A 144,179-nucleotide genomic window follows, 5' to 3' on the forward strand; every position below is an offset into this window, starting at 1 on the left:
TCCACATCCACTCTATCAAGGCCTTTCACCATTCAATAGGTTTCAATGAGGTCACCCCACATTCTTCTGAATCCTGGTGAATACAGGCCCAGAACCATCAAATGTTCTTCATATGACAAGCCATTTAATCCTGGAATCAGTTTCGTGAACCTCCTCTGAATCCTCTCCAGTTTCGGTACATCCTTTCTAAGATAATGGGACACAAACCGGCTCACAGTACTCCAAACGAGGCCTCACCAGTGTTTTATACAGTTCCAACACTATGTCCTTCCTTTTATACTCTAGTCCTCTTGAAATGAATGTGAACATTTGATTTGCCTTCCTCACCACAGACTCACCCTGCATATTAACCTTTAGCAAATTCTGCCCAAGGATTTTTAAGTCCCTTTACACCTCAGTTTTTATATTTTCTCTCCATTTAGAAAATAGTCAACCTTTTCATTTCTTCTACCAAAGTGCATGACCATACACTTCCTAACACTGTATTCCAGCTGTCATTTCTTTGCCCATTCCCCTAATCTATGTCCTCTGTCGTCTACTTGCTCAAAACTACCTGCCCCTCCACCTATCTTCATATCATCTGCAAACTCTGCAACAAAGTCATCAATTCCACCATCCAAATCATTAACATATAATGTAAAAGAATCAATCCCAACACAGGCCCCTGTGAAACACCACAAGGTATTGGCAGCCAACCAGAAAAGGTTCCCTTTATTCCTACTCTTTGTCTCCTGCCAAGCAGCCACTGCTTTATCCAGGATAGAATTTTTCCTTTAATACCATGGGCTCTTAGCTTGTTAAGCAACCTCATGTGTAGAACCTTGTCAAACGTCTTCTGAAAATCCAAGTACACAGCATCGGTCAATTCTCTTTCGTCTATCTTGCTTGTTTGTTTCTTCAAAGAAATCCAATGGATTTGGCAGGCAAGATTTTCCCTTGAGGAAACCATACTGACTCTGGCCTATTTTATCATGGGCCTCCAAGTACACTGAGACCTCATCCTTAATAATTGACTCCAAAATCTTCCCAACCACTGAGATCAGACTAACTGACCTATAGTTTCCTTTCTTCTTCCTGAGGAGTGGAGTGACACTTGCAATTGTCCATTCTTCTGGAACCGTTCCAGAATCTAGTGCTTCTTTAAGGAGCATTACTAATGCCTCCATGTCCTCTTGAGCTACCTCTTTCAGAATCCTGGGATGTTGTCCATCTGGTGCAGGTGACTTATCTACCCTGAGATCTTTCAGTTTCCCTAGAGCCTTCTCTCTAATTATGGTAAATTCACACATTTCATGCCCCTTGACACCTGGAACTTCCACCATACTGCTTGTGTCTTCCACAGAGAAGACCGATGCAAAATACTTATTCAGTTCGTCTGCTAATTCGATATCCCCCATTACCACCTCTCCAGCATCGTTGTCCAGTGGCCTCTCTTTTACACTTGTGTACAAAAAATAATAACACTTAAACATATATCTATTTTAAAGTGACTTAGGAATAATATTTTTGTAAAGGGCTTCTGAGAGTTTACTTTTCAACAGATCTTAGAGTTTAACATGCAATGGGATTTTATAAATAGACAATGCTATAATAGTTTAGCAACTATCAAATTGGTAAAGAGAAGTGACAATAAAATAATGTGTTTTTTAAAATGGGAACAGGGTAAAATTGCTTCTTTATCAAATGTTGCTTATAAAATGATTTCTCCCTAAAAGTGGCGAAAGACAACGTGTATTTACAATTACTGTTCACAGGATTCGTAAGTGACCCCCTCTGTGTAAAACATGTGCTCCAGGTGAGGCTCGAACTCACAACCTCGGCATTGCTCACTTTGTACTGCTATATAAGTACCGCGCGCTAACCGATTGCGCCACTGGAGCTCTGACATCAACGCCTGACAAATCTCTCATATCCCGGCAGCCCGTCGACCTCTTTTTCCGCTTCTTGTTTTCATTTTACTGCTCAGTGTAGTAGGCGTTCGGTTCCAGCGACAGTAATACTGGGCGTCAACCACGTCCGTGCACTGGCCTGGCAACACAGTTCCGCTCCGGCCCGCTCGACAGCTTCAGGCCTCCGTTTGTATCAGCGGAAGCAGGCCCTGCAGACCGGTTCAGCGATAACGAGAGGGAAGCGGGGATCGAGGGGGCGAGAGAGAGTTGATAATGGAGTCACAGAGCGGTAATCTGGACTACAGGCATAAAGTGTCAGTGTGCTGTGCGGGAATTTAAAAGTAAGTGATAGTCTGCACTGGAGACATACAGAAAGTGACAGTCTTTAATGGAGTTGACTTGAATTTCCAGCATCTGCAGAATTCCAGTTGTTTGTCTTTAATGGATAACTAGAGAGAGCAACAGACTGTAATGGAGAAAGCTGTCCCAGAAAGGACAGTGTAGTGGCGAAATATAACTTTGATACCATAGAAATGAGTGCTGTGACACAAGCCCCTGGTATATCATCTGCTCTTCTCATACATATATCATAGAATTAAGGCGCATGGAAATGGGTTCTTCACCTAGCCTGTCCGTACCAAAACAAAAGTTCAAAGTAAACTTATTATCAAAGTGCATATACGTTACTACATACCATCTTGAGGTTCATTTCTTGGTGCCATCTACAAGAAAAAATACAATTGAATTTATGAAAAATGAGACAAAGACTGATAAACAATGTGCAAAAGAAGACAAACTGTGTTAATAAAAAAAAGTACGAGATATAAAGAATCTTTGAAAGTGAGCCTGTACGTTGTAGAATCAGTTCAGAGTAGTGGTTTTTAAGGTTATCCATTCTGTTTCAGCAGCCCGATAGTTGTAGAGTAATAACTGTTCCTGAATCTGGTGGCGTGGAGCCTACTGCTTCTGTACCTCCTATGGTGGGGGTCTTTGATGATGGATGTCACTTTCTTGTGGCAGTGATTCATGGAAATGTACATTGTAGCGGTGAGGGCTTTGCCTGTGATAGACTCAGCTGTATTCACCACTTTCTGCAGCCTTTTCCTTTCCTGGGTATTGGTGTTTCCAGAACAGGCCATAATGCAACCAGTTTAGATACTCTCTACTGTGCATCTATAGAAGTTTTAGATGACATATTGAATCTACGCAAACTTCTAAGAAAATGTCGGCACTGTCATTCCTGTTTTGTGATGATGGTTACATGCTGGTTTCAGGACAGATCTTCTGATGTGTTAAAGCTAAGAAATTTAAAGCTTCATTCCTTTAATCAGGACTGGCTGGCTCATGGACCTCCAGTTTCTTCCTTCTGTAGTCGACATTCAGCTCTTTGGTTTTGCTGACATTGAATGAGAGATTGTTGTTGTGGCACAACTCAGCCAGATTTTCATTCTCTCTGCCAAATGCTAGTTTGTCACCATTTGACGTGGCCAACAACTGTGGTTTCATCAGCACGCTTAAAATCAGCATCGGAGCTGCGAGCTAAGGAGACGGTCCTGTGGTACATGTGTGCTAATGGTGAGTATGGGAGAGTAGCTATCCATGCTAATCACATTTGCCCACTTTTGGCCCAAAACCTTTTCTATCCAAGTACCCTGTCTAAATGTCATTTAAATGTAGTTGTGCCTGCCTCTACTAGTTTCTCTGGCAGCTTGATCTATAATCCACTACTTGTGTGTGAAAAACTAGCCCCGAGATCCTCTTGAAATCTTTTCCCTCTGCCCAGGATTTTGCACTGTGCTGCACCTCCAATGAGTTTGCCATTTGAAAAGAACCTGACTGCAGGACAACTGGAAAAATATTCTTTTTATACCACCTCCACTTCAGATCGTAGGTTAACCTGATTTCAATCATTGAACAGTAGTACCCAGCCCTTGTATATGTGCATGTCCGGAAGCTAAGCTTCCAGTATGTGCAAGGTCCTACACCACCTTCCAACAATTCTCTCTTCTCCTCCATCCATCAGACAGAAGATACAAAGGCCTGAAAGCAAGCTCCAGGACAGCTTTAATCTTGCTGTTATTCCACTATACAATTGATGCCTTGTACAATAAGGTGGACAAGACCTCTCAATCTACCTCATTATGATCATGCACTTTATTGATTACGACTCTCTAGCTTTTACATTTTATTTTGCATCATTATTGTTTTACTTTGTTCTACCTCAATACACTGCCTGGCAATATCTCTGAGAACCTAAACAACAGGAATTCTGCAGATGCTGGAAATTCAAGCAACACACATCAAAGTTGCTGGTGAACGCAGCAGGCCAGGCAGCATCTCTAGGAAGAGGTACAGTCGACGTTTCAGGCCGAGACCCTTCATCAGGACTAACTGAAGGAAGAGTGAGTAAGGGATTTGAGAGGGGGAGGGGGAGATCCAAAATGATAGGAGAAGACAGGAGGGGGAGGGATGGAGCCAAGAGCTGGACAGGTGATTGGCAAAAGGGATACGAGAGGATCATGGGACAGGAGGCCCAGGGAGAAAGACAAGGGGGGGGGGACCCAGAGGATGGGCAAGGGGTATATTCAGAGGGACAGAGGGAGAAAAAAGAGAGTGAGAGAAGGAATGTGTGTATAAAATAAGTAACAGATGGGGTACGAGGGGGAGGTGGGGCCTTAGCGGAAGTTAGAGAAGTCGATGTTCATGCCATCAGGTTGGAGGCTACCCAGACGGAATATAAGGTGTTGTTCCTCCAACCTGAGTGTGGCTTCATCTTTACAGTAGAGGAGGCCGTGGATAGACATGTCAGAATGGGAATGGGATGTGGAATTAAATTGTGTGGCCACTGGGAGATCCTGCTTTCTCTGGCGGACAGAGCGTAGATGTTCAGCAAAGCGGTCTCCCAGTCTGCATCGGAAAGATGTGCTTAGTGGTGGGATCCCGTTGGAGGTGGCGGAAGTTACGGAGAATAATATGTAGGACCCGGAGGCTGCAGGGGTGGTAGGTGAGGACCAGGGGAACCCTATTCCTAGTGTGGTGGCGGGTGGATGGAGTGAGAGCAGATGTACGTGAAATGGGGGAGATGGTCTGCTCTTAAACGCATCTCCCCCAACTTCCGCCACCTCCAACGGGATCCCACCACTAAGCACATCTTTCCCTCCCCCCCCCGCTCTCTGCATTCCGCAGGGATCGCTCCCTACGCAACTCCCTTGTCCATTCGTCCCCCCCATCCCTCCCCACTGATCTCCCTCCTGGCACTTATCCGTGTAAGCGGAACAAGTGCTACACATGCCCTTACACTTCCTCCCTTAACACCATTCAGGGCCCCAAACAGTCCTTCCAGGTGAGGCAACACTTCACCTGTGAGTCGACTGGGGTGATATACTGCATCCGGTGCTCCCGATATGGCCTTTTATATATTGGCGAGACCCGACGCAGACTGGGAGACCGCTTTGCTGAACATCTACGCTCTGTCCGCCAGAGAAAGCAGGATCTCCCAGTGGCCACACATTTTAATTCCACATCCCATTCCCATTCTGATATGTCTATCCACGGCCTCCTCTACTGTAAAGATGAAGCCACACTCAGGTTGGAGGAACAACACCTTATATTCGGTCTGGGTAGCCTCCAACCTGATGGCATGAACATGGACTTCTCTAACTTCCGCTAAGGCCCCACCTCCCCCTCGTACCCCATCTGCTACTTATTTTTATACACACATTCTTTCTCTCACTCTCCTTTTTCTCCCTCTATCCCTCTGAATATACCCCTTGCCCACCCTCTGGGTCCCCCCCCTTGTCTTTCTCCCTGGGCCTCCTGTCCCATGATCCTCTCGTATCCCTTTTGCCAATCACCTGTCCAGCTCTTGGCTCCATCCCTCCCCCTCCTGTCTTCTCCTATCATTTTGGATCTCCCCCTCCCCCTCCAACTTTCAAATCCTTTACTCACTCTTCCTTCAGTTAGTCCTGACGAAGGGTCTCGGCCTGAAACGTGAACTGCACCTCTTCCTAGAGATGCTGCCTGGCCTGCTGCATTCACCAGCAACTTTTATGTGTGTTCTCTGAGAACCTAACCTGGTTGCAACATATTGATGCAGCTATATGGAAGGCAAGATGGTGGCTATATTTCATTAGGAGTTTGGGGAGATTTGGTTTGTCACCTAAGACACTCAAAAACTTCTGCAGATGTACTGTGGAGAGCATTCTGACTGGCTGCATCACCATCTGGCAATAGGGGGCTACTGCACAGGATCAAAGTAAGCTGCATAAAGTTGTAAAATTACTTGGAAAACCAAAGGTATAATATCTTTTCGCGATTTATTTTTGGATAATTGTTTTATGTCTTTTGATCAACTCTCTAATAAATATAACTTACCCAGATCTCACTTTTTTAGATATCTACAGATTAGAAACTTTTTAATTACTGTCTCCCTTAGTTTTCCACACCCATATCCAATGGACACTTTGGAAAAAAGTCTTAGATTTAAATCTCTCTCAGAAAAGTGTAGTAGCAATTATATATAATATAATTATGAATTTATGTCCTGATGCTTCTAATAAAATTAAAGCTGACTGGGAAAGAGAACTTGAGATTAATATACCGACTGAGAAATGGGAAAAAATTCTTCAATTGGTGAATTCATCCTCTGTATGTGCTAAGCACAGGTTGATACAGTTTAAAGTAGTGCACAGGGCTCACATGTCCAAAGATAAACGATCTCGTTATTACTCTTATATTAATCCAATATGTGACAGATGTCATTCCGAGATAGCTTCTCTAACTCACATGTTTTGGTCATGTCCCTTGTTGGAGAAATATTGGAAAGATATTTTTGATATTATTTCAACGGTCCTAAATATAGACTTACAACCTCATCCAATTACTGCTATCTTTGGACTACCAATGATAGACTTAAATAATTTAACCTCTTCATCACGAAGGATGATTGTATTTCTTACTTTAATGGCTAGAAGGTCCATTTTGCTGAATTGGAAAGAGATTAACCCTCCTAATGTATTTCATTGGTTTTCACAAACTATGGTATGTTTGAATTTGGGGAAAATTAGAAGTGCAGTTTATGACCCTTCCATTAAGTTTGAAAAAACTTGGAGGCCATTCATTCAGCATTTTCATTTGATGTAATTTGATCATTTCCAAACTTGTTTTATCTCTCTGTACTGTTGTTGGAGAGGAATGGAGTCGTCAACACTTAAGGTTTTCTTCTTTTCCATTTTTAAGTTGTTAGTTTTGCCCAAGTCTTTTAGTTTAGTTGATTAATTCTGTTTTTCTTTGGGGATGGGGTTAGCTTTTTTTTTTGTTTTGTTTTTTTTTCTTTTTCATGATCTTTTTTTTCCATTTTTGCTTTGTATTATCCGTTGTTAGTTCTAAATCATTGGGAGCTTTGTTAATTTACACTATTTGGTTTTGCAATTACTTTTTTAAGTGTAACAATATATCTCCTACTATTTGTATTATTGCTATGTTTTGTTTCTATATATTGAAATTAATAAAAAGATTGAAAAAGAAAAGAAATTAGTCAGCTCCATCATGGGTACTGGGCTCTGTAGTATCTAAGACATCATCAACGACCGGTGCCTCTGGAAGGCTGCTGGAAGCCCCCACCACCCAGAACATGCTTCTTCTCATTGTCACCGTCAGGAAGGAGGTCCAGAAGCCTGAAGGCACACACTCAGTGATTCAGGAATGGCTTCTTCCCCTCTGCATCTGATTTTTCAATGGACACTGAACCCATGAACACTACGTCACTAATTTTTTAATATACGTGTATATAATTACTGTAATTCAGTTTTTTTTCAAAATTTATCATGTATTACATTGTACTGCTGCCACAAAGTTAACAAATTTTACAACACATACCAGTGATATTAAACGTGATCCTGATCTGTATGAACAGTATGCAAGACAAGCTTTCACTGTTTTCACTGACAATATAAACTAATACCAATAAAGGTCTACTTTGCAACCATAAAAACTGTGAAGAGTCCTGTGACACAGGAGTAACCTTTCAGTGGTGATGGACATCAATGATAAAGTTTACCATTTTTATCCGTGCTGCAGCTCAGATGTTGGACATCTCAGGAATAAAGATGTGCTTGAAGATCAGGATTTTCGTACAGCACAAAGTTTATGGTCTACCAGACAGCAGTAATCCTTTTCCTCTTGTACATTATGAAGTTGGTGACACATTATGCCCATGTTCTGTAGAGATAACACCAATATGGTTTTTGCAAAATGCTCCAAATTTACTGGTAGGATCATCAAATTGACATCAATGTTGCTTCACAGGTCAACATCTGCTCCAATAAGGCCCTAGTTACTCTTGGTCAGATTTGTTGGGCAGTCCAAGTCATTTGAATGTATGCCACCAGACACAATGATCTTCGCAAAGGCTTTTTGAATGAGTATAACAGCCCAACTGGTCAGTGACAATTCATCAAAATGAAAAACGAGCTTTCAAACTGGTAATGAGAACCTTGCAACCCACACAAAATGCTGGAGGAACTCAGCAGGCTAGGCAGCATCTATGGAAAAAAAAGTACGTTTTGGGCCGAAACCCTTTGGCAGGACAAAGTAGAGGTGACTAGTATAAAAGACAGCAGTAGGCCATTCTGATTGTCATGCCTGTTCTACCATTCAGTCAGATCATAACTGATCTGTAGCTCACTTCCATTTAATCTCCTTGGTTTTGTAATCATTAGCACTCGACGAAAAAAAACCAAACTCAGTTTTGAAATCTTTAATAAGATTTCCTCCATCTTTTCAGTAAATAGATGCAGATTTTCACCACCCTGATTCAGGAATGGCTTGTGCATAGAAAACAGAGGGTAGTGGTTGAAGGGACTTATTTGAGCTGCAGGTCTGTAAATTAGTAGAGTTCCACAGGGATCTGTGCTGGTACCTCTGCTGTTGGTATTGTATATAAATTACCTGGATGAAAATGATAGGTCGGTTAGTAAATTTACGCAATGATACTAAGATTGGTGGAGTTGTGAATAGTGTAGGAGACTGGCAAAGAATAGAGCAAGATATAGGTCAAGAGCAATAAATGCTGGCTTGGTTGGTGATGCCCACATCCCGTAAATGAATAAATTTTTTTTAAGCTGCAGCTATGGGCCGAAGAATGACAGATGCAGTTTAACCAGATAAATATGAGGTGCTACACGTCGGTAGGGCAAATGCAAGGAGACAGTGCACTGTTAAGGGCAAGGTCCCTAACAGTGTTGCTGAGCAGAGAGATGTTGGGATCCAAGTTCACAGCTCTTTGAAAGTGGCTGCACAGGTCGATAAGGTGGTTAAGAAGGCTTATGAATGTTTGCCTTTATTAGTCAAGGTATTAAGTTAAAAAATCAGGAGGTTACCAGCATTTGAGGTTCCCCATTTTTACCAGTGCAGGGATGAACTTGCCCTTGAAGGGAGTTGCCTTGTGTGGAGATTGAGAGTTGTACCATCCAAGCAGAGAGCTAAAGTGTTGGAGCAGCTACGTGGCTGACACATCTAGGCTGAGTGAAAATGAAAATGAAAGCTTTGTCTGGATCCTGGGATAGATCAGCAGATCAAGAGGCTAGCCATACACTGTTCCAGTTGCCAACACGTCCAGAAGATACCGAGAGCATCATGAAGAAGAAAGAAGAAAAGTGCCCAGAGCACCCAGAACCACTTCCTGCAGTCCCAGAGTCAACTCCTACATCCACCACTTAGTTGGCCCTAAATCCTGAGATTGCTTCACAGCTACCAGTCTCCCAGTCTCACCTGCCAAGCAGAGTGGCTCCCCCACCCCTATCACCGTCAGAAAAGACGTTATCCCGCAAGAGTAAGAAATCGTTCACAGTGATTTTATATCTATCTACCTATCTGTGTACGTATATCTAGATAACTATAGAGATCGCGCGCTCTCTCTCTCTCTCTCTCTCTCTCTGTCTCTCTCTCTCTCTCTCTCACTCGGAGTTTTGCATATATGTGTATGTGTGCGTGTGTATATATATATATATAGTAGATTTATGAGATATATGTACACATATATGAACTATTAGAGGGTAATACATTACAGATCTGAATTGAGATGTATTCTACTATGATTCGAAGTTTGTAGCATGAGATAGGCCCTTACGACCCTTCAAGCCACATTCCCACATTCCCCAGCAACCCACAATTTATCCCGAGCCTAATCATGGGTCAATATACAATGACCAATTGACCAACTAACCAGTACGTCTTTGGACTGGGGGAGGAAACTGAGCACCTGAAGGAAACCCACAGGTCACGGGGAGAGCGTACAAACTCCTTATAGGCAGCTGCAGGATGTTACGCCACAACATCTCATGTATGCCTCACTAAAGTAAGAATGAAGTGGACACATTATTCCTGGCTCCATGTTTTTCTTTAGAATAGTTTTTGGAGTTACAAAACATAACAGATACCTCAAAATCATCAGTTACACTAAGGTGAATTATGCTAATGTCGGTTGTCTGATGTGTGTGATTCAACAGGAAATGGTCTCAATCGGGTTAAATAGCTTCAAATGACATCTGCAGTTTTTTGTTCATTTATGAGTTTGTTGGTAAAATGGCCTGTGAAGCTGGCCCTGGTTCTGTGCTTGTGCAAAGTTCACACATTCACGTTTGTCACTAGAATCCATGAGAAAGGATAACACTGTATATCATCTCAATAATTCTAGTGATGATGAATGTGGTAATTCTCTCAGACACTTGAGATCAGATCAACATGTACACAAACTAAAGGTTAAAATGCCTACCTTCCTCTACTTTACAAAGGACAATGTACAAAGGGTCAAAGGGTATTCTAGTTGCTGATCAATATAAAATTGTAAAAGCAAATCCAGTCATGGAAACAAATGAGTTCAGCCTATCTTCTATCCAACAAAAATACTCTTGGCAACCATTTATAAAATAATTTAATGATGTTCTCCTATTATATTGGTTGCTATGTGTGTGGGTAAATAGTACATTCTGAGACCAGTCTTAAAAATAACTTTATAGTGATAGATCAATTTATCTCCTCAGATTTTGCCCCCCTACTGAGTGTTTGAGGTCCTGTTTTATTTTGGATCTCCACCATGAGAGGAGATTTGATACAGGTATACAAAATTATAAGGGATATAGATAGGGTCAATGCAAGCAGGCTTTTTCTACTGTTTGGGTGGGACTACAACCAAAGGTCATGGGTTAAGGGTGAAAGTTGAGTAGTTTAAGGGGATCATGAGGGAAAACTTCTTTGCTCAGAGGGTCATGAGAGTGTGGAATGAGCTGCCAGCAGAAGTGGTACATGCAAGCTCAATTTCAACTTTCAAGAGAAGTTTGGATAGGTACATGGATAGTAGGGATATGGAGGGCTATTGTCCCGGTGCAGTTTGATGGGAGTAGGTAGTTTAAATGGATTTGCCATTGACTGGATGGGCCGAAGGGCTGTTTCTGTGCTGTACTTCTCAATGACTGATTATTCTCCTATTTTAACTTTTAAAAATGTTCATTTACATTTTCAGTTCTGAAAGCATGCAATTGAATGATAACAGAACAATGATTAATAATGATCCTAAACCTTCCTCACCAATAACATTAGAAAAGTCATACACGCTAACCTTTAAAAAAAAAACCAATGTATAAAATTTCAAGGAATTCAGATTGAAATAAGCCAATATCAATGATGCCTTACAGATGCAAAATATTTTCGGATATTTTCCAAGTAAAATTATGCCTGATCTATGCTGGACTTTTTCTGTTTTTTTTTATCATTCTCAAGATTATTTAGTGTTATTTCTAGTACAAAAGTGTAAAGGAGAACAAAATAATTATTAAATCAAATAATGGAGAGAAGGAGGATGGGAGGAGACATGATAGAGGTGTACAAGATAATAAGAGGAATAGATAGAGTGGATAGCCAGAGCCTCTTCCCCAGGGCACCACTGCTCAATATTAAGAGGACATGGCTTTAAGGTAAGGGGTGAGAAGTTCAAGGGGGATATTAGAGGAAGGGTTTTTACTCAGAGAGTGGTTGGTGCGTGGAATGCACTCCCTGACTCAGTGGTGGAGGCAGATACACTAGTGAAGTTTAAGAGACCACTAGACAGGTATATGGAGGAATTTAAGGTGGGGGGTTATATGGGAGGCAGGGTTTGAGGGTTGGCACAACATTGTGGGCTGAAGGGCCTATACTGTGCTGTACTATTCTATGTTCTATGTTCAAATCCAAGGCAAAAACCACAATCAATATAAATACATAAAATAGCTTATATTCATCTTACGTGATGTATGTTTATAAAGTGACGCTAGGTGCAGCAATGTCTGTACACAAGGTGACTGATGGGAAATGATAAAGTAGTGTTGGTGGGGTTACAGAACCGTGCAAACATCTTGCGCACATATATACAACTAAGGTACGTAAGACTTTAACACAGTACTGTATTAATTTCATCTTTTGTACTGTTACTGCAAAAAACAAATTTCATAATACTTTCATCATACACTGGGGTGCTCTCTTCAATTACCTGATAAGGTAGCCATAGCCTTTAGCCAGGAGCAGATGTCATCAGGTGGTGCCCAACCTTCCTAGAGTGATTCAACCCTTAACCACTACGCTCTCCAGTTGACGGGTCAGCAGTGGTGGCCAAGTCACTGTCCATCTGCTCCTGACTTCCAGTTCAACTCTTCTCGCCTGTTCCATATTCAGCAAGAGGCCCTTCTTGCTTCCTCCCCCATCCTGTGAGTTGCTTGGTTCTTGCTCTTTTCATCAAGGCCCAGTGCAGACAGCAACCTCCATGCTGATCTTGCCTGAACCCTCTGCAGTCGACCTCCACAGGCAATAGCCACATCTGTCATCTGTTGTCCCTGCACTCTTGGACTAAAGACTGGTGCTTCAGGGCCTTCCTCTCATGAGCCTCCTTGCATCCTTCCTCCCATAGTACTGTGAGCTCCACCCAGATGATTTTCTTGTTTTTCAGTGGACCACAGCACAATCTCTGGTTGAAGTGTGCTTTGCACCACCTCTGGGAACTGTAGCTTATTCCCCACATCAACCCTCATCTCCCATGATTTGGCTGTTTGCAGCAGATTGGATTTAGGCCTCTTTGCCTCTCTTTTAACACATCTCCCGCTCCACTGTGTCAGCAAGGGACAGCAGGACCTTGTCATGGCGCCACCTATACCATCCTGTGTTAAAGCTGTTTTGCATCCTGACAGTATGTGTGCCTTTGAACCCCGCTGACCACAAAGCTTGCAGTTAAGGTCCTCTCTCAGCCCCCATATGTGCAGTTTTGATGGTGTATGGAGTGTGTCATTCATGGACCGCAGCAGGAAAGAAATGAGGAAGGGCTCCAGTCTCCAAAGCTCGGTCCAAGTGATCTTGCACTGAGGAAGATCCCGTTTCATCCAGGCGCCCTGTGACCCCAACTCCATTGCCTTTGATTCCCGCCCTTCATCCTTGCGGTTCCGTTCTTTTGCCTGGACCATGTCACGCCTACCCCTGGCACTTGCACTTCCCCATCGCTGAAAGAGTGCAGAGCCGGGACCTTGCCGTCCCAGGCGTGGGTTGCCGAGGATGTCTCTCAATTGCAGGGAGCTCACTGCCCAATCTGTGGCCGAGTTGGTGGCCCACTTTTGTCCCGATCTTGTTGTGATTCCTGCTTAGGTTATTAGCTTGTCATCGGAGCCCCTCAGAGTTACACATCTCTACACTTTGCCACTTTGAACTCCTCCGCTATCAATGACAATGTCAGCTATAGGTGGCCTGATCTTATGTAGAACCCCACTAAAGAAAAATATGGGGGTGGATCCCCAACCACCACCGTAGGTACTTGTTGACTTTCCTTTCAGTGGTCATGGGGAATTCGTGCACCATGAAAAGCCGGAGGAGCCTTGATAGAAGACCATGTATGTTCAGCCATGTCTTAAATTTACCAGGGAATCTAGTTTTGTCAATCTTATTCAGCCACTCTTCAGTCTGCTTTACAGTGTCGGTGATGTTGGCAATGTCTGTCATTGCTGCATTAAATTACTTACCAAGACAATTTACTGGGATGTCCTGAATGGATGGAATGACTTCTATCTGTACTTGAAGACTGAACTTACTAGTAACCTTCCCCTTTTTGATTACTGTGCATCCTGGCCCTGCAGGTCATCCTGACCTAGGTAGCTACGTTGTGCAGGGTTTCCAATACCCATCTTGCTTGGACAGGGGTTTCTGTGGTTACTGTGATGTCATCCATGAACCTCTGTATTGCAGGTTGTCAGATGTCGGTCTCTAACTGGGCCTCGGGTTACATCTGCTGCTGCTGATATGAGGAGGTCATGACCAATAAGATGGGGGAGATAGTACAGCTGGTTGGAATCCCTTTTTGGAGGTCTTGCCACCTGGTTGTAAAGTGGGCTGAAGTGAAGCATACATTGGATCCTCCCAGGTAGCTGGTGATCATGTCTTGCGTTACTGGCGGGATATGGTAGTGATCCAGGCCAGCCAGAGGGAGGATGTGCAGAATTGTCTGTAGGTGTTGACTAGGTCTAACCAGACAACTGCTGGGTTGCCTTTCTTCTGCCTAGCCTCGCAGATCAATTGGCTGATTATTGAGGTGTGTTCAAGGCACCCAGAAAAACCTAGGATGCCCTCTTTCTGGATGGATGTGTTGATATAGTGGTTCTTCATTAAGTAAGAGGTCAGCCTTCTCGCAAGAACCGAGGAGAATATCTTGCGTTCCACACTAAGGAGAGAGATTGTCCTAAATTGGGTGATGGTGGAAGAATCTTCATCCTTGGGAACAAAGCATACTTAAAGCTATTTTCCAGCTTGGTGGGATAGAGCCTTTGGTCCAAATCTTTTTCATTTTCTTCTACAAGCTACAGAGGAGGTTTGAGCATTTCTTATAAGGTATGCCACCTGGTCCTGGGGCGGCAGATGACTTTGTTCTCTTACTGATATCCTGGACCTCCTGCCACATGGACTCTGCCATGTTCAGCTAGGTTGCTCGGACTCTTGGCTGCATGACTTTTCTTTTGAATTATAGTCCCTGATTCCTACAGAAATTCTTCCACCTCCTGCTTTGAGCTGGTTAGGGTGCCTGATTTTCGCAGGCTGAGAAGAGCCATGGTGAACCTGAATGGCTTTTTAACAAACTGCGCTCTCCTCCTCTCTTTCTCTCTTCCAAACACGTAAACCATTTGTCTGGAATTAAAGATCTTGCCTGCTATCTCAGGGTTGGGGATGACTGTACCCTTGCGACCTCCATCCCTAGCAATCCTTCTCTGCCACCTGCCCTACATCCTTCCCGCGGCACTCCACCCTCGCCATCTCCAACATCCTTTGCTCCCGACAGATTTACGAACTCTCTCTATGCTCCACATTGACAAATACAGTACAGTGCAAAAGTCTTTGCAACCTCACTATATATATAGACCATTGCCTAACTCTTTAGGAAGGCAAGTGGAGGGAGAACTGTGTGTTTAACTATATCATAGGCATCGATTGGTACTTCCCAACATGTTCCAGTATCAAAAGCGGAACAGTCTCCTCCCACCATCAATACCCAATTGCGTCTGGCTCTGAGTTCCCCAACTCAGTGGCGTCATTGAAATTGATTTGAAATGGTCGAAACGCTGTTCACTTATTAATTTACAGCACTTAATATTTTGCACTGGGCTTTGTAATTGCTATGGTGGTCTTTAAGATAGTAAGGCAAAGACATGGCACTGTTGTATAACATGAATAGATGGTTAAGAATAAACCAAATTTTAATTCTTCTGTTTGCAACAAACTCATGTAAGTTTTGCAGATAAGTCTTCATGGAACAAAGGCTAAAGTCCCTCTGTAAAGTGCAATAAAGATGATGCAAATACGGTTTCATAAATTTTTGAACAGTTGTTTGTGAATCATTCACTTCATCTTCAAGTCTTTCGCCTGGAACTGATTCCTATCTACATTGCAGTTCCAGGCCATTGGCGATATTGCTTCTTATTCAAGTGAAATTCATCAGAATTGTTAAGTTGATTTTTTAAAACAAATACACCAAGTTTTAGAACTGATCTAGCAGTCTTAAAGGCAATGACATTTGTTGCAAGTGAGGTATTCTTGTTCTTAGCCTTAGCTTACTTTTGTTGACCGAACAATCCTTTGTATTACAGGTAGGATTTTCTCTTATTGCAGACTAAAGTGTAAAGATTCAAAACTATGTTTTGAGAAGTTATTAACTGTGAATCACCTCTCAAAATTGTTTAACTTTTGGTTAATACTTTATACCAAAATAATATTATACAGGCACTTTGGTCAGCTATTGGTCATGTTTGTTGGAGGACCCAATGAAAGGAAAGATTATCATATTGAAGAAGGAGAAGAGGTAACATGTAACTATTTGGTGGTGTGTATGTATTCGGAAATATATTTAATGTAACCGGATCATCTGGCCCAAAGGGTTTTGCTCATGTTTGTGTTGGAGACAACCGTTGTCCTTTTGCATTTACCCCATCAAAGCTATTCTGTGTATCATTCTATGCCTCCAGCCTTTGAATACTATTTTTGTTTGAAAACAAAGCAACCGATTACATCAATTCCCATGGTAAGCAGTTTAATTCTAGTTAAAAGAGCACTTACTCTGCGAGCAAGTACGGTTTCTTACCCTCTGCCACACGATAAACACTACCTCACTACTTTTTATTTCTGTTTTTGCACTACATATTTAACTATTTACTACACGTGCTGTAATTTACTGACTTAATACTCTTACTGTGTTTTTTCTATATTTGTCATGTATTGCATTGTTTTGCTGCTGCAAAGTTACAAATTTCACAACCTATGCTGGTGTTATTAAACCTGATTCATTTCTGGTTCTGAGAACTTGTGTGTGGAATGTATTATTTAGGGTGTCTAAAGCAGCATTGTGTATTACCTGACGTTTTAATAAATTCTTAAACATTGCAATCAGCGCAGCACTGCTCGATTGATCAACAGCAAAATTCCTGCAGCTACCGGTGCTAAGCACAGCAGCTGCAATTTTGGCAGCAGCCCAAAAGAGAGAATTCATAATACACTGCCCTCTTTCTGTTCGGGAGGATGCTGTGTGTTGGTTGAAGCTTGCTCTATCTTGAGCCTTGTGAAAGGCTTCTTTTGGGCCTGGACGGGTTCATGAAAAAATCTGGTCTTCCCATAAGGGCCATGGAGACCTCCAGGACCTCTGCAAGTTATTCTGTATGAGGTTCTAGGGAGGTCTCTGGAGAAATACAACAGGTTTGTAGGCATTATGTCGCAGCATCATATGTGCTTAAGTAAACACAAAGTAGACACGTTATTCCTGGCTCCATGTCTTTCTTTCAATTAGTTTTTGGAGTTCCAAAATATAACAGTGGTGATAAGTAAATTTTAAAATGAACCTGAGATGATTACCTCCCTGTTGAAAGGCAGCGAGACGTTCGAGTTATAAAAAAAATGTAGCACGCATTGTTCAAGAGAGAGGAGAAATAGCAGAGTGAAAAAAGTGCTATAAGGGAGATGTTTGAGATTTAAAAAAAGGCAGAAAACAGACAAAATTCACAGGTTCATAAACAGTGAGTATCACATGATTATAATAAATAAATTAAAGAGCCGATGTGGCTGATAAACACATTCAATTGAACAAACGATAACTGGGTGATGTATACTGATCGAATTGAGCAGTATTTTGAAACAAATGAAATAATTGGTCATTGGTTTTGCTGACTGTAGTTGGTGGAAGAGCATAAAGTTTGTTTAAAAGTTTAACTGTTCCAACCAAACTACCTGAAATAAGCTTTGCTGATATTTTGAAAGTAATGCAATAACATTTAGAATCGAAACCATTGTTGACTGCAGAACGCTTAGGCTTCATGAGCAGAATCAAAAGGAGGGTGAGTCCATTTGAGCTTGCATGGCTGAATTGAAGAGATTTAGCATTGTCAGTTCAATGATGTACAGAGACATTTAGTTTATGGAATATTACAAGAAAGCATTCAAAAATGGCTCCAAACTGAAGCACAACTCGCGCTTAAAAGAATCGTTAAAATCGCTATATCAATGGAAACAGCAGACAGACACAACTGAGTTGCAGTCAGGAATGAAAATGTGTGTGACAAAAACAGCAATGTCAAAACAGAAACTGGCCTGGCCAAATAAATTGTGTAACCATTATGGCAGAGGCTTACATACACCAGACCAATGCAGGTTTAAAGACGAAACTTGAAGATGCAACAAAATAGGACACATAAAAAGAGCATGTCGGGCAGACAAAAATAAATGGATTGTAGAGGGAAGAGAAAAAGATGAAAAGTCACTTTGCAGTTTCAAAAAAAGTACTAATCTGTACAGGAGTCCCCCGCTTTTCGAACGTTTGTTTTATGAAACTTCGCTGTTACGAAAGACCTACATTAGTCACCTGTTTTCGCTAACAGAAGGTGTTTTCACTGTTACGAAAAAAGGCAGCGCGTGCCCCGAGCAGCTAAGCTCCTCCCCTGGAACTGCATTCTCGCCGGCATTGCTTAAACACATGCCTGTGAGCAGCCGTTAGCAAGCTGAGTTCTAAGGTATCGGAAAAGCCTAAAAGAGCTCGTAAGGGTGTTACACTTAGCATAAAACTAGACATAATTAAGCGTTTCGATCATGGTGAATGAAGTAAGGACAAAGTGAGTTTGGCTTGTGGAAATTGACGAAGATGATGTTGAAGAGGTTTTGGCATCCCATGACCAAGAACTGATAGACGAAAAGCTGATACAATTGGAAGAGGAAAGGATAATAATCGAAACCGAATGCAGTAGCGAACGGACGGAAAGTGAAGTCGTCCAGGAACTGAACGTGAAGCAACTGCGTGAGGTTTTCGCTGCAATGATTGCAGAAAAGTACGATTTTAATTTTGAAAGGGTACGTCGGTTTAGGGCATATTTGCAAGATGGTTTGAGTGCTTACAAAGAACTGTATGATAGAAAAATGCGCGAGGCTAAGCAGTCAAGCATACTGTCATTTTTCAAGCCTTCCACATCAGCCACAGCAGACGACGAACCTCGACCTTCAAAATCGAGGCAGGCAGACATAGAAGAAGATGACCTGCCTACCCTGATGAATAGACGATGATGAGATGATACCCCAGTGTCCCACCACCCCAACCCCCAGGCCGCGGACCGATACATTGCCGCAGAGAATGCAGCAGTAGCCGGGACGCACCCAACACATCTTTAAGAAAAAAGCTGAAATAAACAAGCTAATTAATTAGGTGCCGCCCGGCATGTAAATGTCGGCCCAGATCAGAGGCGATTGCCGATTGCGTTGCCTCTGATCTGGGCCGACATTTAGGTGCTGCGCGGCACCTAATTAATTAGCTTGTTTATTTCGGCTTTTTTCTTAAAGATGTGCTGGGTGTGTCCCGGCTACCGCGGCACCACTGCATTCTTCGCAGATCGGCATCGGGTTCACTGCCCGGAGGTTGGGGTCCACTGCACCACCCCAACCTCCGATGACTCAGCCTAGCACACCATCATCAGTGTGCTCGGTGCTGCTTCCCAATTCCGGTAAGTGATACTACACTGTACATGCATTATTTCTACTTTATATAGGCTGTGTATTTTTACGCATTATTTGGTATGATTTGGCAGCTTCATAGCTTAAACGTTACTGGAAAGAGTGTTTCTGCCGAGAGCACTTGCGCCGTGTTTCTGCCGAGAGCGCTTGCGTGAGATTTTCACTATGGAGAACAGTGCAGCAATGATTGTAGAAAAGTATTTCTACTTTATATAGGCTGTGGATTTATCATATCATTCCTGCTTTTACTATATGTTACTGTTATTTTAGATTTTATGTGTTATTTGGCATGATTTGGTAGGTTATTTTTTGGGTCTGCGAACGCTCACAAATTTTTCCCATATAAATAAATGGTAATTGCTTCTTCACTTTACGACATTCTGGCTTACGAACCATTTCAGAGGAATGCTCTACCTTCAGATGGTGGGGGAAACCTGTATATTGTTCATGAAAAATCTGATAATGATGAGAGTGACACAGCACTGAGTAGCCTGGAGATTTACAAAGTTAAAACTAACAGGAGACGAGGAATATGGCTTACACCAGAAGTGCACAGCAAATTAGTTAAAATGGAACTGGACACTGGCTTAGCCATTTCAGTCATTCCACAAAATAAATTTGAATGGCATTTCAAAGAAACTGAAATGAAGCCTGCAGATATCCAACTAGAACATACTGGAGAAATGGTAAATCCTGTGGGAATGACATTCATAACAGTGAAATACAGCATCCAACACACCACTTTGAGCCTATATCTGATAAAAAAAACAGGAGGGCCAGCATTGTGGGGCTGTGAGTGTTTGAGAAAACAACTACTACTTGATTGGAGATCGATCCACAATTTGCATGCCACATCCCCTGCAGCAGAATCAATCAAAGTAAATCAACAAAGCTAAGCTGAAATGCTGAGGAATGAGGCCTCCTCTACCCAGCATCTTGCTGGAGAATAAAATTGAGGATCTAAGGGCAAGATTGCTGTATCAGACATAGATGAAATTCTGCTCAATTGTTTGCTGTATCGAAACATTATTTATGGACACACTGGATGCAGCGGTCAGACCTGATAGATTTAGGATTTACAGAATGGATCAACTTGGGGGCTCGGGTAATTCAAAGGGAGTAGGTGTGAGTTTTATGGTCAGTTCTCAGTGCGTCAAAGTTGTGGTTCTGTCGAGTTTGTGTTCCCTCGACTTGGAATACCTTGGGCTCAAAAGCTAACTATTCTACTTGCCTCTGGAGTTCTCAAACATGGCCTGATGGTAGCTTAGATACCACCAGCAGCCAAGGATAATCAAGCACTCACAGCGCAGGAAAATGTTGTCTGAACACAAGAAACAGCCCATGCCGACGCTTTTCAAATAAGACCTGGAGACCAACCAGGCTTGTTTGAAGAAAACCCTGCCCAGTTATCACCAGCATATAACCTGTAGCACCAGAGGTCCCAACACACTAGATCACTGTTACACTAAGATAAGGAATTGCTCGACCACATTTTGGTAAATCGGGTCACTTGACTGCCACCCTCCTACCTGTATAAGGGCAGAGACTAAAGAGCAAGGCTCTAGAATTCAGACTACTAAAAAAATGGTCGTGGGAGGTGGAGGAATTGCTTTGAGTCAGTGAACTGGGACGTGTTTACACACTCATCTAGAGATCTGAATGAATACACCATGGTTGTAACAAGACTTTATTAAACAGAGTGTGTCCCCATTAAATCATTTAGAGTCAATCGCAATGAGAAACCCTGGATGAACCATGAATCCAGAAATTTACTAAGGGCTGGTTCAGAGGCATTCAAGTCTGGAGACCAAGAAAGCTACAGGGGGTGCAGGTATGATCTCTGGAAAGCCATCTCACAGGCAAAGTAGAGATGATGGTCCAAACTTGAATCAACGAGGGTTGCTCAACAGCTGTGGCAGGGCTTGAAACTCTTACAAAGTTAAATGAAGCAATATGGGAGACAACAGGGCTTTGCTTCCAGATGAGCTCAATGCTTTCTATGCCCCTATTGAACATCAGAACATGGAGGAACCATCGTGAACTCTGTCAGAGTGATTATTGGGCTTAGGATATATTCTGTACATTTAGCAATTGACTTTGGCTACCAGTCTTCATATCTGAAGATGTATTACAGATTTAATTTGGAGTGCAGCTCTGAAAAAAATGGTTCAGAACTGTGAATCCCAGTCCAGGCAATGCTGATTAAAATTCATGTGGATGTCTGTGGTGTGGATGCGAATCAGGAGGCGTGAAGGTTGTATGTGTTTTCAAAGAAAGCATTATCCATACTTTGTAAATATGGAGTTATCCTTTGATGTTTGGCACAGAAAATATCAAGCCCATATTAGGCCAGCAAGACCTTTCCACCAAAGGCATCTCCATGTTGTGCCTGCTGTACCTTGTTTTGTCAAATAAAGAAGCTGCTTTGTATCTTGGCTGTGGAGGCCAAATCACTGGGTGCTCTTAAGGCAAAGATAGATAGGTTTTTGATTAGCCAGGGCATGAAAGGGTATGGGAAGAAGGCAGGGGAGTGGGGATCACTGGAAGAATTGGATCAGTCAATGATTGAATGGCAAAGTAGACTTGATGGGCCAAATGTCCAACTTCCGCTCCTATATCTTATGGTCTTATCTACCAGTAATTTTCTCTGGTGACTTAATTCACACAACAACAAAGCCCCACATCTCCCGATGTTCCTTTAATCTCAGTACCTGAAGACAACGTGAGGACTGCTTTCAGGGGGGTGAATCCAAGGGAAGTATCTGGACCAGGCAGGGTCCCTGGCCATGTACTAACGACCTGTGATGACCAACTGGCTGGAGTGTTCACTGAGATCTTTAACCTCTCACTTCAGCAGTGTGTGGTATCCACCTGCTTCAAACAGGCTTCAACTATACTGGTGTCCGAGAAGAGCGTGGTGACCTGCCTTAATGACTATTACCCAGTTGCACTTATATCCACGGTGATGAAGTGTTTTGAGAAGTTAGTGTCAGCTCCTACTTGAGAGGCAACTTGGATCCACTCCAGTTTGCCTACCAGAGCAACAGGGCCACAGCGGATTCACTCTTATTTGCTCTTCACTCAATCCTGGAACATCTGGACTGCAAAGGCGCATACTTCAAGATGCTCTTTATTGACTACAGCTCAGCATTCAATACCATTATCCCCTCTAATCAATAAGCTTCAAGAACTTGGCCTCAATACCTGTTGTGCAATTGGATCCAAGATTTCCTCACCTGCAAACCCAGTCTGTTTGGATTGGCAAGAACATCTCCTCCACAATCTCCATCAGCACAGGTGCACCACAAGGCTGTGTGCTTAGCCCCCAGATCCACTGGCTTTACACTTATGACTGTGTGGCTAAACACAGCTCCAACACCATATTGAAGTTTGCTGATGATACCACTGTTGTGGGCCGAATCAAAGGTGGTGGTGAATCAGAATACAAGTTGGAGATTGAAAACTTGGCTGACTGGTGTCAGAACAACAACCTCTCAATCAATGTCAGCAAGGCCAAGGAACTGATTGTAGACTTCAGGAGAGAGAAACCAGAGGTCCATGAGTCAGTCATCTTCAGAGGATCAGAGGTGGAGGCAACTTTAAATTCCTGGATGTTTCAATTTCAAAGGATCTGTCCTCGACCCAGCATGTGAGTGTAAATGCAAAGAAAACACAGCAGTGCCTCTACTAGGAGTCTACACCAATTCAACATGACATCTAAAACTTTGATGTTTAGTGGAGACTGTATTGACTGGCTGCATCACTCCCTGGTATGGAAACGTCATTCCTTTGAATGGAAAATCCTACAAAAGATAACTGGATTCTGCCCAGTACATCATGCGTAAAGCCTTCCCAATTTTGAATGCATCTATATGGAGCAGTGTCGTAAGAAAGCAGCATCCATCTTCTGAGATCCCCACCACCCAAGACATGCTCTTTTCTTGCTGCTGACATCAGGTCGAAGGTACCAGAGCCTCAGGACTCACACCACCAGGTTCAAGAGCAGTTACTACCCTGCAACCTTGAACAAAAGGGGACAACTACACTCATTTGCCCATCCATTGAGTCATTCCCACAGCCAATGATCTCACATTTCGGGTTCTTTATCTTGTTACTTCATATTCTCAGTATTTGTTCACATTTGCATTTGCAGTTTCTTGTTCTCTGCATTCTAGTTAATTTTTCATTAATCCTGTCATAGTTATTATTCTATAGATACACTGAGTACACCCACAGGTGTGACGAGAATACACATAGATAAGATGTTAGCTGTCCTGTGTGATCAGCAGTTGGTCTGCCACCTGTCTTCAAGAGAGAGATAAGGGACACAATGAAACAGCACCTGGAGATGTGTAGAGAGCTGTCTGGAGCGGCTCCCCCTTTGAACCCTGAACTGTTTGAAGTGATGGACAGGCGATACCCCAGGAGGGGGATAAAAAGGGACCGGTTCGCTAAGGCGACACACACGACACCCAAGGTAACGAGACCCTGGAAGCGGTGCACCTCTCACGAGTCGGTGGGAAGTACCGGACAACGCACAGGGTGGAAAGGTACGATCAGCGGGAACCCGGTGTGTGTCCGCCCTTGCCTGGGTGCCGGGTTCACTGCAGAGGATCGACCGCATCTGGAGGAGGGGTCACAGTCGGTGACCTCAGGTGACATCACCAAGGACCTGCCCAAAAGTTGCTTGTGAGCAATTATCGTCAGTCAGTGAGTGGAGGCCGTTTCTGAATGATCAGTCGTTCCTGTTCTCTCTCTCTCCCCACATTGTCCATCGCCATGGCAACGATTACTGCGAACTGAACTTTGTGTCACTTTGAAATTGGTCATTTATCCCTAGACAACGATAGAGCTTGATTGATGCTGTTATCTTAATTCTGTGCACATGTGTGTTTATCATTGCTGAACTGTTGCATTTATTATCCTTTCGATTACCGTGTTGCTTGTTTCTTTAATAAAACTTTCTTAGTTCTAGTAATCCAGACTCCAACTGAGTGATCCATTTCTGCTGGTTTGGCAACCCAGTTACGGGGTATGTAACATAAGTGGGGGCTCGTCCGGGATTTTGAACGCTAAATTTGGGACGGAGTAAATTGATTGGGTTAAAATTCCCGAAAGAAAGAAAAGACAAACAGCAGAAATGGAGGCTGAGGAATTTATAAAGGCGCCGACCTTGGAGGCATTAGAGGATGCCAGGAAATCGGAATTGATAGCTGTGGCCAAATGGTTGAATCTTGCTAAGGTGAAGTCGACAATGAGGAGAGAGGAGATACACAGAGCTATTGTAGAGCACTATGTATCTAAAGGTGTATTTCCCCAAGGCGAGCTGGGGGTGGTGTCTATTGAAAAACCTGCTGGAGATGCGGTACAGGTACAGCTTGAAAAACTGAGACTCGAGTACGAGTTCCGGGTACGGCAGTTAGAACACGAGGAGAGAGAGTTAGAAAGGCAGGAGAAAGAGAAAGAGGTAGAAAGGCAAGAGAGAGAAAGACAGTTGGAGAGAGAGGAGAAAGAGAGGCAATGGGAGCGAGAAGAGAGAGGGAAACAGAGGGAAAGGGAATTTGGGCTGGAGAAGTTAAAGATAAGGGTCGAGCAGGGGCTCGTGCCGAACCTAGGTGGAGGGTTCCGGGCGACCCAGGAGGTTAGGCTGGTTCCCCCATTTGACGATACCGACGTGGATCGGTACTTTCTCCACTTCGAAAAAGTGGCTATAAGTCAGGAATGGCCGAGGGATAAGTGGGCTGTGTTACTTCAGAGTGTACTGAAAGAGAAAGCCCAAGAAGCTTACTCCGCTTTGTCTGCGGAAGATGCCCAAAGGTATGAGGTGGTGAAAGAGGCCATCCTCAGGATTTATGAGTTGGTCCCGGAGGCATACTGGCAGAGGTTCCGGAATGCGAGGAAGCAGTGGGACCGCACGTATTTGGAGTTTGCCCGTGAGATGCAGACATATTGTGAGCGTTGGTGCGCCTCAAAGGGGGTAGAGGGGGATTATGACAGACTGCTACAACTGATTCTGATTGAGCAGTTTAAAGGTTGTATCCCTGAGGGTATGAGACCCTACCTCGATGAGAAAGAGGCAGCCACGTTAGCCACAACTGCTAAGTTAGCAGATGAGTATGCGTTGACGCATAAAATGAAATTTGCCCCGAGTAAAGGCTACCAGAAGGGTAGTCAGGACGGCGGGGAGAGTCCGCCGGAAAAGTCAGAAAGTAAGCCGGGGACTAGTGAAAAGGATAAGGTAGACCGGGAGCAGTCTGGTAGGAAGTCTCCTGGGGTCGTCTGTTATAATTGTGGGAAAGCTGGACACTTTGCGTCCAGGTGCTTTGCCCCAAAGAAGGAGACGGGAAAAGGAAAAACAGTGATTTTGAATGGCTGTATCGAGCTGTTAAGCGAACCGCTAGGGAAGGACAGGTCTGAAAAAGTCCAGGAAGGGCGCGAGAGGTTTATCTCGGCCGGATTGGTGTCAGTGAAGGGGGGGTTAAAGCCAGTTCCAGTGCGGATCTGGAGAGACACGGGACCGTGTCAGTCACTAATACTGAAGAGTGTATTAGAGTTTAGCTCAGAGACCCAGACTGGGGAGGCAGAGGTCAAAGGTGTTGGGGAAGGGACAGAGTCAGTCCCTTTGCACCAGATACACTTACAAAGCAACCTGGTCTCTGGACTAGTCACGGTCGGGGTGAGGTCCGAATTACCGATGAAAGGCGTGGAAGTCTTGCTCGGTAATGACATCGCCGGGGGAATCGTGTTCCCAGTCGTGCGATTGACAGGTCAGCCTGCCAGCAGTGAGGCCCCGCCCATGGACTCACAGGTTCATCATGGGGCTGCGGTAATGAATTTAGCTGCGGTGGTAAATTTAGCTGAAACATTTCTGCCAACCTTGTACGGGAAGAGGGTAGAAAATGGAAAGAAAGAGTGTAGTGAGACAAGAGGCAGTGAGGGAGCTGGGACAGATGTAGCAGTAGCCAGGAAAGAATATGTGCCGACGCAAGAGCGAGACGAGAGGCTGATGGTTTTGGCAGAGACAGTTCTCTCTGACACAGTTTTGACAAGGGAACCAGTAGGCTATTGTGTGGAGGAGGAAGTGCTAAGGAAAAAGGGAAAACAAGTACAGTACCTGCAGATGATGAGTGGGGGGTGGTGCAAAAGAGTTATGGGGATGAGGTTTTTAACATGGCCCACGGTGGACATTTTGCGGTGCTGGAGGAAACAGTTGGTGGAATCGTGAAAGAGATTTACTGGCTGCCCAGGGGGAAGAATGTTATTGATCATGACTGACGCGAACTGAGACGGTCACCGGCTTTTGATATGCTAACAAACCTAGTCGGTGTTAGCGTGGAAATCAATGAAGCTAGGGGCCCCCTGATAAGAGGAAAAAACCATTTTGAAAAGATTAGTATGGGATCGATCAGATGGGAGAAGGCTATTGTTTTGACCAGGTCTACTGATAAGGTCTCTCCCTTAATCCCCGAACAAAGCAAGCCTTTAGCAGAAGTAATTAAACGACTCGCACCCGTGTGCTTGATTGTCCCGAGGCGATGCAAAGAACTGGGACGTTGGGTGATGTCTGTTACAATAGGTGAGCCTAGCAAACAACATAATGAGTAATTCAGTGACTAAAGGGCTGATGAACACAGAGGTGTGTATTGGCAATTTAATACGGCTGTCTGAAGCCAGCTTGATAGTGAACCTTGAAAAAAATGAATTCGGCCACACGAGGGTCACTTACCTGGGAATTGTGGTGACACAGGGGCAGCTGGCAGCGATGCAAGCTACAGTGCAGGCTATCGCTGACCTCCCAACCCCGACAGACAAGAGGGCCCTCAGAAGGCTCTTGGAGATGGTGGGGTACTGTAGGAAGTTTTGCAATAACTCTGCGGTCAATACCCGTGCCCCTCCTACTAAGCCCTTGCGCGAGAAAACTGAGTCGGAATGGGACGACCCTTGTTATTGTGGTCCGGGACAAAACCAAATGAGAGGTTACATTGATCGAAATTCATCAGTGTTTTTGGCCACTATGAAGTTTGCTGAGTTGGAGCCTGGTCTAAAGGATTATTAATAACACATATAAAAGGAACAGAAAATGTGATGACTGTCTGTCAAGGTGTTGACAACTTCAAACTCACTGTGTTAGCCAAATAGCTGATAAAGATGTATATATGTGCGTGTATCAAATAATGTATTTATGTTTGTAATTTTTACCTCCTGGTAAAAATCCTTAAAGGGGGGAAGTGTGACGAGAATACACATAGATAAGATGTTAGCTGTCCTGTGTGATCAGCAGTTGGTCTGCCACCTGTCTTCAAGAGCAAGATAAGGGACACAATGAAACAGCACCTGGAGATGTGTAGAGAGCTGTCTAGAGCGGCTCCCCCTTTGAACCCTGAACTGTTTGAAGTGATGGACAGGCGATACCCCAGCAGGGGGATAAAAAGGGACCGGTTCGCTAAGGCGACACACACGACACCCAAGGTAACGAGACCCTGGAAGCGGTGCACCTCTCACGAGTCGGTGGGAAGTACCGGACAACGCACAGGGTGGAAAGGTACAATCAGCGGGAACCCGGTGTGTGTCCGCCCTTGCCTGGGTGCCGGGTTCACTGCAGAGGATCGACCGCATCTGGAGGAGGGGTCACAGTCGGTGACCTCAGGTGACATCACCAAGGACCTGCCCAAAAGTTGCTTGTGAGCAATTATCGTCGGTCTGTGAGTGGAAGCCGTTTCTGAATGATCAGTCGTTCCCGTTCTCTCTCTCTCTCTCTCTCTCTCCCCACGTTGTCCATCGCCATGGCAACGATTACTGCGAACTGAACTAAATTGGACTGAACTTTGTGTCACTTTGAAATTGGTCATTTATCCCTAGACAACGATAGAGCTTAATTGATGCTGTTATCTTAATTCTGTGCACGTGTGTTTATCATTGCTGAACTGTTGCACTTATTATCCTTTCGATTACCGTGTTGCTTGTTTCTTTAATAAAACTTTCTTAGTTCTAGTAATCCAGACTCCAACTGAGTGATCCATTTCTGCTGGTTTGGCAAGCCAGTTACGGGGTACGTAACATAAGAAAATTAATCTCAGAATTGTATATGGTGATATATATGAACTTTGAACTTAAGCAAAGTGAATTTAGCTGAGGCCTACCTACAGGTGGAGATGGAAGAAGAGTCCATAGTGTTTCTCACCGTGAAGACTCACAAAGGGCTTTGTTGCTATTCTAGGCTTATTTTTGGAGTAGCATCTGCACCTCACTCTGAAAGAAATCTATGGACCAGGTGCTGCAAGGCTGCCCAGGCACTCAGTGTTACCTGGATGACATCATTGTTACCAGTAAGAATGATAAGGAACATCTCCAAAATCTCAAGACTGTGTTAAAAAGATTGGAAGATTATGTGCTCAGTGCTCAACCTAACAAGTATGACTGCATTAAACCAAACATCACTTACAGTAGTCACGTCATTGACGCATGAGGATTACGCAAGTGTGTTGACAAAATGCAAGCAGTGCATGCCCCACGGCCAAGGGACGTGACACCGTTGTGGTCCTTTCTAGGAATTGTCAATTATTAAACAGGTTCCAGACAAATGTGTCGACTGTGCTCCACCCCTTGAACTCAGTACTGTACTAGAGATCGGGAAGATATGCAAACGGACAAAACAGTGTGAGGTGGCTTTCAAAAATCATGATCCAATTGTCAAGTGAAGCTTTCCTGTGATGCCTCACATTATGGTATAGGTGCAGTCACGTCACATGTTAGGAGTGGTGGAAATAAATGTCCCATATCCTTGGCATCGCATTCCTTTACTGCTGCAGAGAAAAATTACACACAGATTGACAGAGAGGCCTGGAGTATGCCTTGTGGTGTAAAACTTTTTAATACATATTTGTGGGCGAGAGAGTTTAGCCGTATTACTGATCATCAACTACTGATGTCCATTTTCAATCCACAGAAGGGTGTTCCACTAACAACAGCAGTGCGAATGCAGAGATGGGCTGTTTCTTGGAGGACACAATTACAGTATCAAATTCAAGAGGACGGCTAATCCTGGAAACGCTGATGGATTGTTCTGTTTACCCTCGGAAAAGGAAATACCTGAAACATTTAGAAAAGTGGACAATCCTCTTGATGTACTCTCCCTAACAAATCTTAAGTCTCCCTATTATGGCAAATATGATACAAGGAGAAATCAGAAAAGTCTCAGATCTACAAGGCCACCAAGAATGGTGAAATGTGTAGCAGAAACTCCAATTCCCCTGTTTTTTACAAGCACAGGGATGAATTTGCCTTTGACAGATGTTGCCTTATCTGGGTATTGAGAGTAGTTGTACCATCCAAGCTGAGAGCTACAGTGTTGGAGCAACTACATGACTGTGACATCTAGACATAGTGAAAATGAAAGCATTGGCTCAAAACTTCGTTGGGTCCTGGGATAAATCAGCAGATTGAGGAACTTGTCGTACACAGTTCGGGTGCCAACACGTCCAGAAGTTACAAAGGGCATCACAAAGAAGAAAGGGGAAGAGGTGCCAGAACCACTTCCTGCAGTCCCCGAGTCAACCCCTACAGCTACCACGGAGGTGGCCCCAGATCCACAGTTTCACAGTGACCAGTCTCACCTGCCAAGCAGAGTGACTCTCCCCCCACAACCACCACCACCACCACACCCCCCTCGTGTATGCCTCACTAAAGTAAGAATGAAGTAGAGACATTATTCCCAACTCCATGTTTTTACTTTGATTAGATTTTGCAGTTACAAAACATAACAGATACCTCAAAATCATCAGTTACACTAAGGTGAATCATGCCAATGTCGGTTGTCTGATGTGTGTGATTCAAGAGGAAATGGTCTCAATCGGGTTAAATAGCCTCAGATGACATCTGCAGTCTTTTGGTCATTTATGCGTTTGTTGATAAAATGTCGTGTGAAGCTGGCCCTGGTTCTGTACTTGTGCAAAGTTCACACATTCACGTTTGTCACCAGAATCCATGAGAAAGGATAAAACTGTATATCATCTCAATAATTCTAGTAATGGTGAATGTGGGAATTCTCTCAGACACTTGAGATCAGATCAACATTTACACAAACTAAAGGTTAAAATTCCAATCTTCCTCTACTGTACAAAGGACAATGCATAGAACATAGAACATACAATAGTACAGCGCAGTACAGGCCCTTCGGCCCACAATGTTGTGCCGACTCTCAAACCCTGCCTCCCATATAAGCCCCCACCTTAGATTCCTCCATATACCCGTCTAGTAGTCTCTTAAACTTCACTAGTGTATCTGCCTCCACCACTGACTCAGGCAGTGCATTCCACGCACCAACCACTCTCTGAGTGAAAAACCTTCCTCTAATATCCCCCTTGAACTTACCACCCCTTATCTTAAAGCCATGTCCTCTTGTATTGAGCAGTGGTGCCCTGGGGAAGAGGCACTGGCTATCCACTCTATCTATTCCGCTTATTATCTTGTACACCTCTATCATGTCTCCTCTCATCCTCCTTCTCTCCAAAGAGTAAAGCCCTAGCTCCCTTAATCTCTGATCATAATGCATACTTTCTAAACCAGGCAGCATCCTGGTAAATCTCCTCTGTACCCTTTACAATGCTTCCATATCCTTCCTATAGTGAGGTGACCAGAACTGGACACAGTACTCCAAGTGTGGCCTAACCAGAGTTTTATAGAGCTGCATCATTACATCGCGACTCTTAAACTCTATCCCTCAACTTATGAAACCTAACACCCCATAAGCTTTCTTAACTACCCTATCCATCTGTGAGGCAACTTTGTGGACACGTACCCCGAGATCCCTCTGCTCCTCCACACTACCAAGTATCCTGCCATTTACTTTGTACTCTGCCTTGGAGTTTGTCCTCCCAAAGTGTACTACCTCACACTTCTCCAGGTTGAACTCCATCTGCCACTTCTCAGCCCACTTCTGCATCCTATCAATGTCTCTCTGCAATCTTTGACAATCCTCTACACTATCTACAACACCACCAACCTTTGTGTCATCGGCAAACTTGCCAACCCACCCTTCTACCCCCACATCCAGGTCGTTAATAAAAATCACGAGAAGTAGAGGTCCCAGAACAGATCCTTGTGGGACACCACTAGTCACAATCCTCCAATCTGAATGTACTCCCTCCATCACGACTCTCTGCCTTCTGCAGGCAAGCCAATTCTGAATCCACCTGGCCAAACTTCCCTGGATCCCATGCCTTCTAACTTTCTGAATAAGCCTACCGTGTGGAACCTTGCCAAATGCCTTACTAAAATCCATATAGATCACATCCACTGCACTACCCTCATCTATATGCCTGGTCACTTCCTCAAAGAACTCTATCAGGCTTGTTAGACACGATCTGCCTCTTCACAAAGCCATGCTGACTGTCCCTGATCAGACCATGATTCTCTAAATGCCTATAAATCCTATCTCTAAGAATCTTTTCCAACAGCTTTCCCACCACAGACGTAAGGCTCACTGGTCTATAATTACCCGGACTATCCCTACTACCTTTTTTGAACAAGGGAACAACATTCGCCTCCCTCCAATCCTCCGGTACCATTCCCATGGACAATGAGGACATAAAGATCCTAGCCAGAGGCTCAGCAATCTCTTCTCTCGCCTCGTGGAGCAGCCTGGGGAATATTCCGTCAGGCCCCGGGGACTTATCTGTCCTAATGTATTTTAACAACTCCAACACCTCCTCTCCCTTAATATCAACATGCTCCAGAACATCAACCTCACTCATATTGTCCTCACCATCATCAAGTTCCCTCTCATTGGTGAATACCGAAGAGAAGTATTCATTGAGGACCTCGCTCACTTCCACAGTCTCCAGGCACATCTTCCCACCTTTATCTCTAATTGGTCCTACCTTCACTCCTGTCATCCTTTTTTTCTTCACATAATTGAAAATGCCTTGGGGTTTTCCTTTACCCTGCTCGCCAAGACCTTCTCATGCCCCCTTCTTGCTCTTCTCAGCCCCTTCTTAAGCTCCTTTCTTGCTTCCCTATATTTCTCAATAGACCCAACTGATCCTTGCTTCCGAAACCTCATGTATGCTGCCTTCTTCCACCTGACTAGATTTTCCACCTCACTTGTCACCCATAGTTCCTTAACCCTACCATTCTTTATCTTCGGGACAAATTTATCCCTTACATCCCGCAAGAGATCTCTGAACATCGACCACATGTCCATAGTACATTTCCCTGCAAAAACATCATCCCAACTCACACCCGCAAGTTCTAGCCTTAAAGCCTCATAATTTGTCTTTCCCCAATTAAAAGTTTTCCTGGCCTCTTTGATTCTATCCTTTTCCATGATAATTATAAAGGCCAGGGAGCGGTGGTCACTGTCCCCCAGATGCTCACCCACTGAGAGATCTGTCACCTGACCCAGTTCATTACCTAGTACTAGATCTAGTATGGCATTCCCCCTGGTCGGCCTGTCCACATACTGTGACAGGAATCCATCCTGGACACACTTAACAAATTCTACCCCATCTAAACCCTTGGATCTAATCAGGTGCCAATCAATATTAGGGAAGTTAAAGTCACCCATGATAACAGCCCTGTTATTTTTGCACCTTTCCAAAATCTGCCTCCCAATCTGCTCCTCTGTATCTCTGCTGCTACCAAGGGGCCTATAGAATACCCCCAGTAGAGTAACTGCTCCCTTCCTATTCCTGACTTCCACCCATATTGACTCAAAAGAGGATCCTGCTACATTACCCACCCTTTCTGTAGCTGTAATAGTATCCCTGACCAGCAATGCCACCCCTCCTCCCCTTTTTCCACCCTCCCTATCCCTTTTAAAGCACTGAAATCCAGGAATATTGAGAATCCATTCTTGCCCTGGTGCCGGCCAAGTCTCTGTAATGGTCACTACATCATAATTCCATGTATGTATCCAAGCTCTCAGTTCATCACCTTGCACTTGCTGTTAAAGCGTATTCTAGTTACTGATCAATATAAAATTGTGAAAGCAAATCCAGTCATGGAGACAAATGAGTTCAGCCTATCTTTTATCCTGCAAAAATACTCTTGGCAACCATTTATAAAATAATTTAATGATGTTCTCCTATTATATTGGTTGCTATGTGTGTGGATAAATAGTATATTCTAATACCAGTCTTAAAAATAACTTTAGAGTGATAGATCAATTTATCCCCACAGATTTTGCCTCCCTACTGAGTGTTTGAGGTCCTGTTTTATTTTGGATTTCCACCATCAGAGGAGTTTTGATACAGGTATACAAAATTATAAGGGGTATAGATAGGGTCAATGCAAGCAGGCTTTTTCCACTGAGTTTGAGTGGGACTACAACCAAAGGTCATGGGTTAAGGGTGGGAGGTGAGAAGTTTCGGGGGGACATGAGGGAAAACTTCTTCGCTCAAAGGGTCGTGAGAGTGTGAAATGAGCTGCTAGCAAGTAAGCTCGATTTCAATGTTTAAGAGAAGTTTGCATAGGTACATTGAATTGACTTCATTACTTACGTCCTTCAAATAAATGAGGAGTAAAAATCATTATGTTACGTCTCCATTCAAATGTGCATTGTGTGATTATAGTAGTTTATAATAAATGTTATGTACAACAGGATAGTCAATATAACATAGAAATACAGTTGTGTCAGCATGAATTAATCAGTCTGATGGCCTGGTGGAAGAAGCTGTCCCGGAGCCTGTTGGTCCTGGCTTTTATGCTGCAGTACCCTTTCTTAGATGGTAGCAGCTGCAACAGTTTGTGGTTGGGGTGACTTGAGTCCCCAATGATCCTTTGGGCCCTTTATACAAACCTGTCTTTGTAAATGTCCTGAATAGCAGGAAGTTCACATCTACAGATGCGCTGGCTGTCTGCATCACTCTCTGCAGAGTCCTGCGATTGAGGGAAGTACAATCCCCATACCAGGCAATGATGCAGCCAGTCAGGATGCTCTCAATTGTACCCCTATAGAAAGTTCTTAGAACTTGGAGGGGTCATACCAAACTTCTTCAACTGTCTGAGGTGAAAGAGGCACTGTTGTGCTTTTTTCACCACACAGCTGGTGTGTACAGACCACGTGAGATCCTCAGTGATGTTTATGCCGAGGAACTTAAAGCTATTCACCCTCTCAACCCCAGATCCATTGATGGCTTATAGGGGTTAGTCTGTCTCCATTCCTCCTGTAGTCCACAATCAGCTCCTTTATGTTTGCAACGTTGAGGGAGAAGTTGTTTTCTTGACACCACTGTGTCAGGGTGATGCCTTCCTCTCTGTAGGCTGCCTCATTATTATTTGAGATTAGGTCAATTAGTGTCGTGTCATCAGCAAATTTAATTAGCAGATTAGAGCTGTTGTTTCCGATACAGTCATGGGTATTGAAGCACCTTCAATAACTCCAAAAGACTGAGGTTTGGTAAAAATACTGAAAGGCTTTTATTCGCTGTACAATACAACCTCCACGATCTCCACGGTGAGTGTCTGCCCCCGGACTGAGGGGAGGGGCAAGGTGAAACACCTTTATACAGGACTCTGTGGGAGGAGCCACAGGGGCAGTCAGCAGAGGGGTGTGTCCAGACAGTTAACCCAGTCACAACATATATATATGGTTTACCACGGGTATACAGAGAGTGAAGGGGGGCACCTGAGGGGCACCTGTGTTGAGGGTCAGAGGGTCAAAGGTGAAGAAGCCCACTCTTACCACCTGCCGGGATATAGAGGGCTATTGTCCTGGTGCAGGTCAATGGGAGTAGGCAGTTTAAATTGTTTATTGCATGGACTGGATGGGCTGAAGGGCCTGTTTCTGTGCTGTATTTCTCTATGACTTTGACTATTCTCATATTTTATTTTGTTTTTATTCATGCCTAAGGCTTTTGGTAGATTTGAGTTTGATCCTTTTTGCCACTTTAATTTTTAAAAAATTTTGATTTACGTTTTCAGTTCGGAAAGCATGCAGTTGAATAATCGAACAACAACAGAACAATGCTTAATAATGATCTTAAACCTTCCTTTACAATAATATTAAAAAAGTTAGATACACTAACCTTTTTGAAAAATCAATGTATAAAATTTCAAGGAATTCATATTGAAAGGAGCCAATATCAATGATGTCTTACCGATACAAAACATTTTACAGATATTTTATGAGTAAAATTATGCCAGAAGAACTATGCTGGGCTTTTTCTGTTTTCTTCCTCATCTTTCTCAAGATTGTTTAGCGTCGTTTCTAGTATAAAAGGGTGATGGAAAACAAAATAATTATTAATCCGGATCCGAGACAACACAAAAAAAAACAATGGATATAAATAGATAATATAGTTTCTATACATCTGAACTGATAGTATGTTTATAAAGTGACGCCAGGTAGACAAAGTGACTGACAGGAAAAGATAGTGTTGGTGGGATTACCGTACTGTGCACATATATACAGCTAGGGTACCTAAGACTTTAACACAGTACTGCATTAATTTTGTTTTGCACTGTACTGCTGCTGCAAAACACAAATTTCATGACGTACGTGAGTGATGATAAGCCTGATTCTGATATGAGTCTCCTGTGGACTGAGAGTGGGAAGGGGAACCGAAGAGGGGAGGAAGTGAGAGATATTCTGTAATGATCAATAAACCATTTGTTTGGATTCAAAGGACCTTGCCTGGTATCTCGGGGTTGGGTGTGTCTACATCTAAGGACCCCCGTCCCTAGCACTCGTTCTACGCCGCTCGTCCCACACCCCTCCCGCGGTACTCCACCCTCGCCATTCCCAAAGTGCTTTGCTCCCGTCAACTTTACAAACTCTTCGCTCCACATTGACAAAATGCAGAACGGTGCAAAAGTCTTTGCACCCTCACTATATACATGTACCCAAGACGTTTCCACAGTACTGGGCATCCTTGTATTTACCTTCCCTAATTCTTAAAGGAAGGCAACTGGAGGGAGAACTGTGCGTTTAACTATATCATAGGCATCAATTGGTATTTCCCAACGTGTTCCGGAGAGTATCGCAAGTGGAACAGTCTCCTCCCACCACCAATACCCAATCGCGTTTTGCTCTGAGTTCCTCAATTCACAGGCGTCATTGAAATCAATCTGAAATGGTCAAAACGCTATTCACGTGTTAATTTGCAGCGCTTAATGCTCTGCTGTGGGTTTTGTAATTTCTAAGGTGGTCTTTAAGATAGTAGGGAAAGACATGGCGCTGTTCTATAACGTGGACAGATGGATTGAGGAGAACAAACCAAATTTTAATCCTCCTGTTTGCAACAAACTCATGTAAGCTTTGCAGTTAAGTCTTCATGCAGCAGAGGCTAAAATTCCTCCGAAAAATGCAGTAAAGACAACGCAAATACGGTTTGATAAACTTTGAATGGCTGGTCTCGAACTATGTATCCCGTCGTCCATAGTAAAATTCCAACATAACTTTGTTTGGAACAGATTCATCTACTGGCGATAATGCTTTTTTCTCCCCAAGTGAAATTCCTCAAGATTGTTCAATTGTTTTTTTTTAAAATGCACCAAGTTCTAGAATTGATCTAGCAGTCTTAAAGGCAATGATTCTGAACTATAAGGTTTGCAAATGTTATTAACTGTGAATCACCTCTTCAAAATTGTTCAAGGTTTTGTTAATAATTTATTCCAAAATAATATTATGCAGGCACTTTGGTCAGCTGAAAGTCATGTTTGTTGGAGGACCCAATGAAAGGAAAGATTATCATATTGAAGAAGGAGAAGAGGTAAAATGTAACTACTTGGTGGTGTGTATATATTTGGAAATATGTTTAATGTAACTGGACCATTTGGCCCAAAGGGTTTTGCTCATGTTTGTGTTGGAGACAACCGTCGTCCTTTTGCATTTACCCCACCAAAGCCATTCTGTGTATCATTCTATCCAGCCTTGGAATACTATTTTCTTTTGAAGGCAAAGCAACCAATTACATCAACTCCCGTAAGCAGTTTAATTCTAGTTAAAAGAGCACTTACTCAGCATCAGGAACAGCTTCCTACCCTCTGCCACAAGACTTATAAATGGATACTGAACCCATGAACACTACCTCACTAACTTGTTATTTCTGTTTTTGCACTATTAATTTAACTAATACACATTCACTGTAACTCAGTTTTTCCTCTGTGTTTGTCATGTATTGCATTGTATTGTTGCAAAGTTAATAACTTTCACAAAATATGCTGGTGGTTCTGGATCTGAGAATTGTGTGTTGAATGTATACTATAATTTAGGGTGTCTGAAACAGCATTGTGTATTTTTTATCTTTTGTAGAAACTTAAACATTACAGTCGTGATTCGTAGAGCCTTTTGGACTGCACGGTTTGATCAACAGCAAAATTCCTGTAGCTGTAGGTGCTATGCACAGCAATTGTAATTTTGGCAGCAGCCCAAAAGAGAGAATTCGTAATACACTCTGCCCTATAATGGTACTCGGAAAAATGTTGTCAAGCCTACTTACAAAGTCAAGAATCGAAAGGTTGAGCGTGGTGTGAATAATGTTCTCTAATTTGTGTGTATTTCACTGCAAGAAGTATTGTCGGTAAGGTGGATGAGTTTAGGGCATGAATCAGCATGGGAACTATGGTATTGTAGCTATTAGTGAGACTTGGTTGCAGGCAAGGCAGAACGTTCTGAACAATGTTCCAGGATTGTGTTTTGTACAACAAGATGGATCAGGAGGGATTAAAAGGGGGAAAGGTGGAATTACTAGTCAGGGAAAACGTCACAGCTGTACACAGACAGGACAGACTGGAGGCCTTATCGACCGAGGGTGTATAGAGGAACTGAGGAATAAGGAAGGGATGACCATGTTAATGTGACTATATTTGACCACCCAAAAGTTAGCAGGATTTAGAGGAGCAAATTTGTAGAGATAGCGGCAGTTGTAACAAAAAATAAGCTTATGATAGGTGATTTTAACTTTCTGCATATTGACTAGGATTTCCATTCTGTCAAAAGCTGGATGGAATAGAGTTTAGCAAGTGTGTTCAGAAAAGATTTCTTAATCTGTATGTAGAGATCAAAGATAGAGAGTGTGTGATACTGGAACTGCTATTAGGGTACAAGACAGGGCAGGTGACAGAACTGTGTGTAAGAGAACACTGTGGATCTTGTGAACATAATTAACTTGAAACTCATGAAATTATGGAGAAGGATAGGTATGGTCCTTGGGTAGAAATTCTAAGTTGTAGAAAGACCCATTTTGATGATATCAGAAAGGACCTGGCAAGTTTGGATTGGCGTAGGTTGTTTTCTGATGGCAAAGTTTCCTTGCTAACCGCAAAGCATTCAAAAGTAAAATTTTGAGAGTAGAGTTTGTATGCTCCCGTCAGAATAAAAAGCAAGGCTGCTGAGTTTAGCTTTCAAGGAATATTGAGACCCTGGTAAAGAAGAAAAAGGAGGTGCATAACAGGTACAGGCAACAAGAAACAAACGAGGTACTTGAGAATATGAAGTGCACGAGAACATTTAAGAGGGAAATTGGCTGAAAGAAGTCATGAGGTTGCTCTAGCAGACAAGTTGAAGGAGAATCCCAGGGCTTCTACAGATATATTTAAAGCAAAAGGATAGCAAGGGGCAAAATTGGATGCCTTAAAGGTCTGTGTGATTACTTATGCATGGAACCCAAAAGAAATGGGTGTGATCTTAAACCGATTTAATGTATCTGTATTTATTGAGGAGGCAGACAGAGCATAGAGAACTAAGGCAAAACGGCAGTGAGGTCATCGACCATATATGGATTACAGAAGAGGAGATGATTGCTGTCTTGAGGCAAATTAGGATGGATAAGTGTCCAGGATGGAACAAGGTCCCCTCAGACCTTGTAGGAGACTAGTGCAGAAATTGCAGGGACCCTAACAGAAGTATTTAAAACATCCTAAGCAAGAGGTGAGGTCCCGGAGAATTGGAGAGTAGCTGATGTTCTGTTGTTTAACAAAGGCTCTAAGAGTAAACTGGGAAATTGTAGACCAGTGAGCCTGACATCAGTAGTATAAGTTATTGGAAGGTATTCTAAGGGACCAGACAAAGAAGTATTTCAATAGACAGGGCCTAATCTACATGGTCACTCAAAATGGCTGGAATGTGCAGGAGAAGTACACAGACCCAGTAGCTTGTCATCGTAGTCACGAGGAAATCTGCAGATGCTGGAAATTCAGCAACACACACAAAATGCCGGTGAACGCAGCAGGCCAGGCAGCATCTACAAGAAGAGATACAGTCAACATTTTGGGCCGAGACCCTTCATCAGAACTAACTGAAAGAAGTGATAGTAGGAAATTTGGAAGGGGGAGATCTGAAATGATAGGAGAAGACAGGAGGGGGAGGGATGGAGCTAAGAGCTGGAAAGTTGATTGGCAAAAGGGATACAAGGCTGGAGAAGGGAGAGGATCATGGGACGGGAGGCCTGGGGAGAAGGAAAGGGGGAGGGGAGCACCAGAGGAAGATGGAGAGTAGTCAAGGAGTTATTGTGAGAGGGACAGAGAGAGAGAGAGAAAAAAAAATAATAAATAAGGGATGGGGTGTGAAGGGGAGGAGGGACATTAATGGAAGTTAGAGAAGTCAATGTTTATGCCATCAGGGTGGAGGCTACCCAGATGGAATATAAGGTGTTGTTCCTCCAACCTGAGTGTGGCTTCATCTTGACAGTAGAGGAGGCCATGGATAGACATATCAGAATGGGAATGGGACGTGAAATTAAAATGTGTGGCCTCTGGAAGATCCTGCTTTCTCTGGACAGAGCATAGGTGCTCAGCGGAACGGTCTCCCAGTCTGCGTCGGGTCTCACCAATATATAAAAGGCCGCATCAGGAGCACCAGATGCAGTATATCACCCCAGCCGACTCACAGATGAAGTGTTGTCTCACCTGAAAGGACCGTCTGGGGCCCTGAATGATGGTGAGGAAGGAAATGTAAGGGCATGTGTAGCACTTGTTCCACTTACAAGGATAAGTGCTGGGAGGGAGATCGGTGGGAAAGGATGGAGGGGGGACGAATGGACAAGGGAGTCGCATAAGGAGCGATCCCTGCAGAAAGCAGAAGTGGGGGGGGGGAGGGAAAGATGTGCTTGGCGGTGGAATCCAGTTGGAGGTGGCGGAAGTTACGGAGAATTATATGTTGGACCCGGAGGCTGGTAGGGTGGTAGGTGAGGACAAGGGGAACCCTATCCCTAGTGGGGTGGCAGGAGGATGGGGTGAGAGCAGATGTGCGTGAAATGGGAGAGATGCGTTTGAGAGCAGAGTTGATGGTGGAGGAAGGGAAGCCCCTTTCTTTAAAAAAAAGGAGGACATCCCCCTCATCCTGAGAGCAGATGCGGCAGAGACGGAGGAATTGCGAGAAGGAGATGGCATTTTTGCAAGAGACGGTGGGAAGAGGAATAGTCCAGATAGCTGTGAGAGTCCGTAGGGTTATAGTGGACATCAGTAGAAAAGCTGTCTCCAGAGATAGAGACAGAAAGATCAAGAAAGGGGAGGGAGGTGTCAGAAATGGACCAGGTAAATTTGAGGGCAGGGTGAAAGTTGGAGGCAAAGTTAATGAAGTCAATGAGCTCAGCATATGTGCAAGAAGCAGCGCCAATGCAGTCGTTGATGTAACGAAGGAAAAGGGGGGAACAGATAGGCTTGGAACATGGACTGTTCCACAAAGACAACAAAAAGACAGGCATAGCTGGGACCCATATGGGTGCCCAAGGCTACACCTTTAGTTTGGAAGAAGTGGGAGGAGCCAAAGGAGAAATTATTGAGAGTAAGGACTAATTCTGCTAGATGGAATAGTGGTGGTAGAGGGGAACTGGTTAGGTCTGGAATAGAAGGCCAGGTGCAGCCTTCTATATATTGGCGAGACCCGACACAGACTGGGAGATCGTTTTGCTGAACACCTACGCTCTGTCCGCCAGAGAAAGCAGGATCTCCCAGTGGCCACACATTTTAGTTCCATGTCCCATTCCCATTCTGATATGTCTATCCATGGCTTCCTCAACTGTCAAGATGAAGCCACACTCAGGTTGGAGGAACACCACCTTGTATTCCATCTGGGTAGCCTCCAACCTGATGGCATGAACATTGACTTCTCTAACTTCCATTAATGCCCCTCCTCCCCTTCCTACCCCATCCCTTATTTATTTTTTTCCCTTTTTTTGTCTCTCTGTTTTCTCTCTCAATAACTCCTTGCCTGCTCTCCACCTTCTTATAGCGCTCTCCTCCCCCTTTCTTTCTCCCCAGGCCTCGGGTCCCATGATCCTCTCCCTTCTCCAGCCTTGTATCTCTTTTGCCAATCAACTTTCCAGCTCTTAGCTCTATCCCTCCCCCTCCTGTCTTCTATCATTTGGGATCTCCCCCTCCCCTTCCTCCTTTCAAATCTCTTACTATCCCTTCTTTCAGTTAGTCCTGACAAAGGGTCTCGGCCCGAAACGTCGACTGTGCTTCTTCCTATGGCTGCTGTCTGGCCTGCTGCGTTCCACCAGCATTTTGTGTGTGTGGCTTGTTGTCGTGCAAGGCCGCTTGGTGGTGGTGGCATCCGTTAGTCTCGCGAGACCGTGGATCTGTGCCTGGAAGGTCTTGCTTCAGTCTGTGTTAGAGCAGCGTCTGTTGGGGCTGTAGAGGCCCACACGGGAGCGACAGTCTCAGCTGCATCGACTGCTCATGAAGTGTTTCTACTGACAGAAGAAGGGGCGAAGGCGGGTCCTGGCGCCTTAAAACCAGTGCTTCGGGTAGATGGAGCTCGTCAGCCTGGGGTGGCAGTCCATCTAAGAGAGGGAACCTCTGATTTCAAACCTCCGCTGCCTTGCAGCCATACCCACTGATGGGAAAGGCTTCGGCAGTAAACCCTGAGGACAAACCCGGAGCTGGAGACCCTAAGGCAGTCCGACATTGCTTTCAACCTCGTTCTGGCAACTCCTGCGATGACACTGGTGCCAAGCTGCATTGGCCCTTCCCTTGGACAACATCAGTGTCGTGGAGAGGGGAGACTTGCAGCATGGGCAACTGCCGGTTTTCCATACAACCTTGCCCAGGCCTGCGCCCTGGAGAGGACACTCCAGCGTCGCCTCACCGCGACGGCACAAGGCCACTTAGAAGATTTAAAAAGCAAGAAGATATGATTGGGAGAAGTGTGCAGACACAGTCACTTGTCCTCGTGCAAGGCCACTGAGAAGATTGAAAAAGCAGAGTTTCTTTTAGCAGGCGATTTGTTTGGGAGAAGTGGACAGAAATAGTAGCTCATCATCGTGCAAGGCTGCTGAGAAGATTCCAGGATAAGGGAGACACTGCCAAGTGGAGCAGTCATCGAAGGAACGTAAGTCAGTGTAGTAGGGCTTTGGCTAATCGGGGCTTCGGTGAGGACGGGCCTAGGTGAGGTTAGTTAATTTCATATTTCTTTTTTTCCTCTAACTTAAGAATAGTGGGTAGGACTGCAAGGCCGGTTTTCTGCTCTGGGTGTCAGATGTGAGACATCAGGGAGACTTCCAGCCTCCCTGATGGCCATGTCTGTGCCAGGTGCATCGAGCTGCAGCTCCTTGGAGACAGGAGTTAGGCATCTGGAGCTGCAGCTCGATGACCTTCGGCTTGTTAGGGAAAGTGAGGAGGTGATCGATGGGAGCTACAGGCAGGTAGTCACACTGGGGCCACAGGAGACAGATAAATGGATGACTGTCAGTAAAGGGAAGGGAGACCATGTACAGGAGAGCATCCCTGTAGCCATCCCTCTTAACAATAAATACTCCATTTTGAGTACTGTTGGGCATGTGGCCAAGTGGTTAAGGTGTTCGTCCAGTGATCTGAAGGTCGCTAGTTCGAGCCTCAGCTGTGGCAGTGTGTTTGTGTCCTTGAGCAAGGCACTTAACCACACATTGCCCTAGTGTCTGTGCGAGGAGTGGCGCCCCACACGGGACATGAAAATGACCGACACGGGCCTCTTACGGTCTGAGTCAATGTTTCTTCCCCTCCCTGGGTGTTGGGGGATGTGAAGCTTACCTGGGGGAAGCAACAGTGGCTGTACCTCTGGCACTGAGTCTGGCCCCATGGCTCAGAAGGGTAGGGAATGGAAAAGGATGACAGCAATAATAGGGGACTCTATAGTTGAAGGGACAGATGAGCGATTCTATGGGCACGAAACAGAAACAAGGATGGTAGTTTGTCTCCCAGGTGTCAGGGTTTGTGCTGTTTCTGAACACATCCACAATATCCTGAAATGAGAGCAGCCAGAGATTGTGGTATGTATTAGTACCAACAACAGGTAAAAAAAGGGAGGAGGTCCTGAAAGCAGAATACAAGAAGTTAGGAAGGAAGGTGAGAAGCAAGACCTCAAGGATAGTAATCTCAGGATTGCTGCCTGTGCCATGAGACAGTGAGTATAGGAATAGAATGAGGTGGCAGATAAATGCGTGGCTGAAGGATTGGAGCAGGGGGCAGGGATTCAGATTTCTGGATCATTGGGACCTCTTCTGGGGCAGGTGTGACCCGTACAAAAGGGATGGATTGCACTTGAATCTGTGGAGTCCAATATCTTGGCGGGGAGGTTTGCTAATGCTGTTGGGGAGGGTTTAAACTAGATTTGCAGGGGGTGGGAACGGAAGTGAAGAGGTAGAGGATAGGGTGGTTGGATCACAAGTAGAGAAGGCTTGTAGGGAAAGTGGGAGCCTCCCACTTTCAAATCTCTTACTAGCTCTTCTTTCAGTTAGTCCTGACGAAGGGTCTCGGCCCGAAACATCAACTGTGCCTCTTCCTAGAGATACTGCCTGGCCTGCTGCATCCACCAGCAACTTTGATGTGTGTAGAAAATCTAGTTAAGAAAAGAAACGCTTATGAAAGGTTCAAGAAACTAGGTACTGATAGAGTTCTAGTAAATAACAAGGTTTCCAGGAAGGAGCTTAAGAAAGAAATTAGGAGAGTTGGAAGCGGCCATGAGAAGGCCTTGGTGAGCTGGATTAAGGAAAACCCCCAAGGCATTCTACAAATATGTGAAGAGCAAAAAGATGAGCCATGTGAGAATAATCAACTGTGATAGTGGAAATGTGTGCATGGAGTTGGAGGGGGTAGCAGAGCTACTTAAAACTTTGCTTCAGTATTTACCAGGGAAAAGGACCATGGCATGTGTGGGGATGGCTTACAGCGATCTGAAACACTTGAGCATATAGGCATTAAGAAAGAGGATACGCTGGAGCTTTTGAAAAGCATTAAGTTAGATAAGTCGCCAGGCCTGGATGATATACCCCAGGCTACTGTGGGAAGTGAGGGAGAAGTGAAGTGAGCCTCTGGCGATGATCTTTGGATCATCAATAGGAATGTGAGAAGTACTGAAGGATTGGAGGGTTGCAAATGTTGTATCCTTGCTCAAGAAAGGGAGTAGAGATAACCCAGTAAAGTATAGACCAGTAAGTCTTACTTCAGTGGTGGGCAAGTTGTTGAAGATCCTGAGTGGCAGGATTTATGAGCATTTGGAGAGACATAATCTGATTAGGGATAGTCAGCATGGCTTTGTCAAGGGCAGGTCGTGCCTTACAATCCTCAATGAATTCTCTGAGGATGTAACAAAACACAGCTATGACGATAGGGCAGTGGATGTAGTGTATATGGCTTTCATTAAGGCATTTGATAAGCTTCCCCATGCAAGGCTCATTCAGAGAGTAAGGAGATATGAGATCCATGGACCTGAAAGAGGTGTATAAGATGAGAGGCATTGATCGCTTGGATAGCCAGAGGCTTTTTCCCAGGGCTGAAATACCTAACACTAGGGGGCATAGTTTTAAGGTGCTTGGAGGTAGGTACAGAGTGGATGTCAGGGGTAAGTTTTTCACACAGAGAGTGGTGGGTGCATGGAATTCACTGCCGATGACTGTGGTGGAGGTGGACACAATAGGGTCTTTTAAGAATATCTTAAATGGTTACATGGAGCTTAGAAAAATAGAGGGCTAAGTGATAGGGTAATTCTAGGCAGTTTCTAGAGTAGGTTACATGGTCGACACAACATTGTAGGCCGAAGGGCCTGTAATGCACTGCAGATTTCTCAAACTCCAGTCCCCCATTTTTCCCAGCACCGGGGTGAACTTGCTCTTGACAGGGTTGCCTTATGTGGAGATTGAGAGCTATTGCACCATTCAAGGCTTTTGGTAGATTTGAGCTTGAACCCATTTTCTTTGCCATTTTACTTAAAAAAAATTTTTAAAAATGTTCATTTACATTTTCACTTCTGAAAAAGTATTTAGTGAATTCCTGTAAAGATTAAAATGTTATGAAAGATAACCTCAGAAACCTATGTTTTACAATGTAAATCTCTTAACACAATCAAATTAACAGCTCTTTCCCAAACCATTCAGTGCTTAAATATCTCCCATGTGCCTTATTGACAACTTTTGAATGTTGTGTTAAAGGTGTGTTTTGCAGAATGTTGTACAATTTTTACACTGTTTGTGTCTTTATTTGAAGTTCAGTATTCTGTTAGACATGTGACTTGCTATTCCAAAGTTCAAAGCCCAAAGTAAAATTTATTATTAGAGTCCATCCTTGTCACCACATACAACCCTGAGATTCTTTTTCCTGTGGGCATACTTAGCAAATATCTAGAACAGTAACTGTAAACAGGGTCAATGACAACAAACTGTACAAATACAAATATAACTAAGTAGCGATAAATAACAAGAGCATGGAGGAGCTTTGTAAGTTTTGTATCTTCTAGAGTTCTTTCATATTTTCTGATAACACTTCTCTACAGGTGTTATCTATTCCTTTCCCATGTCCATTACTTTATATTGAACCGTAATTATTTTTTCATCTGCTGTTGATTTGTGCAACTTACTCCATCATTCTTCCATTCTGCCAGTTTTTTGTTATGCAAAGTTTTTGAGTCATAACCAGTCATCTGAAAAAGAAAGACGTGGCCCAACTCTGAGCTGTAAGATAATCCTCCAAATACTTTGCTCAGTTAACAAGAATTCCTCTTCAAAGTACTTTTCTTCCAGTTAGTTTGTTATCCTTGTCCACTTTTATCTTGAATCTACACTATTGAGATAAACTAGTAGCCTTTTATGAAACTAAAATTGTTTTCTCTTGCAAGTTCATGATCCAGTGTGTTTTCCTTTGCTTTCTAGTTATTTTACCAGTGGAAAGGTGACATGTGCCTGAAGATTCTAGAAAAAGGAAAGCATAAAGATGTACACATTCGAGAAGGAGAGGTCAGTGGAGCCTTAAAGATGTCAGAGTTAACAAAACTCTTAAGAATATTTATTGGAATTTCCAGCAGTTATTTTTCAAACTTGGCACTTAGAAACCATAGAAAAACTACACAGAAACAGGCCTTTTGGCCCTTCTTGGCTGTGCCGAACCATTTTCTGCCTAGTCTCACTGACCTGCACACGGACCATATCCCTCCATACACCTCCCATCCATGTATCTGTCCAATTTATTCTTAAATGTTAAAAAAGAACCTGCATTTACCACCTCGTCTGGCAGCTCATTCCATACTCCCACCACTCTCTGTGTGAAGAAGCCCCCGCTAATGTTCCCTTTAAACTTTTTCCCCCCTCACCCTTAACCCATGTCCTCTGGTTTTTTTTTCTCCCCTTGCCTCAGTGGAAAAAACCTGCTTGCATTCACTCTATCTATACCCATCATGATTTTATATACCTCTATCAAATCTCCCCTCATTCTTCTATGCTCCAGGGAATAAAGTCCTAACCTATTCAACCTTTCTCTGTAACTGAGTTTCTCAAGTCCCGGCAACATCCTTGTAAACCTTCTCTGCACTCTTTCAACCTTATTTATATCCTTCCTGTAATTTGGTGACCAAAACTGAACACAATACTCCAGATTCGGCCTCACCAATGCCTTATACAACCTCATCATAACATTGCAGCTCTTATACTCAATACTTTGATTAATAAAGGCCAATGTACCAAAAGCTCTCTTTACGACCCTATCTACCTGTGACGCCACTTTTAGGGAATTTTGTATCTGTATTCCCAGATCCCTCTGTTCTACTGCACTCCTCAGTGCCTTGCCATTAACCCTGTATGTTCTACCTTGGTTTGTCCTTCCAACGTGCAATACCTCACACTTGTCTGTATTAATCTCCATCTGCCATTTTTCAGCCCATTTTTCCAGCTGGTCCAAGTCCCTCTGCAGGCTCTGAAAACCTGCCTCACTGTCTACTACACCTCCAATCTTTGCATCATCAGCAAATTTGCTGATCCAATTTACCACATTATCATCCAGATCATTGATATAGATGACAAATAACAATGGACCCAGCACTGATCACTACCACTCTTTGGCTTCTTCCATTGAGCCAATGTCTAATCCAATTTACCACCTCTCCATGTAGACCTAGCGACTGAATTTTCCTAACTAACCTCCCATGCGGGACCTTGTCAAAGGCCTTACTGAAGTCCATGTAGACAATATCCACTGCCTTCCTCTCATCCACTTTCCTGATAACCTCATCGAAAAACTCCAAGAGATTGGTCAAACATGACCTACCACACACAAAGCCATGTTGACTCTCCCTAATAAGTCCCTGTCTGTCCAAATGCTTGTAGATTCTGTCTCTCAGTACTCCCTCCAATAACTTACCTACTACCGACATTAAATTTACCGGCCTATAATTTCCCGGATTACTTTTCGATCCTTTTTTAAACAACGGAACAACATGAGCCACTCTCCAATCCTCTGGCACCTCACCTGTAGACAGCGACATTTTAAATATTTCAGCCAGGGCCCCTGCAATTTCAACACTAGTCTCCTTCAAGGTCCGAGGGAACACCCTGTCAGGTCCCGGGGATTTATCCACTTTAATTTTCCTCAAGACAGCAAGCACCTCCTCCTTTTCAATCTGTACAGTTTCCATGATCTCACTACTTGTTTCCCTTAACTCCATAGACTTCTTGCCAGTTTCCTTAGTAAATATGGATGCAAAAAAACCTATTTAAGATCTCCCCTTCTAGTAACATCTATATTTGATATCTCAGTTCCCGTTCTGAGCAAAGGGTGGGTGGGGAGGGGGGGATATTAACTGTAATGAACACACTTGCACTGTCCACACCACCACCACTGCTTCTGTCATTCCGTCTTTCCTGGCGCCATATTTATTCTCTCCAACTCCTTCCTACTTTCTGCAGTTTAAAATGTTCCCATTTCCTGAATTCTTCTAATTTAAAAAATCAGCTAGCTTAATTATTGCTGTAACTCTGTTCCGCCCTCCATTAGATTTTGGGTTGATATATCCTCTGGCTTAGGGAATGAGGGACCAGATATTGCAGTCTCAAAGTATTGCATCACATTGCATCGTGCATTCAGGACCACTATGACAGATGTTTTTTGTTCATTTAGGTGGTAGGGAATCTTGTATTCTCAATACTCCGGGGTCTCAGTTGCTGAGTACATCTGAGGCAGTGATTAATAGATTTTTTTTTTAAAATACACATTCATTCAAGGGACGTTGGCTTTGCAGGCTGAGCCATGACCTAATTGCCCATCCAGAGTTGCCCTTGAGAAGGTGACGGTGAGTGATGTTCATGAACTGTTACAGCATTGTTGGTAAACCCACCACTCAAGGGCTGTAAAGGGCAGAGTTCAGCATTTAACCCAACAATGGTGAAGGAACAGCAATCGATTTCTGGAGGGAAGTTCTTGGCATACTTTACTGGCTTTTCCCTTCTAGCTGGTAGAGGTCGTAGGTTTGATAAGGATTCTTGGTGAGTGCTTGCAGTGCATCCTTTAGGTAGTATAGACATTTGTTACTGTGCATCGGTGGTGGAGTAAGTGTATGGTTGTGAGGATGATGTCTCAAGTGAGCTGCTATGATGAGCTTCTTGAGTGTTACTGAATCTCCGCCCCTCCCCATGAATCTCCTTGCTGACGTGAGCCTTGTAGTTGATCGGCAGCATTTGGAGATGAATTCCTCACTGCAGGATTCCTATTCACTGACCTGCTCTTGTAGCCAAATTGTGCAGATAGTTGCTCCAGTTTAGTGTGTTTTCATGTCTTAAAGAAAATTGAGGAATATCAATTTCGCATAAGAAAGTTATGCTGTGATGAAAGATTACAGGTGTCCCCTGCTTTTCGAATGTTCGCTTTACGAAACCTCACTGTTATGAAAGACCTACATTAGTTCCCTGTTTTCACTAACAGAAGATGTTTTCACTGTTACGAAAAAAGGCAGCACGTGGGGAAAAGGCAGCGCGCGATAAAAGGCAGTGTGCGGGGGGGAAAAAAAAGCAGCGTGCGCCCCGAGCACTGCTGTCCCCTGGACTCGGAACGGCATTCTCGTCGGCATTGCTTAAACACATGCCTGTGAGGCAGCCATTTGCAAGATGAGTTCTAAGGTATTGGAAAAGCCTAAAAGAGCTCGTAAGGGTGTTACACTTAGCATAAAACTAGACATAATTAAGCGTTTTGATCGTGGTGAGCGAAGTAAGGACAAAGTGAGTTTGTGGAAGTTGACGAAGATGATGTTGAAGAGGTTTTGGCATCCCATGACTAAGAACTGATGAAGAGTTGATGCAACTGGAAGAGGAAAGGATAACAATCGAAACCGAATGAGTAATAATAAAGTACGACTTTAATTTTGAAAGGGTACGTCGGTTTAGGGCATATTTGCGAGATGGTTTGAGTACTTACAAAGAACTGTATGATATAAAAATGCGCGAGGCTAAGCAGTCAAGCAAGCCTTCCACATCAGCCACAGCAGACGACGAACCTCGACCTTCGACATCAAGGCAGGCAGAGATAGAAGATGAGCTGCCTGCCCTCATGGAAACAGATGACGATGAGATGACAGCCCAGTGTCCCACCACCCCAACCCCCAGGCTGTGGGCAGATACTGATTCGTGGAGAATGCAGCGGTAGCCGGGAGGCACACAGCACATCTTTAAGAAAAAAGCCGAAATAAACATGCTAATTAATTAGGTGCTGCCCGGTACGTAAGTGTCGGCCCAGATCAGAGGCAATGTGCTGGGTACGTTCCGACTACCACTGTACCCCTGCATGCTTCGCGGATCTGTATCGGTTCGCTGCCTGGAGGGTGGGGGCCACAGCACCACCCCAACCTCCGACAACTCAGCCTAACACACCATCATCAGCGTGCTCGGCGCTGTCTTCCCGATTCCCGTAAGTGATACTACACTGTACATGCATTATTTCTACCTTATATCGGCTGTGTATTTTTATGTGTTATTTGGAATGATTTGGCAGCTTCATAGCTTAAAGGTTACTGGAGAGAGTGTTCTTGCTGACGGTGCTTGCGCCGTGTTTTTGCCGACGGCGCTTGCGTGAAATTTTCGCTACGGAGAACAGTTCAGGCAGTGATTGTGGGAGAAGTATTTCTACTTTATATAGGCTGTGTATTTATCATATTCCTGCTTTTACTATATGTTACTGTTATTTTAGGTTTTGTGTTATTTGGCATGATTTGGTAGGTTATTTTTGGGTCTGCAAACGCTCACAAAATTTTCCCATATAAATAAATGGTAGTTGCTTCTTCACTTTACGACGTTCCGGCTTACCGTTTCACAGGAACACTCTATCTTTGGATGGCGGGGGAAACCTGTATTCATGATTGGTATAGGATAGTATGACAGGCACACGACCAAATGGCCTACTCTTTTACTACTTGTGCTTTTGTGCTGAAAGCATCTGTGCAAAGAGCTGAAGGTACATACAGCACTCAGCTGAGGCTGGATTGGATTGTAGAGTCAAGGTATTAGTTTGATATAATCTGCCAATGATTGCAAAAATGTTTTATTCAATTTCATTGAAACAGCCTGACTGGGGTGTAAGAAATAATGTAGTTACTGGAACTAAAGACAAATTGAGGCTGGATAATGAAAGAAGTTGTAGCACACTAGATGTTATGTGCATGGTTTTGTTTCTTTATTTTGTGAGTTTCTGGAATAATTATGAACTTCAAACAAAGAACTGTTATCTATAGGTGACATTTTGATGAAGGATCTCGGCTCGAAACGTTGACTGTTTACTCTTTTCCAGAGATGCTGCCTGGCCTGCTGAGTTCCTCCAGCATTTTGGGTGTCTTACTGACGTTTTATAATTTGCTTTGCAGAAAATGATGTTCTCATTTCCAATTTAATACATCATGCGTCAGCAGTTTATATGTACTACATAGTGTAGGGCAGAAGGTCAGAGGGAGGTGGATGACAAAAGATAAACTGGAACTTCATCAAGACCAAGGAAGGCCAGGAGATTAAATGAAAAAGATGTTTTGATCAATTGAGTTCTTAAATCCAGAATGTCAAATAGATTTTCTTTATTCCCTGTCCCTCCAACCCATTATCCAATTCAGATGTTCTTGTTGCCAGCACGAATTCCCCATTCTCCACAGCGTCAGGCAAACACGGTTGGGCTGGTTTTTGAAAGGACTAGACTGAAAACAGAACTGGATGCCCTCAGGTAATGTAGGAACTGCAAGATTCAAAATGTGGTGTCTCAGCTTTTTGTTTTATCTAAGGCAGGGATCCCCAAACTGTGATCCATAGATCCCTTGCTTAATGGTATTGGTCCATGGCATAAAAAAGGTTGGGAACCCCTGATCTAAGGTAAGAGTGAATGCAGAGGTTATGCTAAATAATGGACTTTGCCTCTTATGAAAATTGATTAATTTTTTAATTAATTAATTAAGATCTTTTCATATACTGGTAACAGTTTTATTTCAATTTATGTGAAATTATTTCTAATTTTTGAACCACTGTCTTGACATTTGATGCTGGCCACTAGATTGACGGTAATAAAGATAGATAGATACAGAGGCATGCAAAAGTTTGGGCACCCCGGTCAAAATTTCTGTTACTGTGAATAGCTAAGCGAATAAAAGATGACCTGATTTCCAAAAGGCATAAAGTTAAAGATGACACATTCCTTTAATATTTTAAGCAAGATTACTTTTTTATGTACATTTTTTTACAGTTTCAAAATAACAAAGAAGGAAAAGGGCCCAAAGCAAAAGTTTGGGTGCCCTGCATGGTCAGTACTTCGTAACACCCCCTTTGGCAAGTGTCACAGCTTATAAACGCTTTCTGTAGCCAGCTAAGTCTTTCAGTTCTTGTTTGGGGGATTTTCGCCCATTCTTCCTTGCAAAAGGCTTCTAGTTCTGTGAGATTTTTGGGCCGTCTTGCATGCAGTGCTCTTTTGAGGTCTATCCACAGATTTTCAATGATGTTTAGGTTGGAGGGCCATGGCAAAACCTTCAGCTTCTGCCTCTTGAGGTAGTCCATTGTGGATTTTGAGGTGTGTTTGGGATCATTATCCTGTTGTAGAAGCCATCGGCTTTTTTTTTACCAGATGGTGTGAGGTTTGCTTCCAGAATTTGCTGGTATTTAATTGAATTCATTCTTCCCTCTATCAGTGAAATGTTCCCCGTGCCACTGGGTGCAACACAAGCCCAAAGCATGATCGATCCACCCCCGTGCTTGACAGTTGGAGAGGTGTTCTTTTCATGAAATTCAGCATCCTTTTTCTCCAAACATACTTTTGCTCATTGCGGCCAAAAAGTTCTATTTTAACTTCATCAGTCCACAGGACTTGTTTCCAAAATGCATCAGACTTGTTTAGGTGTTCCTTTGCAAACTTCTGACGCTGAACTTTGTGGTGAGGATGCAGGAAAGGTTTTCTTCTGATGACTCTTCCATGAAGGTCATATTTGTGCAGGTGTCGCTGCACAGTAGAACAGTGCATCACCAGTCCAGTCTGCTAAATCTTCCTGAAGGTCTTTTGCAGTCAAACGGGGGTTTTGATTTGCCTTTCTAGCAATCCTACGAGCAGTTCTCTTGGAAAGTTTTCTTGGTCTTCCAGACCTCAACTTGATCTCCACCGTTCCTGTTAACTGCCATTTCTTAATTACATTACAAACTGAGGAAACGGCTACCTGAAAACGCTTTGCTATCTTCTTATAGCTTTCTCCTGCTTTGTGGGCATCATTTATTTTCATTTTCAGAGAGCTAGGCAGCTGCTTAGAGGAGCCTATGGCTGCTGATTGTTGGGACAAGGTTTGAGGAGTCAGGGTATTTATAAAGCTTTGAAATTTGCATTACTTGGCCTTTCCTAATGATGATTGTGAACAAGCCATAGCCCTAACAAGCTAATTAAGGTCTGAGACCTTGGTAAAAGTTATCTGAGAGCTCAAATCTCCTGGGGTGCCCAAACTTTTGCATGGTGCTCCTTTCCTTTTTTTCACTCTAAAATTGTACAGAACAAAAATAACACCCTAATCTTGCTTAAAATGTTGAAAAGAATGTTTCATCTTTAACTCTGACTTTTGGAGATCAGTTAATCTTCTACTCACTTAACTATTCACAGTAACAGAAATTTTGACCGGGGTGCCCAAACTTTTGCATGCCACTGTATATACTTAATTGATGCCAAAGGAAATTACAGTATCACAGTAGCGTTACAAGTGCACAGATATACAAATATGAGAAGTAAGAAAGAATTTAAAAACAAAGAATACCTCAAAACAGTTTAACAGGGTTGGAGGGGGGGGGATTGTCACTCCCCCGGCTATAGGTTGACTCATTATAGAGCTTAATGGCCGAGGATGAGAATGACCTTGTATAGTGCTCTTTGGAGAAGCACAGTTGTCTTAGTCTATTACTAAAAGTACTCCTCTGTTCAATCATGGTGGCATGCAGAGCATGAGAAATGTGGTCCAGAATTATCAGGATTTTCCGTAGAGTTCTTTGTTCTACCACAGCCTCCAGTGTGTCCAGTTTCTCTCCTGTGACAGAGCCAGCCTTTCTAATCAGTTTACTGAGCCTGTTGGCATCACCCGTGTTGATGATGCCTTTGCCCCAACACACTACCGCACTGCAGATTGTACTGGTGACAACAGATTGGTAGAACATGTGAAGGAGAAGGCTGCATACTTCAAAGGACCTCCGACCCCTCAGGAAGTAGAGGCAACTCTGGCCCTTCTTGTACACAGCCTCTGTGTTGATGCTACACTCAACTCTGTTATCCCAGTGCACTCCCAGGTACTTGGAGGTCCTCACCACATCCATGTCCTCACCATCAATAAGAACAGTGAGCAGTGCAGGCTTAGTCTTCCTAAAGTCCATCACCATCTCCTTTGTCCTACTGACGTTAGCTGCAGATGACTCAGCTTGCACCATTTGACGAAGTACACCAGCAGAGCCCTGTATTCATCCTGCCATTCTCCCTTTATACACCCAACTATTGCTGAGTCATCAGAGAATTTCTGCAGGTGACGTGACTCAGTATTGTATCTAAAGTATCAAAACTGTTACATATCCATAAGTTTTCCATCTTGTTGTAGCCTGGAAGAACCTCTATGTACCACCCAGTCAACAGTCATTGAACCTTGCAGAGCATGAGTTCGAAGCTCAAGGGAGATGGACAAGGTCTATCTCCTGATTTTAATCAGTTGAAAAACAGAGAGTGGGGAGGAGGAAAAAAGGCTGCAAGTGAAAGGAAATAAAAAAGACAGGTAGGGGGTGGGGGTGGGGGAGATGGTGGAATATACATTCAAGTGTGGGGCTTTCAACATTAATTCCATACACCAGTAGAGGGCGGAGGTGTTGCTCCTGTATCTTCAATTCCATTCTGCTTCCAACTAGTCAACTAGTTGGAAATGATTTGGGCGCCATGGTAGTGTAGTGATTTGCGCAGCACTGTTACAGCTCGGGGCATTCCAGAATTCAGTTCCCAGCGCCATTCTGTAAGGAATCTATGTCTTCCCTGTGGAATGTGTGGCTTTTCCCCTGGTGCTCCTGTATCTTCAATTCCATTCTGCTTCCAATTAGTTGGAAATGATTTGGGCGCCATGGTAGTGTAGTGATTTGCGCAACACTGTTACAGCTCGGGGCATTCCAGAATTCAGTTCCCAGCGCCATTCTGTAAGGAATCTCTGTATGTCCTCCCTGTGGAATGTGTGGCTTTTCCCCTGGTGCTCCTGTATCTTCCCACAGTCCAAAGATGTACTGGTTAGGTTAATTGGTCATTGTACATTATCCTATGAGTAGATTAGGACGAATCAGGGTTGTGAGTTTCTAGGGCGACATGGCATGAAGGACCAGAATGGCATCCTCCATGCTATGTTGCTAAATAATTAAATAACTTTGGCCGGAGGGTGTATCTTGTCCTGCTTCTTGCCAAGATAGTTGAAATACTATAACTTTATTCCAGTTTTTCCTGTGAAATCAAGTCACAAGATGAGAAAATTGAGCAAGCTACCATGCAATAAATTTGATTGTTTGAACAATATTTGCTTTTACTGTTTATAAATCTCGGACACTGAAGAACTTTCATCTTTGATGTCTGGCAATGAAAGACATGGTTCTAATATTAGAAACTCCCAACAATTCACAAGTCATAAGTCATCATTTGCTTCTGATCAGCATTCACCAGCTTGGTAGCATTGAGAAGGTATAAGTATGACAGCTTTGAGTCGGTCTGTAGATAATTTATGGTCCTGGTTCATCCCCCATTCTAGTTGTTGAGAATCATCTGCCATGATGTGGGTGGGTTTAGGGCATCAATGCTGATGCAGTTTTAATTTGTTTGTGGAAAAGTGTAATTGAAGAATGTTTATTATAATTCTTTTGACAGATATTACGTAGAAAATTCTACTGAGGTCCTGTTTGAGAAATGGTTCTACTGTGACGATCTGGGTACCCAGCTGGCACCGGTTATAAGAGAGTAAGAGTTCTATGATTTTAGTTTTTGGGATCTAGGAGTGAAATGTACTGCTGGTGTTTGCTGAGTTGGCACGTAACTATTGCCCTTTTATTTAAAGCCAAAAATTTCATTTAACAGATTTTTAAATTTCAAAATGCGAATACTGATTTGTCTAAACTTTACAGATAACACTGTGAGTGCGTGAATTTATTCAAGTGGACTCTTCCCACTGAACTTTTTTGTTTGCTGATAACAGTAGTAATTCAGCTGCACCATATTGGTTGTCATTGCCCATATACAATGGGCTATTTGTCTTTTAAATTGGAGCAAGTTCGCTCTAAGATAATGCATTTTGTTTACACATTTTAGAAATGGATACTTAACTGGTATTTATTTTGCCAATTCCTATTCATCAGTTTAACAAATAATAGTATAAATTCATAGTATGAGAAATATTATTCCATTTTTTTCTGCAGTTTGTCTTATCATCATGAGATTAATTTTTCTGTTGCATACATTCCAAGAGCGGTCAGTCCAAGACAGGTTGTAGTTTGTGTGTCTAGTGGTGAGGCGATCTTTCCCTGTAACCTTTGTTGTGTCTGCTTCAAGCTTTAGTGTGTCTTTGGCATTTTGTCCTCGACCTTGGGATGCATCAGCCTGCATGATGGGACTCGTTAGGTGAAGTGCCCCACACACATGTTCTCCAACCTTTGATTGCTTCATGCTATTCTGCAGTGTAAAGCAAAAGGTTCTGGGTCATATTAATTAGCAAGGTTATTTTTGCTACAAAACAATTTAAAAGTGATCTTTCCATTTCAGATTTTTCAACTCTGAAGAATACAGAACTGGAAGGCCAAACCCAGGTTCGAAAAGCATGCATGATTCAAATTGAAGCTACTAATGACATTGTGTTTATTAATGACTTGAAGTTTGTTAAAAATTATGCTTAGCATACTGTCATTAAAGGAAGACAAACATCTATACACACTTTGCCTAATTAATGCTACTAAGTGCTGCGTGTTAACGCTGGCCTCAAGTTTCCCGTACTCTGAGATGATAGTTCAGTTATATGTGACAATAGAATGAATGTTATCTATCCTGTGTTCATGTTTCATTTATTTCAGACAATTTACGGAAAGAACTTCCATTTTGTATAAATAATGTCAGTACTGTGATGGAGCCCTTCTTGTTAAAGGACTGGATCAGCACCCACCGTCAGGATATTAAAATAAAGCAGGTTGTGGACCTGTTTGGTGACTACTTTGAAACTCAGGTGAAAGAATTGAAATGAATTTGTTTCTAATTAACATTTTGTACTATTTATTTGTTGAAGAGTTCATACCTTCGTAACTAACGTAAATGTGTTAATTTACCAAATGTCTTTTTGTGTTGTTCTGACAGACAGCGGTATTTGGTTCTGGACATAGTGAAGACAAGGGAACTGCAGACTCTTGGATTTGGCAGTTGGTGAGTAATCACTGTTACCTCTGATATTTTGCCAATGTATGTAATCTTAATCGAATTTTACTATCTTCGTATTCTTAAAAGTACGGTTTACGGCAGATAAAATGACTGCACCAAAAGCAAAGTTTCCCTGTGAGGTAGAGGTCATGGGTTAAGGGTGAAAGATGAAAAGTTTAAGAGGAACAAGGGGAAACTTCTTCGCTCAGAGGGTTGTGAGAGAGTGGAATAAGCAGCCAGCACAAGTGGTGCACGGGAGCTCAATTTCAATGTTTAAGTGAAGTTTGGTACATGTATGAAGTTCATTACATGTATGTTCGGGGTATGGAGCACTATGGTTCTGGTGCAGGTCGGTGGGAGTAGGCAGTTCTAATGGTTTTACTATGGACTAGATGGGCTGAAGGGCCTGTCTCTGCTGTGCTTTTCTATGACTCTGCAGATATTGATGGAATAAACAGTTTGCTGGTAGCAGGTGGTCCGGACACAATAAAATTGTCATTCCGCAGACATTTTCTCTTTAAAGTCAAGGTCAAATTCTGCCTCTGCTCTTCAACACCACTGAGACTGAGGGATGGAAAAACTGAGCAGTCCTGAGGTATGCTCTTGCCGGGTTTCCAGTGCCCACAGTCTGTCATCATTTTGAAGGCTTGACGGATGGTCAGCGTTCAATATCAGCTCTTTATTCCTTCCATAGATGTTTCCTGACCTGCTGATTTCCTCCGGCATTTTGTGTGTGTTATTCCAGAATCTGCATAATCTCTTGTGTATATGCTCACCGTTCATTTCCCATTTTTCATTGGACTTTCTATGGGTTCTGTGGACCATTTGTCTCATCAACTGTGATTAAGGGAAGTACTGTTCCCATACCAGGCAGTGTTACAGCCAGTCAGGATGCTCTCAGTTGTGCCCCTGTAGAAAGTCCTTAGGATTTGGGGGCTATACCAAACTTACTCAACCATCTGAGGTAAAAGAGGCACTGTTGTGCATTTTTCACCACACAGCTGGTGTGTACAGACCATGTGAGGTCCTCAGTGATGTGGATGCCAAGGAAATTAAAGCTGTTTACCCTCTCAACCCCAGATCCATTGATGTTAATAGTCCATCTCCATTCTTCCTATAATCCACAACCAGCTCATTTGTTTTTGTGACATTGCGGGAGAGGTTGTTTTCTTAACACCACTGTGTTAGAGAGATGACTTCTTCCCTGTTGGCCACCTCGTTATTGTTTGAGATTAGGCCAATCAATGTGTTGTTGGCAAATTTAATTAGCAGATTATAGCTGCGGATGGCGACGCAGTCATGGGTATACAGGGAGTAAAGGAGCGGACTTAGTACGCAGCCCTGAGGGTCTCCTGTGCTGAGATTCAGAGGGGTGAAGCTGAGGGAGGCCACTCTTACCACCTATCGGTGATCTGACAGGAAGTCTTGGATCCAGCTGCACAAGGCAGGGTCAAGGCCAAGGTCTCCAAGTTTCCTATCGAGCCTGGTTGGAATGATGGTGTTGAATGCTGAACTGTAATCCATGAACAGCATTCTCACACAAGCATAAAGAGAGGAGGTAGATCTGCAGTAATAATTGATTCCCTGGAGGGCAGGACAATGAGGGGAGATTTGATAGAGGTATACAAAATTATGAGGGGCGTAGACAGATATCTGCGGGCTTTTTTGCACTGTGGTTGGGTGAGACTAGAACTAGAGATAATAGGTTAAGGGTGGAAAGTAAAAAATGAGGGGGTACATATTCACTCAGAGGGTGTGGAATGAGCTATCAGCAGAAGGAGTGGATATGGGTTGGATTTGAATGTTAAAGAAAAGTTTGGATAAGTGCATTAATAGGTGGGTTTTGGAGAGCTATCGTCCAGGTGCCGGTCGATGGGATTGGGCAGAATAATAGTTCAGCGTGGACTAGATGGGCCTAAAGGCCTGTTTCTGTGCTGTACTGTTGTGTGACTCTACAAGGGGCTTCCATTATGTGGATAAACTTGCAGGTTGTTCTCCCACCTGACAGGAGGGTGATGTGAGAAAATCTGACAGCCACAGAGGAACTGTTTCCAGTTCCAGATGCCATCCACTCCCACTGACAGACTTTGTCTGATCTGGTTACTCACACGGACTCTATTGAAATTAATGGTCCTTTGTATTTTACACCAGATTAGATCTAGCTCAGCGTCTGAAAATGAGGAATCCTAGCGAGACTGGGGCCCATTACTGGACTCAGCAGCTAAGACACCCAAAGATGGGATTTCTTTGGTTACAGACAGCCAATATAACTGGGCTGCAATTCATTATTTGGCCAAGTGAGGGCTATCCCTTGCTGTTCTGCAGTCTCAAGAACTTTTAAAGAGATTGGGCAATTCTCGTAGAATTTGCTAAAGCAAGATGTCATGAAAAAGGATCTAGTGCTTTCCCTGCGTATATTACAAATAAACTCTTTTCAGGCTTCCTTCAAGGTACAGGTATTAATTTTAACCAACATTTTGATGACAGACTCTGCCACCTTCACCAGAGGTGATGCCTGGTCATGACTGGTCTGGTGGTATTCATACCCCGGTCGTCTGTCCCTCCTGACGTCCAACGTCCAACCAGGTTCTGTAGTCCCGGCTTGCTTACAATCGAATTCCAGTTAAAATCCTTTTTCTCTAGTTTTATTACACTGACCGCGTTCTCCAGGCGATCCCAAAAGCCTGGTGAGAAAGGGGGATGGATGATGGGGGTATAAATACCACCAGACTAGACATGCCCAGGCATAATCCCTGATGAAGATGGCAAGAGTTTGTCATCAAAACGTCAGCAAAAAATCGATACCTGTGCCCGGATGGAAGCCTGAGAGGTGTTTTGGTCAAGAGACATGATTTCATTTAATTGCAGATTGCTTGTTTTCTGGATGAAATTAATTTATTTAGAATTTATTTATGAGTAAACAACCTATTGCATTCATAAACTGGCTGGAAAAGCTATTGATGGCTGCTAATTGATCAGTATCTTATTGGGATTACCACTGTCAATAATCTTGGCCTCTGTTTTATTTTTTTTTCCCCAATTCATTCTCTTTCAGGAGGGTACATCCGTGGTGGTAATGGATGGCAAAACTACCAACCTAACAGCAGGAGACAGCCTGCTCGTGCCAGTAAAGACTAAGTAAGTGTATTACAGTATGACAGGAGACCCTTTGCCTTGTGTGTTCTGACTGGCCCTGTAAAACCTATGCAGCCATCTTACCCATCCCCATTCTTTCTCCATAAGCCTACAAATGCTTTCCTTGCAGATAACAATCTAGTTCCTTTTGAATGCTACACATGAATCTGCCTGGACTACTAACTTTAGTTATATATTCCAAACTCTGTTTGCTCTTTTTTAAAAAAAACTTTCCTTTTGTATAAAACTTTCCTGACGAAGGGTCTCGGCCTGAAACGTCGACTGCGCCTCTTCCTATAGATGCTGCCTGGCCTGCTGCGTTCACCAGCAACTTTGATGTATGTTGCTTGAATTTCCAGCATCTGCAGAATTCCTGTTGTTTTCCTTTTGTATAACTTGTTTTTTCCTTTTGCCATTCACATTCATTCCATTTCCCCAAGTTCTTGGACCTTCTGCCATTGCGAGTAGTTTACTTACTTGCATCATTTATCCTCCATCGGTCACTTCTCCGCCTAACTGCGTCCTGTCTATAACCCATTGTAATCTACAATACACTTGTTGCATTATCCGCAAAACAAACAACCTTTGTGTCATCTGCAAAATTGTTAAGCCACCCCTCCACTTCTTCATCCTCGCAAACATGAGGAAATCTGCAAGTGCTGGAATTTCAAGCAACACACATAAAAATTGCTGGTGAACGCAGCAGGCCAGGCAGCATCTCCAGGAAGAGGTACAGTCGACATTTCGGGCCAAGACCCTTCGTCAGGACTAACTGAAAGAAAAGATAGTAAGAGATTTGAAAGTGGCTCAGCCCGGAACGTCGACTGTACCTGTTTCTATAGATGCTGCCTGGCCTGCTGCGTTCACCAGCAACTTTTATGTGTGTTTCTTCCTCATCCAAGTGATTTTTATAAATGATAAAGAATTGGAGCCCTAGAACAGATCCATGTCGAACATCTGTAGTCAGCAGCCTCCAGGCAAAATGCGTTCCACCTACAATCACTTCCTGCCTTCTATGGGAATGCCAATTTTTAATCCTAGTCTTATTGTCAAGATCCCTGCCTGATTTTTGTTTCCTGAACCTTAAGTATGCTTCCCCCCCCACCTCCACTTCTCTTGTCAACTGTAGTTCCTTTCCCCACCATATTTTCTCCCATCTCCATGGAGCAAACCTATCCACAACCCTATGCAAGTGCTCCTGCAACAACTTCCACATGTCTACTGTGCATTTCCCTGAGAACATCTGATCCGAATATGCACCTAAGTTCCATCACGATACCACCCTCCCCACATTAAATACTTTCCCATATCATCTGTTCCTATCCTTGTCCATGGCTGTGTTTAAAGGTCAGGGAGTTGTGCTCACTATCTCTGAAAAGCTTGCCCACTGAGAGATCTGTCATCTGACCTAGATTAGTCATCTTACCAGACCCAGTATTGTCCCTCCTCCAGTCGGCCTGTTGACATACTGTGTCAGGACCCCTAACAAATTCTGCCCCATCTAAACCTTTAGCATTAAGGAAGTACCAATTCGTAATAGAGAAGTAGAAGTCATCCATGACAACCCTGTTATCGCGTACCTTTCCAGCGTCCCATGGCTATTGGGGGCCTATGGAATACTTCGAATACAGTGATTGCTTCCTTCCTGTTTCTGACTTCTACCCACACACACTCAATGCTTCTACAGTGTACTCCCTTCCTGCAGCTGTGATGCCATTAGTGATTCCTCTAGCCCCCCCACCCCTTTTACCTCCCTGCTTGTCCCTTTTGAAATATTTAAACTACAGAATGTCAAGCAGTCAGTCCTACTCATGTGACATCCAAGATTCAGTAAGCATCATAATTCATAATTCCATGTAGTGATCCATGCTCCAAGTTCAACACCCTTCTTAATACTACTTGCATTAAAGTAAACACGTTTCAACTCATCTAACTGACTGCATTTATCTCCAGCCCTCTGCCAACACACTGACAATACTATTGACTTCCCAATGGCCAGGAGGGGATAGAGGGACAGATACACAAGTTGTTCATTGAAAGATGTAAAAAAGCAACAGGAGGGTAACTGCAATCTCCCAATATTGGCTGTTCTCCCTTATTGCCAGGGGCTTAGATGGGGTAGAATTTGTCAGCTGCATCCAGGAGGGTTTCCTAACATAGTGCGTAGATAGTCCAACCACAGAAGACAATAGTTTTGGAAAATAAGCCTGGCCAGGTGATCAGAGTTTCAGTGGATGAGCAGTTTGGGAAATGTGATCGTAAATTCCATAAGTATTAAGATAGTTATGGATAAGGATCAGACAGGACCTCAGAGGAAAGTGGTAAACCAGGGAAAGTCTAATTACACCATTCCTAGGGATGAGCTGGGGAGAGTAGATTGGGAGCAGCCATTAATGGGTTGCTCCACATCTGGCATATGGTGGTGTTTAAAGGAGAGCTGGTCAGAATTCAGGACCAGTTTGTTCCTGTAAAGAAGAGAGGCAAGGAAGGTAAGGACCAGGAACATCGGATGATGATAAATAATACAAATTTAATTACAAAGGAGAAGTATATAACATTAGGGATGCTGAAATCAGACAGTGCCCTTGAGGAATATAATGGAGATAGGAAAGAATTTAAATAGAGAATCAGGACTGCTAATAAGGGAGTGAAATGTCCCATGAAGTGTCAGTAGGATTAAGGAGAACCCTGAGTTATTTTATACAAGGTATTATGTAGAACATTATACTTTATGGACAAGGGGATAGGATAGGATAAGAACACACAGACACACTGTGAAATGAAACAACGTTCCTCTGGACCACGGTGCCCCCCAAAACATATTACACACAACACCTTAAACCAAAATATTACCATAAATACATTAAAATATAATTCAAAATGCATGTAATGCACAGTACTGGTAAAGAATAGACAGTAAACAGCTCTCTGTCCTAGTGACGAGACCTCAGTGGTGGCAAGGTACTCATTAATCTCACAGCCGGAGGGAAGGAGCTGTTACTCAGTCTGGCAGTCCTAGTCCTGATGCTTCTGTACTTCCTTCCTGACGGCAATGGATCAAAGAGATTGTGGGATGGATGGGCGAGAACCCCAAAAATGCTTTTGGCCCTTTGCAGTGCTGCAGTAAATTTCAGAAATAGCGAAGCGGGAGACCCAGATGATCCTCTCAGCAGTTTTTACTGTTCTCTGTAGGGCCTTGCGGTCCAATGCCTTGCTGCATCAATACCACATCATCATGTAGTCAGAAGGGACAATCTCAATGGTGCTCCTGTAGAAAGTTGTGAGAATGGGGGTAGGGAGGCTTGCGCGCCTCAATTTCCTCAATGACTTCTTGACTCGTGAGGTGTCGTTGTGGATCCAGGAGAGACCAAGGAACTTCATTCTCTCCATGGAAGAATCATTGATGTGCAATGGAGAGTAGTCGACCTTTGCCTTCCTGAAATCACAATAATCTCTTGCCTTGTTCCTGTTGAGACTCGGGTTGTTATTGTCGCACCATTTAATGAGCTTCTCTTTCTCTTCTCTGAATGTTGACTCACCATTGTTGTTCATGAGGCCAACCACTGTAGCGCAGTCGTGAGTCAGCAGCGGACTGAGCAGTAAGTCCTGGGGGGGCACCAGTGCTCAGCATGATGGAGCTTGAGATGTTGCTGTCAACTTGGAATGACTGAGGTCCTTCATCAAAAAGTCCAAGATCCAGTCACAGAGAGGGCTGTTGAGTCCCACCGAGGATAGTTTACCCATCAGCCTCTGAAGGCTGGTCGTGCTAAATACTTGAGCTGAAGTCGGTGAACAACATCCTAGCGTATGAGGCATCATACTCCAACATAGGAGGAGGCTATGACATCATTGGTGGATATTTGAGTGGTAGGCGAACTGTAAAGATTCGAATGTAGCTTCAAAATGGGATTTTATACAAACATTGTTAGCCGCTCAATGTACCTCATGATTGTTGAAATCTGACACTGTCAGTAATTGTTTAGGCCAGTTACTGTCACTCTCTTAGGCACCGCAATTATGGTTGTTGCTCTGAAGCCTACAGGGAAAGTGGACTGTTTCAAAGAGATGAAAGATGTCCTTTAGGACCTCTGTTAGGTGGATGCACAGACCCTCAGCACCTGACCAAGTATGTATTCCGGCCATGTAGTTTTGCGTGGGTTTACCCTGGATAGGATCTTCCTTACCTTGGCTGCAGACAGAAAGGGTGCCTGTTCCTCAGGGAGAGAGGAGGCTTTCCTCGATGTCACATCATTCAATGCATAAAATCATGCACAGAAGGGATTCGCCGTATCTGGAATAGGAGACGTTGCTATTGTTGGCATGCAGGGTGGACTTGTAATCAGTTATGTTTTTTATTCCTTGCCACATGCGCCACATGTCCATGGTGTCACAAAGGTGTCTGTGAATTTTCTGTGAGTACACGCGCTTTGCTTTTCTGATGGCACAGGAGTGCGCAGCTCTCTCTGACCTTAGAGTCGTCCTGTCCCCCAATCTAAAGGCAGCATCCCAGTCCCTAGGTAGTGTACAAAACTCTGCAGTGAGCCATTGTTTCTGGCTTGCCCTAGCTGTTGTTGTGTGAGTGAAATCACTGGAGAGAGTGACTGGTAGTTACAAAGCAGCTTCTTTATTCGACAAAACAAGGTACAGCGGGCATCGTACGGAGACACTTTTGGTGGAAAGGTCTGCTGGCCCATCATGGGGCTCGACGTTTATTTGCTAAACACAAAGGACAATTTCATATTTACAAAGTATAGACAATGCTTTCTTTTGAAGCTACGTACAAACATCACACCTTCTGATTCGCATCCATCCCACAGATGCCAGCAGGTCTGTGGACTGGGATTCACAGCTTCTAGGAATGCATTGTTCCAAGTTAAATCCACAATACATTTAGAAGGAACAGAAGACTGGTAGCCAGAGCCATTTGCTCAATGTAAATGACCTAAACCCAAAAATCCCTCTAACAGTCCCTCCTCTTGGCCCTTCTGGACCAAAATAAATTTGTACCAGGAAAGGCCAATCTAGGAGGATCTACTCAAATAGGGCTGCAAAAATGCCCTGCCTCAAAATTCTCCCCCAATTTTTGTGTGCCTCGATATCTACCCTAGCATTCCCTAATCGCTACATACCAAATGTTAAGAAGAGAGACTGTTCCAGAAATTTGAACAAGTCTTTAGAAATGTGGCTGCTTTTGTGTGCCCGTCGGCTCTTTCCCTGCAGGCTGATTGCAGCTTAATCACATTCCTTTGTGTTCTCCCCTTCATGTGATAAGACTGCTGAACGGATCCTGACCTGGATCTGGGCCGTACCCTCCAAATATCCGGACCTGCCTCTCGGTTTTTTTGCACTACCTTACTTTCCATTTTTCTATTTTCTATTTATGATTTATAATTTAAATTTTTATATTTACTAATTTTTACTATTTTTAATATTTAATATTTGTAATCCAGGGAGCAGGAAGCGCAGAATCAAATATCGCTGTGATGATTGTACGTTCTAGTATCAATTGTTTGGTGACAATATAGGTATTCTCTGGTCGCTGAAACTCTTTCCAGGAGCACCCACAGGCCCTCTCATCAATGTACGGGAAGGGGTTGGGGTGGCCTCTATGTAAATTTCTGCAAGTACCTCTCCCCGATGCACCCCCTTCCTAACTGTCCATTCGATCACTGGCCCGACAGCTGAAAGGGCCCAGCTCCTCATTCAGACTGAGGGTGACTGCCTTCAGATGCCATGTGCAGTCTGAAATGTCATCGAAGTTGTGGAACTTGCTGTCTCTGCTTTAACTTAAAATCCCTCCCCATCTATTTTCCAATCTTTTCTATTCTATGCTACGAAACTAATCATCTACCTTCAGCTACCAGCCTTCATTACAGAGTGCCATCATCATCACAATTTAGCATGCTATTCAGGGTTTTCTGTCACACTCTGTGTCTTCTGCCACGCTCTCGGGGTTTTCTGCCTTTGTGTTTCCTCCGGGTATGTTTTCATCAGCTGTGGTCAGGTCTGGCATAGCAGGCTGGTGTTCCTCTCTTAGTTTCTCTGTAATTACATGGTTACTGGGTACACTTGATTCCCCGCTCTGTCTGTGGGAGCAACAAGAGGGTGAGTTGTATGCTTTAACCTGGGTCTGGTGTATCCACTGGCTGCCTCGCTGAGTCTGTACACAGACACGCGTATCATTGGTTAAGAGTACCATCTATGGTCCTATCCACCTGGGGGCCAACCCCGGCCTTTTCGGCAGCACCTTCACCATGACTTGGTCGCCGAGCTGTGGAAGGACTATCTCCTTTCCCTCTGGCTCTCTGATTAGGGATTCGCTGCTGTTGTTTCGCTTCGACCTTTAAGTTGGTTTCAAGGATCTTTCACGTACTTTGTCATTCTATCCCTGTAAGCCCCAGGCTCCCCACAACTCGTAATTACCCCATGATATAACTTCAGCAGTATCTGCCTAATACATGCTGGGGCCACCGCGACTCTTCCCTTCCCGTGTGTCCAGCTCCCGTCTGGTCCCTCCTTTGCTCCCTTTCTCCGCCACCTCTCCTCTTCTGCCTCCACCTCTTCATATAATTTTACTAAACTGACTTCTGTCGTTCCTTCCTGCGCACTTGCAATTTCAATTGCCTCTTGTTCCTCTGCTGCCTTATTCACAGTAATGTCTGCCCTCGGAGGGACAGGAAAAACTTTGTTCTGGAGACAAGCCATTCAGGATTGTTGCAGGGCCCACCATTGTGGGATGCAATCTCGGCTTGGTCTTAAGGGTGGTATAGCCTGTTGTTAATGGACATGATCCACTGGGCTTTACTGGCCATGTAGGCAAGTTAGTAGTGGCCACCGTCTCTCTGAGTATCCCCTGGTGTTTTTGTTCCTTCGCTATACCCAGAACAGCGGTCAGTGCATCAGTTTTTATAGGGTACTGCTTATGGGGTTTATACAGGCCCTCCTCTATTTTAACTGGCAACACACATAAAAGTTGCTGGTGAGCGCAGCAGGCCAGGCAGCATCTCTAGGAAGAGGTATAGTCTGTTTCGGGCTGAGACCCTTCATCAGGACTAACTGAAAGAAGAGCTAGTAAGAGATTTGAAAGGGGGGAGGGATGGAGCCAAGAGCTGGACAGGTGATTGGCAAATGGGATATGAGAGGATCATGGGACAGGAGGCCCAGGGAGAAGGAAAAGTGGGAGGGTGGGAACCCAGAGGATGGGCAAGGGGTATAGTGAGAGGGACAGAGGGAGAAAAAGGAGATTTTTTAGTCCTGATGTGTGACAGCTGTGAAGCAGTTTTGTGCATATACCTATGGAAGCAAACCACCTATGCACCAGTAGTAATTCCACCTCTTGTGAATGAGGCTGTTGTCAGCAAAGGAATTTGCTCAAGTATAAGCCCAGACTGCAAATGTCTACCATCCCCACCCCAGCTAACAATGGAGAAAATGTTTTGATGCAACACTGTTCCAAATAGGTTTTGTACTTTAATCTGTTTTTTTGCAGCAGATTATGATCAATGAACATGTATTATAGGTTATGAAGAACAATATTGGAATAAAAATTATGGACAGGTAACAAATTCTTATATTGCTGGCAATACCTGCACCCCATGGAAGAATCTAAGCAAAAATAATTTCTTTCCAGCTGGGTGTCAATGTGCAAAAATAAGATGCAGAAAATCCACTTGATTATTTTTCTTCTCTTACCTCAGGCTAACTCCAGGTAAATTGTTACCATCCTGCTGTCACCTTGGCTGAAGACTGTTAACTCAGAGGGATTAGGAGGTTTTCAAGATCCTATTCCTGCTCCACATTCCAGAAATAAAACCATAATGCTGCTGGGGAAAGAGAATGCATGCGTATTCAGTTTAAGCCTGCTAACATTTTGTTTATATTCCAGGTACACTTGGAAAAGGGCTGAAGGAACCGTTGCACTTCGTGTCATTCAGGACCCAGCAAGGAAGAGACCCTATAATAAATAAGGCATCTTCATCACAGAATAACCTTTATCTAGTTTACTTGAATAATTGGAAATTAATATTTAAGATTGCAAATACAAATTTTGGATAGATAAATCCATTAATACCAAGGGTTTAAAATTATGAAAAGGAAGAGAAACAATTACATTATTCTATCAATCATGTTGTGAACAGAATTAAAAATATTTCAAACAAATTAGATCTAACTCAGTTTGCAATCAAATATCTTAATTGCAATTCGTTGCTTTGTTGTAATACTGTAGTATGTAATTTGTTATAGCTAATTGCATTGTATGCAAACTATGCAAGTAAACTTCTCTCAATTGTAAAATAAAAATCACAAGGTCTGAAAAATAAAACAACACTGCAACTATGAAGAAGCTGAAACAAAACAGGCAATGCTTAAGGAATTCTCAAAAGGTAAGGCAAAATCTGTAAGGAAGAAATGAGTTACATAACACATCAGTTTGATGGTCTTTCATCAGCTCCAAAGAAGGAAAAGATCCTGTGATCAGTAAGTTCTTAAGGCCCAGATGGTCCTTCATCAAATTGGTAAATGAATAGAAGGTTCTTTGGAAACTGAAAGATCTGAAGGTAGGTAGGTCACTTGGACCAGCTGGTTTAGATCATATATGCCCATATGATATAGGAGCAGAAGTAGGCTATTTGGCCCATTAAGGCTGCTTGCCAGTCAATCATGGGCTGATCCAATTCTTCCAGTCATCCCCACTCCACTGCCTTCACCCCATACCCTTTGATGCCCTGACTAATCAAGAACCTATCTATCTCTGCCTTAAATACGCCCAATGACATGGCCTCCACAGCCGCTCATGGCAACAAATTCCACAGATTTACCACCCTCTGACTAAAGGAATTTGTCCACATCTCTGTTCTGAATGGACGTCCTTCAATCCTGAAGTTGTGCCCTCTTGTCCTAGACTCTCCTACCATGGGGATAACTTTGCCACATCTAAACTGTTCAGGTCTTTTAACATTCAGAATGTTTCTATGAGATCCCCCCCCATTCTCCTGAACTCCAGGGATTACAGCCCAAGAGCTGCCAGATGTTCCTCATACGTTAACCCTTTCATTCCTGTGAATCTTCTCTGAAACCTCCCCATTGTCAGTATATCCTTTCTAAAATGAGGAGCCCAAAACTGCACACCATACTCCGTGTGGTCTCACGAGTGCTTTATAGAGCCTCAACATCACATCCCTACTCTTATATTCTATACCGTACTTTTCTATGGCTCTGGAAATGAATGTCAACATTGCATTCGCCACCTTCACAACTGAGTCAACCTGGAGGTTAACCTTTAGGGTATCCTGCACAAGGACTCCCAAGTCACTTTGCATCTCTGCATTTTGAATTCTCTCCCCAACTAAATAATAGTCTGCCAGTTTATTTCTTCTACCAAAGTGCATGACCATACACTTTCCAACATTGTATTTCATTTGTAACTGCTTTGCCCATTCCCCTAAACTATCTAAGTCTCTCTGCAGGCTCCCTGTTTCCTCAACACTACCTGCTCTTCCACCTATCTTTGTATCATCAGCAAATTTAACCACAAAGCCATTAATATCGTAGTCCAAATTATTGACATACATCGAAAAAAGCAGCAGTCCCAACACCAACCCCTGTGGAACTCCACTGGTAACTGGCAGCCAGCGGATCCCTTTATTCCCACTCTCTGTTTTCTGCTGACCAGCCAATGCTCCACCCATGCTAGTAACTTCCCCTTAATTCCATGGGCTCTTAACTTGCTAAGTAGCCTCATGTATGGCACCTTGTTAAAGGCCACCTGAAAATTGAAGTACACCACGTCCACTGCATCTCATCTACTCTGCTTGTAATTTCCTCAAAGAATTGTAGTAGGTTTGTCAGACAGGATTTTCCTTTCAGGAAACCATGCTGGCTTTGGCCTATCTCGTCATGTGCTTCCAGATACTCCATAATCTCATCCCTAACAATTGATTCCAATAACTTCCCAACTACTAATGTCAGGCTAACAGGTCTATAGTTTCCTTTCTGCTGCCTCCCACCCTTCTTAAATAGCGGAGTAACATTTGCAATTTCCCACTCATCCAGTACAATGCTAGAATCTATCGATTCTTGAAAGATCATTGTTAATGCTTCTGCAATCTCTCCAGCTACTTCCTTCAGAACCCGAGGGTGCATTCCATCAGGTCCAGGAGATTTATCCACCCTCAGACCATTAAGCTTCCTGAGCACCTTCTCAGTTGTAATTTTTCACTGCACAAACTTCACTTCCCTGACACTCCTGAATGTCTGGTATAATGCAGATATCTTCCAGAGGCATTTAGTTCCTCCTCCCACTTCCAAATCTTTTACTAGCTGTTCGTTAGTCCTGACGAATGATCTCGGCCCAAAACGACTGTACCTCTTCCTAGAGATGCTGCCTGTCCTGCTGCATTCACCAGCAACTTTGATGTGTGTGATTTAGTTCCTCTGCATCTCATTACAATATCTTCAGCATCATTTTGTAATGGTCCTATATCTACCCTCAACTCTCTTTTATCCTTTATATACTTAAAAAAGCTTTTAGTATCTTCTTTGATATGTTGCCAGCTTCCTTTCATAATTCATCTTTTCCTTCCTAATGACCTTAGTTTCCTTCTGCAAGTTTGTAAAAGCTTCCCAATCATCTATCTTCCCACTAACTCTGGCTTCCTTGTATACCCTCTCTTTTGCTTTTACTTTGGCTCTTACTTCACTTGGTAGCCACGGTAGTGTCCTTCTTCCCTTTGAAAATTTCTTCTTATTTGGAATATATCTGTCTTGCACTTCCCTCATTTTTCGCAGAAATTCCAGCCATTGCTGCTCTGCTGTCCTTCTGCAAATGTCTCTTTCCAGTCAACTTTGGCCAGTTCCCCCCTCATGGCATTATAAATTCCTTTATTCCACTGAAATACTGACACATTGGATTTTATTTTTTTATGTCAAATTTCAATGTGAACTCGATCATATTGTTCCCTAAGGATTCCTTAACCTTAGGATCTCTTATCACCTTATCACTTCCAGATTATTGCACAACTCCCAGTCCAGCACAGCCGATCCCCTAGTCGGCTCAACAACAAGCTGTTATAAGAACAAATTCTCTGTCTTGAGGTCCAGTACTGACCTGGTTTCTCAATATACTTTCATGTTAAAATCCCCAATGGTTATCCTTCTGACCCACCTTTTCTATCTCCTGCAGTAATTTGTAATGCACATCCCAGCTACTGTTTGGAGGCCTGTATATAACTGCCATTAGGGTCCTTTTACCCTTGCCATTTCTTAACTCAACCCTTAGAGACTCTACACTTCCCAATCCTATGTCATCCCTTTCTAATGACAATATTATTTCTTATACACAGAGAGAACACAATAATTATTTATCCAGATCCAAGGCAGCACAAAAACACAATGTATGTATATAAGATAACTTCTATATATTTTATGTGATTATATGTTTGTAAAGTGAACCAAGGGACAACAGTGTCTGTTCACAAGGTGACTGACGAGAAATGATCACGTAGTGATGGTGGGGTTACAGTACTGTGCAAATGTCTTGGGCACATATATACAGCTAAGGTACTTATGACTTTAATACAGTGCCATATTATGTTTTGCACTGTACTACTACAAGAAACAAATTTCATGACGTGAGTGATGATATATCTGATTCTGATATGGGTATCTACTGAGGACAGAGAGGGAAGGGGCCATGGAGAGTGGAGGAAGTGAGAGACGCAAGTCAAAGTCAGCATGACTCCTGTAATGGGAAATCTTGCTTGACAAATCTGTTAGAGTTCTGCAGGGAATTAACAAGCAGGTGGACGAAAGAGAGCAGTGGGTGCCATTCATTAGGATTTTGAGAATGCATCTGATAAGGTGCCACACATGAGGCTGCTTAACAAGATAAAATCCTATGCCGTCACAGGAAAGATACTGGCATGGATAGAGATTTGGCTGACAGGCAGGCAGCAGTGAGTAGGAATAAAGGGGGCCTTTTCTGGACGGCTGCCAGTGACTAATGATGTTCCACGTATGAGAGCAGAAATAGCTGGCTGCATTGGGAATACAGACACAGTTGATTGCACAAAAGATAACTGCGTGATGTATACTGGGCAATTAAACAGTATTTTGAAGCAAATGGAATAGCCAATGAGAAACAAGTGCTAGTTTTGCTGAGTGTAATTGGTGGAAGAGCATACAGTGTGCTTAGAAGTTTAACTGCTCCAACCAAACTACCTGAAATAAGCTCAGCTTATCATGAAAGTAATGCAGGAACATTTAGAACTGAAACCATTGTTGATTGCAGAACATTAAGGTTTCATAAGCAGAATTGAAAGGAAGTCAAGTCAAATTTATTTATAAAGCACAATTAAAAACAACCCATGTTGACCACAGTGCTGTATGAACCATAACAGGTAGCTAAAATCACAAAAAGAAGGAACGCAGATATAAACAACTAGGCACAAAATAAACAGCACATGAGCCTAGGCACAAGCCAAAAATCAGCCACATCAGGAAGATTCAAACACGAGTGAGTAAAGGTAAGTTTTGAGCCTGGACTTAAACGAGTCAATGGAGGGGGCAGATCTGATAGGGAGGGAAATGTTATTCCACGGCAAAGGTGCGGTCACCCCTGAATTTAAATTTAGATTGCGGGACAGCTAGGAGCCCTAAATCAGCGGACCTGAGGGACCTGGAAGCAGAATAAGGGGTTAGGAGGTCTGTAATATGGTGGGGGGGGGGCAGCCCATTTAGGGCTTTATAAACAAACAGGACAACCTTAAAATCAATTCTAAACGGTACTGATAGCCAGTGGAGTGAGGCCAGGATACAGGTAATATGGTCCCTCTTCTGGAGCCTGGCGGCAGCGTTCTAAACCAATTTCAAGTGGGACAGGGACGACTGACTAATCCCAGTATACAGGCAGTTGGTATAGTCCAAACAGAAAGGATATAAGGGCGTGGATGACTTTCTTGAGAAGGAGAGTCCACTTCAGCTTGCGTGGCTGAATTGAAGGGATTGTCAGTTCAAAGATGCACATAGACCGTTTAGTTTGTGGAATCTTACAATGTCAAAATGGCTCCAAACTGTGGGCTGCAGAAAATTGTTCCAATATTCCCCCTAAATATTCTTTTAAATTACATCAGTGATTGATCGTCAGATCGCAGGCTGTTACTGGACCAATCAGGCGCGGTGGCTTTACAGCTCATAGCTAGGCTGAAAGGTTGGCAGCAGGGCAAGCTAAACCAGGCTGAAACGCAGAGGAACGAGGCCTCCTCTACCCAGCATCTTGTTAGTGAATGTCAAGCACTCGCAACGCAGCAAGATGTTGTCTGAACACAAGAAACAGCCCATGCCGACGCTTTTCAAATAAGACCTGGAGACCAACCAGGCTTGTTTGAAGAAAACCCTGCCCAGTTATCACCAGCATATAACCTGTAGCACCAGAGGTCCCAACACACTAGACCACTGTTACACTAAGATAAGGAGTGCCTAGACTACATTTTGGTAAATCGGATCACTTGACTGCCACCCTCCTACCTGTATAAGGGCGGACCCTAAAGAGCCAGGCTCTAGAATTCAGACTACTAAGATATGGTCGTGGGAGGTGGAGGAATTGCTTTGAGTCAGTGAACTGGGACGTGTTCAAAGGCTCATCTAGAGATGTGAATGAGTACACCATAGTTGTAACAAGACTTTATTAAACAGAGTGTGTCTCCATTAAATCATTGAGTCATCCGCAATGAGAAACCCTGGATGAACCATGAATCCTGAAATTTGCTAAGGGCCAGATCAGAGGCATTCAAGTCTGGAGGCCAAGAAAGCTACAAGAGGTGCAGGTATGATCTCTGGAAAGCCATCTCACAGGTGAAGTAGAGATGATGGTCCAAACTTGAATCAACGAGGGTTGCTCAACAGCTGTGGCAGGGCTTGAATCTCTTACAAAGTTAGATCAGGTGACACAGGAGACAGCAGGCTTCAACTATACCGATGCCCAAGAAGAGCATGGTGACCTGCATCAATGACTATTGACCAGTCGCACTTATATCCACAGTGATGAAGTGTTTTGAGAGGTTGGTGATGAAGCATATCAGCTCCAACTTGAGAAGCAATTTGGATCCGCTCCAGTTTGCCTACCAGAGCAACAGGTCCATAGCGGATTCATTCTCATTTGCTCTTCACTCAATCCTGGAACATCTGAACTGCAAACGCACATACTTCAAGACGCTCTTTATTGACTACATCTTAGTATTCAATAGCATCATCTCCTCAAAACTAATCAATTAGCTTCACGAACTTGGCCTCAGTACCTCCTTGTGCAATTGGATCCTAGATTTCCTCACCTGTAGACCCAGTCTGTTTGGATTGGCAAAAACATCTCCTCCCCAATCTCTATCAGCGCAGGTGCACCACGAGGTTGTGTGCTTAGCCCCCAGATCCACTGGCTTTACACTTATGACTGTGTGGCTAAACACAGCTCCAACACCATATTGAAGTTTGCTGATGATACCACTGTTGTGGGCCGAATCAAAGGTGGTGGTGAATCAGAATACAAGATGGAGGTTGAAAACTTGGCTGACTGGTGTCAAAACAACAACCTCTCAATCAATGTCAGCAAGGCCAAGGAACTGATTGTAGACTTCAGGAGAGAGAAACCAGAGGTCCATGAGCCAGTCATCTTCAGAGGATTGGAAGTGGAGGCAACTTTAAATTCCTGAGTGTTATAATTTCAAAGGATCTGTCCTCGACCCAGCTTGTGAGTGTAAATGCAAAGAAAACACAGCAGTGCCTCTACTAGGAGTCTACGGCAATTCAACATGACATCTAAAACTTTGATGTTTGGTGGAGACTGTATTGACTGGCTGCATCACTCCCTGGTATGGAAACATCATTCCTTTGAATGGAAAATCCTACAAAAGATACTGGATTCTGCCCAGTACATCATGCGTAAAGCCTTCTCAACTATTGAATGCATCTATATGGAACACTGTCGTAAGAAAGCAGCATCCATCTTCTGAGATCCCCACCACCCAAGACATGCTCTTTTCTTGCTGCTGACATCAGGTCGAAGGTACCAGACCCTCAGGACTCACACCACCAGGTTCAAGAGCAGTTACTACCCTGCAACCTTGAACAAAAGGGGACAACTATACTCATTTGCCCATCCATTGAGTCATTCCCACAGCCAATGATCTCACATTTTGGACTGTTTAGCTTGTTACTTCATATTCTCATTATTTGTTCACATTTGCATTTGCAGTTTATTGTTCTCTGCATTCTAGTTAATTTTTCATTGATCCTGTCATAGTTATTGTTCTATAGATTTACTGAGTACACCCACAGGAAAGTGAATCTCAGGGTTGTAAATGGTGACATATATGAACTTTGAATTTCAGCTGAGGTCTACCTACAGATGGATATGGAAGAAGAGTCCAAAGTGTTTCTTACCATAAACACTTAGAAAGGGCTTTGTCGCTATAAAAGGCTTTTTTTTGGAGTAGCATCTGCACCTGCACGCTGGCAGAAAGATATGGACCAGGTGATGTAATGCTGCCCCAGCACTCAGTGGATGACACTGAGCATGAGAAGGAACTTTATAGTGATAGATCAATTTATCTCCACAGATTTTGCCTCCCTACTGAATGTTTGAGCTCCTTTTTATTTTGGATATCCACTGTGAGAGGAGATATTATGGAGGTATATAAAATTATGAGGGATATCGATAGGATAAATGCAAGTCGGCTTTTTCCATTGAGTTTGGGTGGGGCTACAACCAAAGGTCATGGGTTAAGGGTGAAATGTGAGAAGTTTAGGGGGAACATGAGGTGAAACTTCTTCACTCAGAGGGTTGTGAGAGTGTGGAATGAGCTGCCAGTACAAGTAGTGCATTTAAGAGAGGTTTCGATAGGTACATGGATAGTAGGGATATGGAGGGCTGTGGTCCCAGTGCAGGTCGATGGGAGTAGGCAGTTTAAATGATTTCGGCATGGACTAGATGGGTCGAAGGGCCTGCTTCTGTAATGTACTTCTCTATGACTCTGACTATTCTCCTCTTTTGTTTTTTAGTCACATCTAAGGCTTCTGGTAGATTTGACGATACTTTTTTTTGCCTTTTACTTTAATTTCAAAAAAGGCTTATTTACATTTTCAGTTCTGAAAGCATGCATCTGAATGACAACAGAACAATGATTAATAATGATCTTAAATCTTCCTCGCCAATAACGTTAGAAAAGTTAGACACACTAACCTGATAAAAAAATTGATGTATAAAACTTCAAGGAAGTCACAAAGTGACTGACAAGAAATGATAAAGTAGTGTTGGTGGGTTTACAATACTGTGCCAACATCTTAGGCACATATATACAGCTAAGGTGCCTATGACTTCAACACAGTACTGATTTAATTTTATATTCTGTACTGTACTGCTGCAGAAAAAAAAATCAAATTTCATGACATATGTGACGATAAACCTGAGAGGGGAAGAACTGAGAGACACTCTATAATGATGAATAATCCATTTGTTTGGATTCAAAGGATCTTGCCTGGTGTCTCTGGGTTGTGTGTGCCGGGATCTCACGACCGTCGTCCCTAGCATTCTATATCTGGCACCCCACCCTTGCCATTCCCCACACGCTTTGTTCCCGAAAGATTTACAAACTCCCTCTCCGCTGCACATTGACAAATACAATACGATTCCAAAAGTCTCCACAGTACTATACATGTTTTTATAGACCATTGTTTAACTCTTTAGGAAGGCAAGTGGAGAGAGAACTGTGCGTTTAACAAAGGCATCGATTGGTTCTTCCCAACATGATCCAGACAGTATCGCAAGTGGAACAGTCTCCTCCCACCACCAATACCCAATCGCGTTTTGCTCTGAGTTCCCCAATTCACAGGCGTCATTGAAATCGATTTGAAATGGTCAAAACGCTAATCACGTGTTAATTTGCAGCGCTTAATGCTCTGCTTTGGGTTTTGTAATTTCTAAACTGGTTTTAGCAGGGTAAAGACATGGCGCTGTTCTATAACGTGGACACCTGGATTGAGGCGAACAAACCACATTTTAATCCTCCTGTTTGCAACAAACTCATGTAAGCTTTGCAGTTAAGTCTTCATGCAGCAGAGGCTAAAATTCCTCCGAAAAATGCAGTAAAGACAACGCAAATACGGTTTGATAAACTTTGAATGGCTGGTCTCGAACTATGTATCCCGTCGTCCATAGTAAAATTCCAACATAACTTTGGAACAGATTCATCTACTGGCGATAATGCTTTTTTCTCCCCAAGTGAAATTCCTCAAGATTGTTCAATTGTTTTTTTTTAAAATGCACCAAGTTCTAGAATTGATCTAGCAGTCTTAAAGGCAATGATTCTGAACTATAAGGTTTGCAAATGTTATTAACTGTGAATCACCTCTTCAAAATTGTTCAAGGTTTTGTTAATAATTTATTCCAAAATAATATTATGCAGGCACTTTGGTCAGCTGAAAGTCATGTTTGTTGGAGGACCCAATGAAAGGAAAGATTATCATATTGAAGAAGGAGAAGAGGTAAAATGTAACTACTTGGTGGTGTGTATATATTCAGAAATATATTTAATGTAACTGGACCATTTGGCCCAAAGGGTTTTGCTCATGTTTGTGTTGGAGACAACCGTCGTCCTTCTGCGTTAACCCTATCAAAGCCATTCTGTGTACCATTCTATGCCTCCAGCATTTGAGTACTATTTTCTTTTGAAGTCAAGGCAGTGGTCAAGACATGACTCCAGTGTCAAGACATCAACTCCAGTGGTAAGCAGTTTAATTCTAGTTAAAAGAGCACTTACTCAGCATCAGGAACAGCTTCTTACCCTCTGCCACAAGACTTATAAATGGATACTGAACCATGAACACTACCTCAGTACATTTTATTTCTGTTTTTACACTACTTATTTCATTTAACTATTTAATATTTGCATATATTTACTGTAATCAGTTTTTTCTATGTTTATCATGTATTGCATTTGCACTGCTGCAGCAAAAGTTAGCAAATTTCACCACATACGCTGGTGATATTAACCTTATTCTGATTCTGTGGGTTGAACTTAATTTATACACATTTTAGGGCGTTTAAAGCAGCATTGTGTATTACCTTTTTATCTTTCGTAAAAACTTCTTAAACATTGCGTGTGATTTGTAGAGCCTTTTGGACAGCACTGCTTGATTGATCAACAGCAAACTTAAGACCATAAGATTGGAGCAGAAGTGGGCCATTCGGCCCATTGAGTTTGCTCTGCCATTCAATCATGGGCTAATCCAATTCTTCCAGTCATCCTCACTTCCCTACTTTCACCCCATACCTTCTGATGCCCTGGCTAATCAAGAACCTATCTATCTCTGCCTTAAACACACCCAGTGACTTGGCCTCCTCAGCTGCTCATTGCAACAAATTCCACAGATTTACCACCCTCTGACTAAAGTGATTTCTCCTCATCTCAGTTCTAAAAGGACATCCTTCAATCCTGAAATGGTGCCCTCTTGTCCTAGAATACCCTACCATGGGAAATAACCATAGACCATAAGACAAAGGAGCAGAAGTCAGCCATTTAGCCCATCGAGTCTGCTCTGCCATTTTATCATGAGCTGATCCATTCTCCCATTTATTCCCACTCCCCCACCTTCTCACCATAACCTTTGATGCCCTGGCTACTCAGATACCTATCAATCTCTGCCTTAAATACACCCAATGACTTGGCCACCACTGCTGCCCGTGGCAACAAATTCCATAGATTCACCACCCTGTGACTAAAAAAATTTCTTCGCCTTTCTGTTCTGAATGGGTGCCCTTCAATCCTTAAGTCATGTCCTCTCGTACTAGACTCCCCCATCATGGGAAACTACTTTGCCACATCCACTCCGTCCATGCCTTTCAACATTCGAAATGTTTCTATGAGGTCTCCCCTCATTCTTCTAAACTCCAAGGAATACAGTCCAAGAGTGGACAAACGTTCGTCATATGTTAGCCCTCTCATTCCCGGAATCATTCCAGTGAATCTTCTCTGTACCCTCTCCAACATCAGCACATCCTTTCTTAAATAAGGAGCCCAAAACTGCCCACAGTACTCCAAGTGAGGTCTCACCAGCGCCTTATAGAGCCTCAACACCACATCCCTGCTCCTATACTCTATTCCTCTAGAAATGAATGCCAACCTTGCATTCGCCTTCTTCACTACTGACTCAACCTGGAGGTTAACCTTGAGGGTATCCTATACGAGGACTCCCAAGTCCCGTTGCATCTCAGAACTTTGAATTTTTTCCCCATTTAAATAATAGTCTGCCTGTTTATTTCTTCCAAAATGCATAACTATACACTTTCCAACATTGTATTTCATTTGCCACTTCTTTGCCCATTCTTCCAATCTATCCAAGTCTCTCTGTTTCCTCAGCACTACCGGCCCCCCCACCTATCTTCGTATCGTCAGCAAACTTAGCCACAAAGCCATCTATTCCATAATCCAAATGGTTGATGTACAATGTAAAAAGAAGCGGCCCCAACACAGACCCCTGTGGAACACCACTGGTAATGGCAGCCAACCAGAATAGGATCCCTTTATTCCCACCCTCTGTTTCCTGCCGATCAGCCAACGCTCTATTCACGTATGTAGCTTTCCCGTAATTCCATGGGCTCTTATCTTGTTAAGTAGTCTCGTGTGGTACCTTGTCAAAGGCCTTCTGAAAATCCAAATATACAACATCCACTGTATCTCCCTTGTCTAGCCTACTTGTAATTTCCTCAAAAAATTGTAATAGGTTTGTCAGGCAGGATTTTCCTTTAAGGAATCCATGCTGAGTTCTGCTTATCTTGTCATATGCCTCCAGGTACTCTGTAACCTCATCCTTGACAATCGATTCCAACAACTTCCCAACCACCGATGTCAAGCTAACAGGTCTATAATTTCCTTTTTGCTTCCTTGCCCCCTTAAATAGCGGAGTGACATTTGCAATCTTCCAGTCCTCCGGAACCATGCCAGAATCTATCGACTTTTGAAACATCATCGCTAATGCCTCCGCAATCTCCAAAGCTACTTCCTTCAGAACACGAGGGTGCATTCCATCTGGTCCGGGAGATTTATCTACCTTTAGACTATTCAGCTTCCTGAGTACTTTCTCTGTCGTAATTGTGACTGCGCACACTTCTCTTCCCTGCCACCCTTGAGTGTCCGGTATACTGCTGATGTCTTCCTCGGTGAAGACTGATGCAAAATACTTGTTCAGTTCCTCTGCCATCTCCTTATCTCCCATTACAATTTCTCCAGCATCATTTTCTATCGGTCCTATATCTACTCTCACCTGTCTTTTACTCTTTATATACTTGAAAAAGCTTTTAGTATCCTCTTTGATATTATTTGCTAGCTTCCTTTCATAGTTAACCTTTTCCCTCTTAATGACCTTCTTGGTTTCCTTTTGTAAGCTTTTAAAAACTTCCCAATCCTCTGTCTTCCCACTAATTTTTGCTTCCTTGTATGCCCTCTCCTTTGCTTTAACTAAAAAGCAGTGGTCCCAACTCTGACCCCTGTGGAAAATAATGAGTGCAGTGGATAGAGGGGAACAGATGGATGTCGTGTACTTGGATTTCCAGAAGGCGTTCGATAAGGTGCTGCACACGAGACTTATAAATAAGATATGGATACACGGAGTTGGAGGAAATGTGTTGGCATGGATAGTGGATTGGTTAACCAATAGAAGGCAGAGAGTTGGTATAAATGGGTGTTTCTCCAGTTGGCAGTCAGTGTTGAATGGGGTGCAGTCGGGATCAGTGCTGGGTCCACAGCTGTTTACCATATAAATTGATGATCTGAGTGTAGCGTAGCAAAATTTACTGATGACACTAAATTGAGTGGAAAAGCAAATTGTACGGAGGATGTGGAGAGTCTGCAAAGGGATATAGATAGGTTAAGTAAGTGGGCCAAGGTCTGGCAGATGGAATATAACGTTGGTAAATGCAAGATCATCCACTTTGGAAGGAATAGTAGAAGAGCAGATTATTATTTAAATGGTGAAAGATTTCAGCATGCTGTTGTGCAGAGGGACTTGGGAGTGCTTGTGCATGAATTGCAAAAAGTTGGCTTGCAGCTGCAACAGGTTATTAGGAAGGCAAATGGAATGTTGGCCTTCATTGCTAGAGAGATTGAATTAGACAGCAGGGAGGTTATGCTGCAACTATACAGGGTACTGGTGAGGCTGCAGCTGGAGAACTGTATGCAGTTCTGGTGTCCATACTTGAGGAAGGATGTACTGGCTTTGGAAGCTGTGCCGAGGAAGTTCACCAGGTTGATTCCAGGGATGAAGGGGTTAACCTATGAGGAGAGATTAGTCCCAGGCGACTCATACTCTCTGGAGTTCAGAAGAGTGAGAGGGCATTTTATAGTAACATACAAAATTTTAAGAGGGATAGATAAGATAGGAGTAGGAAAGTTGTTTCCATTGGTAGGTGAGACTAGAACAAGGGGACATTGCCTCAAGATTCAGGGGAGAAGATTTAGGACGGAGATGAGGAGAAGCTGTTTTCCCAGAGAGTGGTGAATCTGTGGAATTCTCTGCCCAAGGAAGGAGTTGAGGCTTCTTTACTAAATATATTTAAGATACAGTTAGATAGATTTTTACATTGTAGGGGAACTAAGGGTTATGAGGAAAAGACAGGTAGATGGAGCTGAGTTTACAGACAGATCAGCTATGATCTTGTTGAATGGTGGGGCAGGCTCGATGGACCGGATGGCCTACTCCTGCTCCTATTTCTTGTGTTCTTATGTTCTAACTCCACTGGTAACCTGCAGCCATCCAGAATAGGATCCCTTTTTTCCCACTCTCTTGTTTTCTGCCTACCAGCCAATGCTCCACCCACGCTAGTAACTTGCCTGTAATTCCTTAGGCTCTTACCTTGCTAAGCAGCCTCGTGTGGCATGTTGTCAAAGACCTTCTGAAAATCCAAGTACACCATGAAAGCAGCCAGTGCGTGTGTGGGCCAGTGAAGGAGTGGAGCTTTGAGGTTTCGACGAGAAGAGGCGGAGGACAAGCTAGCTTGCAGTTAGTTTTTACAATGTCTCCTGAGACGGTGATGTGCCTGTCATGTGAGATGTGGCTGTCTTGGGGGAACGCCCCTCTCCTGCAGAGTCACATCTACCAGAAGTGCATACGGCTGGGCGATCTGGAAGGAATCTGGAGCAGCAGCTGGATGACCTTCGACTCATAAGGGAGAATGAGGCAGTCATAGATGAGAGCTACAGGGAGGTAGTCACACCTAGGCTGTCGGAAGCAGGTCGTTAGGTGACAGTCAGAGGGGGGAAAGCGAAGGTGAGCAGACAGGTAGTGCAGAGCACCCCTGTGGCCATTCCCCTGAATAATAAGTGTACCATCCTGGATACTGTTGGCGGGGACGACTGACCAGGTGTGAGCCACGGTGGCAGGGCCTCCGGCACTGAGTCTGACCCTGTGGTGCAGAAGGGTGGGATGGAGAAGAGGACAGCTGTCGTCTTTGGAGACTCTATAGTCAGGGGAGCAGACAGGCCATTTTGTGGACATGAGAAGGACACCCGCATGTTTTGTTGCCTCCTGGGTGCCAGGGTCCAGGATGTCTCTGACCGGGTGCACGACATCTTGGTACGAGAGGGAAAGCAACCAGAAGGCGTGATACATGTTGGGACCAACGACATAGGCAGGAGGAGGGATGAGGTCCTGAAGTGTGAGTTTGGGGAATTAGGCAGAAAGCTGAAGAACAGGACCTCAAGGGTGGCGTTCTCAGGATTGCTGCCAGTGCTACGTGACAGAGATGGTAAGAATTGGAGGAGATGGCAGTTGAATGCGTGGCTGAGGAGTTGTTGCAGGGAGCAGGGTTTTAGATTTTTAGATCATTGGGATCTCTACTGGGGAAGGTGGGACCTGCACAGATTGGATGGGTTGTACCTGAACTCGAGGGGGAGCAATATCCTTGCAGGTAGGTTTGCTAGCATGGTTTGGGAGGGTTTAAACTAATTTGCGAGGGGGATGGGACCCAGAGTGATAGATCAGTGAAAGAAGTGCATGGAGTAAAGCCAGATCTAACATACAGAGAGGCTTTGAGGAAAGAGAAGCAGAATAAACGGTGTAAAGACAGTAAGGTAGAAGGGCTGAAATGTGTGTACCTCAATGCAAGAAGCATCAGGAACAAAGGTGATGAACTGAGAGCTTGGATACATTCATGGAATTATGATGTAGTGGCCATTACAGAGACTTGGCTGGCACCAGGGCAGGAATGGATTCTCAATATTCCTGGATTTCAGTGCTTTAAAAGGGATAGGGAGGGCAGAAAAATGGGAGGAGGGGTGGCATTACTGGTCAGGGATACTATTACAGCTACAGAAAGGGTGGGTAATGTAGCAGGATCCTCTTTTGAGTCAGTATGGGTGGAAGTCAGGAACAGGAAGGGAGCAGTTACTCTACTGGGGGTATTCTATAGGCCCCCTGGTAGCAGCAGAAATAGAGGAGCAGATTGGGAGGCAGATTTTGGAAAGGTGCAAAAATAACAGGGTTGTTATCATGGGTGACTTTAACTTCCCTAATATTGATTTGCACCTGATTAGTTCCAAGGGTTTAGATGGGGCAGAGTTTGTTAAGTGTGTCCAGGACGGATTCCTGTCACAGTATGTGGACAGGCCAACCAGGGGGAATGCCATACTAGATCTAGTACTTGGTAATGAACCGGGTCAGGTTGCTGATCTCTCAGTGGGTGAGCATCTGGGGGACAGTGACCACCGCTCCCTGGCCTTTATAATTATCATGGAAAAGGATAGAATCAATGAGGACAGGAAATTTTTTAATTGGGGAAAGGCAAATTATGAGGCTATAAGGCTAGAACTTGTGGGTGTGAATTGGGATGATGTTTTTGCAGGGAAATGTACTATGGACATGTGGTCGATGTTTAGAGATCTCTTGTGGGATGTAAGGGATAAATTTGTCCCGGTGAGGAAGACAAAGAATGGTAGGGTGAAGGAACCATGGGTGACAAGTGAGGTTTAAAATCTAGTCAGGTGGAAGAAGGCAGCGTACATGAGGTTTAGTAAGCAAGGATCAGATGGGTCTATTGAGGAATATAGGGAAGCAAGAAAGGAGCTTAAGAAGGGGCTGAGAAGAGCAAGAAGGGGGCATGAGAACGCCTTGGCGAGTAGGGTAAAGGAAAACCCCAAGGCATTCTTCAATTATGTGAAGAAAAAAAGGATGACGGGAGTGAAGGTAGGATCAATTAGAGATAAAGGTGGGAAGATGTGCCTGGAGGCTGTGGAAGTGAGCGAGGTCCTCAATGAATACTTCTCTTCGGTATTCACCAATGAGAGGGAACTTGATGGTGAGGACAATATGAGTGAGGTTGATGTTCTGAAGCATGTTGATATTAAGGGAGAGGAGGTGTTGGAGTTGTTAAAATACATTAGGACAGATAAGACCCCGGGGCCTGACAGAATATTCCCCAGGCTGCTCCACGAGGCAAGAGAAGAGATTGCTGAGCCTCTGGCTAGGATCTTTATGTCCTTGGTGTCCACGGGAATGGTACCGGAGGATTGGAGGGAGGCGAATGTTGTTCCCTTGTTCAAAAAAGGTAGTAGGGATAGTCCAGGTAATTATAGACCAGTGAGCCTTACGTCTGTGGTGGGAAAGCTGTTGGAAAAGATTCTTAGAGATAGGATCTATAGGCATTTAGAGAATCATGGTCTGATCAGGGACAGTCAGCATGGCTTTGTGAAGGGCAGATCGTGTCTAACAAGCCTGAGAGAGTTCTTTGAGGAGGTGACCAGGCATATAGATGAGGGTAGTGCAGTGGATGTGATCTATATGGATTTTAGTAAGGCATTTGACAAGGTTCCACACGGTAGGCTTATTCAGAAAGTCAGAAGGCATGGGATCCAGGGAGGTTTGGTCAGGTGGATTCAGAATTGGCTTGCCTGCAGAAGGCAGAGGGTCATGGTGGAGGGAGTACATTCAGATTGGAGGATTGTGACTAGTGGTGTCCCACAAGGATCTGTTCTGGGACCTCTACTTTTCATGATTTTTATTAACGGCCTGGATGTGGGGGTAGAAGGGTGGGTTGGCAAGTTTGCAGATGACACAAAGGTTGGTGGTGTTGTAGATAGTGTAGAGGATTGTCAAAGATTGTGGAGAGACATTGATAGGATGCAGAAGTGGGCTGAGAAGTGGCAGATGGAGTTCAACCCGGAGAAGTGTGAGGTGGTACACTTTGGAAGGACAAACTCCAAGGCAGAGTACAAGGTAAATGGCAGGATACTTGGTAGTGTGGAGGAGCAGAGGGATCTGGGGGTATATGTCCACAGATCCCTGAAAGTTGCCTCACAGGTGGATAGGGTAGTTAAGAAAGCTTATGGGGTGTTAGCTTTCATAAGTCGAGGGATAGAGTTTAAGAGTCGCAATGTAATGACGCAGCTCTATAAAACTCTGGTTAGGCCACACTTGGAGTACTGTGCCCAGTTCTGGTCACCTCACTATAGGAAGGATGTGGAAGCATTGGAAAGGGTACAGAGGAAATTTGCCAGGATGCTGCCTGGTTTAGAAAGTATGCATTATGATCAGAGATTAAGGGAGCTAGGGCTTCTCTCTCGGGAGAGAAGGAGGATGAGGGGAGACATGATAGAGGTGTACAAAATAATAAGAGGAATAGATAGAGTGGATAGCCAGTGCCTCTTCCCTAGGGCACCACTGCTCAATACAAGAAGACATGGCTTTAAGGTAAGGGGTGGGAAGTTCAAGGGGGATATTAGAGGAAGATTTTTTACTCAGAGAGTGGTTGGTGTGTAGAATGCACTGCCTGAGTCAGTGGTGGAGGCAGATACACTAGTGAAGTTTAAGAGACTACTAGACAGGTATATGGAGGAATCTAAGGTGGGGGCTTATATGGGAGGCAGGGTTTGAGGGTCGGCACAACATTGTGGGCCGAAGGGCCTGTACTGTGCTATGTTCTATGTCCTATGTCTACGGAATCTCCTTTGTCTACCCTGCTTGTAATTTCCTCAAAGGATTGCAGTAGATTTGTCAGGCAGGATTTTCCTTTCAGGAAACCATGCTGGCTTTGGCCTATCTTGTCATGTGCCTCCAGGTACTCCATAATCTCATCCCTAACAATCAATTCCAACAACTTCCCAACCACTGACATCAGGCTAACAGGTTTATAGTTTCCTTTTTGCTGCCTCCCACCCTACTTAAGTAGCAGAGTAACATTTGCGATTTTCCAGTCAAGTGTTACAATGCCAGAATCTATCAATTCTTGAAAGATTATCAGTAATGCCTCTACAATCTCTCCAGCTACTTCCTTCAGAGTTCCTGTAGCTGTAGGTGCTATGCACAGCAATTGTAATTTTGGCAGCAGCCCAAAAGAGAGAATTCGTAATACACTCTGCCCTATAATGGTACTGGGAAAAATGTTGTCAAGCCTACTTACAAAGTCAAGAATCGAAAGGTTGAGCGTGGTGTGAATAATGTTCTCTAAATTGTGTGTATTTCACTGCAAGGAGTATTGTCGGTAAGGTGGATGAGTTTAGGGCATGAATCAGCATGGGAACTATGGTATTGTAGCTATTAGTGAGACTTGGTTGCAGGCGAGGCAGAACGTTCTGAACAATGTTCCAGGATTGTGTTTTGTACAACAAGATGGATCAGGAGGGATTAAAAGGGGGAAAGGTGGAATTACTAGTCAGGGAAAACGTCACAGTTGTACTCAGACAGGACAGACTGGAGGCCTTATCGACCGAGGGTGTATAGAGGAACTGAGGAATAAGGAGGGGATGACCATGTTAATGTGACTATATTTGACCACCCAAAAGTTAGCAGGATTTAGAGGAGCAAATTTGTAGAGATAGAAAAATAAGGTTATAATAGGTGATTTTAACTTTCCACGTATTGAATAGGATTTCTGACAAGTTAGTCCCAAACCAGCATGGTTTCATGAAGGGAAGATCCTGCCTCACCAACCTATTGGAATTTTTTGAGGTAATCTTAAATAAGATTGACAAGGGAGAGGCTGTGGATGTTGTGTATTTGGATTTTCAAAAGGCCTTAAACAAAGTGCCGCATAAGAGGCTGCTTAATAAGATGAGAGCCCATGGAATTACAGAAAAGATATTGGAATGGGTGGAGCATTGGCTGATAGGCAGAAAGCAAAGGGTGGGAATAAAGGGATCCTATTCTGATTGGTTACCGGTTACTAGTGGTGTTCCGCAAGGATCAGTGTTGGAGCCGCTTCTTTTTACAGTGTATATCGATGACTTAGATTATGGATTGAATAGTTTTGTGGCTAAGTTTGTGGATGACACCAAGATAGGTGGAGGAGCAGGAAGTGTTGAAGAAACTGAAAGGTTGCAGAGAGACTTGGTCAGTTTAGGAGAGTGAGCAAAGAAATGGCAGATGAGATACAACATTGAGAAATGTATGGTTGTACATTTTGAAAGAAGAAATAATCAAGCAGATTATTATTTAGATGGGGAGAAAATTCAAAAATCGGAAGTGCAAAGGGACCTGGGGGTCCTCGTGCAGGATACCCTAAAGGTTAACCACCAAGTTGGATCGGCAGTAAGGAAAGCGAATGCTATGTTGGCATTCATTTCAAGAGAAATAGTGTATAAGAGTAAGGAAGTGTTGATGAGGCTCTATGGAGCATTTGTGAGAGCTCATTTGGAATACTGTGTGCAGTTTCGGGCCCCCTATCTTAGAAGGGATGTACTGATGTTGGAGAGAGTTCAGAGAAGATTTACGAGGATGATTGCTGGAATTCAGGGGCTAAGATATGAGGACCGTTTGTCGGCTCTTGGACTGTAGTCATTAGAGTATAGAAGAATGAGAGGGAATCTCATAGAAACTTTTCGAAGGTTGAAAGGGTTGGACAGAGTAGATGTGGAAAGGTTGTTTCCCTTGGTGGGTGAGTCCAGGACAAGAGGCCACAGTCTTAGAATTAGAGGGTACCCATTTAAAACAGAGATGAGGAGAAATTTTTTTAGCCAGAAGGTCGTGGATTAATGGAATTCGTTGCCACATACAGCTGTGGAGGCCCGATCATTGAGGGTGTTTAAGGAGGAGATTGACAGGTATCTAATTAGTCAGGGTATCAAGGGATATGGGGGAAAAGCTGGAAATTGGAACTAGATGGGAGAAAAGGTGGAGTGGCGGAGCAGACTCGATGGGCCGAATGGCCTACTTCTCCTTTGTCTTGCGTTCTTGTGATTTCCATTCTATCAAAAGCTGGGTGGGATAGTGTTTGTCAAGCGTGTTCAGAAAAGATTCCGTAATCTGTATATAGAGATCCCAAATAGAGTGAGTGTGAATTAGGGTACAAGACAGGGCAGGTGACAAGTGTGTGTAAGAGAACGTAATTAACTTGAAACTCATGGAATTATGGAGAAGGATAGGTCTGGTCCTTGGGTAGAGATTCTAAATTGTAGAACAACCAATTTTGATGATATCAGAAAGGACCTGGCAAGTTTGGATTGGTGTAGGTTGTTTTCTGACCGCAAAGTTTCTTTCCTAACTGCAAAGCATTCAAAAATAAAATTTTGAGAGTAGAGTTTGTATGTTCCTGTCAGAATAAAAAGCAAGGCTGATAAGTTTAGGGATGCTTAGCTTTCAAGGGATGATAAGGCCCTGGTTAAGAAGAAGAAAAAGGAGGTACATAGCAAGTACAGGCAACAAGAAACAAATGAGGTGCTTGAGTATATGAAATGCAAGAGAACACTTAAGGATGAAATCGGGAGGGCTGAAAGAAGACACGAGGTTGCTCTAACAGACAAGTTGAAGGAGAATCCCGGGGCTTCTACAGATATATTAAGAGCAAAAGGATAGCAAGGGACAAAATTGGACCAATTAGAGGCCTGCGTGATTATTTGTGCATGGAACCCAAAACACATGGGTGTGATCTTAAACAGGTTTAATGTATCTGTATTTACTGAGACGCAGACAGAGATTAGGGAACTAAGGCAAAACAGCAGTGAGGTCCGAGGTATTTAAAACATCCTTGGCTATAGGTGAGGTCCCAGAGAATTGGAGAATAGCTGATGTTGTTCTGTTGTTTAACAAAGGCTCTAAGAATAAACCAGGAAAATATAGACCAGTGAGCCTGACATCAGTTATTGGAACGTATTCTAAGGGACCATACATACAAGTCTTTGAAGGGATTGGGCTTGATCTGCATGGCCACTCAAAATGGTTGTAATGCTAAGTAGAATCTCCAGTTTCCCCATCTTTACCAGTGCAGAGATGAACTTGCCCTTGATGCTTTTTGCCTTATGTGGGATTGAGAATCGTTGTACCATCCAAGCTGAGAGCGAAAGTCTTAGAGCAGCTACATGGTGGTCATCTTGGCATTGTCAAAATGGAAGTGTTGGCTTGAAGCTTTGTCTGAGGCCTGGGATAGATCAGCTGATTGTGCAACTCACCATGTACTACTCAGGATGTCAACCTGTCCAGAAGATATGAAGAGCATTTTGAAGAAGAAAGGGGAAGATAGGTGCTCAGAGCTGCCAGAACCACTTCTTGGAGTCCCAGAGTCAACTCTTATAAGCACCTAGGAGGAGGCCTCAGGATCTGAGATTGTTTCACAGCCACCAGTCTCACCTGCCAAGCAGAGTGACTCTGCTCCCATCCCCCCACACCCATCAGGAAAGACATCCCACAAGAGTAAGGTATATGAAACCTGAGAGCAATATGTTACATTTGAGTTGAGATATGTTATACATTGAGTTGAAGTTTATAGCTAAGTCGGGAGTAGTGTGTATTCAATATTTCAGTAATATTGTAAATATACTGTTTGATTAAGCATTGTTGTTTATATAATTCACTATGGGTGATATGTAAGAAGTTTCTGAGCTCGGATCAGCATTTACACAAACTAAAGATTAAACTGCCAACCTTCCTCTACCGTGCAAAGGCCAATGTACTTATTGTCAAAGGGTATTCTAGTTACTAATCAACATAAAGTTATGAAGGGAATTCCAGTCATCAAGGAAAATATGTTCAGCCCATCTTTATCTGTGCCAAAATACTCTTGGCATCCATTCATTAAATAATTTCATGATTTTCTCCTATTATATTGGTTACTATTTGTATGGAGACATGGTTCATTCTGATATCAGTCTTAAAAATATTTTTTGAGTGATTTATCAATTTATCAGATTTTGCCTCCCTACTGAGTGTTTGAGGTCCTGCTTTATTTAAAATTTCCACTATTCTCATATTTTCTTTTTTTTTATTCATGTCTAAAGCTTTTGGTAGATTTGAGTTTGAACCTTTTTTGCCACTAAAAAAAATGTCTTCATTTACATTTTCACTTCTGAAAGCACGTAGTGAATTCCCGTGAAGATTGTAATGTTATGAGAGATATCTTAGAAACCTATATTTTATAATGTAAATCTCTTAACACAATCAGGTTAACAGCTCTTTCCCAAACCATTCAGTGCTTAAATATCTCCCATGTGCCTTGTTGACTACTTTTGAATGTCATATTAAAGAGTGTTTTGCAGAATGTTGTACAATTTTTACACAAATATTACCGTTTGTGTCTTTATTTTGAAGTTCAGTATTCTGTTAGACATGTGACTTGCTATTCCAAAGTTCAAAGCCCAAAGTAAAATTTATTATCAGAGTCCATCCTTGTCACCACATACAACCCTGAGATTCTTTTTCCTGTGGGCATACTTAGCGAATCTATAGAACAGTAACTGTAAACAGGATTAACGACAACAAACTGTACCAATAAAAATATAACTAAGTAGCAATAAATAACAAGAGCATGGAGGAGCTTTGTAAGTTTTGTATCTTCTAGAGTTCTTTCATATTTTCCAATAGCGCCTGTAGAGAAGTGTTATCTATTCCTTTCCCATGTCCATTACTTTATACTGACCCGTAATTTTTCAACTGCTGTTGATTTGTGCAACTTACTCCACCATTCTTTGAACTTGCATTCAGCCAATTTTTTGTTATGCAAAGTTTTTGGGGCATAGCCAGTCATCTGAAAAAGAAAGACGTGGACCAACTCTGAGCTGTAAAATAATCCTCCAAATACTTTGCTCAGTTAACATGAATTCCTCTTCAAAGTACTTTTCTTCCAGTTAGTTTATTATCCTTGTCCACTTTTATCTTGAATCTACACTATTGAGATAAACTAGTAGCCTTTCATGAAACTAAAATTGTTTTCTCTTGCAAGTTCATGATCCAGTGTGTTTTCCTTTGCTTTCTAGTTGTTTTACCAGTGGAAAGGTGACATGTGCCTGAAGATTCTAGAAAAAGGAAAGCATAAAGATGTACACATTCGAGAAGGAGAGGTCAGTGGAGCCTTAAAGATGTCAAAGTTAACAAAACTCTTAAGAGTATTTATTGGAATTTCCAGCAGAGTTTTTTTTTAACTTGGCACTTCTAGTAACATCTATATTTGATATCTCAGTTTCCGTTGTTCGGAACAAAGGTTGGGGATGGGAATCTCCCTGTTTATACCTGCAGTGAGATTAACTGTAATGAACACACTTGCACTGTCCACTCTCAGCCAACACCACCACTGCTTCTGTCATTCCATCTCTCTTGTCACCACATTTATTCTCTGCAGCCCCTTCCTACTTTCTGCAGCTTAAAACATTCTGGTTTCCTGAATTCTTCTAATTAAAAAATCAGCTAGCTTAATTATAACTCTGTTCCTCCTTCCATTGGGTTGATAGATCCTCTGGCTTGGGGTAGGAGGAACTGGAAATTTCATCACATTGCATCGTGCATTCAGGACCACTATGACAGATGTTTTTTGTTCATTTAGGTGGTAGGGAATCTTGTATTCTCAATACTCCGGGGTCTCAGTTGCTGAGTACATCTGAGACGGTGATCAATAGATTTTTTTTTTTAATACACATTCGTTCAAGGGACGTTGGCTTTGCAGGCTGAGCCATGACCTAATTGCCCATCCAGAGTTGCCCTTGAGAAGGTGACGGTGAGTGATGTTCATGAACTGTTACAGCATTGTTGGTAAACCCACCACTCAAGGGCTGTAAAGGGCAGAGTTCAGCATTTAACCCAACAATGGTGAAGGAACAGCAATCGATTTCTGGAGGGAATCTCTTGGCATACTTTACTGGCTTTTCCCTTCTAGCTGGTAGAGGTCGTAGGTTTGTTAAGGATTCTTGGTGAGTGCTTGCAGTGCGTCCTGTAGGTAGTATAGACATTTGTTACTGTGCATCGGTGGTGGAGTGAGTGTATGGTTGTGAGGATGATGTCTCAAGTGAGCTGCTATGATGTTGAGCTTCTTGAGTGTTACTGAATCTCTGCCCCTCCCCGTGAATCTCCTTGCTGACGTGAGCCTTGCAGATGACCTGCTCTTATAGTCAAATTGTGCAGATAGTTGCTCCAGTTTAGTGTATTTTCATATCTTAAGGAAGATTGAGGAATATCAATTTCGCATAAGAAAGTTACGCTGTGATGAAAGATTATTCATGATTGCTATAGAACAGTATGACAGGCACAAGACCAAATGGCCTACTCTTTTACTACTTGTGCTTTTGTGCTGAAAGCATTTGTGGCAAAGAGCTGAAGGTACATACAGCACTCAGCTGAGGCTGGATTGGATTGTAGAGTCAAAGTATCAGTTTGATATAATCTGCCAATGATTGCAAAAATGCTTTATTCAATTTCATTGAAACTGACTGGGGTATAAAAAGTAACATAGTTACTGGAATGAAAGACAAATTGAGGCTGGACAGTGAAGGAAGTTGCAACACACTAGATGTTATGTGCATAGCTTTGTTTCTTTATTTTGTAAGTTTCTGGAATAATTATGAACTTGAAACAAAGAACTCCCATCTATAGATGACATTTTGATGAAGGGTCTTGGTCCAAAACACCGACTGTTTACTCTTTTCCAGAGATGCTGCCTGGCCTGCTGAATTCCTCCAACATTTTGTGTGTGTTACTGACATTTTATAATTTGCTTTGCAGAAAATGTTCCCATTTCCAATTTATGACATGATACGTCAGCAGTTTATATGTGTTACATAGGCAGAGGGTTAGAGGGACAAAAGATAAGCAGGAACTTTATCAATCTATTGAGTATCTCAATGGAAGGACCAAGGGAGGCCAGGAGATTAAATGAAAAAGATGTTTTGATCAATTGAGTTCTTAAATCCAGAATGTCAAATAGATTTTCTTTATTCCCTGTCCCTCCAACCCATTATCCAATTCAGATGTTCTTGTTGCCAGCACGAATTCCCCATTCTCCACAGCGTCAGGCAAACACGGTTGGGCTGGTTTTTGAAAGGACTAGACTGAAAACAGAACTGGATGCCCTCAGGTAATGTAGGAACTGCAAGATTCAAAATGTGGTGTCTCAGCTTTTTGTTTTATCTAAGGCAGGGATCCCCAAACTGTGATCCATAGATCCCTTGCTTAATGGTATTGGTCCATGGCATAAAAAAGGTTGGGAACCCCTGATCTAAGGTAAGAGTGAATGCAGAGGTTATGCTAAATAATGGACTTTGCCTCTTATGAAAATTGATTAATTTTCACAAGATCTTTTCATATACTGGTAACAGTTTTATTTCAATTTATTTGAAACGATTCCTAGTTTTTAAACCACTGTCTTGAGATTTGAGCACGGCTCAATGTTATCACTCCAGGCCACTAGATTGGCGATAATAACGGATAGATAGATACTTCATTGATCCCAGTGTCACAAGTGCACAGATATACAAATATGAGAAGAGATGTAAGAAAGAATAAAAGACAATAACTTGCCTCAAACAGTCTAACAGGAGGGAGTCATCACTTGCCTGGCTGTGGGTTGACTCATTATAGAGCCGAATGGCTGAGGATAAGAATGGCTTCATACTGTGCTCTTTGGAGCAGTGCAGTTGTCTTCGTCTATCACTAAAAGTGCTCCTCTGTTCAGTCACATTGGGTGAGAAAAATTGTCCAGAGTTACCAGGATTTTCTGTAGGGTCCTTTGCTCTATGTCAGCCTCTGTGTCCAGTTTGACTCCTGTAACAGGGCCAGCCTTTCTAATCAGTTTATTGAGCCTGTTGGCATCACCTATGTTGATGCCATTGCCCCAGCACATCACCGCATAGAAGATTGTACTGGCAACAACAGACTGGTAGAACATGTGAAGGAGAAGGCTGCATATGCCAAATGACCTCAGTCCCCTCAGGAAGTAGAGGCAACTCTGGCCCTTCTTGTACACAGCCTCTGTGTTGGTGCTACACTCAACTCTGTTATCCCAGTGCACTCCCAGGTACTTGGAGGTCCTCACCACATCCATGTCCTCACCATCAATAAGAACAGTGAGCAGTGCAGGCTTAGTCTTCCTAAAGTCCATCACCATCTCCTTTGTCCTACTGACGTTAGCTGCAGATGACTCAGCTTGCACCATTTGCCGAAGTACACCAGCAGAGCCCTGTATTCATCCTGCCATTCTCCCTTTATACACCCAACTATTGCTGAGTCATCAGAGAATTTCTGCAGGTGACGTGACTCAGTGTTGTATCTAAAGTATCAAAACTGTTACATATCCATAAGTTTTCCATCTTGTTGTAGCCTGGAAGAGCCTCTATGTACCACCCAGTCAACAGTCATTGAACCTTGCAGAGCATGAGTTCGAAGCTCAAGGGAGATGGACAAGGTCTATCTCCTGATTTTAATCAGTTGAAAAACAGAGACTAGAGAGTGGGGAGGAGGAAAAAAGGCTGCAAGTGAAAGGAAATAAAAAAGACAGGTAGGGGGTGGCGGGGGGTGGGGTGGAGATGGTGGAATATACATTCAGTTGTGGGGCTTTCAACATTAATTCCATACACCAGTAGAGGGCAGAGGTGTTGCTCCTGTATCTTCAATTCCATTCTGCTTCCAACTAGTCAACTAGTTGGAAATGATTTGGGCGCCATGGTAGTGTAGCGATTTGCGCAGCACTGTTACAGTTCGGGGCATTCCAGAATTCAGTTCCCAGCGCCATTCTGTAAGGAGTCTCTGTACATCCATCCCGTGGAATGCATGGGTTTTCCCCGGGTGCTCTGCTATATTCCCATAGTCCAAAGATGTACTGGTTAGGTTAATTGGTCATTGTACATTCTCCCATGATTAGAGTTGATCAGGGTTGTGTGTTGCTGGGACAAAATGGCTTAAAGGGCCAGAATGGCCTCCTCCATGCTGCGTTGCTAAGTAAATAAATAACTTTGGCGGGAGGGTGTATCTTGTCCAGCCTCCTGCCAAGATAGAGTTGAAATACTACAACTTTATTCCAGTTTTTCCTGTGAAATCAAGTCACAAGATGAGAAAATTGAGCAAGCTACCATGCAGTAAGTTTGATTGATTGTGAGAACAATGTTTGTTTTTAATTCTTTACAAATCTCGGACACTGAAGAACTTTCATCTTTGATGTCTGGCAATGAAAGACATGGTTCTAATAGTAGAAACTCCCAACAATTCACACCACAGATAAGTCATCATTTGCTTCTGATCAGCATTTACCAGCTCGGTATCATTGAGAAGTTATAAGTATGACAGCTTTGAGTCGGTCTGTAGATAACTTACTGTCCTGCTTCATCCCCCATTCTAGTTGTTAAAGAATCATTTGCTGTGATGTGGGTGGATTTAGGGCATCAGTGATGATGCAGTTTTAATTTAACATAGAACATAGAATAATACAGCACAGTACAGGCCCTTCGGCCCACAATGTTGTGCCGACCCTCAGACCCTGCGTCCCATATAACCCCCCCACCTTAAATTCCTCCATATACCTGTCTAGTAATCTCTTAACTTCTCTAGTGTATCTGCCTCCACCACTGAGTCAGGGAGTGCATTCCACGCACCAACCACTCTCTGAGTAAAAAACCTTCCTCTAATATCCCCCTTGAATTTCCCACCCCTTACCTTAAAGCCATGCCCTCTTATATTGAGCAGAGGTGCCCTGGGGAAGAGGCGCTGGCTATCCACTCTATCTATTCCTCTTATTATCTTGTACACCTCTATCATGTCTCCTCTCATCCTCCTCTTCTCCAAAGAGTAAAGCCCTAGCTCCCTTAATCTTTGATCATAATGCATACTCTCTAAACCAGGCAGCATCCTGGTAAATCTCCTCTGTACCCTTTCCAGTGCTTCCACATCCTTCCTACAGTGAGGCGACCAGAACTGGACACAGTACTCCAAGTGTGGCCTAACCGGAGTTTTATAAAGCTGCATCATTACATCGCGACTCTTCAACTCTATCCCTCGACTTATGAAAGCTAACACCCCATAAGCTTTCTTAACTACCCTATCCACCTGTGAGGCAACTTTCAGGGATCTGTGGACATGTACCCCCAGATCCCTCTGCTCATCCACACTACCAAGTATCCTGCCATTTACTTTGTACTCTGCCTTGGAGTTTGTCCTTCCAAAGTGTACCACCTCACATTTCTCCGGGTTGAACTCCATCTGCCACTTCTCAGCCCAATTCTGCATCCTATCAATGTCTCTCTGCAATCTTCGACAATCCTCTATACTATCTACAACACCACCTACCTTTGTGTCATCTGCAAACTTGCCAACCCACCCTTCTACCCCCACATCCAGGTCATTAATAAAAATCACGAAAAGTAGAGGTCCCAGAACAGATCCTTGTGGGACACCAGTAGTCACAATCCTCCAATCTGAATGTACTCCCTCCACCACCGCCCTCTGCCTTCTGCAGGCAAGCCAATTCTGAATCCACCTGGCCAAACTTCCCTTGATCCCATGCCTTCGGACTTTCTGAATAAGCCTACCATGTGGAACCTTGTCAAATGCCTTACTAAAATCCATATAGATCACAACCACTGCACTACCCTCATCTATATGCCTGGTCACCTCCTCAAAGAACTCTCTCAGGCTTGTTAGACATGATCTGCCCTTCACAAAGCCATGCTGACTGTCCCTGATCAGACCATGATTCTCTAAATGCCCAGAGATCCTATCTCTAAGAATCTTTCCCACCACAGATGTAAGGCTCACTGGTCTATAATTATCTGGACTATCCCTACTACCTCTTTTGAACAAGGGGACAGTATTCACCCCCCTCCAATCCTCCGGTACCATTCCCATGGACAACCAGGACATAAAGTTCCTGGCCAGAGGTTCAGCAATCTCTTCCCTTGCCTCATGGAGCAGCCTGGGGAATATTCTGTCAGGCCCTGGGGACTTATCTGTCCTAATGTATTTTAACAACTCCAACACCTCCTCTCCCTTAATATCAACATGCTCCAGAACATCAACCTCACTCGTATTGTCGTTCCCTCTCATTGGTGAATACTGAAGAGAAGTATTCATTGAGGATCTCGCTCACTTCCACAGCCTCCAGGCACATCTTCCCACCTTTATCTCTAATCGGTCTTACCTTCACTCCTGTCATCCTTTTTTTCTTCACATAATTGAAGAATGGCTTGGGATTTTCCTTTACCCTACTCGCCAAGGTGTTCTCATGCCCCCTTCTTGCTCTTCTCAGCCCCTTCTTAAGCTCCTTTCTTGCTTCCCTATTCCTCAATAGACCCATCTGATCATTGCTTCCTAAACCTCATGTATGCTGCCTTCTTCCACCTGACTAGATTTTCTACCTCACTTGTCACCCATGGTTCCTTCACCCTACCATCCTTTATCTTCCTCACCGGAACAAGTATATCCCTAACATCCTGCAAGAGATCTCTAAACATCGACCACATGTCCATAGTACATTTCCCTGCAAGAACATCATCCAATTTCACACCCGCAAGTTCTATCCTTATAGCCTCATAATTTGCCCTTCCCCAATTAAAAATTTTCCAGGCCTCTCTGATTCTATCCTTTTCCATGATAATGCTAAAGGCCAGGGAGTGGGGGGTCACTGTCCCCCAGTTGCTCACCCACTGAGAGATCTGTGACCTGACCCGATTCATTACCTAGTACTAGATCTAGTATGGCATTCCCCCTAGTCGGCCTGTCCACATACTGTGACAGGAATCCGTCCTGGACACACTTAACAAACTCTGCCCCATCTAAACCCTTGGAACTAATCAGGTGCCAATCAATATTAGGGAAGTTAAAGTCACCCATGATAACAACCCTGTTATTTTTGCACCTTTCCAAAATCTGCCTCCCAATCTGCTCCTCTGTATCTCTGCTGCTACCAGGGGGCCTATAGAATACCCCCAGTAGAGTAACTGCTCCCTTCCTGTTCCTGACTTCCACCCATATTGACTCAAAAGAGGATCCTGCTACATTACCCACCCCTTCTGTAGCTGTAATAGTATCCCTGACCAGTAATGCCACCCCTCCTCCCCTTTTTCTGCCTTCCCTATCCCTTTTAAAGCACTGAATTCCAGGAATATTGAGAATCCATTCCTGCCCTGGTGCCAGCCAAGTCTCTGTAATGGCCACTACATCATAATTCCATGTATGTATCCAAGCTCTCAGTTCATCACCTTTATTCCTGATGCTTCTTGCATTGAGATGCACACATTTCAGCCCTTCTACTTTGTTTGTGAAAAAGTACAAATGAAGAAACAAAGAAATGGCAGATGAACTTAATGGGTTCTTTGCATCTGTCTTCATTGTGGAAGACACTAGCAGTGTGTCAGAGGCCCATGAGTGTCAGGGAGCAGGATTGAGTGACAAATGAAAAAATGCTTGGCAAGCTGAAAGGTCTTGTGGTGGATAAGTCACCTGGCCCAGATGGACTACATCCCAGAGTACTGAGAGAGGTTGCTGAAGAGATCATGGATGCATTGGTCATGATCATTTAAGAATCACTGATTCTGGCATGGTCCTGGAGGACTAGAAGATTGCAAATGTTACTTCTCTCTTTAAGGAGGGAGGAAGGCAAAAGAAAGGAAATTATAGGCGAGTAAGCATAACTTCAGTGATTGGGGAAAGTGTTGGAGCCTATTATTAAGGATGAGGTTTCAAGGTACTTGGAGGCTAATGATAAAATAAGTCGAAGTCAGCATGGTTTCTGTAAAGGGAAAACTTTCCTGACAAATCTGTTGCTGGAGTTCTTTGAGGAAGTAACAAGCAGTATGGACAAAGGAGAGGCAGTGAATGTCATTTACTTGTATTTTCAGAAGGCATTTGATAAGGTGCCACACATGTGGCTGCTTAACAAAATAAATTCCTATGATGTTGCGGGAGGAAAGATACTGGCATGCATAGCGGAATGGCTGACAGGTAGGAAGCAGCTAGTGGGATTAAAAGGCCTTTTCTGGTTGGCTGCCGATGACTAGTGGTGTTCCTCGGGTCAGTATTGGGACAGCTGCTTTTCACATTGTCAGTGATTTAGATAATGAAATTGATGGCTTTTTGGCAAAGTTTGTGGATGATATGAAGAGGGGTACGTAGTGCTGAGAGAACAATGCGATTGCAGCAGAACTTAGACAAATTGGAAGAATGAGCAAAAAAATGGCAGATGGAATACAGTGTTGGGAAATATATGTGTAACGTTCCGTTATATTGGCTCGTGTATGTCTAGGGGAAATCCCGCCCAGCACCTGCTTCAACACTCCCCTCAGGGTCAGTCGCCGCCCGAATCAATCACAAACATAATCATCAGCCAGCACACCCAGTAAATTTTAAGTACACTTTATAGATATTACTAATTCTATGACATTAATATGCATTTGATACAGAGAGGAAAGTAATGGAAACAAAAGGCGCCAACACTTATCAAAGTCCAAGTTCTTCGCACGCTACAGTTGGAGCTCAATTCGACGTCAGACGACCACCCGAATTCTGTCGACTCACGGCTCGGGACCACCCTGAGTGATTGACCGGAGCCTCTCCGCACGTCCGCCGTCCTCCTCTGACTCCCTGCCAAAACTCAGTCCACAGTCATATCATACAGCATGGTATCCGAAAACAAAACGATACATAACCACCCATTGGCTAATAGAAGGCGGCTTATCTACTTTAAAGTAAAACAAACTGCTAGCGCAAACTCTCTTCAGCGTTAAAGCACAACAAAGCCGCATTCCCCAGATTAACATAACAAAGACGCCATTTTAAATGTAACAAAAGAAAGACCCCGTACATATGATTGTGCAGTTTGGTAAAAGGAACAATAGTGCAGACTATAATCTAAATGGGGAGAGGGTTCAAACATCAGAGGTGCAGAGGGACTTAGGAGCCCTCGTGTAAGATTCCCAGAAGGTTAATTTACATGTTGAGTCTGTGGTGAAGACTCAAAGGCAAATGCAATCTTGGCATTTACTTCAAGGGAAATAGAATATAAAAGCAAGGAGATAATGCTGAACCTTTATAAGAGACTAATCAGACCGCACTTGGAGTATTGTCAACGATTTTGGGTCCCATATCTCAGAAAGGACGTCTTGTCGTTGGGGAGAGTCCAGAGAAGTTTCACGAGGAAGATTCCGGGAATGAAGGGTTAACATATGAGGAGTTTTTGGTAGCTTTGGGCCTGTACTCACTGAATTTAGAAGAATGTATGGGGATCTCATTGAAATCTACCAACTGTTGAAAGGACTAAATAGGGTGGATGTGAAAACGATGTTTCCTATGGGGGTATCCAGACTAGAGCGCAAAGCCTCAAAATTGAGGGGCGACCTGTTAGAACAAAATATGGAGAAAATTTTTTAGCCAGCGAGTAGTGTATCCGTGGATGCTATGCCACAGACTGCGGTGGAGGATGTGTCTGTGGGTACATTTAAGGTGGAAGTTGATAGTTTCCTTATTGGTCAGGGTCATAAATGGATATGGCAAGAAGACAGGTATATAGGGTTGAGAGGGATCCAGGTTCAGCCATGATGGAATGGCGGAGCATACTCGATGGGCTGAATAGCCTAATTCTGCTCCTGTGTCTTATGGTTAATAAAGGTATTTCTTTTGACAGATATTATGTAGAGAATTCTACCGATGTCCTGTTTGAGAAATGGTTCTACTGTAAGGATCTGGGTACCCAGCTGCCACCGATAATAAGAGAGTAAGAATTCTATGATTTTTTTTTTTGTTTTTCGGATCTAGGAGTGAAATGTACTGCTGGTATTTTCTGTTACTACTCTTAACGATGAAATGTTTGCTGAGTTAGCATGTAACTATTGCCCTTTTATTTATAGCCTAAAATTTCATTTAACGGATTCTCAAATTTCAAAATGTGAATACTGATTCGTCTCAACTTTATGGCTAACACTGAATGAGAGTGCGTGAATTTATTCAAGTGGACTCTTCCCACTGTGAACTTTTTTGTTTGCTGATAACAGTAGTAATTCAGCTGCACCATATCGGTTGTCATTGCCCATCTACGATTGGCTATTTGTCTTTTAAATTGGAGCAGATTCTCTCTAAGATAATGCATTTTGTTTACGCATTTTAGGAATGGGCAAGTAGACCCAATGGATACCTAGCTGGTATTTATTTTGCCAATTACGTTTCATCGGTTTAACAAACACAATAGTGTAAATTCATCTGGCTATTCATAGTATGAAAAATATTATTCCATTTTTTTCTGCAGTTTGTCTTATTATCATGAGATTAATTTTTCTGTTGCATACATTCCAAGAGCGGTCAGTCCAAGACAGGTTGTAGTTTGTGTGTCTAGTGGTGAGGCGATCTTTCCCTGTAACCTTTGTTGTGTCTGCTTCAAGCTTTAGTGTGTCTTTGGCATGTTGTCCTCGACCTTGGGATGCATCAGCCTGCATGATGGGACTCGTTAGGTGAAGTGCCCCACACACATGTTCTCCAACCTTTGATTGCTTCATGCTATTCTGCAGTGTAAAGCAAAAGGTTCTGGGTCATATTAACTAGCAAGGTTATTTTTGCTACAAAACAATTTAAAAGTGATCTTTCCATTTCAGATTTTTCAACTCTGAAGAATACAGAACTGGAAGGCCAAACCCAGGTTCGGAAAGCATGCATGATTCAAATTGAAGCTGCTAATGACATTGTGTTTATTAATGACTTGAAGTTTGTTAAAAAATTATGCTTGGCATACTGTCATTAAAGGAAGACAAACATCTATACACACTTTGCCTAGTTAATGCTGCTAAGCGCTGCGTGTTAACGCTGGCCTCAAGTTTCCCGTACTCTGAGATGATAGTTCAGTTATATGTGACAATAGAATGAATGTTATCTATCCTGTGTTGACGTTTCATTTATTTCAGACAATTTACGGAAAGAACTTCCATTTTGTATAAATAATGTCAGTACTGTGATGGAGCCCTTCTTGTTAAAGGACTGGATCAGCACCCACCGTCAGGATATTAAAATAAAGCAGGTTGTGGACCTGTTTGGTGACTACTTTGAAACTCAGGTGAAAGAATTGAATTGAATTTGTTTCTAATTAACATTTTGTACTATTTATTTGTTGAAGAGTTCACACCTTCATAACTAACGTAAATGTGTTAATTTACCAAATGTCTTTTTGTGTTTTTCTGACAGACAGCGGTATTTGGTTCTGGACATAGTGAAGACAAGGGAACTGCAGACTCTTGGATTTGGCAGTTGGTGAGTAATCACTGTTACCTCTAATATTTTGCCAATGTATGTAATTTTAATCAAATTTTACTATCTTTGTATTCTTAAAAGTACGGTTTACGGCAGATAAAATGACTGCACCAAAAGCAAAGTTTCCCTGTGAGGTAGAGGTCATGGGTTAAGGGTGAAAGATGAAAAGTTTAAGAGGAACAAGGGGAAACTTCTTCGCTCAGAGGGTTGTGAGAGAGTGGAATAAGCAGCCAGCACAAGTGGTGCACGGGAGCTCAGTTTCAATGTTTAAGTGAAGTTTGGTACATGTATGAAGTTCATTACATGTATGTTCGGGGTATGGAGCGCTATGGTTCTGGTGCAGGTCGGTGGGAGTAGGCAGTTCTAATGGTTTTACTATGGACTAGATGGACTGAAGGGCCTGTCTCTGCTGTGCTTTTCTATGACTCTGCAGATATTGATGGAATAAACAGTTTGCTGGTAGCAGGTGGTCCGGACACAATAAAATTGTCATTCCGCAAACATTTTCTCTTTAAAGTCAAGGTCAAATTCTGCCTCTGCTCTTCAACACCGCTGAGACCGAGGGATGGAAAAACTGAGTACTTCTGAAGTATGCTCTTGCCAGGTTTCCAGTGCCCACAGTCTGTCATCATTTTGAAGGCTTGACGGATGGTCAGCGTTCAATATCAGCTCTTTATTCCTTCCGTAGATGTTGTCTGACCTGCTGATTTCCTCCAGCATTTTAGACAATAGACAATAGGTGCAGGAGTAGGCCATTCGGCCTTTTGAGCCAGCACCGCCATTCACTGTGATCATGGCTGATCATCCACGGTCAGTATCCAGTTCCTGCCTTATCCCCATAACCTTTGATTCCGCTATTTTTAAGAGCTGTATCCATCTCTTTCTTGAAAGCATCCAGAGACTTGGCCTCCACAGCCTTCTGGGGCAGAGCATCCACCACTCTCTGGGTGAAAAAGTTTTTTCTCAACTCCGTTCTAAATGGCCTACCCCTTATTCTTAAACTGTGGCCTCTGGTTCTGGACTCACCCCTCAGCAGGAACATGCTTCCTGCCTCCAGCGTGTCCAATTCCTTAATAATCTTATATGTTTTCAATAAGATCCCCTCTCAGCCTTCTAAATTTCAGAGTATACAAGCCCAGTCACTCCAATCTTTCGACATATGACAGTCCCGCCATCCCGGGAATTAACCTTGCGAACCTACACTGCACTCCCTCAATAGCAATTTTGTGTGTGTTATTCCAGAATCTGCACAATCTCGTGTATATGCTCACTGTTCATTTCCCACTGGACTTTCCATGGGTTCTGTGGGCCATTTATCTCATTAACTGAGTGCAGTGAAATGAAACTCAAGCAATGCTTTTTACTTGTTTTATTCATAACAAAAATGATCCTGTTCTTAAATGTGTGTGTGTAAGGAGTATAAACAGATTCAAATGGACCACGAGAATGGAGTGGGGAAGGGAGAAGGGCTAGAGCTGCATATGGAAGGAAAATTGGACAGGACGTTAGTGGAATCAGGAGACAGTAGAATGGGAAAATCAACCGGTAGATGGTAGAATCATCTGGACCAGAGGAACTGCATCCTAGGGTTCTGAAAGACATAGTGTTAGAGATTGTGCTGGCATTAGAAATGATCTCTCAAAAATCATTGGACTCTGGCATGGTGCCAGAAGACTGGAAGATTGCAAATGTTAATCCGCTCTTTAAGAAAAGAGGAAGGCAGCAGAAAGAAAGTTACAGACCAGTTAGCCTGACCTCAGTGGCTGGGAAGGTGCTAGAGACTATTGCTAAGGATGAGGTGATGGAGTACCTGGTGATACAGGACGAGATGGGACAAAGTCAGCATGGTTTCCTTCAGGGAAAATCCTGCCTGATGAACCTGTTGGAATTCTTTGAGGAGATTACAAGTAGGATGGATAATGGGTCTGCAGTGGAAGTTGTACATTTGGACTTTCAGAAAGCCTTTGACAAAGTGCCACACATGATGCTGCTTACCTAGTTAAGAACCCACAGTATTACAGGAAAGTTACTAACATGGTTAGAGTGTTGGCTGTTTGGTAGGAGGCAACGAGTGGGAATAAAAGGATCCTTTTCTGGTTGGCTGACAGTGACTAGTGGTGCTCCGCAGGGGTCGGTGTTGGGACCACTTTTTTATGCTGTATATTAATGATTTAGATGATGGAATAGATGGCTTTGTTGTCAAGTTTTCAGATGATATGAAGACTGGTAGAGGGGCCGGTAGTGTTGAGGAAACAGGTTGCAGAAGGATTTAGACAGATTAGGAGAATGGGCAAGAAAGTAGCAAATGAAATACAATGTTGGAAAATGCATTGTCATACATTTCAGTAGTAGAAATAAATGTGCAGACTATTTTCTAAACGGGGAGAAAATCAAAAAATCTGAGATGCAAATGGACTTGGGAGTCCTTGTGCAGAACACACTGAAGGTTAACTTGCAGGTTGAGTCGGTAATGAGGAAGGCAAATGCCATGTTAGCATTCATTTCAAAAGGTCTAGAATACAAGAGCAAGGATGTACCACTGAGGCTTTATAAGGCCCTGGTGAGGCCTCACCTTGAGTATAGTGAACAGTTTTGGGCCCCTCATCTTAGAAAAGATGTGCTGGCATTGGAGAGGGTCCAGAGGAGGTTCACAAGAATGATTCCAGGATTGAAAGTGTTATCATTACAAGGAACGTTTGATGGCTCTGGATCTGTACTCGCTGGAATTCAGAAGGATGAGTGGGGGGGGGGGGAATCTCATTGAAACCTTTTGTATGTTGAAAGGCCTAGACAGAGTAGACGTGGAAAGGATGTCTCCCATGGTGGGAGAGTCTAGGACAAGAGGACACAGCCTCAGGATAGAGGGGTGCCCTTTCAAAACAGATGTGGAGAAATTTCTTTAGCCACAGGGTGGTGAATTTGTTGCCACATGCAGCTGTGGAAGCCAGGTCGTTGGGTATATTTAAGGCAGAGATTGATAGGTTCTTGGTTGGACATGGCATCAATGGTTATGGGGAGAAGGCCGGGAACTGGGGTTGAGGAAGAGATAGAAAAAAAGGATCAGCCATGACTGAATGGCAGAGCAGACTCGATGGGCCAGATGGTCTAATTCTGCTTCTATGTCTTGTGGTCATATGGTCTATGGAAAAGAACGTGAGGTGAAAATTGAAGAATGTGAGGGTGAAGTATGATTTAATAAAGAGAGGAAGTAGATCTGCAGTAATAATTTATTCCCTGGAGTGCAGGAAAAGGAGGGAAGATTTGATAGTGGTATACAATATTTTATGTGTGTAGACAGATACAAGCAGGCATTTTCCATTGTTTTAGAGTGAGCCTAGAACTCAAGATAATAGGTTAAGGGTGGAAAGTAAAAAACGAGGGGGTACATATTCACTCAGAGGGTGTAGAATGAGCTGTCAGCAGAAGGAGTGGACATAGATTCGATTTGAATGTTAAAGAAAATTTTGGATAAGTACATTAATAGGTGGGTTTTGGAGGTCTATCGTCCAGGTGCAGGTCGATGGGATTGGGCAGAATAAAAGTTCAGAATGGATTAGATGGGCTGAAGGGCCTGTTTCTGTGCTGTACTGTTCTGTGACTCTACAAGGGACTTCCATTATGTGGATAAACTTGTTGAAGCAGGGTTGTTCTCCCATCTGACAGAAGTGATGTGAGAAAATCTGACAGCCACAGAGCAACTGTTTCCAGTGGCAGAGGATTAACAGCTGATGACCTATAATATGATCAATGGCAAAAGGTCCAAAGTGACCTGAGGAAAACCTTTTCTCTGCAGCAATGGTTTGGAATGCATTGCTGGGTCCTGTGGTAGATACACATTCAGCAGTAAAATTCAGCGGGGAGTTGGTTAAGAACCAAAAATGGAAGTATTTGCATGACTTTTGGGAAAAGCTCACGGTGAGCTGGATTAGTCTTGCATGAGACCATTGTGGAGAAAGAAAGTGTCTGTTTTGGCCCATCATTCAGTAACCATATTTCACTTAATCCAATAAAATACAGACCAGTGAGGGAAATGACAATCAATTAATTTTTATTAATGAGACAGAATTTAACTGATTTTGTTTTTTTAACCTGTTTGGTTAGTGTTAATGCCTTCACTTCTATCTTCCTCTGAAAGCTCCCTACCATCTCTCCCATCACCCTTGCCACCTGTTTGTGTCCACATTACGATTGTCCAATAACACATTACCAGAAGCCATCCACTCCTACTGATTTACTCACACAGACTCTGTTGAAATGAATGGTCCTTTGTATTTTCCACCAGATTAGATCTAGCTTGAAGTCTGAGGATGGGGATTCCTAGCGAGACTGGGGCCCATCACTGTGCTCAGCAGCTGTGACATCCAAAGATGGGATTTCTTTGGTTACAGACGGTCAATATAACTGGGCTGTAATTCTTTAATTGACCACCAGGGGGCAGTCCCTCACTGTTCCACAGTCTCAAGAATTTTTAAAGAGATTGGGCAATTCTAGTAGGATTTGCTAAAGGAAGATATCATGAAAAAGGATCCAGTGCTTTTCCTGCGTATATGACAAATAAACTCTTCAGGCTTCCTTCAGGGTACAGGTATCAATTTTAACCAACATTTTGATGACAGACTTTGCTACCTTCATCAGAGGTGATTTATACTCTCATCATCTGTCCCTCCTGGTTAGTCCTCATCCAACCAGGTTCTGTAGTCCCACCTAGTTTACAATCGAATTCCAGTTAAAATTATTTTTCTCTGGTTTTCTTTACCAGGCGGTCTCAAAAACCTGGTTGAAAAAGAGAGACAGATGACGGGTATAAATACCACCAGACTAGACATGCCCAGGCATTATCCCTGATGAAGATGGCAGAGTTGGTCATCAAAATGTCAGCTAGCCATCCACTAGCTAAAATTGATACCTGTGTATGGATGGAAGCCCGAGAAGTGTTTATTTGTCAAGAGGCATGATTTCAATTAATTCTAAATTGCTTGTTTTCTGGATAAAATTAATTAATTTAGGTTTTTTCATGAGTAAAAAATCTATGGCATTCATAAACACTGGCTGGAGTTAATCAGTGCCTTGTTGTGATTACTACTGTTGATAACCCTGGCCTCTGTTTTACTTTTTTTTCCTAATGCATTCTCTTTCAGGAGGGTACATCTGTGGTGGTAATGGATGGCAAAAGTACCAACCTAACAGCAGGAGACAGCCTTCTCGTGCCAGTAAAGACTAAGTAAGTGTATTACAGTATGACAGGAGACCCTTTGCCCTGTGAGTTCTGACTGGCTATCCAGCTATCTTACCCATTCCCATTCTTTCTCCATAAACCTACAAGGATGGCCTAGCAATGTAGTGTTTAATCATGGTAACATCCTCAATGCATTTTCCTTTTTCCGGTGTAGCCAGTCCCCACATGTTCATCAATGTTCACAAAGGAAAAGGACACGAGGGATTGTGAGGGAACGGTATGCTGATATTCTGAGGAATTTTGATATCAAGAAGTGACAGTTTGGGCCTCTTGAAGAACAGTGGGGTTGAAAAGTCCCCAGGGACTAATGGAAGCTATCCCAGATTACTGAAGGAAGCAAGAGAGGAGACTGTGGTTTTGATCGAGATCGCTATAGCCTGGAGGATATAGATATGGTGGAAATGGGGGTTAGGAAATGGCACAAGGACTTGGTCCTGAAAGGTATGAAGCAAGAGAATTAAATAGTCCAGAAATAGCCTGTTCAGCCCATCTCACTCACGTTGACCAAGTTGCCTGCATGAGTTCGTCCTCCTTGCCTGCATTTGGCCCTTATCTCTTGGACTTTGTCATGTACTCATCTAACTAGTCTTCTAAATGCCTCCATCACTACTTTCAACGGTCAACATCTGTGTGGAGAAAGTTGCTCCTCAGGTCCTTGTAAATATTTTCCCCCCTCACTTTAAATCAATGCCCTCTAATTTACTGTGGGGGATAATGACTCTGACTACTCACCATATCTGTGACCCTCATGATTTTATGTACTTCAATAAGGTCAACACTCAGCCTTCAATGTTCCTAAGGAAATAGTCCCAGCCTATCCAATCTCTCATATTAGCTCAAGCCCTCTAGTCCTGGCAACATTCTTGTGATTTTTTTTACTCGTGATGTACTGGGCCAAGTTCCCTGTCTTTTGTAAGATTTTCCATTCCAGGCCCTGATGCAACCAGTCAATATACTCACCCGTACACATCTAAAGAAGTTGTAATATAACATACCAACTCTTGTACTCAGTGCCCTGACTGTAAAAGGCATGCATGCCAAAAAGAATTAAAAACCCTTTCTACTTGTGTTGCTGCATTCAGGGAGCTATGCACGACTTGGGCCATTGATCTCTCTTCTATAACACTCCAGGCACTGCCATTCACCACCACCCTCGACTCCTGCCACCAAACCAAATTTGTATGCTGTTGACAAGCTCACCCTAGATCCCATATGGGACATTGTTAGAGGCCTTGCGAAATTCTGTATAAATGTACTACACTGCACTCAACAATTATGTTGGTCACCACCTAAAATAAAAACTCAGTCAAATTCAAGATACGATTTCCAATGCACAGAGCCATGCTGACTATCTCTAATGAGGTCTTTCCTTTCCAAATGCGGGTAGTTTCTGTCCCTCAGAATCCCTTCAGTAAATTTCACACCACTGGCTCACTGTAGTTGCCTGGGTTGTCTTTGAAGCCTTGTTCAAATAAAGGCACAATATATCATCGTAGATACAAATATCTCTGCCAAGGCCTCAGCATTTTCTTCCTTTACTTCCCACAATGTCTGAGGATGTACTTGGTTAAGGCCCCAGCGATATAGTCACCTTTATGCACTTTAAGACCTCCAATGTGATGTTACAATGCATCATTATTCTCTCGCCTGAATTCCCTAGCTTCCAAGATCTTCAACTAAATTCAGATGGTAAATAATAATTTAATTTTAATTTTTTTGCCTCATACACCAACAACCATGTTGATCCTTAAGGGGACCTATTCCCTCTCCAGTTATTCTTTTGCTCGTAATATATTTATAGAATCTCAGGATTGTGCTCTGATATCTGCCAAATCAATCTGCCCTTCTTTTGCCCTCATGATTCCCCACTTAAGTTTACTCCTACATTCATTTGGGACAAGTGGAAAGTATAGAGTAAATGGCGGAATTCACAAGATCACTGATGCATTGGAGGCTCGTGGTGCATCCATTACTCCTGGCATAGGCAACACCTGTAAATAGACTGGCAAAGAGGGTGTATCACATTAATCGGAGCACTGAGTATAAAGGTTGGGAAGTTATGATGCAGCTCTATGCAATTTAGTGGCGGGTGGCCACCTTTGGAGTAATCAGTGCAATTCTAGTTAATCCTATGGAGATTAGGGAGGGTTTTGCCTGGATTGGAGTATGTTAGCTGTACGGAGAGGTTGGGAGAAATTGGATTATTTTCTCTAGAGCTTTAGAGGTTGAAGGATGACTTTATGGAACTGTATAAAAATTGAGACACTTGAGGTAGATACAGACCTTTTCCCAGGGTGAAAATATCAAATAATAGAGGGAAGAGCTTTAAGATGAGAAGCGAAAGTTTAAAGGAGATTTAAGGTTTTATTCCACACAAAGTGTGGTTGATAGCTGCCAGATGACCTGGTAGAAGCGGAGATGATAGAAATGTTTAAGCAGCATTTAGACAGGCAAATGAACAGGTACAGCATATCAACCACGTGAAGACAGATGTGCTGTTTAATTCTGCAATTTGGTCACCACGGCATTGATGGATGAAGGGCCTATACCCGAGCTGGGCTGTTCTGTTCTACATTCCACAAAAATAGAAAAATTATTTTTCTGGAATCAAGACCCATTTTGCTGCCTTCCCTGCTGGGCTGGAAATGTGCTTTTCAGAATCCCATCACCCTCTTTGTCCTGATATTACTATTAACTCAGTTTATATTCTCTCATAAAAACTCTTGCATATCCTGCACACTTAGACCATAAGACATGGGAGCAGAATTAGGCTACTTGGCCTATCGAGTCTGTTCCATCATGGCTGATTTTTTATCCTTCTCAATCCCATTCTCCTGCCTCCTTCCCATAAACCGTTGATGCCCTGGCTAATCAAGAATCTATAAACGTCCACTTTAATTATACCCAAGTGACTTGGTCTCAATAGCCATCTATGGCAGTAGATTCCCCACCTTCTGGCTAAGGAAATTCCTCCTCATCTCTGTTCTAAAAGAATGTCTGTCTGTTCTGAGGCTGTACTCTCTGGTCCTAGACTCACCCACTATAGGAAATATCCTCTCCATATCCGCTCTATGAAGGCCTTTCAGTATTCGATAGGTTTCATGAAATCCCATCTCATTCTTTTAAACTCCAGTGAATGCAGGCTCAGAGCCATCAAGTGCTCCTCATTCGTTAACTCTTTCATTCTTGGAATCATTGTCTATCACTTTTTCTCAACACTTTCCAATGCCAGCACACCTTTTCCTTGATCAGCGGTCCAAAACTGCTCACAATACTCCCCACTGTGGTCTGATCAATGCCTTGCAAAGCCTCAGCGTCACATCTTTGCTCATATATTCTAGTTCTGTCAAAATAAATGCTATCACCGCATTTGCTTTCCTTACTGCTGTTTGAAGCTGTAGATAATTTTGCACAAGGACTCTCAAGTCCCCGTGCAGTTCTGATCTTTGAATTTTCTCCCTGTTTAGAAAATACTCTGCGACTTCATTCCTTCTACCAAAGTGCATGGCCATGCATTTCCCTACATTATATTCCATCTGTCACTTATCTGCCCATTCTCCCGGTCTGTCCAAGTCCTTCTGCAGATTCCCTGCTTCTTCAGCACTGCTTATCCCTCCACCTATCTTTGTATTTTCTGCAAACCTGGCCACAATGCCAACAATTCTGTCATCCAAATCATTGACATATAATGTAAAAAGAAGTGGTCCCAATACAGACCCCTGCAGAACACTTCTAGTAGCCAACCAGAATAGGCCCCCTTTATTCCCACTCCTTGCATTCTGCCAATCAGCCAATTGTTTATCACTGCTAGAATTTTCCCTGTAATACTATGGGCTCTTATTGTTAAGCATCCCCATGTGCGGCACCTTGTTAATAGCCTTCTGAAGATCCAAGTAAGCACCATCCTCTGACTCCTCCTTGTCTAGTCTGCCTGTCATTTCCTCCAAGATTCCAACAGAATTGTCAAGCAAGATTTTCCTTAAGGAAACCCTACTGACTTTGGCTTCTTCTATCATGTGCCTCCAAGTATCCCGAATGGGACGTATCTATTCTGCGTCTTCCAATTAACCCCCAGAAATTCCAGCTATAGCTGTTCTGCCATCATCCCTGCTAGTGTCCCCTTCCAATCAACTTCGGCGGCTCCTCTCTGATGCCTTTAAATCGCTATACTTCACTGCGATACTGATACTTCTGATTTTAGCTTCTTCCTATCAAGCTGCAGAGTGAATTCTACCATACTATGATCACTACCTTCTAAGGATTCCTTTACTTTAAGCTCCCTAATCAAATCTGGTTCATTACACAACACCGAATGCAAAAATGCCTTTTCCCTAGTGGGCTCAACAACAAGCCTCCTGAATGGTACTGAGTGTATCCTGCTCCAGCTCCAGTTTCTTGCACATTGTCAGTCAAGAGTGGAAGTTGGGACACCTCCCACAGATGTAGTCATCAGGAAGACTATTAGGTACCCTGAGAGCACAAGAGGAGAATTCTGCTGCCTGAACTACAATTTTAATACCTCTAATTTCTCAGATTTCACTTCTAGCTTGCACCTGTTCTTGCCGTAGTCTGTTGAACCAAAGCCTGACCACTGTAGCATTGTTCGCTCACACAATGATAACTCTGCTTTTTATTGGCCCCTGATAAGTCACGATTAACCCAACGAATCTCCTGTTATGCAAATTAGTTTCCAGAGGTCCTGCTCGCTTTTTAAAAACGGGCACATAAAGTCCACAAGGAAATGTCACCATCTCACTCCATGATCTCCTGCTACAGACTCACTACCCTAACAGATCAAGCTAAGCAGGACCCATACCTTCTTCACTACCCAGTCTAGCTGAATTACCACTTTCAGAGAACAATGTACCCTTTTGCTTTGCTATTCTACAACAGTCCCAGGATCAAAGTGGACTTCTCTCACCCCACTCTTAGAACATAGCCTCAAGATGGCATTTGGTAGAGGAATCTAAAACTAGGGGGCATAGATTTAGGGTGAGGGGGGAAAATATTTAAAGGTGACCTGAGAGACAAGTTTTCCCACACAGGTTGATGGGCATGTGAAACGAGAGCTCACTAGGATTTTTTAGTCCTGATGTTTGACAGCTGTGAAGTAGTTTTGTTCATATACGTATGGAAGCAAACCACCTACGCACCAGCAGTAATTCCGTCTCTTGTGAATGAGGCTGTTGTCAGCAAAGGAATTTGCTCAAGTATAAGCCCAGACTGCAAATGTCTACCATCCCCACCCCAGCTAACAATGGAAAAAATGTTTTGATGCAACACTGTTCCAAATAGGTTTTGTACTTTAATCTGTTTTTTTGCAGCAGATTATCGTCTTATTTAAGGCATCTGTTAGTCTTGCGAGACCATGGATCTGCGCCTGGAAAGTCTTCACTCTCCAGGGTGCAGGCCTGGGCAAGGTTGTATGGAAGACCAGCAGTTGCCCATGCTGCAAGTCTCCCCTCTCCACGACACCAATGTTGTCCAAGGGAAGGGCATTAGGACCCATACAGCTTGGCACTAGTGTCGTCGTAAAGTAATGTGTGATTAAGTGCCTTGCTCAAGGACACAACACGTTTCCTTGGCTGGGGCTTGAACTCACGACCTTCAGATCGCTAGTCCAATGCCTTAACCACTTGGGCACATGCCCACACCGATTATGATCTACGAACATGTATTATAAGTTATGAAGAACAATATTGGAATAAAAATTATGGACAGGTAACAAATTCTTATATTGCTGGCACTACTTGCACCCCATGAAAGAATTTAAACAAAAATAATTTCTTTCCAGCTCAGTGTCAATGTGCAAAAATTAGATGCAGAAAACCCATTTGATTATTTTTCTTCTCTTACCTCGGGCTAACTCCAGGTAAATTGTTACCATTCTGTTGTCACCAGGCTGAAGACCGTTAACTCAGAGGGATTAGGAGGTTTTCAAGATTCTGTTCCTGCTCCACATTCCAGAAATAAAACCATAATGCTGCTGGGGAAAGAGAATGCATGCGTATTCAGTTTAAGCCTGCTAACATTTTGTTTATATTCCAGGTATACTTGGAAAAGGGCTGAAGGAACCGTTGCACTTCGTGTCATTCAGGACCCAGCAAGGAAGAGACCCTATAATAAATAAGACAGCTTTAAGCACAGAGTAATCTTTACTTGAATAATTGGAAATTAATTTTTAAGATTGCAAATACAAATTTTGGATAGATAAATCCATTAATACCAAGGTTTTAAAATCATGAAGAGGAAGAGAAACAATTACATTATTCTATCAATCATGTTGTGAACAGAATTACAAAAATATTTCAACTTGTATCTAAATCAATTTTTAATCAAATATCTTAATTGCAATTCATTGCTTTGTTGTAATACTGTAGTATGTAATTTGTTATTGTTAATTGCATCATATGCAATCTTTGCAAGTAAAAATCTCAAAGTCTGAAAAATAAAACAACACCACAGCTGTGGAAAATCTGAAACAAAACAGGAAATGCTTATGTAATTCTCAAAAGATAAGGCAAAGTCTGTAAAGAAAGAAACAAGAGTTACATATCAGTTTGATGATCATTCATCAGCTCCTAGCAAGGAAAAGATCCTGTGGTCAATAACTTCTTAAGGCATAGATGGTTTTGTTTGGAAGTGATCCTGGCTAATCAACTTAATGGAATTTTTCAAAGAGGAAGAAGACATGTTATTGCGGGCAGTATGGTTGATAGAGCCTAATAGACTTCAGTAAGGTATTGTATAAGAGAGAAGGTTTGAGCACATTTCATGAAGGGCTTGTTAATAGAAGGCAGTGGTTAGTGATGGAAGTGAAAAATAAAAAAAACAAAGAATAGATGCTGGAGTTCTGAAATAAATTGGAAAGTGGTGGAGGATTTTTGTGGTAAACCAATGGAATTGGTACTGGGACCCTTGCAGATAAGTGGATGACCATTAACATAAATTTTAATAATATCTATTTGTTTATAAATAATAGGCCCTTCGAGTCGCACTGCCCAGCAACCCCCTGAATTAATCCCAGCCAAATCACTGGACAATTTACAATGACCAATTAACCTACCAACCAGTACATCTTTGGACTGTGGTAGGAAACCTATGCGGAAAAAAAAACTCCTTGCAGGCAGCAGCAGGAATTCAGCCTGGGTCACCTCTACTGTAAAGCATTGTGCTAACCACTCCACTACAGTGCTGCCTTAATGGTTGAAGGTTGCTAATTAATAATTACCTTTTTGGGTTTACCACTGTCCATAATCTTGGCCTCTGCTTAAATATGAATACGGAAGATATAATCAGTAATCTTAAGATTATACAAAAATTCATACTGTTCAAAGAGGGTAATGGGAAGTTACAGGAAGATATCAGAAAGTAAAATTTGCAGACCAAAGGCAGATGAAACTGATAAGGTGTGAGGTGGACATACACAATATATGGCAGGGCCATAGGGAATACTGAGGAACAAGTCTAAGCATGCCAAAGGTGGCCACACAGGTGAGGTGATGAAGCTGTAAGGGATGCTTGCTGGGCTACAGCAGGGACATTGGTGGTTGTCTGTCATATCCAACCAATGTGGGAGAGTTTTTAAAGTGGAAAAGCTGCTGCACTGGGGCAGTTTCACTCTCCGCGCCTTGGAAGTCTGGGTCCGGAAGTACGAGTAGCCGTAACGACTGAGGCTTTCCTCGATTGCAGTGGATGACCATAAATTCTCCTGTGCTTTGTCATTCCCTTCGTTCTCCATGAAGTGTTGTAGCAACGCCTTCCTGGCCATTGGATCTCACTGTAGATTTCAGCCGCCTGGTCCACTGGAGCCGACTTCGCATGCAATAAGACAATAAGATAAGTGGAGCAGAATTAGGCCACTTGGCCCATCGAGTCTGCTGTGGTTGATCCAATTTTCCTCTCACTCCTTCTCCTGCCTTACACCCCCCCCCCCCGGGTATCTCTTCATGCCCTGACCAATTGACCAATCAAGAATCTATCTACCTTTGCTTTATGCCTTATATATACTTCGGCGCTGCCTGTGGCAAAGAATTCCACAGATTCACCACTCTCTGGCAGAAGTTCCTCCCTATCTGCGTTCTAAAAGGACACCCTCTATTCTGAGACTGTGTTCTCTGGTCTGAGATGCTCCCACCATAGGAAACATCCGTTCCGCATCCAGTCTCTCAATTGCTTTTCACCATTCGATAGGTTTCAATGAGGTCATGCCTGATTCTAGTGAATACAGGCCCAAAGCCATCAAATGTTCTTCATATGACAAGCCATTCAATCCTAGATTCCGATTAACCTACTGATCCTAGATTGATTTTTGTGCTCCTCTCTTGAACCTTCTCCAGTTTCAGCACACCCTTTCTTAAGATAAGGGACCCAAAACTGCTCACAATACCCCAAGTGAAGCCACACCAGTGCTTTATAAAGACTCAACGTTACATCCTTGCTTTTATGTTCTAATCCTCTTGAATACTAACATTGCATTTGCCTTCCTCACCACAGAATCAACTTGCAAATTAACCTTTAGAGAATCTTGCACAAGAACTCCCAAGTCCCTTTGCACATTTTTGTATTTTTTTCTCCATTTAGAAAATAGTCAATCCTTTCATTTCTTCCACTAAAGTGCATGATCATACACTTCCTGAGACTGTATTCCATCTGCCATATCTTTTCCCATTCTCCTAATCTGTCTGTGTCCTTCTGTAGCCTCTCTACATCCTCAAAACAAGCTGCCCCTCCACCTATCTTCATATGTCTGGAAACTTTGCAACAAACCCATCGAGTCTCCAGATCACTGACATATAATGTAAAAAGAATCAGTCCCAACAGCACAGACACATCCCTATCTCATCAGGGTGTGAGATCCACTGGTTACTCTCACCTGGTTTGGGCCACCTTTCGAAGCAGTGCTGTGGGGTGTGGCCGCTGTCACATGCAAACAGCTACTTAGAGATACAGGTAAGAACTGAACGCCGGTGGGGACCAAACGTGAGTACGTCACCCTAGAGTGGACAAAACAAGGCCCTTCACCAAAAGTGCTAGCTCTTCCTGGACACCCCATTCACCTTTATTCACATTGGATAGCTCATAACTGGAGTATCAAGTGCAGTTCTAGTCATAATTGTACTGTAAAGTGAGCAGATGAGATATTGTGTAATTTATGTTTCTCTGGTGAGTGTTGTATATCTGTTGCTTAGTGCCTACAATGCTGCTGCAAATAAGTTTTTCATTACAGCTGTACATACATGAAAGGATAAGGTTTGTTGAGACACATGATAAAATAGGCTGTGGTCAACATGATCTCCTCAAGGGAAGAGCTTGCCTGACAAATCTGTTGGAATTCTTTAAAGACGTAACAAGCAGGATAAATAAAGGAGAATCGGTTGATGTTATGGATTTTACAAGTTACGAGCCTATGGTATCACAGGAATGATTCTCGCATGGATAAAGCAGTGGCTGATTGGCAGGAGGCAAAGAAGGGGAATAAAAGGAGCCTTTTGTGATCGGCTTCTGGTGACTAGTGGCATTCCATAGGGGTCTGCACTGGGACCAATTCTTTTTACAATATTTGCCAATGATTTGGATGACAGAATTGATGGCTTTTTTGCAAAGTTTTCAGACAATACGAAGATAGGTGGAGGGGCAGATATTTCTGAGGAAGTAGGCTACAGAAGGACTTAGACAGATTAGGAAAATGGGCAAAGAAATGGCAGATGGAATAGAGACCAGAGGACACTGCCTCAGAATTGAGGGGCACTCTTTTAGAACAGAGATGAGGAGGAATTTGTTTAGCCAAAGAGTGGTGAATCTGTGGAATTCTTTGCCACAGGAAGCTGTGGAGGCCAAGTCTGTATGTATATTTAAGGCTGAGGTTGCTAGATTCTTGGTTGATCAGGCCATGAAGGGATATGGGGAGATAGCAGGAGACAGGCTGAGAGAAACATTGGATCAGCCATGATGAAATGGTGGAGCAGACTTGATGGGCCAAATGGCCTAATTCTGCTCCTGTACCCGGGTCAATGGTCCTATTTACAAGGACTAACTGGATAGGCTGAGTTGGTTCATCTTAGAGTTGAAGAGGATGACTGGCAAAATAATGAAGGGTTAGGCAGAGTATATAGTAAGAAAAGTAAAGGACATAAGTCTAAATTGAGGAGGGTGAGGTTTCAAGGGGATCTAATGAAGAAACAAAATGTCCTCCAAATCTGGAATGCACAGACTGGGTACTCTCACCATGTTTAAGAAATATCTGGTCAAGCACTTGGATCTACAGGGTATAGAAGGCTATGGGCCAAGGGCTGGTAAATGGGATAGATGGTGATGGGTATTAGATGGTCACAATGGTTATACTGAACCAAAGATTTTTGTACAGGGATAGTTTCAAACTGTGTAGATTAACAAAATCTGGAAGTAAGTTGAACTCCAAGGAACATAAAAACATATTTCAAGAGGATTTTGATTGGAAGTATTGGCAGATGAAATACAGAAAAGCGCAAGGTGATAAAGTAGAAAAGAACAATGCAACATTCTAAGCACCTATAAATCCCTGAGTGAAAAAAAACTTGAACATAGAATAGTACAGCACAGTACAGGCCCTTCAGCCCATGATGTTGTGCTGACCCTCAAACCCTGCCTCCCATATAAGCCCCCACCTTAAATTCCTCCATATACCTGTCTAGTAGTCTCTTAATCTTCACTAGTGTATCTGCCTCCACCACTGACTCAGGCAGTGCATTCCACGCACCAACCACTCTCCGAGTAAAAAACCTTCCTCTAATATCCCCCTTGAACTTCCCACCCCTTACCTTAAAGCCATGTCCTCTTGTATTGAGCAGTGATGCCCTGGGGAAGAGGCGCTGGCTATCCACTCTATCTATTCCTCTTATTATCTTGTACACCTCTATCATGTCTCCTCTCATCCTCCTTCTCTCCAAAGAGTAAAGCCCTAGCTTCCTTTATCTCTGATCATAATCCATACTCTCTAAACCAGGCAGTATCCTGGTGAATCTCCTCTGTACCCTTTCCAATGCTTCCACATCCTTCCTATAGTGAGGTGACCAGAACTGGACATAGTACTCCAAGTGTGGCCTCACCAGTGTTTTATAGAGCTGCATCATTACATCGCGACTCTTAAATCTTTCTTAAACTTTCCCCATCTCACTTTAAAACCGTGCCCTCCAGTATATGACGTTTCCATCCTGGGAAAAAGTCTCTTGGCTATCTACCCTATCTATGATCTCTCATAATTTTACATACTTCCATCAGGGCCCTCCTCTGGAGCCTCTGCTGCTCCAGAGAAAACAGTCCAAGTTTCTCCAACCTTTCCTTATAGCTGAACTTCAATAATCCGAGCAACGTCATGATGAACTACTTCTACAAAGTCATCTTTCCTTTAATAGTACAACTAGAACTATACACAATACTCCAAATGTGGCCTACTCAAAGCTGCAACATGAATTCCCCAACTGTCAGACTCAGAATCAAGTTTAATATCACAGTCATGTTGTGAAATATGTTTAATATAGTGCATTGTAATAAGAAATTACAATGAGAATATATATATATAAAAATTTAACACCCTAAACAATAAAGACAAACATGCCATATATTTTCTTTACCATCCTATCCAGTAGCATTACCGTTTTAAGGGAGCAACGGCCTTGCACCCCAAGATCCGTGTGTACATCAATGGTCATAAGAATCCCGCCATTCCCTTTCACATTTGTCTTCCAAAAGTGCCGCGCCTCCACTTGCCCAGATTAAACTCCATCTGCAATTTTCTGTCCAGATATCCAACTGATCCATATCCGTTAACAACCTTTCTCACTATTCACAATTCTGCCAATTTATGTGTCATCTGCAAAATTACTAAGCCACCCACCTACATATTTATCCAAAATAGTCAGAAGAACAAGGAGAGGCATTATAATGTAGAAGTCACATTTCTAAAGAGAGTGCAGAACTTGGTGTATGTGTGCTCAAGGCTTTGAAGATGGGGCAATTTGAAAAAGTGACTTTTGCAAAATAACACAATATACTGGGCTTCATAAACTGGGGCAAAGTATACAAAAGTAAGGCAGTTCTGATGAACCTTTTCCACTTGGTGGTGTTTCACAGGGGCCATCTCCACTGTAAATTATGACTTGGCTTCTGTATTCTGACATGACTGGAGAACAATAGCGAATCCCAGTCAGCATGCTTTAAGATCAATGTGAAACCGTTGGCCAAGCTGCCTGGAAAGACGAGTGAAGCTGGGTTTTCCTACTTAATGTAGTGAAAACAGAGAGTAGAATGAAGTATCCAAATTGGATTCAATCGAGTGAAACTATTTCTATTGATAGTAGGTTATGAACCAGAGGATGTAGCTTTAAGGTGAGATGGCAAATTCTTTTTTTTTTACATACAGCAAGTGGAACATATGAAATGTGTTGCTTGATAGAGTGATCCTGTAACATTCAGTTTTGGCTTTCACAAGAATCAGTGGTTGGAGATTGGGGCTGACAATATGGGGAGAAATAGTGGTAGAACCAAGTGGAAGAGAAGCTAGCAAATTGAGCTGGCTGCATTACTCTTCCAGAGCAACAATTCAAAGGGCCAAATGGTCATTTTTACCATTTTGTGATTCTTTACATTGCTGGCTTATCTTGGGTATCTAGTGCTAAGATAGTTTACTTTGATGTTCAAATGACACTCAAGTGTCTGTGGAAGACAAACTGCATGGTGATTGGGTTCACCATAGTTGAGGTAAAGGTGTTCTTCATTTTACTGGCTCCAGACTCCTCTGAAACCATACCCAGTACTGGAATTGTAACCCACCACACCACTTAATACTTTACACACATCTCACCATGCAAGCCACCGGCCTTCACCTGTGAGTTGCCTCACTGAAGATCCTCAGCCGGAGCAGAGCATCAGTGTAGCCTCACCCTGCAGGTTGGCACTTAGACTATTCTTACCCCCTAACCTTACCACATTCCCCTCCATAGATGCTGCCTGACCTTCTGAGTTCTGCCGGCATCTTGTATGTTGCTCCAGATTTTCAGCATTTTGCAGTCTCTTGTGCTTTCTGTGTTCCCAATGCCTTTCTATGTTCATACTCAGCATCACCTCAGTCTCTTGGTGTCTCCAGGGACCCTCACAACACCTGCACTGACGACTGTCATTTCTTCAAGGCTGTACTGCTGAGTATCCAGGTCCTGGCTAGATGTGTATCTGTAAGCAGAAAAGCACTGCTTCCTCCAGGCGGATGCATGTTTCCAGTCCATTGTCCTTCACAGTTGTTGTGGCAGCCTGTATTAAAGTAGGAGAGATGACATTATACCAGAGACATGAAGAACTACAATACAGAGGCAAGCCCTTTGCCCATTTAGTCTGCGCAAAGCTGAGCTTCTGCCTAGTCCTTTTTACCTGCAGCAGGTCCATAGCTCTCCATACCCCCCTCATCCATGTACCTATCCAAATTTTTCTCAACCATTACAATTGAACCCACTTTCAGCACACCCACTGACAACTTGTTCAAAACCACAACACCCTCTGACTGAAGAAGCTGCCCTCAGGCCCCCCTTAAATATTTTACCATTCACCCTAAACCTATCACCTCTAGTTTTAGTTTCATCCAATATGAGTTAGAGATTTTTACATGGTAGGGGAATTAAGGGTTATGGGGAAAAGGCAGGTAGATGGAGCTGAGTTTATAGACAGATCAGCTATGATCTTATTGAATGGCAGGGCAGGCTCAATGGGCCGGATGGCCTACTCCTGCTCCTATTTCTTATGTTCTTATGTTATGCCCTTATGAGGGGAAAAAGCATGCATGTGTTCAACCTATCTAAACCCCTCACAATTTTGTATATCTCCATGAGATCTCACTTTATCCTCCTGTGCTTCAGGAAATAAATATTCAACCTCTTCCTATAGTCACGTCTTCAAGTCCCATAATATCCTTATAATTTTTCTCTACAATCTTTCAATCTTATATCTTTCCTGTAGGTAGGCGCACAATACTTCAAATTCAGCCTCACCAATATCTTATACAACTTCAAATAACATCTTAATCCTGTCCTCAATGCCCCAATTTAAAATATGAAACTGAAGAAAATCTTCAAAAGGATATTCCAACATAATTCTTTGCGATTTACAAAAAAAGTTATTGCTATATACTTGTATAAGAAACAGCAAGTATTTTAGAACATAACCAAACAGCAGCATCATTTTGGAATGCACACGACATTTTCAGACTTTACACAGATAGGAAATGCTGTGCACTGAAATATTCTGCAAGCACTCACTGCCTTTTAAAGTAATTAAACATGAGAAAATAGTTTAAAAATTTTCCACTCACTGCCAAACTGCCCTCTGATTCCTCCAGTGAAATGAGGACATTTCCAGACTCAGGCAGACTTTATACAGAGTCTTCTTTATGCTTTTATGCTGCAATGGATGATTAAATTAACAAAGTAATTTTGACTTCCTGTCTTTCCAATAATTGCCCTTTCAGACAATGGCAACATAAGATCGATGTGAAGCAATTTCAGTCACGGTTCTGTGAAGATCCGTCACATAAACAAGGGAAAGTGTCAAGTTCCTTTTAGTTATTCATGAGATGGGAACATAGCTGGGAATTCATGCCCTTATACCCTAGAGTAAGAAGGAGAGCTACCTTTGGGTTTTGAAACACCATTCTTATTCAGTTTTTAGATTAGCATTATATATGCTGAGAGTTAGGTAAATATTTGACAAAGAAAAACAATCCAGAGCTAAAGTAAAGGAGCAAGGGAGATCTTCCAGTGATTGAACATGGGATCAATAAGTAGTATAGGCAGTTATGAGATTTGCATCAGCGTCTGGTTTGTTTGTACCTGTGCATATGGAGATGCAAACCTGAAGATGAACATCCCTTAAAAGAGGACACGGAGGACAAGAAGAAAGACCAATTTGCAGGATTTTTTTTTCATTTTTAACTCAAGTCTGATAATTCGGCCTGAAATTTGCAACTTTCCTCTAGCTTCTTCCAAAACATTAGCATTAACATTTCACATTAGTGAGACTTCTTACAGATTCTAGTTTCTTAACTTGATCCACTGTCATTCCCTTTTGCCTTGCATGACCATAAGGTTGACTACTAATCTCCCACAGTTTGACCCTATCACACTTTGCCTTTTGTTCTTCTTCACCAACACCGTTTCCTCAGCTGAGCCTGCCAAAAACTGTTAACTCTCCAGCGCTTTACATTTCTAATGAAGGTCACAGCTGAAATGTTAACTCTGTTTTTCTCTTCCCAATATCATCTGATGTATGGAGACTCCAGTATTTTAAAAAATTGTAGTGCATTATTATTTTCAGAGATTTCTTGAACTTGTTAGAGTTTACTGTTAGGTAAATAAAATGAAATTATCTATATGAATAATTCTCTATTCTAACATTGTGACAAATGCTAATAGATTTGAATGAATGAAACAGACATAGAATTATATTGATGATTAAAATATCTAGTAAGCTTTTCATTTACAGTACTGTGCAAAAGTCTTAGGTACCCTAGCTAAATATATGTGCCTAAGACTTTTGCACAGTACTGTACGCTCATTTATAGTATACCTCCTTTTCACAAGGAGTGCCTTAGGATCATGGGCAACTTGCTTCCACTGGTGTCTGGTGGGTGAGATGGTTGATGAGCCTAGTGCTGGACCTACAGGTCAGAGGCAGGGCAGGAGATGGACAGTTGTGATGTGGTTCTCTCCTTCTGCAACTGACACTGGGCTTCTGTGCATGGCTCCAAGATTGTCAATGTCATTCTGAAAGCTCCCTCATCATTTTGGATCGACACAAGACAGGAATTTCTACAATTGACTGGAAGATGACTTTTTTTCCCAAGAAGGCCTTAAGGACATCCTTGTATCTTTTCCTGCTTTAACCTGGTCTTTGCTTTGCCTCCTGTAACAGAGCTCAAAAGAACACTTTTGCTCTTGGAAATTCTAGAGCTGTGCAGATGAATAATGTAGCCTCATAATATGGAAATCTATAATGTGTGTGTGTGTGTGTGTGTGTGTGTGTATGTATGTATATATATATAGTTACGTAACCGGCAACAATGAATATTAATCGAGACTGGTTTTATAAAAACAACCGAACATTTATTAAACACGTATAAACGATAAGGAGAAACAAACAAAGGAAAATTTTAACCGGAGGTTAAACAGGTACGCAGCCGTTCATCAACCCCGCTCGGCTCTGGTTCTTAAAACGTTAAATGCGGAAACAGTTCTTAAAGCGATACAGTCAGATATAGTTCTTAAAGTGATAACTTCGGAAGTCCAACAGTTTTACACATTCAATTGGGAGAGACTTCTCTGGAGAAGGGTTTCTTCACCGACGCACCTTTACTGCTGGTTCTGTCTATGGGATTCCCGATGCCAAAATTAAACAGTTTAAATCGACTGACCTTAAATTCCTTTTAGAGAGAGAGCCTTTTTGCATGAACTCATTGCGCTATTGCAAGAGTTATCTCAATGCAGGTTCTCTTCAACGAAGACTCAATAAGGTCGATCCTTTATTAAGCTGCCAAACGATGCCGACTTCTCTCAGTCCTTCACTTCGATGAATTCTTCACTCTCCCTTCAAAACTGTCGGAATTGAGTAAATTGGCACTTCCAGCCACAAATTTCCAGCTCAAATACAAAATCTTGTAAGAGAACGCACCTTCCATTTTAAAAATGAAACTGCGTCACAAAAACAAACACGCAACAGAAACGGAGGCACAACACATTCTACCTGGAAATCTACAAACTCAAAAAAACCTACTGCGTCACCTGAGTCGACCCTTATATAGTCACGGGGGGGGGACACATGTCATCACGTGACCTCACATCGGCGGGAAAATCCCATCAGGTGACCTCCAAAAGACCATTACAGCATTCTCACAAAAAAAACAGATCTCCTTGAGCATGTAACTATATATATCTATAATGTGTGTGTGTGTGTGTGTGTGTGTGTGTGTATATATATATATATATATATATATATATATATATATGTGTATATGTATATGTATGAGTAAAAGAACAATGTAGTCTGCCTATTGTGGCTGCTTGACTGTAATTTCTGCTCGACAGTTCAGATGTTAGACGAAAAGAAAATGCTAACATCATTTCATTTGACAGAGGCAGTTTTGATGGGATCTTTCCAGTGCTTCGAGATGCTTACCATCAGTCGTGCATTTCTTAAAAGATAAAGAAGGGCAGACAACATGCTGCCAAGTAGACCATGAGCTTTGTGTTAGTTAAGGCCCTGGTCATCAAACACTTTTTTTTCTCAAGCATCAAAAGGTCCTGCTGAAAATCTGAACCCAATGGTGAATTTCATCACCCCTGTCTACCTTCTCTAACAAATGGTTCCTGAAATATGAGAGGTGGCCCGTGTGTTCCAAGTGGCTATGTGTTCAATGGAACAGGTTGGTAGAGGACCCTTGCTTTACAAAACTTAGATGACTTGGAATTTGCCTCCATATATATGCATCAACTGCATACTGAAGCTGAATAAATAACATTTGAGTTTGGCTTGACCATGGTTCTATGATCGAGGTGACATAGATTGAAATAATTGTCCCACAACTGTCAGAAGTCCCCCATTCTGACTTCCTTTATAACTCTTGTGATTTTAATTACATTTAATACTCAAGTTACCATGGTGACATGTTGGTTCTATTTTCCGTTTTATTGATCTATTCAAGGCCAGAGTGTTCATGTATAATCTGTGACTAGAATCCAATCATAAAATACAATTATCTTTTAAGATGTATTAATACAATACTATTAACTTTCAGAAAGAAACTATAGCAATAAGTACAATTTCCATAAATATAATTTCTGTTGTAAAATGAACTAGTACAAAGCCCTTCTATTCCAGGCTCCTGCCTTCAAGTTCAGCTCTAAAAGTTCTTACTTCCCGCTTGAAAATTCCTTTGACTTGAGAAGTCAGAATAGGTAACTGGCAATTAATCAGCCAAGAAGAAGTGAGAAGTTGTTACTGAATAAAGTAATTTAATTTAATTTGACACTCGGGGTTTTATTTGCTACACATTGAAGAGGGTAAGGTGACACAGGACCTGCCTTTGGGTTGTGTAGGTCTTCTCAAAGCACCCATATTTTACGAAGAAGTTTATGCAATATGGAAAGCTGCTATATAAATGCAAGTTTGTTCATTCATTATGTGCTTTGTCATATGAAATGGGCAATCATGGTCTTTCCATGACCATGATTGTTCTTGGCAAATTTTTCTGCAGAAGTGGTATGCCATTCCCTTCTTCTGGACTGTGTCTTTATAAGATGGGTGATCCCAGCCATTATCAATACTCTTCAGAGATTGCCTGGCGTCAGGGGTGGCATAACCGGTGTGTGATATGCGCCAGTTGCTCATACAACCATCCATCACTTGCTCCCATGACTTCACGTGACCCTGATCAGGGGCTAAGCAGGTGCTACACCTTGCCCAAGGGTGACCTGCAGGCTAGTGGAGGGAAGGAGCACCTTCCATCTCCTTTGGTAGAGATGCATCTCCACCCTGAGGCCCAATAAATGCAAGTATCTTTCCTGAATTCTGTGCTTAGAGAGCAATACCTGATTGTGATATTTAAACTTGTTGAGTCCTGTGTAATGACTGTAGAGAAAGATTGGTTTTGTTTCAAATAGTAACATGATACTTGTTCTGTCAATGAACATCCAGTATTGGTTCAGTAAACAGAATGCAGTCATAATAAACCTGCTTTCAAACAACTGGAAGGATGAGACATGTGTTTTGGCTAAAAGCCATGATGTTCTTCATCAGTGCTAAAAAGCCATCTTAAATGAGAGAGTGAGTGAGGCCTCTGTCAGTCAAAATTGACCATGGAGATTGCATCCTAGCTGTCTAGATATGCAAGTAAGGGCAGTACGATATGGAGAGCAAGCTGTTGCCCATGTAGCAAGCTCCCTCTCTCCATGCATCTGATGAACCCAAAAGAACAGCAGAGGCAGACACAGTTTGGTACCAGCAGCATCACAGGAGTTGCCAGTCAGCATTGAACTCAATGAAGGACTGCCTTAGGGACTGCAGCTCCAGATGTTTCCCCGGGGGTTTACTCCCGAAACCTTCCCCATGAGACAGTATAGCCACAAGGCTCCCCTCCCCACTTCTCTTTCTCCCCAGGCTTCCCGTCCCATGATCCTCTCCCTTCTCCAGCCTGGTATCCCTTTTGCCAAATCACCTGTCCAGCTCTTAGATCAACCCCTCCCCTCCTGTCTTCTCCTATCATTTCAGATCTCCCCCTCCCCCTCCCACTTTCAAATCTCTTACTAGCTCTTCTTTCAGTTAGTCCTGACGAAGAGTCCCAGCCCGAAATGTCAGCTGTACCTCTTCCTAGAGATGCTGTCTGGTCTGCTGCGTCCACCAGCAATTTTTATGTGCGTTGCTTGAATTTCCAGCATCTGCAGATTTCCTTGTGTCTGCGTTTTTAAAGGCAACAGAGGTTTGAGATCAGTTTTCCTTCTCCTAGATGAGCTGCCAACCAAGGCCGATGAGCCCAATCTGCCCAAAGTGACCGGTTTTAAGGCGCCAATAACCCGACTTTGCCCCTTCTCCTGTGAGTGGAAACAGTTCCGCCGGGCTTAGTAGCTAAGCCACACGTGAAGGCCAGAAGCTGGACTTGGTTTTCAGAGGCTCTTTGAGGCGCAAGCCATTGGAGCATTTAATAGGTAGTGGAAGTTTGTCCCCGTTACCACCCCCGGCTATAATAACCTCTACTTGGTGATACTGTATGCTTAAATTCAGTGGGTTGCCACACCTAAGCCACCTTAAATGGCTCTAGAAAATAAATGACTCAGCATAGATGAGCACATCACATCTCAAAAACAGACATAACTTCAGTGATAGTCATACAAAGGACAAGTTCCAGGGACGCAAGATATTAAAAGAATTTTGGGATTTTGTTTTGAAGAGTTAAGATTAATTTAAATTTATTGCAGTAAATTCTGATCTGAGCATCCATTTTGCTTCACAGTTACGGCAAGTCATGCAATTAAACAATGAAATAAAATCAACTATTCATTTATATACTTCTAATCACTTTCAGATTACCCTAAACTCTCAGAGAAAAATGTGTTTAAAGAGGTAAAAGTAAGCAGTGATTGATTTTTGGAGTTAATTCTGTTGTCTGAAAAAGAAATTAGAGATATTTGAGATGAATTTGGGGACCACATAAAATAATTGCAGAACACTTCCTGTTTTGAGTAGTGTAGGACAAGGCGATAAAGCAGAAGTTAGATGTCCAATGCACAGCGATTTAATTTGTCACATCCATTTGAGGCATTTCCAGAAAATGTGAAATAAGGAACCCACCAAAATTATTACTGCTGTTTGCAACTGATCTTGCCCACTGAAACGTATGTGGACATAAGGTTAAAACAGAATTAGAACCATTTGAGATACCTTCCAAACGTTAGAAGAGAAGGGGGCAAGGTTTATACAAGGATTATTTCACGGCTGTCACTAATACATAATGGAATTCGAACTAGAAATGATAATTTCAGGAATCGAAGTGAAATCTGGAAACAAAGAAAAAATAATGTTAAAAATTAATCCTGAAAGGGAAATCCGTTGTGGACATTGCGTATGAAAAATTAATCAAACCAAATTCATTTACAAGTATTTTTTCAGTGTCAAATAGTCTTTCCATCCATCCTGATTTGAAGGTGGGTTTTGCTGTATATCGAGACGTAACCTCAGAATGTTCTTAATCACCATTTGCTCCGCAACTATTGAAGCAAGGAACCAGGGCAATGCATATTCAAGTGTAATTAGACCCATAAAGTTCCCCGGGAAAGAGGAATAATCCCAGGGACAAGCATTAAACTGTTGCAGAATAAAGCCTGTTGTAAATTCCCAGGCATATGTCCAGAGCGTATAAATAAAGGCCCTTATTAGAATGTTACACTTAGTCCGAAGGTGAAGGTACATTTTTTCCACAATGAGGATTGAAGTGCCATAGATAAAAAGGGACCACACGCTGGTGACCCCTCGGAATTTCCAGTTTGCATTCTCTACAAAGTCCCATCCAGCTGTAAACATTACTTCACAAAAGTACCCATGTATGGCATATAAATACCATCTGGAAAATGTAGTGAGGGCCGCCATGATGTTCAGTTGTTTCTAATTGCTGGAACTCTCCTTTCCTGTCACACTGCAAGAGAATATTAATAACGTTAAGACCAACTTGAACAGGGCCTGTTTGCTCTCTGAAAGCCAATAGAGCAAAATTACAACAATTCTGACATACATTAACCAGAAACACTACAAGTGGAGCAGGGAATCTTGGAACTGGAATCTGTGCAAGGAGCTTGGGAAATAAGAAAGACAGTAGAGAGAGTTCGTGAAGTTCACAATAGGATGGGACTGATAATTTCCTCATTGATATCTATCTGTGACTATCTAGTATGATGAAAGCACTATCAATGGTTCTACAATTGAATCTCCTTTTAATCCAGCAATTCTTGAATCAACATCCCTATTCCTCTTTTGTGAATTTTGCTTAAGATCTAGAAGCAATTCAGTTTAAAGATGTAATTAATAAAATGCATCCTTATATAATACTGAGGAAATAAAATTTTGTTTGCTGCAAAAAGTACAGTAATTGTTTATTCTTCTTGTTTCATACTTAATTCACTCCGATAGGGTATATATGTACACACTCTGACTGCAGTATGTTTTGGTCCATCTATTTGTGTTGATTCTTTATGAATTTTCTCAGATTCATTTCTTAGATTCTGTCTCTGTGAGAGTTCAGATACAATCACAAATTGACAATTGTACCAAATATGTGATAATTCCAAAACTTTTCCTTGTTATTTTTGTAACTCTAAGACTAAACATCCTGCTTGATTAACATGTCCTCATTCACTCTAAGAATTCACTTCCTTCACCATGGCTGCAGTGAAGAGCATTCACGGAAAGCATTATGGCTGCTACATATTCTGATAGCACCTCCCAACTCTGCACTACTACCAAGGACATTAAGGGAACAGTCTCATAGGGAACATACCACCTCCAGATTCTTCTCCAAGTGACAACCCATTGCAATTTGGTAATCATATTGTAACAATCCAGCTGTTAATTCTAACTTAAACATTTTTAATTCAGAAACAAGAGAAAATCTGCAGATGCTGGAAATCCAAGCAACACACACAAAATGCTGGGTTTTAGCCCTAAAGGCCAGCTGTACTCTTTTCCATAGATACTGCCTGATCTGCTCAGTTCCTCCAGCATTTTGTGTATTTTTAATTTGGACCTTGGAGATACCCAAGTTGTTGACCAGTGGGAAATAGTTTTTCCTCATTTATTTCCAGAAGCGTTCAGAATTTTGGACCCTTTGTTGGCAACTTTATTCTTTCTTCTAAGAAAAGAATGCTCGTTGTTTTCATTTTAAATTTGTTGGGGAATAACATTAACTCTGATCACAGCCATTCCAAACCCAAACAGATGTTAGGCACCATAATTACTTTGATACTCAACTTGATCCTAATGATTTGCAGGGAGCAGAAAACTGTGCTCCAAAGAAGATGCTGAAACACCCTGCACTGGTTTAAAATGCTCTGGCCAGGCCCTATCTAACACAGTCTGAGGACCTACAAGTTTTGTTTGAAATTCAGTCTAGTTGAAACTTCATATAGATCATGGATCCTGGTGACACAAGAAAGTGCAAATGCTAAAAATTGGAGCAAAACACAAAACATTGGAGGAACTCGACGAGTCAGGCAGCATCTATGGAGAGAAATAGACAAATGATGTTTCGGGTCAAGATGGGTCCCTGTTGGGTAGTCTGGTTCAATCAACGTTAACCAATCTTATAAACTTATGACAGCATCAGCTCTAGAATCATAAAGCATTTTTTAAAATAGTCAACATGAATTCATGTCTTATCTAAAATCATTGTCCAAAAGAAATACAATTTTTAGAAATTTATAATTTCTCATCTATTTTAGAAATTTTATTCAATCTTGTTCAATAAAAGGATCTTACTACTATCTTCTAGAAGGTTTTCTCTTTACTTATTATCAAAGTTTCTTGCACAGATTATCACAAGCTTCTAATTTGCCTGCTCGGTAGTCACACTGACACACTGAAGTCTGGAGCAGAAAACAAATGCTGGAGAATCTCAGTGGGTCAAGCAGAATCTGCGGAGACCAAAGGATGGTCGATGTTCCTGATACAGTCTTGACCCAAAACAATGGCTATCCTTTTGCTTTCACACGTGCTGCCTGACCCACTAAGATCCTCCAACAGTCTGCATACTGGTGGAGGTGTGCAGACTGGAAGCACTGCCTCCAGCCTGCCAAATCCACACTGACCATCAATCATACATTTGTGACAATCCCATTTTATCCTCCCAAATTCCAATCCCCCTCCCTCCTCATTGTGATGCTCACATACACACTCAAGGCAATTTATAATGGCCAATTTAGAGAGTATGGATTATGATTAGAGATTAAGGGAGCTAGGGCTTTACTCTTTGGAGAGAAGGAGGATGAGAGGAGACATGATAGAGGTATACAAGATATTAAGAGTAATAGATAGAGTGGATTGCCAGCGCCTCTGAGCACCACTGCTCAATACAAGAGGACATGGCTTTAAGGTAAGGGGTGGGAAGTTCAAGCGGAATATTAGAGGAATGTTTTTCACTCTGAGAGTGGTTGGTGTGTGAATTGCACTGCCTGAGTCAGTGGTGATGGCAGATACACTAGTGAAATTTAAGAGACTGCTAGACAGGTATATGGAGGAATTTAAGGTGGGGAGTTGTATGGGAGGTAGGGTTCAAAGGTCAGCACAACATTGTAGGGGCCGAAGGGCCTGTACTGTGCTGTACTATTCTATGTTCTATTAACCTACCAACCGACACATCCTTAGGATGTGATAGGAAACTCATAAGGTCACAGGAGAATGTTAACTCTCCATACACTATGCACTCAAGCTTTGAACCCTGGTCTCTAGTGCTCTGATACAGCAGATTTATCAGTTGCACCACTATTGTCAGGCCACATTATTAGCAGTCTTTAGAGAACTTCTCAACCTAAACCTGTTCTCCAGCATAGCCAGCAGAGGACAGATCAAATAGACTAGTGGGTATTTTACTGTCTCGCTTTTTGCTACAGCCAATTAAAATACACTCTCATTTTCTTCAGCATATTACCAGCATTTACTCTTCTTATCTCCAGCATGAGTACACAAACTTAGTGCCTCCACCACAGACTTTTCAGCGTACAGTCCTCCAGTTCTGCCCACAGACAACAGACAACCAGTACCTTTTCTTTGACGCAGCTCCTTTGACTCCCAACAGGATTCAGCTTCACCACCTATCTGTTCCTTTCATAGCTCTACATTAAAGGCTTTACCTGTAACACTGTCACCTTTTCTTAGTAAGGGACAGGCACCTCTGTAAATCATTAATTTGACGTTTATGAACATTCACTTCCCTTCAGCAAACATCAGATCCCCTCACGAGATTACACCAGGCCTAGAGTCAAGAGAAAATCAAGCACATCCAGTCAAACAAGGGACGGTCCACAGTTTAAGGGATTTTCCCTTTTTTTTAAGCTTCAATTTTTTAATTGTGCACACTTATATTAAAAAAAAAGTTAATCAAAATAAAAGCTTACAGATTCTGAGGGGTTGCAAATGGGCATATAATATTTTGGATATGCCTTCAATTTTTAATGCTTCTTTCCCAAAAATTCTAACTAATTCTGGGCTCTTATGTGTATCATTTGCCTTTGTTGATATTCTGCATGTTTGGATTTATGCCATGCAAATCAAGGAGCCACAGGAAATTGCAGATACAGGAACATAGAAGAACAAACTGATGGAGGAACTCAGTGTGTCAGGCAGCAGCTGTGGAGAAAAATGGACGGTCTGGATAGATAAGCATTAAAACATCACAAAAAAGTCTGCTCTTTGCCGAGCTCAACATTTCATATCTTTTGAAAATAAATCTCTGGAAGATAAGTAAGAAAATATTTGGCTGAGTTTCCAACCTCCTCCTCAACCCTGGGAATTCTGGATAATTGGGTCTGATGAGGTGAACTTATAAAGCACCATTAAATGGCAGGAAACCAAGCTTCCCACTCAGATATAAGACCATGAGATCATAAGACACAAGAGCAGAATGAGGCCATTCAGCCCTTCAGGTCATCTCTGACATTCCATCATGGCTGATTTATTATCCCTCTCAACCTCATTCTCCTGCCCTCATCCCATAACCTCTGACACCGTGACTAAGTAAGAACCTATCAACCTCCACTTTAAACATACCCAATGAATTGGCCTCCACAGATATCTATGGCAATGAATTCCACAGACTTGCCTCCGTCTGGCAAAATAACTTCCTCCTCCCTTCTGTTCTAAGAAGGTAGAATGAAATTCCTAGTTATCCCATTCTAAGTAGATGTTACTCTACTCAGAGGTTCTGTCCTCTGGTCCTAGACTCACCCACTCTTGGAAACATTCACTCCACATTTATTCCAACTAGGCCTTTCAATTTTCAATAGGTTTCAATGCAATTTCCCCTATTCTTCTAAACTCTAGCAATTACAGGCCCAAAGCTGTCATTCATCATGCTGTATTGTTAACAATATCATTCATGAAGTCATTCCTGTGAACCTGCTCTGGCCCTTCTCCAACGCCAGCACATCTTTTCTTAGATAATAGGCTCAAAACAGCTCAAAATATTCCAGGTGTAATCTGACCAATGTCTTATAAAGCCTCAGTACTACGTCCTTACTTTTATATTCGAGTCTGCTTGAAATTAAGGTTAATATTACATTTGCTTTTCTACCACTGACTCAACCTGCAAGCTAACCTTTAGGGAATCTTGCACAAGGATTCTCAAGTCCCTTTACAACTCTGATTTTTGAATTTTCTTGCCTTTTTGAAAACAGACTATGCCTTTATTCTTTCTACTAAAGAGCATGGTTATACACTTCTTTACGCTGTATTCCACCTGTCTCTTCTTTGATCATTCTACTAATCTGTCAAGCCCTTCTGCAGACTCCCTGCTTCCTCAATACTACCTGTCCTTCCACCTATCTTTGTATTGCTTGCAAACTTGGCTACAAAGCCATCAATTCCATCACCCAAATCATTGACATAAAACATGAAAAGAAGTGGTCCCAATGCCTGACACCTACGGAGCACCACTCATCATTGGCAGCCAACCAGAAAAGGCCCCCTTTATTCCCACTCTTTACCACCTACCATTTAGCCAATCTTCTATCCGTTAGTATCTTTCCTGTAATACTATGAGCCCTTATCTTATTAAGCAGCCTCATGTGCAGCACCTTATCAAAGGCCTTCTGAAAATCCGTGAACAACACTCACTGACTCTCCCTTTTCTATCCTACCTGTTATTTCCTCAACAAATTCCAACAGATTTGTCCGGAAATATTTCCTCTTAAGGAAATGATATTGATTTTAACGCAGTTTTTCATGTAGCTCCAAGTCCCCCAAAACCTTATCCTTAATAATGGACTCCAGCGTCTTCACAACCACTGAAGTCAGGTTAATTAGCCTATAATTCCCTTTCTTCTGTCTCCATCCCTTATTAAAAAGTGAAGTGACATTGCAATTTTCCGGCCCTGCAGAACCATTCCAGAATCTACTGATTCTTGAAAGATTATGTATTACTAGTGTCTCCACAATCACTAGGACGTAGTACTTCTAGTCCAGGTGGCCTATATACCTTCAGACCTAACAGCTTCCCAAGCATCATCTCCTTAGTAATAGCAACTACACTCACTTCTGCTCCCTGACACTCAAATTTCTGGCATACTGCTGGTGTCTTCCACATTCAGGACAAAAAATACTCATTTTGTTCATCCTCCATTTCTTTGTCCCTCATTACTACCTCTCCAGCATAATTTTCCAGTGGTCTGATATCTTCTCTCACCTCTATGTCACCTCGGTCTAAGGATTTGTTTAAATCTCTAATGGCCTAAGCATTTAATGAACTGACTGAAACATGTACTGAGCTAAAAACAAGACTGTAAAATTAAATCCTAATATTCATAGTATTGCTGCTTTTCCAAAAGAAAAAGCATGTTTTTAAAACTTGAGAAATACTAATTTGTTTTACACAATTTTTCAAAATAACTTTTTGACAAGGCATGATCCAATGACAATAGTTTGCTAAAATTTTTGATTCTAAAACTAATTTTCATAGTTTAGTACTTTTATCTTCTTAGATTTATTTCAGTTTCAGTTTGTTTTAGTTTTGGTTCAATGCCACGCCTCACAAATCAGAAGGAAAATTACAGACAAAAGGAAACAGTGCCTAATTGCCTGTTAATCTTGACACTAATCCTTAAAACACCAACTGACATTAACCAGGAAAATAAATTCTGAATGCTTTGGAACATAGAATAGTACCGCACAAAAGCTGGCTCTTTGGCCCACAATCTAGTGCTGATCTAATGACACCTAATTAAACCAATCCCTTCTGTTTGCCTTTGGTCCACATTCATGTGTCTATCTAAGAATCTCTTTAGCACCTTCATTATATCTGACTCCAGCACCACCTTTGGCAGTGTATTCCAGGCATGCTCTACTCTGTGTGGACAAACGTGCCCCTCACACCTCCTTTCAACCTACCCCCTCTCACCTTAAATTCATGTCCTTCGGTATTCAATATTTTGACCCTGGGATAAGATACCAGCTGTCTACGTATGCCTCTCATGATTTTATAAGCCTTTATCAAGTCTGCTCTTATCCTCTCATGTTCCAAAGGAAACAGTTCTAGCTTGTCCAAACTTCTAGTGCATGCCCTCTAATCTAGGAACCATACTGGCAAACTCTTCTGCATCCTCTCCAAGGCCCCACATGCTACTGGCAACTAGTATTGAATGCAGGTCAACTTCCTGATTCTTCAAACCAATGCATTGGCTCATAAAGGCAAGCTTGTCTCAATCACCATTCAGTCTCAGAGCAATCTGACTTTCAAACATCACACTTTAAAGATTATAAATTTGTGTTCCATCCATAACTGGGGTTCCCAACCTTTTTAATGCTATGGACCCCTACCATTAACCAAGGGATCTGTGGACCCCAGTTAGGGAACCCCTGACCTATAAAGGTGAGGACGAAGATAGGAATGTAGATCCTTGGATTACAGCTGCTTCAGAAGTATTTCTGATAAAGAATGCAAATATCAAACAATGCTTGCGAATCCTCTGAAAGTATTCCTCATTAAAGATTATTTCAGGCCATGGTCACAAATGGCATCACACACAAAAGATCAGTACTTTTACAAATCTGTCCCTACAGTCATTACTCATTAACTAATATTGACAATGTAGTAATTTGTCTTGGCATCAGTGCTGCCAGATTGAGAAAGAAATATTGCTCATCATTATTGAATTTGTTTACCCTCAGTGGTCAGGCATGCGCATACATTGGCAGAAAATAAAGGGGGGAGTAGCTTTTCACTGTGGGGCTCTCACACTACAGCAGTGATTGTAGAATGGTCACTCAGGGTGTCTGATATCCAGCAAACCAAAACATCCTGGTGGCGTGGTAGTGCATCCTTACAGGGTCAGAGACCTGGGTTCAATCCCAACCTCAGGGGCTGACTGTGTGGAGTCTGCATGTTCTCACTTTGGGTTTTCTATATCCCAATGACTTATTGGTCAGTAGGTTAATCAGCCACAATAAATTGCCCCTAAGTGCTGATGGTGCGTGGGAGGAAGGTGATGAGAATATGGACTGAATAAAAATGAGACTAATATAAATGGGTGGTCAATGGTCAGGTCAGTGCAGACGACTTATTTCCATTTTCTATCTCCCAATGACAACATGAATCAACATATTTAAGAAAATATGGCAAGAATTAAAAACACCAACATTAGATTAACACCAATAGTACAACCTTTTGTATGTTTCCCCATATTTGCTGTCACCAGTCAGATTAAGATTCAGATTCATTACATGGAAATGGAAAGGTATTGTGAAATGCACCATTTGCGTTAACAGCCAACAGTACCAAGGATATACTGGGGACAGCCCACAAGTGTCAACACACAGCCCATTGCTAACATAGCATGCTCACAACAGAACCACACAGAATTCAGCAGGACAGAACACAACAAACAACAAAGCAACAACAGCAAAACAAGCTCCTTTCCTCCCCCTCACCCACCCATACAGTCTTCCAACACCTGAATCTTCATATTACCTTTCAGTGCTGCCTTGCCAAAATCACAAAGGTAAGTCTTGAAATACAGAACGGAGAGATTTTTTAAACTCAGTCCTAATTTATAGATTTTCCACAAATGAATTTATAAATTCCTTTCTCTAAATGAAACAAAGCACATACACTAGCCCACTTTAGAAACAGCTATCAAACATGCTTTATTCAGTTTCTTACCCTATTCAGTGTTTTAGGTCAATAAAAGTGCTTGCTATTCAAATACGCAATTTTTGTAATTAGCAGAAGTAATGGGTGTTTTGCTTCCCCATTTCATTACAAATATTAAATTGCTAATCTTTGATGATAATAGAACTAGTATTCCTAATTACTAACAGGCGATGAATATATGATTCATTAACTTCCTGCACTATTAAATTTGTTGAGTTTATAACTTGGATTCAATTAAGTTGTTCTTTTCTAGCCACATTTTCCAGTGGAAGTGGCATGCACTTTAACTGTAAGGGAACTCCGATAAACCAAGGAGAGTGCATAAAATGGCCTTTGACAACACTATTCCTAGTCTACAGCATGATGTATCCCAAGATACTATGTTACAAGTATATGGACCATCATTTCTTGTATTGGTTAGACAACCAGTAAAGGCACTCTGCACAAAGGGGAAGGAAATAACATGGAGAATTACAGGACAATTACGTGGCAATGATACTTCAAACATTGGGATGAACATAAACTTCCAACTTTTGTCAAGAATGAACTGTTAAAATAACTGCATAATATCTGCACCCCGGTTGCATTTCTACCACTTTGTTTGTTCCCTTTGTCAGATTTTCACTCCCCCTTTCTACTGTAAATGTTTCTTGTATCTTTCTATCTCATAGCTATTACCCAATGATATAGGAGGAAGTTTTCAACTCACCTTGTCAGACCAGTTTGATCTTCTTGACACAAACATGAGGAATTCTGCAGATGCTGGAAATTCAAGCAACACACATCAAAGTTGCTGGTGAACGCAGCAGGCCAGGCAGCATCTCTAGGAAGAGACCCTTCATCAGGACGAAACGTCGACTGTACCTCTTCCTAGAGATGCAGCCTGGCCTGCTGCATTCACTAGCAACTTTGATCTTCTTGAACTAGTTCTTGAATGCCGTAATTGAACTGATTAAAAATCTCACTAACATTACTTCTGTAAATAATTATCTCAATGTTCAATATTGTCCAATAAATTTGTCTTTGGAACTTCGTAAGCATTGGTACAAGCCAAGTTCCCACCAAACATTGCATTCCATTGAACTAAAGGAATGCTAAGTGTAGCCTAACCTTCTGTGGCAATATTGTGAGTTACCACTCCGCTCTGATATGCCTGAACATCAGGATGTTAGCCTCCACTTCTACATGGAGAAAATGCCTGCCAGAACGAAGCTAAGGATTGTCTTGGTCTGGAAAAATGACAATTTCAAGCTGAAGAACATCAACATCTCTGCTCATGATATCAACAATAACCTTTGCATACACTGTTGAGTACAGCACTTTTTTGTTTTCAGGGTGGCTGGAGTCCTGTCAGAGTCCATGATCTACTGCTGCAGCTCAAATTACGGGTTCTCGGTCTCAACATACAGCTTAATATTTTAATATCTCCATGGTCAGACTGGAAGATGTGCATCTAGACTGAGTACAGGGATATGGTAGGAAACTTTGTCACATGGTGTGAGCAGAATTATCTGCAGCTTAATGTGAAAAAGACTAAGGAGCTGGTGGTAGACCTGAGGAGAGCTAAGGTACCGGTGACCCGTTTCCATCCAGGGGGTCAGTGTGGACATGGTGGAGGATTACAAATACCTGGGGATACGAATTGACAATAAACTGGACTGGTCAAAGAACACTGAGGCTGTCTACAAGAAGGGTCAGAGCCGTCTCTATTTCCTGAGGAGACTGAGGTCCTTTAACATCTGCCGGAAGATGCTGAGGATGTTTTACAAGTCTGTGGTGGCCAGTGCTATCATGTTTGCTGTTGTGTGCTGGGGCAGCAGGCTGAGGGTAGCAGACACCAACAGAATCAACAAACTCATTCGTAAGGCCAGTGATGTTGTGGGGATGGAACTGGACTCTCTCACGGTGGTGTCTGAAAAGAGGATGCTGTCTAAGTTGCATGCCATCTTGGTCAATGTCTCCCATCCACTACATAATGTACTGGGTGGGCACAGGAGGACATTCAGCCAGAGACTCATCCCACCGAGATGCAACGCAGAGCATCATAGGAAGTCATTCCTGCCTGTGGCCATCAAACTTTACAACTCCTCCCTTGGAGGGTCAGACACCCTGAGCCAATAGGCTGGTCCTGGACTTATTTCATAATTTACTGGCATAATTTACATATTACTATTTAACTATTTTATGGTTCTATTACTATTTATTATTTATGGTGCAACTGTAACGAAAACCAATTGCCCCCGGGATCAATAAAGTATGACTATGACTATCTTCGGGGTGTGGCCCTGTTGTCAACATGGCTCCTCGCTGATGTCTGCGACTGAAGTGTCATAGGAGACTTAAATATCGAGACAGCAGACAGTGTGTACTGTGGATGGAAGAAGGCCCCCTGCTCTCGAGCAATCCTCTCTCTCTCTTTTGATGGTGAGAGAGAGCATGTCGGTCCTCGAGTCGGGGGACTCGAAGTGACACAGAAGATTGTCACATCAAAACAACAAGCTGCAGGTCTTCCGCGTTCATTTGTTGCAGGAGCAACTCTCTCCCTCTTCTAGAGCCTGCCTGAGATAGCAAAGTGCTGGGACGGGCTGTAGTTTTTTGATAGACTCTAAATCATCACTTCTTGGCAGCTTTTGTAGTGCTAGGATGGTGAGGGGAGAGGGGGGAGGGTGCTTTGGGAGCTCTGACATTTCTGTCATTCATCCTTTGGGGTTTTTTTCTGTTTTGTGGATGTCTGCGAAAAGTAAGAATTTTAGGTTGTATCCTGTCCAAATTCTTTGATGTTAAATTGAACTTGAAATCCTCAGCTAATGCTGGATTGCCCTGTTCCTCTGCCCATTAATCTGTAGGAATTCCAGCTGATTACAAATATTTTCTCATCAACAAGGAACTCAGTGCCCATCACTGGTGCTTAAACTACAGAATCCTTTCTGCTTACAGAATGACTTCAGCTCTGAGGAGGTTTGCAACATGGAATGGAACTCACAAGAAGAGTTACTCAAGTAGATCATTACAGATCACACAGAAAGAAAGGGCCTTGATTTCCAAGAAATACATCACAACTTTTAATTGTCTCTCCAAACAAAAACATCGGGCAATACTGATTCTCAAGGCACAAATGGAAAATTTTAAACTTTCTGATAAGCATTAACTGGAATAAGCCATACAACATTTAAAAATTCAGGGCCCAAATTGTAAATATGACAGAGGTCATAATGATACATTCTGCTACTTCAAACTATCTAAGTGTAAAATTATGGTCGATGTTGCACTCGGAACAGCCATATGAATATCAAAGATAGTGAAATTAATTTAGTATCCAGTACTGATTAAATATCCAGTAAGAATTGCTCACACAGATTATGTTGTGTACAGGTATAGTCTGGACATCCCAAATAGTGAAACACTTAGAGATATTAGAATGGCAGTATGAGACCAGTCAGTATGTCTGAGCTTCAGTTTCAGTTTTTGCAACTTTGAGGGGTATTTGCTTCCGGGCAGATAAAGTGCCTGTATGTTTCTGCTGGAGAGCTCATTTTAATTTGCAAAGTTGGGTCCTTTAATGCTTATAGAGCATAATGCAGTGAAAATACAGTATTGTATAGTCATAGTGCCTCAGCAATATTGTATTTCAATACTAAATATTATTCTGAAAGGCTAGAATGTAATGTTAACAGTAAGGTTAAACAAGATAAGCAAAAATGATTCATGGAAGAAGATTGCATAAAAGCAACAAGGTCAGTGCTGGGATTTGTGTGATCCGAAATGACATTGAGTAAATTGATTTTTGAAATGTTTAGACAAATGAGTAACATACATGAATCTAATTTCAGTATGGACTCAAAGCACAAATCTAAAGCTAGGACTCTCAAAACTGGGTTGGTGGTGAGATTTGTTATGTGCTGGTGGGAAGGTATTCCTTCTGAACAAAGGATGGTAGTGGTGTGGCATCCGTTAGTCTTGCGAGACCATGGACCTGCGCCTGGAAAGTCTTTGGAGTGTCCTCTCCAGGGCGCAGGCCTGGGCAAGGTTCTATGGAAGACAGGCAGTTGCTCATGCAGCAAGTCTCCCCTCTCCACGACACCAATGTCGTCCAAGGGAAGGGCAAGGGCTGATACAGCTTGGCACCAGTGTTGTCGCAGGAGTTGCCAGAATGAGGTTGAAGGCAACGTCAGACTACCTTAGGGACTCCAGCTCCAGATTTGTCCTCAGGGTTTACTCCCAAAGCCTTTCCTATGAGTGGGTATGGCCGCAAGGCAGCGGAGGTTTGAAATCAGAGTTTTCCCTCTCTTAGATGGACTGCCTTCCCAGGCTGACGAGCTCCATCTACCTGAATGAACAAAGGATATACTTACAATAAGGGGCGTGCAGCCAAAGGTAACCATTTGGCTCTTGGCATGACAGAATGTGGTATGAGGAGAGATTAAACAGATGGACATACAAGTGGATAATGGGTTAACACAGAACAGTGCCCATTGGCTGGTGTGGACGGGTAAGGTTGAGTCCTGCTTATAAATCTATGATTCTAAACGTACTCTTGAGTCTGGAAGAATGAGAGGTGGTCTCTTTAAAACCTACACATTGTGGTTTGATAGGATAAATTTTAAGTCACTGTTTCCTCCAGCTAAAACATCTATAATCGAGAACCACAGTGTCACAAGAAAGGGTGGCTATTCACAAAATTAGATGACAAGTTTCGTTACCTAGAGGGTAGTGAGTCTTTGAAAATCTCTCCCTAAAGGTTCCGTGGATGTACAAGACAGGAAAGAGTTGCTGAGGCACAGCATCAGTATTGAAAGGCTGAATGGACAGTTCCTGGTCTTATTCTTTCTGTCCTTTCACTGACTTCCATTCAGATAATGAGCGCTGAATTCATTAACTTGGAGGGATGATACAAGAAAAATTAATTACCACTGACAGTAATTTCTGTTTAGAGTTTGGTTACGTGACACAGTGCTCTCAGTTTAATCATTGTATCTGCGATGATAATTTGTCCCAATCACTCTATGTTGGTAATAGCAATTTACAGCTGATTTTATTAAGGAGTACTGTTGATGATTAATGGTTTAAGTCTGAATTATTTTGCAGGTGATTTTCTCAGTGGCTTCTTTGATCACCCTGTGCTGAATGAGCATATGCATGCTAACCTTTCATTTCTCCTTGTTCAAATTGAATCCTCCATTTATGGATGACCCCTGGCCTCAAGGTTTTTAGAGTCACAGAGCAATACAGCATGGATACATAACACCTGTGCTGGGCTGCTTTACTGAAATGTATTTGCTCACTCTTCAGCCCTCTTCCCTAATTGATCAAGATCACCTTATAATCTATGAAAACCTTTTTTCACCTTCAACAAAACCTCATAATTTTGCATTGTCTTCAAACTTACTGATCAAGCCTTGTGCATTCACATCCAAATCATTTATGAAAACAATAAATAACAACACAAATCCCTGCAGCTCAACATTAGTCACCAGCCTCCATTCTGAGAAACCATCTTCAACCGCCACCCTCCGCCGCCTACCTCCGAGGCAATTTTGAATCCACCCCACTAGTTCTTCTTGGACTCCTTAGAACCTACACTTCTAGACTAGTCTACTTTGTGGGACCTTGTTGAAGGCCTTGCTAAAGTACAAATAAACTATGTGATGGTGCTGGTTCTAAACTCAAACAAAGAACTTAAGCCCTATCGGATATAAAGAGCCATGGGTACCCTCACTAATGGGAGGTTATAGTGTAACTCTCTAATCTTCTCTGACTCGTTCACTTCCCTGTTTTGCCTCCATAGTGACTTTAGCTGCCAATACCCACATACGCACTATTTGAGCAGTGGTCTCGAGACCACCACCCCACGCTACCAAGGAGAAGATACTTCCAGCTAACAAATTAGTTTAATCACAGTTCATTTATTTACAGCAATGCATGTTTAAATCCACACAACATTCTTACAGACGATTTCTATCTCATAAAATATTTCCAAATTATAAGCCATTTCTAATACTCAAAGGATTTCCAAAACAATTCCTATAAGCTAAAAAAAAAACATACCAACAAGCCACAGATGTACCAATCATCTGTCACAGAAATCAAAGACAGAGGAATGGATTCTAGTTCGCCTCATCTTTCCATCATAATTCTTATTGTTCCTTTGCCATTCCTAATAAGCATGAACTTCTCTCTACATTTATACTATATTTTTGCTACTTGGGTGACCTCACAGACGTATGATATTTTTCCAGATACTTTTAAACACAAAACTTCTGGAGAGAGAGATCCCAGGATCCCACAATTAATGCTGTGAAGCTGACTCCATGAGTATACACTCCAACTTATTAATATATCAGCTATTGATATGGTAAACGATATTATGCTGCAAACTTCCTTGAACTAAACAACTGAGTCAGCGTTGTCTATTTTGAAACAAGCCAAAATTAAGAATCTCGTT

At 42.6% G+C, this 144,179-nt stretch overlaps 2 protein-coding genes and 1 non-coding gene across 5 annotated transcripts; 2 read left to right on the plus strand and 1 right to left on the minus strand.

Annotated features, from left to right (window-relative positions):
• Nucleotides 1–1,787: 1,787 nt before the first annotated feature.
• On the minus strand, nt 1,788–1,880 carry trnai-uau (transfer RNA isoleucine (anticodon UAU)). Its single transcript is given in 2 exon segments — nt 1,788–1,823; nt 1,843–1,880. It is a non-coding gene; the product is annotated as a tRNA-Ile (tRNA).
• A 75-nt stretch (nt 1,881–1,955) lies between these two features.
• On the plus strand, nt 1,956–68,974 carry LOC134350092 (3-hydroxyanthranilate 3,4-dioxygenase-like). 2 transcript variants are annotated; one of them, XM_063055021.1, is made up of 10 exons: nt 1,956–2,230; nt 37,060–37,138; nt 46,490–46,573; nt 51,694–51,800; nt 55,971–56,060; nt 56,859–56,902; nt 57,164–57,312; nt 57,441–57,506; nt 60,556–60,638; nt 68,521–68,974. In XM_063055021.1, exons 2-10 carry the CDS (start codon nt 37,082–37,084, stop codon nt 68,600–68,602), a joined length of 762 nt encoding a protein of 253 aa, XP_062911091.1. In that variant the 5' UTR covers nt 1,956–2,230; nt 37,060–37,081; the 3' UTR covers nt 68,603–68,974. The 2 variants fall into 2 exon arrangements, with proteins under 2 accessions (XP_062911091.1, XP_062911090.1); XM_063055020.1 differs by lacking the exon at nt 1,956–2,230 and adding an exon at nt 36,486–36,677.
• An 8,569-nt stretch (nt 68,975–77,543) lies between these two features.
• Nucleotides 77,544–114,814, plus strand: LOC134350476 (3-hydroxyanthranilate 3,4-dioxygenase-like). Of its 2 annotated transcripts, XM_063055684.1 has the most exons (10): nt 77,544–77,710; nt 78,089–78,167; nt 91,856–91,939; nt 93,836–93,942; nt 101,473–101,562; nt 102,434–102,477; nt 102,740–102,888; nt 103,017–103,082; nt 108,221–108,303; nt 114,367–114,813. In XM_063055684.1, exons 1-10 carry the CDS (start codon nt 77,631–77,633, stop codon nt 114,446–114,448), a joined length of 864 nt encoding a protein of 287 aa, XP_062911754.1. In that variant the 5' UTR covers nt 77,544–77,630; the 3' UTR covers nt 114,449–114,813. The 2 variants fall into 2 exon arrangements, with proteins under 2 accessions (XP_062911754.1, XP_062911755.1); XM_063055685.1 differs by lacking the exons at nt 77,544–77,710; nt 78,089–78,167 and adding an exon at nt 78,187–78,407 and having other exon boundaries at nt 114,367–114,814.
• The last annotated feature ends 29,365 nt before the right edge of the window (nt 114,815–144,179 follow it).

Source organism: Mobula hypostoma, chromosome 8, assembly GCF_963921235.1.
Source record: "Mobula hypostoma chromosome 8, sMobHyp1.1, whole genome shotgun sequence".
In the NCBI taxonomy this organism is placed as follows: Eukaryota; Metazoa; Chordata; class Chondrichthyes; order Myliobatiformes; family Myliobatidae; genus Mobula; species Mobula hypostoma.

Coding starts and splice junctions, on each gene's coding strand:
- LOC134350092 (XM_063055020.1), top strand. CDS start 36,598: ATGGCGCTGTTCTATAACGTGGACAGATGGATTGAGGAGAACAAACCA. Junction 37,139..46,489: donor ATATTGAAGAAGGAGAAGAG/GTAAAATGTAAC, acceptor TTTGCTTTCTAG/TTATTTTACCAGTGGAAAGG. Junction 57,507..60,555: donor ACTCTTGGATTTGGCAGTTG/GTGAGTAATCAC, acceptor ATTCTCTTTCAG/GAGGGTACATCCGTGGTGGT.
- LOC134350476 (XM_063055684.1), top strand. CDS start 77,631: ATGGCGCTGTTCTATAACGTGGACACCTGGATTGAGGCGAACAAACCA. Junction 102,889..103,016: donor GTGACTACTTTGAAACTCAG/GTGAAAGAATTG, acceptor TTTTTCTGACAG/ACAGCGGTATTTGGTTCTGG. Junction 108,304..114,366: donor CTCGTGCCAGTAAAGACTAA/GTAAGTGTATTA, acceptor TTTATATTCCAG/GTATACTTGGAAAAGGGCTG.